Raw genomic sequence first — 115142 nt, 5'->3', positions numbered from 1 at the left:
GCATCAAAACGTGTTTTTCTTCTTTTCTTTTCTTTTCTTTTCTTTTCTTTTCTTTTCTTTTCTTTTCTTTTCTTTTCTTTTCTTTTCTTTTCTTTTCTGTCATGTACTGGATGATTTAATAGACCACAAGCCATTGAAGTTGGGATCCGTTGGATAAGATGACCAAAATAACATCCGGCAATTGTAAACATGAGGCAAATAAATAACTCTGTAAATCAGACGGGGGCGCCAAAGCTTTACAATTACAACCATTTATTTTCTCAAAATAATAAATCGATCGACTTGAGTTCTCCAACTATTTCTCAGTGGCTTGCTTGTTATTTTACATCAATTATTCAGTTTTTAATGGTCACATAAACAGTCCTTTAATTGGTAGATCTGGTGATTTAACAAACATCTACCCTGCTGAGTCCCTCGAACCGACCCTGAACTTTAACCTCTCATACTTACAATGTGTGTAAATGAGTGCAGGACAATGTGTGAATATTATCCATGGGTTTTGTGCACAACACACTAATCAAAAGATCCATATTGACAGCTACTGCTATGAAATCAGTGATACTGCGGGGTGTTTTGTACGCTTGCGTGAAACGTCAGTGGTGTGTATGCGGCTGGAGGAGGAGGAGGAGGAGGAGGATGGGACACTGCTGATGCTGATGCGAGAGCTTTCGGTGTCTGTGATCAACATCGGTGGACTGACTGCCTAATGATGGAGCTTTTTGGTCTCATTTTACAGCCCTTTTGTTTCGTTATTGGCTCCGACGCGGGGCGCTGTGACTCGTGTGTGTTTTGAGACGAGGATAACGGAAGAATTTGAGGAGGAAACAACGGTTTCGTCTCGTCACTCGTCTGGCCTGTCTTGTCACTGACACAGGTGGATTGCCGCTGGAAAACGGCATCGAAATGAAGACATAATCTCGGACTGTCACAGAGGGGACACTCTTTGTAGTCACCTCTCAAATCGTGGAATACCAACGCTATTATTTGGTTTGATTTAATCGGGAGAGGTAGGAATAGGACTGTCTGTCGTGTTAGCTCGCTAATAGGCTAATTTCGCTAGCTAGTCAGTTAGCAGCTTCTCTGGCCAATGGCACGGAAGAAGTGGGATGCTCGAAGGAGGAGTTTACGTTAGTTGCTAGCATAAATTCATTTGAAGGTTTTACTGTCGCTTTTATATTCAGTACCCCTCCTTGTATTTAGATATTTCACATTATGGCTTTTCCGTTTTCAGCTTTGTTTCCTCGCTGTACTTTTGGCTCCTCCGCAGATTAGCTTGCGATGGATAAGGTTGGATAATCGGCTAAGAAAGCTAATGTTGACAAACACAGGTGATTTAACGCGTTAATTTGTATTGTTTCAAATTGGCTCCCGAGCAGACGTTGTTGTCAGTTAATATCCGAGGCTTTATCGCGGTGGTTTGCCAGCTTTCAAGCCGAAGTGAAGCATGTTGGCGTCGGATGTGCAACATTTGGCAACAACCAGGAGTGGACCTGCCATGACAGAAAGGCACACAGTAGGTCAAAACACATTAACATTAGTAACGTACGGCTGAGAAATTAGCATGAATGTTGAATTTAGGTAACACTCTCACTGTTTCTAAGCCTACCCACCGTCTGAAAACTAGTCTGCGTTACACTGTTATTTTTAAAAACACAACACCTGCCTGCATATTTACGCTTCAGAGGTGGACAATGTCTGCAGGACACTTTCACATGTCACTGGAGATGTGCAAAGCCATTTAAAAACATGGCATCGAGGATCTTGACGACAGCAGTGAGATAATACAGCAGCTTTCTCAAGTTTGTAAAGTGGATCAGTCAGTATAAATGGAGCCGACAGTTGTGTCTGGCCCTTTGGGGCACACACAGTGGGAGTCAGAACAGCCATTTCCTGTCGGGTTTCACAAACTGGATTCAGACAATGGAGGTGTGCTCTGTCAAAACAATGGTGGCCAGACAGGTTTCAGGAAAGGCGATGAGGATGATACATCCCAGCAAAATGATGATGAGAACATTTACCAGGATAAGCCAGTAGAGCTGGACAACCTCATAAATATCTCTAATTTTTCTTGTGGAGATTTGCAGTTTAAAGGGGATCAGTCAACTATTTCCAAAGCTTCTCTCCATATAGAGGAACTGTCCTTCACAGAAAAAACTGATGGAACAGATGAACTGAGTGACTGCACTTTGTCGTGGCTATTTTCTCCCAAACTTACCGATGTGGTTGGGAAAAGCCCTGCCAATGAGGAACTGACACAGGAGGCCCTACTTGAGAGCTCAGATGCCTTCACTAGTCAGGCTGAGCTAATAAGCCTCAGTGAACCTGTCTCCCCGTTGAAGATTTCCGAGCAAAATTACGAGACCGACACAAGTGATCCATTTTTGTTGGTAGATCTCCTCTCAGATGAACATCCCTCCGAGTCCTCAGGTGAGTTGAACCCACATGGTGTCAGTGAGGAGCTGGTAGACCTGTCACAAGAGGAGCAGGCAGGTCTCCCTCCCTCACAGAGCAGAGAGACTTTGTCAGCTGAAACCGGAGACAAAGGTTTATTCCCCGATCAAGTGACTGTAACCTGGAGCACTACCCTCCAAGGTTTACCTGAGAACTGCCTCCCGCATAACCACGTCAGCACGCCAGTGGAGTGTTTTGAAGGATCTGTGCCTTTGTTGGATTTAGATGTTCCAGATTGCAGTGTGAGCCTGTGCCCTGCCAGTCCTCCCTCTGTTATCTGCACAGGTGTACCATTAGATTTATCAACAGAGGAGTCGGAGGGGGAACATGTGGGAGCTGCTGTAATTAGAAATGTGACTTCAGAGCAACAAGGTGAGAATGACTCACTCGCTCTGGGTTTGTCAGCTGAAGCTTCATCACTGACAGTGCCTGTGGAAGATGCCCGCATCCAGGATGATTTCACCAGTGAGAGTTCCTCTGGGGAAATTGAGTCTAAGGATTTGATGGATGACATTATTTGTTCTGAAGCCAAAAATCAGGGGAATGAGGCAATGGCTTTGGATCTGTGCTTGACTGCTGACGAGGTCCACGACAAGGAAACGTGGGACTTGAAACCTCAGGAGGATCCGAGTGTTCCTGATCCCACACCTGAACAGAGGGAAGAGGAGAGGTTGGCGGAAAGTAACCAGCTCGAAGGATCAGATTGTCATGAAGCGGCCTCGTTCGATTTTTCAGTTCAGGACTTACAAACTTCTTCTCCTGAGGCCGGATGGACTAGTGAGCAAACTGTGGAGACAATTTCCCTCTCTAAGATGGTGGTAGATGACTCACTGCCAATGGTCTCGGCTGTGAATACGAGGGAGGAAGATGTCTCCCCACTAAAAGCTGTGTTCGATGCTTTAGACCAAGATGGAGATGGCTTCGTTCGCATTGAGGAGTTTATGGAGTTTGCTGCTGCCTATGGGGCCGATCAGGTGAGGAGCCTTATTTTTCTGTTGATGTCCTTGTTTGCAGCTTGCAGCTGCTGGGTAATGCATGCTGAGCGAAGTTCTGTGTAAAACCATATAAAGCTCCATATACCTAAATGATTTAGTATTGATTTTCCGCTGAACCTCGGAAAGCTTCCTGCAAAAAGCCTGCTTAACTCAATCAACTGAAATGCATCTGGCTGATGTCGCTTTGCTATCTAAATTGTGGCGCAATTTTTACCTGCAGCATGTTGTTTCTGAAACTGCTCCCTGATTATGATTTGACATTTCAAAAAGGCTGCATTTGGTGCATGTTTTCCTGACATACAATGAAGCAGAGGTAACTTGAGCCCTGCTTCAGTGTGTTTCCTACAAAGCAGCTCCTGGGTGTAATAGATTTGGCTAATGCCACAGCATGTTATTAAAACCATGCCTGGATTAGTTTATCATCTATATTTGGTGTGTGTTCAAGAGCCAGGATTTAGGTTATCATCCAGATAAGCCTGTCAAGCATATTGGCTGTAATGAGTTTCTCTCCAGCCCGGCACTGCTCCATATGTCAAATGACAAAACATTTATGGGCCAATTTGCATATTCTGTGGTTTTGGGATAATCTCTTGTGAAATGGCTGATGCGCCTCACTCCACCCATGACCCTCATCCATGTCTTGCTTTTTGGCCTTTTGTGAAAATAGTTTCACATTAACTTACAAGTTGAGAGACAAGAAACAACTCCTTAAAATGAAAATGACTAAATAATAAGGTGTCACATAATGATTTAACATTTCAAATACAAATTGATAGTTGGTGAGTCAGCATTTTAACAGTTAAATAAATTGTCATTGCTTTTTCCTTGTGTTAAGTTATTGACTAAACCAGGGTTCCCCGCCGATCCTTTAAAAGTCACGGAATTCATTCAATTAAAAATAAGGACTTAATTGGTATTAAAATGTCTTAAATCCGTTTTTTTTAAAGTCAGACATGGGAATAAGAATTTGAGTTGGGTTTTTTTTTCTGACATATTGTAAAATTTCAAAATAAATGGTAACATCTAATTAAAACAAAAAAAATCCTTCTTCTTAAACTTGTCATTGTGGGAATTAAGGCAGTGGAATCCCTCATGTAGAGTGAAAAAAACCAAAACTGGCAATAAAACTCGCCAGATCTAACTTTTTCACTGGACGGGGATGTTTTATGTTACGACAGACATTTCAAAGATTAATTTGTCTCTGTAATCTTATGCAAAAAAATGTTGGTTCGTGTTTTTTTGTCTTCAGCTATGGTTATTGTGAATTGGTCTTAAATTTCATTCCAACTGGCAGCAGGAAAAGTCTTAAAAAGTATTAACTCTAACTTGCCTTAAGCTGTTGTAACCCTGAACTAAAATATTATTACCCAGATCCTTTGAGCATGGTAGGCTTAGGTGTCGGCCTCCTCTTAAACTGAAAGTTAAACCCAAGGTCTATATTTAAGTCACACACACACACAGAGTAAAAATGACGTCAGTTTCTTTTCCTGTCAGGCGTGCTCGTCTGTAAGCCTGACTGTCTTAATGTTTACAAATCAGACTAAGCTTCAGCAAGAGATCACACCATTTGCAAATAACAGTAAAAAGGGCGGATGCAAATGATGATGTAATCTAACCGGTAGCAGAAATGAACACACAAAACTGTCTGGTGTGCCCTGATGAGCATATATGAGATATTTTGTATTTGCACACATTTCTCAACTCTTTATTGGTCTCATAAAGCAACAAGAATAGTGTAGTGTCTCTTTTCAAAGGAGAACACCAATATGTTATATTTCTGCTCTAAGAAAGTTTAATCAATATTTTTGAACATGAGCTTTTCTCTCCCAAAGTCCAAAACCAGAGCTGTAAGTCACAAACTTGTGATGTCATCAAGTAAATGGTCTGGAGCTGCTCCATAGACAAGAAATGGAAGACTGATATTGTGGACAGTGTTTTGGACAGTGTTAGACTATGGGTGTAACGTATGATTTGTTATAAAAAAAAAAAAAAAAAGATGTTGTTCCCCTTAAAAAAAAAAAAAATGTCACGTCTTGTTTGTAAATGTTGATTTTAGATACAGGGTTGATTTGGGCTACATATTTAATGTAGAATAATTTTATTGTGGTACATTTTAATTATTGTATTATTATTGTTATCAGCATCCAAAGAGAATTTTGGGCAGCCAACAATAAAAGAGACCCATCAAAAACATGTCATATGCACCAATCTCAAAAAGCAAACAAACAAAAACATAAAAGATTGCATTCAATTATTATTTATTCAATTATAAAATGTCATTTCAAATAGTTGACAAGCCAAGATTTAAATTGTTTGCTTGTTTGTTGTTTTTCACTAAAAAAGGACGTGTCCTATCTGCGGTGCAATTTAAAAAAAACTTTTTTTTTTGTGCTGTTTTTAAGAGCTTTAATCATTTTTTGATGATTATCAGGATTATATCATGAATCAAAGTTATTGGAGCCAGAATAATCATGACATGAAATGTCCCATGCTTAGCTTAGAATTTGTTAACCATCTTAATTTAAAGTCTTTTTGATAAACTTTGCACAAGGCTTTTGGTTAAGGATGGGAACTTGTTGGTACTCTACACACAGAGTGTGACTCTGGCTCACTAATGCTTGTTAATCCCTTCTCTCCCAGTTCAAAGCGCCTCTGTTGCCCCTGATCTGTCCTGTGTCTAGCCGTAGGTATCTGTGGCTCCCCAGGCAGGGAATTTTGAAGGATTAAGAGTAAAATGTATTTTCCTGAGTCAGAGGGACTACATGGTTTGGGTGCCAAACCACCAACTGCCCATGACCTTGTTTTGTGGGACAGAGGAGTAGAGCTTTTGTCAAGTTAGTTTAATATATATATATATATATATATATATATATATATATATAATATACACTGTATATATTTATTTTCTCAGTCTCTCAATGCATTAAAACACCGAAACATCAGAAAAGGCTTCTTCAGACTAAATGCATTAAAACACCGAAACGTGGAATTGTACAACCATAACAAAAGCTAGCTCAAACAATATGTATTATATTGAGCTTTGGCATGTCTTGAATGCAACATGGTGTAAATACATTGTACATCTCATATTGTTGGCCCAAGAGAGTTCAAGACATGCTAAGTGGATGGTGAAGTCACACGAAGTTCTTGCAAGTTGTGTTATTCTAAAATATTTGAGTTTTTAATATATATATTTCATGAATGTTCTGGTTGTATTTTAGTAGAGACACTACTGAGAAATAAGTATATCTGATCATTATAAGCTTACTAAAATAATAAAGTTTAAGGTGGCCCATGGCTTTTGCACATTGCTGTGAATCCGCTTCACCTGTTGGTTTTCCGGGCAGTGCTAAAATGCGAGACATTTACATGACACTGTGAGTTGATTTTATTTCAAAGGTGTGGTCCGATTTACTGTTATTCCAAGCTGTTTGGTTTCTGGTGGAGTTCTCCCACTGCACTTCCCAGCTATCTAGATTCCAGCAGTTTCCTTTGAATCGCTGATTCTTAAAGGTTTTCCTTGGACCGCTAAACCAGATTGTGCAGATTGATTACTTGGGTCTTTGTGTTTCAGATATCGGGTTTGCAAGAGCTAATTTGCGCCCTTACGGCAATCTCCTCTCAGATTTCTGTCCTTTCGTGATTGTAGAGAGAGACAGAGGCTTTGGCGTGTTTGCCTTTTTCATTTTCAATAAGTAAGCATGCAGGAGACTGACTTATCTTCAGAATTTGTGGAATGTTATATAATGCATGTAACCTTTTAGAGGATTTGGCATTCATTAGCTGAACTCAAAGACCAGTGGGAAAGTCGGGTCTGATCTAACAAGGCTGGCATCCATGCAGAGTGCTGATTGTTTCTTTGCTGAGGTAGCAAATGGTTCCCTCTTCTCATATCAACTTGGAATACATGTGTGCTTTTAATATTTGAATAAGCTTTGCCCTGATATGTCCCTTTATTTAAGTCATCTGGAGCTAAAGGTGGTTTGAATAACTTCCATGCCTGACTGGCTCAGATTAGGAAAACTTTGTCATGGACCACAATGGTAAAACAAGTATTTTAGCAGTGTGGTTGAAAAAGCCACAAAGCAGGTCATACTTATTCATAAGGACATCCATAAATAACACTTTCAAACTATAAAAAAGTGTAAATTGCTTGTAGGGATGTAAGCCAAGAAGTGGTGTTAAGGGCTATGCTCAGCATGTCACAGGAATTATTTCTCAGTGTGATAAACTGTTTGATTTAGTTGTTATTTCTTATTGCTTCTACAAGAGTGATGGATAATTCTCTTTTGTGGCGAGCCTGAATCCAGCAGGCATTCTTCAAGATTTTACATTTATACTATTATACTTCTGTTGAGGTCTCGGAGCAGGCATTGCATGTGTATTATTCTGTACCACTTTGCAAATATCCCAGCAACCTGTCAGACACAGCAGGAAGGTATTCACAAGGTATTTGCATGCGCGTCCGCCTGGTGCTTGTATGCGAAGCATGCAAATGTCTCCTCCAGTATTATTCCAGGATATGATAGTGCACATGTGCCTACACACACGTACTGCGTTGTGTGTGGTTTCAATATGAGCATCATGTTGTGATGATATAATCTATTGTATATCAAATTTAAAATATATTTTAACAGCAAACATGTATTTCAGGAATCTCTCATTTTTTTGTGTCAGCCTGCCACTGTCCTCGTCTTCTGCAGTTGTTGCTGCTGCACCGTCTTCTTCTTCTGGTTAAAGTGCATTACTGCCTTCCTCTATGGATGTATGGGTGGTTTATTTATACCGAGGATTTATGGAAATTTTTTGATATTGATACTTTTCTCACTATTGAGGAAAATTATATTAAGATAATTATCGTTATTATTCTAGCCCTGTATCTGTGTTTCCATATATGTGCGATCACAGGCCCCTGAATTGAACTGAATCGAATTTGTATCTAGGCAGACATTCGGATATCAGCGAATAAACCCCAAATCTCTAAATATTGTATCATTATGAAGTTTGTGATTTACACCCCTACTTACCATTAGAGGGATGATTTGCTCTGGTTAACGCTGACCTACAGTTATGCGTGGAGATATCGCTCTATCTTTTGATGAATACAATACAATATGTAATTTTACAATATGTAAAATGTCCTGATGGCATGTGCCAAATCTGAGAACTCAGTTATTGAAAAAATTGCACCACTCACTGGTTTCACTCGCTGGTTTTGACCCTAATTCTGGACAAAAGCAAAACTGAACTGCATTGTGGTCGTGTCTCTTGTCAGTCGACACTCCCAACCCCACTTTGGCCAGCCTCCCTCCCCTCACCCGCTGCTTTTATGTACTGCCCCTCTAATCCACAATGGAATGTCCCATGCCCTGAAACGTCCCCTCTCTTGAGTTCACTTTTGCGTGTGTGTGTGTGTGTTAATATTTTACATCCTAAGATCATTCTGCCTTTATTTTTCATCATCTTTTCCCTGCCCGCTGGGCTTATGATCGTGGTTATCATAGTTTTGTTTAGGAACTATTGTGAAATCCCCTCCAGGAAAGACTCTCATCAAAGGGTATTCTTCTCCATGGGGTTATGCACAACAGCGGTCTGTGTGGAGGCGGTCAGGCGTGCCCCGGCACTGATTAGACACAAATAGAGGAAACAGAAAAACCACAGTGCCTTCATCGCTCCGCTAAGCTGACAGAGTTGCCTTTGAGTTTAGTTTTTATCTGCCTTACCTTTGTTGCCAAGGGCTGCCTGTGCCTGTTAAATGTATTAATGCAAATTATTACATAATACAGTATATTATACAGTTTTAATGATAATACCTTGAATAACATTTTTTTAAAAACAGTGGACTTTTAAAATAAGCATTAAATGTTAAAAAAAAGTGGAAAAAAGTGAAAAAAAAACAACAAACAAAATAAATATGTATTAAGATAAATACTTATTCAGGAAATACCATTATAAAATTGTTTTTAAAAAGCAATTTTAAAGTGTTTCAACTTGCATAACAATAGCATAACTAGTTCACCAAAAACAACAAATATTTCAATTCCACTTAAATTCAACTGGTAGTGTAGCAGCTTTAGCTGAACATGAAAAAAACATCAGTTTCTACTTATCAGAGTAGCAGAATTACAATAAAACCTGAATATCTGCTGCAAATCATGCTTTCTGACAGCAGATGTAAACAAAGGATCGAGTGGAGCCCGTGTTAAAAATAACAGATCCCGACTGATTTAAAAAGTGCGTTGATTGGGCCCACTACTGATCCCTCCTATCCAATTGGGACGTCCCTTGAACTTACTCGGCAAAGGTGTTTCTGTATCCCATTCATCTCTTTTCCAAACAAGGCAAAAATCACCTCAAAAGATTATTGAATGTTGCCTTTTCCGTACAGCTTTATCTAATGTGATACTCCAAAGTGTGCATAAAAATACTTTTATGGAAACACTGCTAGTTATTGCAACAGCTTTAAATTGGGGCCCTGTTTGACAGTTTAACAGCCGTGGAGAGGTGTTTCTGGGATTTTGGGGCCAATATACAACTGAACTGAAATCGCATTTACCTCTACTTTTTAGGTTAGACCCAGGAATAGCCAACAGGCTCTGCTCACAAGACCTGAGGGGCCTGGCACTGCTGTACAGTACAGGCTTAACAGCTCTGATGTAGGCCATGGATTGCTTCCACATTATAGTAGCTTTAGAGTGCTCTGGTTGCTTTGACTGTCACAGTGGTTCATCCAGTCATTTGTTATTGTAGTACACTGCCCCACTCTCTTACTGCAATAATGTGTATTATAATAATTCAGCGCTTCTTCTAACAGTTATGTAAAATGTCATCAGGACCACAGACACTCTGTTAATTCCCCAATCACACTTCAGTTTTCTCACTTCACCCTGCAGGGGTGTTTCTGAATAGTCACATGGAACAAAACTTTTTCTATAAACCGTTGTGAAACGGAAAAGCTGTGTTCTAACGCCCACCGCTGACCTCAGCCACAACGTTCTTTTGACAAGTTCAGCCCTTTTTAAAGACCCTGTTCCCTCACCAACCTTTCTTCAGCCTGAAGTACATAGCAAATCTACTGTATGGAAAGGTTTAGGATACCAGAAGTTGGATGCTAAACTTAACACTGCAGTGTTAACCACCACTCTGTTAGATCAGCCACTCCCCCTGCTCTCTCTAAGTACAGCTGGGCTTAATTCACCAAACCCAGATCATAAGCCACAGGGGTTGTTGGAGTCAGTTTATTAGGAGTTTCAGCCTTCTCAGCCTCCTGAGTCACAGCTCAGCGTTGCTAAGCAGATCAGCTTGTTTTTATGTGAAACCGATATTAAAAAAAAAAAAAAGCGCAGCAGAGAGAGGCCTCACACAGAAAGAAAGTCTCGCTGAAATGACCATGTTCGCATCGTGAGCTCACTTTCTCGAGGAATAAGTGAGCTAAAACCACAGAAACCTCGCCCCGGCATACTCTCAGGCTCTTTCCCAGCTAATTTTGTCGGTGATACACGCCTCAAATTATACTGTAATAATGGGTTAGTGTGATTTTTTTTTTTTTGATTTTTTTCTCAATGGATGACATTTGACTTAGTCTACTATTTGTATGAATAGATTTGATTGCTTGGCACCACCAATAATTTTGCAGATACAGGCACATATCTGGGTCCCAGGTTAGGTCTTTGGGAACCAGATAATAAAATTGTAAGTATTAACTGGAGCAACTGGAATCTGAACAGGGAAGGCTCAGATCTGAGAGGCTTTCACTACACATACACTGGGGGTCAGTTTTCAATCTAAAAAGATTGTTGATCCAAGATGTTCTGGTTTTTTATGCTCTTAGGTCCTGTAGTTACTGAAGCACACATCCGCCTGTTGCCAGGTTACTGAATGTAGAAATATACAGTATGTAGGTGCTCTTACATAACCCATCTAACAGCTGAGTACAGCAAAGTTGCTCTGCACAGAGGGCTATATTGCTTCATATTTTGTACATACATACATTTTAATATATATGCATCTAGAATTAGATAAGATAATGTAAGAATAATATAACATCTTATGTAAGAAATATTCTGTAAGTTTTTATTACTGATAGGTTCAGTGTGTAGGATTTAGGGGGATATTTTGGCAGAAATGATATATTATGTAAGTAGTAGTAGTGTATAATCACTAGGGGTGGACAATATGACTCTAAAGAAATATCACAATATTTCAGGGTATTTTTGTGATATTCTTGATGATATGACAAATCACTGAAAAATGTTTTGTCATTAATTTCAAGAACATACAATTGCAACAAAAAAAATCATAGTTTTAGATTTCAGATATAAAGATTGCCTTCAAATTTTAAGTGCGCTTTCAGTCACGCTTGTTGCTATGCGTTTAAAGGCATGGCAACATTATGTCAACAGATTGGAATATTGGCATAATCATGATATGATTTTATTTAAAAAATAGAACACTATTATCATGAACGATATGATATGACACACCTCTAATAATAAAACCTGAAAGTAATCGTTGTGTTTTCATTTCCTTAGAATGAACCGTCAGTCCTCGTGAATGGAAATCACCATGACACTAAAGTACCACAAAACAGACAAACCAAACACATGAATGGCTCCAGATAGGGCCATTTATGTTTTCATGGCAGCCACCATAGTTTGCCATCCCTCTGCAATGAGAGCATCAGAAAAACACCAACTTTTTAAACATAAAACTGTTTTTATTCAGTGATTTCACCAGTTTAAGTCAATGGGTCTATTTGTTGGGAGAGACCTCTGGGTATATTCAGCTAATATACCCAGGAATCTTAACCAGGGTTAGAAGCCACTAAATCCCCTTAAATCTTACAAGTGGGACCTTTTAAAAGGTGTGTGTATGCTAGTAACTCCTTGTCATATGCAAAGAGAATAAAGACTTTACCCTTTGTGCGCTTTAAAATCCTGGTAAACTCGCCATTGCCCTTTATTGGAGTCCAATAAAGTCAGAAACACTTGACATCTGCAAAAGCTGATTTTCTTCAAGAGGTCAGAAGTTGTTTTTATTGGTGACTTTTTGCTCCCGTAATCAAAATGTTTGGAGTGCATGTGATTCTGCAGAAAAAATTGTCATGTTAGTGAAATGACCTGAAGAAAGAGTGCTCAGTAGTTTTATGTTGTTATATTCACATAAACCACTGGCTTGTTCTTCTGCATGTGCTTTTTCCGTTGCAGTCAGTATGCAAACACTGAAGCCGAGTCATTTTCCAAGTTCATATTACATAATTTATGACATAATCTTGAAGCATCTAGGCAGAACAAATGACAGGGTTATGGGAAAGGGATTTTCCTCTGTTGCCATAATGAAATTAGTTTTGAATTTTGTGTCACTTTTATTTTTCAGGTGAAGGATCTGACCAAGTTTTTGGATCCCAGTGGACTGGGAGTGATCAGCTTTGAAGACTTCCACCGTGGGATCTCTGCGATCAGCAATGGAGGTGAGTCATAAAATGCGAGTTTTGTTTTCAAGACCTGCTATGTCAGCTACTAAGTAACAGGATTTCCCTTTCAGCTCTTTATCTAGTGTTCCCTTTTTGTGGACCCAATTGGCCTGTTGTGTAAGACCCTGGGGGTTCTGCATTTAATGATCTGTAAATCCTACCAACTAAAAATATTCACACATAGAAATGCCTCGATTTTGTCATGTGTAATTAATGCAGTAAGCTTTTATTAGACATGGTTATATCTGCATCACAAATCAAAGAACCGTGATGCGTAGAGAACTCCATCCTCTACGATCTGATGCTGGTGTTTTATCCGCCTCAAGTGCTCCATGTGCACTAACTCCTTGTGGCTAACCTGCCGTTAACCTGATTCTGCTGTCAGAAAAAAGATTCAAACGTCATTCTCGCACCTACATTTAGTCCTCAGCATCTGGCTCCATCTCTCTGCACCCCCCCCCCCCACCCCCCCGGCGTCAAATATTGTTGTCGACACAGTTTGTTCGTATCCGTCGCTCAGCTGAATGAGGGATTTTAAAAAGGAAAGGCAAAAGACTGACCCCAATTCTTTCTAACTGGACTCAAAATGCTGTTATTCTTTCCACTTTGCTGCCCTACTGTTCCACATTATACGCTTTAAAAAACTGCCGTAAGTTTGACTGTGAAGGTCGACTCATACATTTTATTCTCCTCCTAAAATGGGAACCATTCATGGGCCTGTTTTGTCACCATTTTAACTTAGCAGTAAATCTTATCTTATTTAAATCTTGAACTGATTTAAATTTTGAGCTTTAATTTTGAGTTTCAAGATTCTAGCAGTTAATGAAGTGTACATGACGGATTAATGCTGCATTCATATGTGAGGTCCCATTTTCCAGGTTAGAAAGTTATTCTTCCAACTGCAGTGTCTTCATGACTTTCAAGCTGTAATGTGGAAACATGGTTACTACGAAGTGCATGTGTTTTATTTGATTGCTCAGAGCGTTAAACGTCCCAGTGAAAATTCATGTCGCTATCCAAGTGTGATGAAACTAAATCTTATTATTACCAAGTGATTTCGTATCATACTTTCGCCGTAATAGTACATTCCCTAAAACTACTGATGTATTTCTTTATTCTCACCATCAGTCAAACATTTACTTTCCTTCGGCAAGTTGGCAAGTTGTGTGCCAGAACTTTCACTGTTTCTCCAAGTTGTTGTTGCCGACTTAAGGAGGCGTTCACGAGAATTTTCCTAGTTAGGAATTCATTTTTCAGATAATTCCAACACCACATGAATACACTATTTGACGCCCCGAAGTGACATCATCACCAAGAGTTTCAGCCCTTCGGCAGTTTACGCACGCTGACTGTGTTGACACAACGCACGCTGACTGTGGTGATGTCGCTGCGATAGTGCGCTTCTTGCCTCAGTCCAACCCAGCCTATCGACTGGAAGCACTCTTTCTCAAGGCTTTCTGGGTCGTACAGCTCTGGTTACTCTGAGCATTAATAAGTCATGCACTGGAAAGCATGAGATACACAGACACATGGGCTTATTGGCGAGGTTTCAGGGTGGGAGCGGCAGAACGATGGGGTTTGTGCAGAGAGTCCTGTTCACCTAAATTATTCACTGTCCTCTCTATGCCCTGGCCTCTCTGTTTCACTCATGTGTCACTAGTTGCAAACCTGTCTTATAAAGTCGAATTACAAAGGCATACCTGTGTTGGCACATATTGACAAAACACAAGCTGTGCTTTTCTAGATACTGCAAATAGGGCTGTTGCAGTGAGGGAGTTTTCCCTGCTGTGACTGAGTGTGGCTCAACATGGCGATATGCAGTATTACCGCCATTTTTATTTTTGTTGTTATTGCAAAATACTTCACTTATTCAGATTTTGGTGCTCTGTAAATAAGCTGTATTGTTAGGCCATCATTAGGTATATTGTTGCTTTTTTCTTTTTTTTTTTTGACAAAGATGACAGTTTTAAAACAAATTAAATACTTTTTCATTGATAAATGCAGAACACAAAAGGGTAATGAGGCACAGTAAGAGGCGCAGCATTTTTTCCAGCTAAGAGGCTTTGGTTGCATGCGGTAACTATTATACAGTATGTCCGAAATATTTGCGGAAGGAAAACTGTAGGCACGAGGTAGAGGAGTTGCCCTTGATGAATGGAAGACTGAAGCACATAGGCAGAGACAGACCCGCCAGTCTATAACCCCTTCTACACCGCCTGTTTAAGTGGGAATATCGCGCTGTCATGCAGCCTCGCTGTTCTGAATAAAAGGTACAATCATTCAATGGGGGGGGGTCAAGAGTTGTTGGGTTGCTGAACCGGCAATGGAGATAGTAACAGCGCTGAATCAAGGTCTATGTAAACGTGACAGCCAGCAGGACGGGTGTGATGGTGTGATGACGTGTTACGCATGCGACCCACCACAGGAGAGAAATGCAAAGACATTTGGCATTTGTGTCCTGCCCCTTCTCTGCTGTGATGATTAGCTAAAATGGGACAGTGACAAACAGCTGCAATGTTTTACCCAAAATTGAATATTTTTCAACTCTCCACAACCAGAATATAACAGCAAATGCACAGTGCTCAGCGCAGAATAGATGCTCAATGTCTCATGACGCTGCTGACGTTCGTTGCTAAGTGTAAATATGCTGCGCTCCCATAAAAAAAAAAAAACAAGGAAAACGTGATTAAAGCCCCTGCGGTTTTCTTGTCAATAGCCCAGTATTGCAACATTGTAGTTATCATGACAACCCTAACTGCAAAGACAAATAACTGGCTCGATAGAGCTGTGATGAACGTCTCTCATGCATTAATTGTAGCAGTGTCATTGGTGGCTTTTTTGGTGAACTCACATATCATGTAACCAAGACGTCATGGGTCAGAATCCAACCAGGGCTGGTTGTTCCATGTCCCCGTTACTCACTGTCCCGTCTTTACTGCCTCTGCTCTGTGTTTTTCATTGTAATCAACAATGAGGAGAATGAATCAGACACTTTCCCAGTTGTGTGTGAAGATCAGACATTTCCTGAAACTTCCCAGGTCACTCACACGCCGCTGACAGAATTCCACTGTGCTTGTAAAGGTGGAGTCCAGTTTTTTAGATCTATGTCGTTTTCTCTACTAAATTTATTAACCCTCTCCGCCGTAATCCAAAACCTGCTCTTCCAGCTCCAATTTTCTAGTTTCAATATAAACCTTCATTTATTGCACCCCACCTTCTTTTTGTATTTCATTTCTGCACTAATTCACTATTTCTGCATTACTGGCAGAGATACCTTTTTTAATAAAAACAGACCTGCAGGCTGTGGAAATGCCTTGTCCCCTGCAATGGCTGTGGCATGTCTGGAACAATAAAAGTTGGTCCAGAAAATATCTGTGTCCTCTGATTTTTTTGACCTCACGCCAAGTCACTGCAGGTGTGTTGCTCAAACAGAAGCCAGCTTCTCCTGCACAGCCCCACTCAGTGCAGACTCATTTCACTGAAACGCCCGGCAATGTGTACAAGTCTCGAAGAGCAACGGCTTACATAAGACCAGGGGGCACAAAAACCCTTGGGTCTACTGGCAGCTTTCAAGAACACTGTTTGTGTTCTATTCTCTCAGTAGGGTGCTATTCACAGCTCTGTTTACTAGATACAGGAGCCACAGTGGCTCCATCTAGTTTGTGTGTCTCAGGTTACAGCAGTTGTCTGTAAGTGCTCTCAACAGAGGCCTGTATTGACGAATTTGAACTGGATATGGGTTGTTTCTTGTCCTTTTCTATTGTTTTATTTTGCACATACTCTTAAATGACATTCTATAGCCCTTGAAATGTAAGTGTAAGAGTTACATAATGTCCACTGTCACATCACGGTTAGATTGCTGACTGTAAATATGCCAGAGTAGGGCAGCTAGGACACACGCTTTTAAATGTGCTGATTGCGCACCTGAGCAAACACATTATAGGCAGAAATATCTGCTTGTGAAACACAGATATTTACCATTAATCTGTTAAGAGCGCAGTCACATTTTTTTCTTTTGCATGTACAGCGGTGGAAGACTTTATCTGACCAAACATGACAGCATGAACTTAATGTCCTTTAGAAAATGAAAATGCAGTTCTCAGAATGTTTTGCTCTCCCTATCTAGATCATATTTGAATTTTAAATTAAGTTATCCAATTTACATTTTGATAAAATAGTGCTGATAAAATTGCCCTGTTTCATGGTTGAAAATAAGCTCAAGTTGATTTGGATTAGACATTAAAAATTGCACAAAAACCCTAGTATTAAATTAATTCCTAAAACATTCAGCGATAATGAAATTAGATTAAACAGTGAATGTATGGTATATTATTATTACACTGCATCAGGCATGGCATATAATTCTGAAATTAAATTCACATTCCTACAGTAGCATGCACTAGTTTTTAGTAAAATTAAGAGAGACTGTTTTATTGAGCTGCTTTTATCACATCATAGATGTTCTTTATGAGTTTGTCAGATATTTAAATGAACATTTTAATGCTGTTAACCAGAGAGCGGTGCAGGAATGAAGTAATATCTAAGGTTGCTGTCTCGTAATCTTGTGATTTTTCAGAAAAAAACACAACAAACAAGCTCCTGGAAATTTAATTGTGTTCACGATGCAAATGCATATTTGATCATAAAAATGCATCTGAATTGTCAAGCGTGAAAATGTTGATTGATGGGTTTCGATTTTTAGTCATGTTTTAACATAATAAGAAGAAAAATGAATCTGTATAACTATGGATTTACAGTTGATTAGTACTACTTGATTTGATTTATTTCAAACATATATAAAGAAACAAGAATAGGAAATGATATGAATAGCAAACAATAAGCAAATTCTCAATGTACAACTTTCTTATAAACAACATAAATAAACAATGAGGAGGAAAAAATAGGCCTATACACTTAAATGATCCTACGCCTTCTCCATAACGCACAGTAAATTTACTATTTAACATAGTTTTAACTCACAAAAGAAATGACGCCCAACCCAACTATCCACCCAGGGTAATCAGATATAACTAGCACAATTAAATAAATACCTTATGTTCATTCTACCAACACTTCTTCATCCTATCATGATACATTTTCATAAAGCATGAACTTAAATAACCAGCTGTGTGGCTTTCCTTCTTCATAATACCTGTTTGTTTGCACACAGCGATTGCACTATACACACCAGTCTTGTGTTTGCTGTGTGACTTTATGTGTTTATTCTGCGCACATCAAACCTGCCTTTTTCCTCTCATATCCACAGGTCCAGAGCCGCAGCTCTACAATGTAAACTACAGTCCAGGCGATGGAGCTGTGGGCTGTCCCGAGGAGTACGACGAGGTGAGGCGCCACACAAGAGGCTTAGCCTCTCTCTAGTTGTGTATGTGGTCCAGTTGTGCCTTCAGTTCCCATCAGCGCACACAGCAGCACAGTGTGAAGGTCACAGGCTGAACTCCCCGTGCACTCGCACTCTTCCCACTGTAATTCACAGAGCGGCTTGCAGAGCTATCATTACCACTCTGTGAATGTTCCACAGACTGAACACCCTGGTTTGGCTGACACTAAATAGCATCTGGCTGGCTCGGCCTTTGAGTATTCTTTGACAAATATTGAATTAGCTGGAATGTGCCGGAGTTTTTACATGTGTGTTTTTACAGTTGTGGTTAGCATATCTTGAATTCCTGTCTCCTCTTGTGCGCGGAAATTGTATATTTAACCATTGTTGTTGCTGGCCTCCGCAAAAACTGAAACGTTTCTGCTATTGTGTGCACTTTGAGCATGGCAGGACTTGGGCTGTTGTTTTTGTGGCTGTACATTGCACAGTGTCAGCTCCCTCTCTTGGAATGGTTTAAAAGTGCAGGTCCATGTACCACAGTCAAGAGGCCAAAAAAGATCCCACTGCTTAAGTCAATTTCATGGGATTCATGAGTTGATCAATTTATGATAAAATCAGGCATCCTTTTGAAATACTTTGGTAGAACAAAACTAGCCCTGTGGATGTTAATTGAGACTTGTAAATCTAATACAAGAGACACTAACTCAATTCCTGATCTGTTGTACGGTCTCATTGAATTTAATGACGACTCCAAGGCTCCAGAACACAGGGAAGGTTTTGCTACAAGTTGTTTGAAATAGAAAATAGAGACTTTTCATATATTACAGTGGATAGAGTACCACCGAGTTGCAGGTGAAATAAAGGTAATTGGAGTAACAGTAATTGTTAAATAGCTGGTATATTAAAGATATAATATGTAACATTTACCAATTAAAATGGCTAAACTGACTAGACGATCGTTATGTATATTTTTTTGCGTTGTGTACTGTCGTTGTTTCTTAAGTAGCAATGATGTGCAGACGATAAAGAAACCTCCGCTGACACTGACTTGGTTGCATAAGAATCAATTTATTACAACAAAGTTCAGCATCCACCAGGCACCATGGTCTGCCTGGGAGAGGATTCAGGACCAATGTGAATCTCTCTATCTTACAGCTCATGCATGTGTCTTATATAGGTACAAGCATCTACACATCTATCAGTAAACATTCCTTCAACTATTGTGTTCAATCACACAAACCCCAAGGGGACACATTCCCTCCATACTCCAGACATCAGACCCCAAGGCCTAACCATCCCTTAACCTCTGATCTCAAGATAAGACCCATATAAACAGAGCATAATACACCTCAGTACTTTAATGATTTCAAATGTCAAACATGAATCCCCTCTAGTTGCTCTTAAACTTGTGGGGAAGAACAGGAAATAGTTTGAAGAAGGAAGCATACAGTATCTCAGAATTATACGTACTAAATAACAGTAATACAGCATTTTTTTTCTTTCACGCAGCATATTTTTTCATTAATTGCATGCAATTTTGCAACACAGTAATTGCATAAAGATCTAATCTATTGATTTGATATTTCAGTATGGATTCAGCCTACTGAGAAATGCTACTATTTTAAGTGGATTATGCCAGCCTTCACTGCTAATGTGTGATGCAGCGTTACACCCAGAAGATGATTTTTAGTATGAAAGTTTTGACTATGGAAAACAGCACTTGGTTACTCGATGATTGGATTTTGCACTTAACGTTAGCGCTAGTTAGCTTTGTTAATATCAATAGTGAGTTAGTAAGTTGTCGTTACATTAGCCAACGTTACTATCTTATTAGAATGAAGTGATATAACATGAATAAAACTGATTAAACGTAATGTGAATTGAAGTTAAATACCTCCTCTCTCTCATGAACATGATTTCTGCATGAGTTGTGCCAGATGGATTTTCATCTGCAATAGAGAACCCCAAGTCGTAAAATCCAGAAATCCCTTAGCATTTCAGCACCTCCTGTTCCCTCATCTTAAAGTCAATGGTTTTTTTAATGGGTTTTTGGTAAAATGCCTGAAATAAAGTCTGTGGTTGAAAAAAATTAAAGAGACTTTCATGTTTTGTTCTACAACATAAAATATGTCAGTAAATACCCCACCCATGAACTTTGAAGCTTTTATTAAAAAAGTTAGCTTCTAACAAGTAGCTAAATGAGATTACAGGACGCCATCATGCTTAACCGCACCGTGCACAGCTTTATAGCCTCGTAGTGGTGGCAACGCGACAGCAGTGCAGTTTGTTTATAGACATTAGCTTTTTACCTCTGGCAGTTACATTTAGGTTTCAAAAATCCTGAACGTGGTGTTCATTTGCGAGGATTATCTTGTTGAACAAAATGTGTATCATAAACATTTGTTTACCACAGATCTTATTTTCAATGATCCAAAATCCAACAGAAAAATCCCACAGGCTTTTTGATGAGGGAACCAGGGCGACGTTAGCTTCGCGTTTGGCCGACAGAAAAATGTCACCCTCGGGGCACTCTATGGTGGTTGTTTTAACAATGAAAACAACAACTCCCATGATCCCATGCTTCTTCACGTCATCATCAAAGTCCATTTTTGTCATTTTTTTAAAAGAGGGAACCCTTGGAGGAGTGAAATATTGCACATCTAATTTGAATGTGTCCATATTAGTAAACTGAAAAATAGTTCTTCCTCTCCTGTATTTTAATAGTTCCTGAACGTTTTGTCCGTCAAGGCTTATTTTTTCATTTGACGTCTAGTTGCTAATTTTATGTTTAGTTATAAATGATCACTCACTAAACTGCTGAACTTATTTTTTTTAATGCAAATTTCTACATTATTCAAATATTACAAATGGAACTGAAAGTGGCCTCTCACAATGCGTAAGGGTCAGTGAATTCTGAAGTATTTTTGTATGTTTGCTGGAACCTGTAAGTAGAGTTTTGGGGAAGTTTGTGTTTATGCTTGAAGTAGACGCCACACCTGTGTCCATGGCCTTGTTTTTCCCTCAACTTTCTGGCAGAGAAGGGTTCCTCTCTCTCAATGGCCGCGTTGTTCTCGCCCTGTTTGCTTTCAAAACAGGCAAGGTGAGGCTGTTCAGCTGAGGCCTGGCATAAGAGAAAAGCAACGCCCCATCCACCCCGCTTTTTTCCTTTACGAAATATTTTCTGCCGTCGCTAACTTTCACATTTCCATCTCACATTTTGATTCTTAAATAGAAACCATATAACTACAACAAGAGTCAACAGTAACACGGGTTATGCAACTTCTCTGCCTTTTACAGTGTTATAGCTTAACAGCGTGCTAGTTTCCAGTTGGCACACAGTCAGACAGTTATGACAGCTTGTTGTGATGGATAGCCCTCATTCACTGCACAGTCTGCAACATGAAGAACACGGTTTAATGATTTACACTGTCACACTGGGCCAGGAAGTGAAGCTCCCAGGAGCCAGGAAAGATTAAACAGTTGTTCAGCTGATGGTGTGGTGTTTTAACTCGGGCCTGTCGGGTCGAAAAGCTGGCTGATTGAGCGTTACAGCTGACTTCTGCTACTCTTTGGACTTTGTCCCTGTCTCCTCCCCTCTGACCACCCAGTGGAGCTGAACGTGGTGTTACAGTATTTTCCTCTTTTTTTTCACTCACTCTGAGAGTGAAGGTGAGGAGGCATTAGTTATTAGCTCTCATGGCAGGCCAGTTTTTCCGTCAGTGAGACCGGGCAGAGAGAATGGTTCTGGGCACGGTGGATAGCCCTCTGGGCCCTGCTTCTCCTGATGCTGCGTTTTTAATGGTACGTTCTGCTTTCCAACATGACTCACCTGTCTTGCCTTCATCATTGCTTCCCAGCTCTGATACCTGATAATGTGTGTCTTTTCAGTGTCTTCAGATCTTTTTTTTTTTTGGCATGGATCAGTGTATGGGTTTTGTATTGAACATTTGGTATTTGTTGCTGGGAGAGTCTAAAGCTTGCTCCTTTTGTTTGAACTTGTTGCTTGGAGGTGTAAATGCAGCAGGTTTTTTTTTTTGCTGGGAACAGCCATCTGAATCACAGCAGACTGTCTCTGAAGTCTGTTTCTGCTCAGTTATTTGTTTGGTAATTGGCGTTGGTACCTGTCTGGCTAAACCTGAAGATTCAAAATAGACCATCTGGGAGATTACTGTTTTTTTTCACACTGTTCAATCACCCCATCACTGCCATTTTACTTAATATAATTTCACATAATCCTGATTATAAATACGTTTGATAACATTTAAAAGCCAGAACCAGAAGATATTGCAATGCATGGTGTCCTGTGTCATTATAATGATGGTAACAGCTTGTTTAGCAATAACTGTCTGTTTCCAAGAGCCATATTATTATTTTATTTGGAAAATACACTTAGGGCTGGGCAAGACATTGATATTATATTGATACCGTGATATGAGACGAGATATTGTCTTAGATTTTTGATATTTTAATATTGTAAAAGTGTAAAAGTGTAAAAACAAAAATATTGTTAAGAGTGTATTTTCTGAACTGACCTGATTGGTCTATTATTTGCCTTTGCCCACTTAGTTCTTATATCCACATTATTGATGATTATTTATCAAAATGTCATTGTGTAAATATTGGGGATGCATAGTAACAATTGCATGTCATTGGTATCGGCTGATATTGGCTTTAAAATGAAATATTGGAGTCAGTCAACATGGTGAATTCAAATGGAAATACATGTAAAAACAAATATAAACTGGAATACAGGCATTCAGTCAGATTCAGGGAAGACAGTTGCTTAATTTTTCCCAAAAAGTGAGTATAACAATACAGGAATTCTTTAATGGCCAAATGAGTTTTTATGTATTGGCATATAGGATATTGTCCGAAAAAATCCCATATCTTGCATCCCTCATAAATATTTATTGATAGCACTAATAGTCATCCCTACAATATTTGGTCAAAAATATTGATGTGATATTTTTTGTTATTGCTAAGCCCTGTGTACACACTATTCATGTTCATGCTCTTATTGTAACCTCAGTGAATTATTGGGATTTATAATCTTGTTCTGTTTTTGTTCCTGCAGCAAAATGAGGTGACAGACAGTGCATACCTGGGCTCCGAGAGCACTTACAGTGAGTGTGAGACCTTTACCGATGAGGACACAGGAGCACTTGTACCTCCAGAGATGCACGAGGATGTGGAGACAGACAGCGGCATCGAGGCCACGTTGCACGACCCTGAAGATGGCGGAAACAGGTCAGTTTAAAATTCACCTTCAGCCATATCCACAATGGCAATTCTGGCTCATACTTCCTGAATACGCCCTCTGCTTGGTGTTTGATGCTGAGAGGGCTAGTCGCAACCCTGAATGACTTCTCTAATACATCATCAGTTGTAATCCACTTGTCACGAGATCAGCGTCATAATGCTGTTTGTAATCGCCGCTGGCTGCTGAAATTACCGTAAATGTGTCACATCTCTTCAGCTGAGGGTTAGCCGTAGAGTTGCCCTGCATTGACCCGTCACACGGATCATGTGGTTTGAAAGTCTTGCCTGCCCAATGCTGGATCACTTGGGTTCTATGTGGGTCACCAGACGGGCAGATTAAACCGAGGCAATAGGCAGCCACCACTTTATTGACTTTACATTCCTCTTGAAACACCAGTTAGTAGAAAGTCATTGAAATATAGAGTATTTTACACATCGTTTTTTTTTTTTTTTTTTTTTTTTTTACTTTCAATTAAGTGTAGCAGCTCCTCTTGTAGTCATACTCCATGCACTGGCAAAGGCATTTTGAGGCAACACTTGACATACTCAGCGAGGACATCGACTGTTGTTTTCTGTACGTCTGAACAGGAAAGCTCGTTTAGAGATAACTTGAAATGTGCACAGTGCGAGCGCCCAAGACCTTGAACATAAAAAAGCCTTTCCACCATTTTTTTCGTCGTTGTGTCTGAGTGGACTGGCTGATAAGAGACTGAGATCCTCTCAGTGAATGACACAAATAGTTCACAATCTTAGTGAATGGAATATTTTTAATTTGATCTTTCAAAAATTGGACAGCCGAATGCGTTCTTGGGAACCACTTGGGTTCTTTCGATAGTTTTGTTATAACGGTTTTCATTTGTCTTTATGGCTAATGATTGCTATGTACTGGAGTTTGATTATTTTATTATTTTATTACTATGAAGGTTGATATAATAATTCTCCCCAGTTATCCCACAGCCCCCCTCAACACCAACACTGCCCGCTCAAAGCAGTCAAAATAATAAAAAGCTATCCTCCATATTGAGTACTACAATTTTCTAAATCTCTTGCACATTGCATGGTATGAGTTTCTCATACCGACACACAGCTGTCAGTCCACCATTAGTCCTTTCAAAATCAGAAAGGGTTGGTATTATTTTGGCTTTGGTATTGGCTCTTTTGTAAAAAATGAGCTCCATTTAATTCTACCATATAGCACAACGTAGCGTAGACGTGAATTGAATTTGATAAACAAAGTCGTGAGTCATTTTTGACCAGCAACACAGTAACAAACTGTCTCTGTGTTTCTGTGATCCACTCTTTGAATCAAGTAGAATGAGTAAGACAGTGTTCCCGCAGTCATAAAATTCCTGGAAGTGTTATGAAATCAGAAAAACTGTTTTGCAGGCCTGGAAATTGTTTTTGAATTAACAAATCAACATGTGTTTTAAAAAATATTATAGGGTAAGTTTTGGATCAGTTTTGGTGTATTTTAAGGGTGCAGATCAAACCCTGATCATGAACACAATTTCTCATTTTAATCAGTAAACGAATATTGCAGCTTTGTCTCCCTTATTGTCAGAGACTGGTGGCTGCTGCGGATGATGTCTGTATGTCTGTGCATTAATGGTTTTTGTTGATGGAGCATTCGAGTAAAGCACGAGAGAGGAAGTGCAGAGAAGTGAGGCTGAGTCTGCTGACTCTGTGACCCGTCTGTCCGGCCTGATGACGGACTGGAGTGGTCTGCCTGACAGGGATGCGTTTGGACTTCCCATTCCATGATTGAGCCTTGAATTCCAGGAAGTGTTGAGTTAGCGCTTTTTTTGGTAGGTGGGAGGGGGTTGTTTTCCTTTTTTTTCCTGTAGTGTGGGCTAATCTCATTCTCTCCCCTCGACTTATTCATACCAATGCCATGCTTACTTGACCTTTATATTCTCTCACTTCAGCAGTCTGTTTATGAAAAATTGGGAGAGTCACCGCCTCCCTGTTAAAGAAGATAAGTTTCCATAAAAAAACATGGGCATGTTATCCAAACTTTTAAGGGTTTTTCCAAGTCCCAAACTATTTGCTACTTAATAGTGATTCAAAACTTCAAAACAAGAAGGTCAGTGAGTTTTTGTCATGTGGCAGCCCTACTAACTCGAGGCATATTCAGGGTAGGAGTATATGTACTGGACCAGGGATTAAGAATCTAACAGGATTAGCCTCCCCCACCCTCCTCTGTCCTACCCGTGTCCCCACACACATTTGGCCCTTGGACGGTCAGCAGGACTGTCTGTTGGCCGTTGCTTAGCCTCAAATCTGATTAACCCACTCGCAGTGCACCCTTTCTGGTACAGCCTCAAGTGTGTTCGGGTGGCACAGACGACGCAGCAATCAGTCATGTGGCACTGATTGGCGGCTCGTTAAAACCACAAACTTGGCTGTTTTCAAAAGCGGACCCTTTTTTGTTTTCTCCAAACTGGAGAGTCGCGGTTTTTGTTTCAAATCAGCGTGAACCTGTGAAACTTCAGAATTCCACTCTGGTTGTCCGGTGTTTTGACTCCAGTTGCTCCACGGCTTTCACGCCAGGGCAGCGGAGGGCGTTTAAAGATGCGTTCTCTCTCTTCGCCGTCCCTCTGCGTGAGGGACCTCAATATGGGGCCAAGTACTAAGAACCCAAGTAAAGGGTAAGTGACTGCAAAATTGGTTGTGTTACTGTTTAACTGTCGAGTCCAATGTTTACACAGGACATTGCTGCACCTGAAGTTGCGTCGTTTTGGTTAAAAGACACCGGAGAGTGTTCAAATTATCGTTTGCATCTGACTTCTTTGGCTTTGTGTGTTTTTTTTTTTTTTTTTATCTTTTCACAACATAAAGGAAGGTGACGTTTTAGCTTTGAGTTGGCCACATGAATGTCATTTGTCTTGTAAACAAGGAAAATGGTCTTTGTCATGGTGTGCTGAGAAGGCAAGCTTTTCTGCTGATTTGGACATCCTTGTTCTGTGTGCTCAAGACATCTCACACATCCTGTTGGGCAACAGGAAAGGCCAGCTTTCCAGCTTTCCAGCTTTCCTGTAAAAAGAATATCAAAGACTTTATTTACCCGAACTTCACAAGTCACAGAAAAAGACTTGCAGGTCTGCACTCATATAACCAGCCTATTATGAAAGCCAAAGTCGCAACCCTCTCTGTCAGCGCATTTAAGAACATCTTGACCCACATCAAACTACCCGAAAGCTCCTCTCACATGTCTCAAGTGTTCCCATCATTGTTTTGCATTACCAGCAAGGCAGGAGACATTTCGTTTCAGCCAAAGCAGACTTTGGGATTAATGTGAATTAACAGATTACCTTTGAAGACAAGTGATCGCCGAACTTGTCCAGATTGCCGCTCTTCCTGGGGGAAGATTAATTGTACTTGTTTGGGATTGACATTTGGCTCTAGTCATTTCCAGGCCTCTCGGTTCAACACACCAGCAACTAGTTATCCAGATACTGTTGCTCAAGTACTAGAATAGCATGTCTATGTTCTTTGAATGAAGTCAAAAGTTTGGCCTTGTTTGGTTTGGCTGAGAGTGCAGTTTTGTAAATGGATGGTTATGTGGCTGTTTATGCCCAGTCCATTTTTATCCTGTGTAAACCTGACACATTTCCCGCTATTTTTAGCTCACACCTAAAATACACAACATTGTTGTCGTATGTACGAGCGAGCACACAAACACTAACAGTAGTCCATTCTTATGTGCCTCCTCAGGTTTTCCCTGAACTCTGAGCTTCATAACCACTCGCTGGTGACGGTCATCGGTGGAGAGGAGGAGCAGTTTGAGGACTTTGGGGAAAGTAACACCTCAGAGTTGCTCCTGGAGAGCAGCGTGGAGGGAACGGAGGGGGAGGGCGACTCACCTCTCGTGCAGCCAGCTGAGCAGATCAATGGCTCCTCACTGCTCTCTCCCAGGTATGCGCTTGTCCTCCCACACACCCGGAGTACCTCTGACAAAGTTTAACCCTCTACATGTCAGTCTTGTATAACGTCATCCTGGATATTATTCAGCTGATGTGAATATTCACCAGACTTTCTTTTTATCAACACTTCCTGATAAGAGGTGTGACAGTTACATTCTCAGCTGCATTGTCCAGGTTTAGAAGCGCCTATTTACGTTCTTCAGAGAAAATGTTTCTCTTTCGACAAAGACACTGAGGTCAAACGTTGATAAGAGCTATCTAGAGACGTCCTTCCTGCCCTTATCTGCCTTTATATGCCTTTTCAAGCGAAGGCCAAGATAAATTAAGTGTTACCAAAGTTCATTCCATCAGTCTCGCTGTTTCATAGTTACTGAAATGGATATTTGGCTTAATCCTAAAACTGTGCTTCCGTTCATTTGTCCTTGTATTGTGGTCTTGAGTTGTCTGAGTAAATATTTTAAGCTCAAGCAGTTAAAGTCTTCAGGGCGGACAAACCTTCAGGGACATACAAAAGGTGAATGTTGTGGTGCATTGAAGAGTATTGTCACGAGTGTGACGAGGGACATCCTGTACAAACCTGACATTTTTAAATATCGAAGCTACCATCAATGGCGGCCACAGTTTTTGTTTTCATTTGAGAAGGTACTACGCAAAACAAAATGGAGAAAAGGACCTGATAGCATAATAATAATAAGAATGGTTTGTTTATTTAACACTTTTTTAAAACACACAGTTACAAAGCGCTTTAAATTTAGTTAAAACGTACAAATGAAGTATACGGACATGCAAAAATCCACACCTATGTAAACATAAATCCATATACAGGGGTGATTTTATTAAAAGGCCAACCTATAGATATGAGTTTCCAGGAGCTGCTTAATAGAAAGGCACAGATTCAGCACTTTTGATTACAAAGGGAAGGTTTTTCCAGAGTTTGGGAGCAACTACTGCAAAAGCTCAGTCACCTATAGATTTAAAATAAGAACGGGGAACAGATAGGAGGTCTTGATCTGATAGTCAAAGTGCCTGAGCAGTAGAATAAGGGCTTAACATCTCTGCTATGTATGCAGGGGCCAGGCCATGCAAGGCCTTGAAAGTGATGAGTAACATTTTAAAATAATTCTGTATTTAAGTGGAAGCCAATAAAGAGAGGCAAGAACTGGGACTGAGGACCAGTTTTGTACCTCCTCTATCAAAATGCAGCCTGGCCGTTCCTTTTTGTACCATTTGGAGACGAGCTCTGGAAGACAAGTAAATACAAGTAAAGAGTGAAATGCAGTCGAGTCTAGTGGAGCTGAACCATGCAGTGAGAACGAGGCTAAACCAGCTTTGACATGGGCTGCAGTAGTACACATACATGTTGACTTAAGCAGTGTGACTTTTCCGAAATAACATGAAAATACAGCCACATTTTTACACATACGCACTCCTCTCTATGACACCATTCATTTATCGTAAAGCCCCTGTTATTGCCTTTTTTCCAGTCGTCTTTTTCCTCCCTCCTTCTCTGTTTTCATCCGAGACTAAAAGCCGGATAATGCTTAATTCCCACTTGTGTGATGTTTCCATGATTTTCCTCGCCAGGAAGCTCATAACAACTAACTGCCTCATTTTTGTATCACATTGACAATACGGAAATAAGCTGGTCTGACTGGATTAAGATGAGATAAGATAAAATAATCCTTTATTAGTCCCACAATGGGGAAATTTGCATTGTTACCGTAGCCAGGTGTGTACAGGATAAGTAAGCAAAAGAGCCATGTAAATAGTAAAATATTGTGAAAAAACACGGTGCCAGATAGTGAAAAACATTAATAGCAATGATAGAGGTACAACTTAACTGTTTACGATTTTTTTAAATCTTGTTTGCTATATATTTTAGATACATCAGAGTCCAAAAGGATTGCTAAAGGATAAAACAAATAAAGGTTGATTATGCATCCTCAAATGATAGTTGAGAGCCAATAAATTAATCAAGAGCCAATAAATTAATCAAATCAGTGAACAAAAAACAGTATGAGGAAGATTACATCGCATACAAGTTGGTGGTGGTTAGGCTAAAAAAAAATCATACCAAAAAAAAAAAAAAACCTGCATCCCACAATCTTCACCCACTCACTGAGAATGCGTCAGTGTTGTTTTGAGCCAATCATGCTCATTGTTGGCGCACGTAGCAGCGCTGCCTACACACACCCCCACATTTATCTATCTACATATCACAGCGCTGTGACTGCACATACACACTGCCAGGTTGCTTCTGTTTTGCACAAAAACGCACATCCCTGTGAGCGTTGTTTAACAAAGTCATCCTTCACACTGTCGGGGAGAAAACGGCTCGGTACAACGGCGCATACGACCATCAAGTGACACTCAAAGTCTGCCACGCCACGTTTTCTGCCTACATAAACAGAAACCTGTGCCAGCGCGTTGCATAATTCAGACCTGACTCTCTCCCTGAATGAGCAATCAGCTGACAGAGGTGATGTGAGGAGAAGGTACACACTCCAAGCAGTGAAATCAACTGTGTGTTTCAGTTGTTCGCTCAGGAGCTCAAGTTGTTTGGATTTATTTAACTTAATTGTAGCCATTCTGTAGGTTTTCTAAGCTCGCGGCAAAGATGCCAAGGTTGAAAAGACAAGAATGTTTGGCAGCAAGGGAAGAAAATCTCATCGGCACTGAAACGAGATCCACACATTCTTTTCTCCGAGAATGTTTTGTCTCCTTACGCCATCCAGAAAACAAATCACAGCCACACTGCCGTCTGTTTCACGTCTCCCTCCCGCTGTCTCGCACTGTACTCTTTGAAACTCTCCTGTGGATTTCACTAACACCCCCTTGCACCCCCCCGAAGAGGTGTTCCTGTCCCACCTCAGTGCACCCCCGTGTTGTCCATCACTCACCACTTCCTCCTCCTCTTCCTCCCTGTTTTCCTCTTTCCAGTGCACCTGCTCCTCTCCCTGACTGCTTTCAGAGCTTCCTCAGGGAGGAGGCGCTGGACTTTTTCTGTAGCCAGTGTCACAAACAAATAAGTCGTCTCGAGGACCTCTCCACTCGTCTCAATTTCCTAGAGATGACTAGGTAACACGTCATTCACCAACCCACTCCGATTACAAGCTGTGTGGATGTGTTTGCAGTGCTGATTAGATGCAGTTACCATGCATGTTCTCATAATGTGTGCATGCTGACAACATGGCGTGTTATTTTACAGATTGCACTCTCACACACGCACATTATATTTTTGTTTTTTCTGTGGGTATGTTTTAAACCCACAGTTTCCAGTGTTTTATTTCTCATTTGCACTCTCTTTTTGTGTGTGAGTTGCAGTGTGTTGATATTTAACATTTAGTGATGGAAAAACTCTCATTGCAGTGGCTATTCTTACCATCTGTACAAATTATGATTTGTCACTCATGCATAACTAACATTTTGCTCATCTGAAAAAAAAAGCTTATTAAATTGAATTTTTAAACATATGAAACAACCACCGCAGGTGTCACAGGTGAGTGATGTCTGTTTCAGTATTTTCTGCTCTCCATGTCATTGTCCTCATGCTTCATTTGAGTTGTCAAGTAAAACTTTCTCAAAGAGTTAGCTTTTATTGGAACAGACTTGCTGATCCAGGATTACTGACCAGTAGCTGTATTACAGAATACTGAAATCCCATGTGATGTGTTAAGCAACTGAATTTGCGACAGGGCATGATTAAGAGCTTTATCATAGCTATTGGGGATTTAGGAATCTATAAAATTCCTATTTTAGATTTCATTGTAAAGCAACTACAAGGAAGTTTCATTTTATGTTGATTTTGGCAGCACCTGTGGAAAAAAGTGGTAGTGTTTTCCAAAATGAGGACTTGTATTTCACCAATGCCTTGTGTTGCAAATATCTTGATAGCGTGTGTATTTGTTTTGCAAGCGAGTAAAAGAAAGAATATAGGAGGATCGGTTGTCAATTCTTTCGGATCCAGCATTTTTTTTTTCTTTTTTTACATTGCTGATTCTGTCTCATTATCAGCAATAACCGCAAAAAACAACTTAAAAATGCAAATTTCTAAAGTAAAACTGCCTCTAACTTCCTTTAAACTGGCTGTCGTACTACAACGAAACTTTGCGTGGGAAAATGCAAACATGGGCTCTTCTGTTGCATGCTGTAAATGTTATCCAATTTTGTGCAGAATTTGACCCGGGGACAGGCATTAAGAATAACTGTTTTAATTGCCAATCTTCTCGCTGATGCTCTCGTTTGCTTATGTGGGTCATATAGATGCATCAGTATTAAATTGGGACTGTTTCATAACCAGTTAAAAACTCCTTATAGCTATTCAAGTTTCTGTAATACTCTCATGAGTCAAAACTGATCCTAGATCAGCACACGTCAGACACATTTGATACAAGCTTCTGTGTTTGCGTTAGATTGCTGTGATGTGTGAATATCTTGTAGCTTTAGTGTAAATATAAATCCAGTGATTTTTTAGTGAAGAACCCACTAAACATGCCCCTTTTTTTCTGTGGGACTCTCTACTAGCAGAGAGAGGGACGGGGGTTGGATTGGGAGATGGTCTGTCTTTCCTTTATCCTTTTTCTCTTCCTGACCATTTTTCCTGTTGTTCTGTGTCCCCCATCCAGCGCTGGCAAGAGACTGTCCAGCAAGAAAGTAGCAAGGTAAGCCAAACACATGCTCTGATTTCAGTATGCGAGGGTTCGTATTTCCAGTATAATTGTAATGGATGGTTATGTTTGGCATACAAAAACAGCAGTTTGTCAAATTTGAACTGCCACTAGGGATTTACGTTTTTTTTTTTTTTTTTCCTCCACGTGCAGACATCTCCTCCAGAACAGCTCGATGACTCTGGACACCATGAGCGACTTGACGCGGGACATCCTGGAGCTCGCCGACAACGACATCACGGACAAGGTGAGAGCTCATCTGTCACGGAAGTCCAGCTGTTAATCTTTTTCAGCCTTGTGGTTACGCACATTCATACCTGTGAGCTGCCACAATTTTCACCTGTGAAAGTAGTCGTTAAAGAAAGAAGGGACATTTCATTTTGGCAGTTAAACAGACAATGCAATACTTTTCAGTGGTGTCTCTGACCTTCAAACATGCACTCTTTTCAGGTGCTCCTCCTCGAGCGTCGGGTGGCGGAGCTGGAAAAGGAGTCGGAGGCATCAGGGGAGCAGCACACGCGGCTGCGCCAAGAGAACCTGCAACTGGTGCACCGGGCCAATGCCTTGGAGGAGCAGCTGAAGGAGCAGGAGCTCCACACTGATGAGCAGCTACAGCAGGAGAGCCGCCGTCACAAGGAGGCTCTGACCAAGCTGGAGAGGGAGAGAGGGCTGGAGCAGGAAAACCTGCAGGCCAGGTACACTGCTGCTTATGTTTCACATATTTTTGGTGGCATCTAATCATTTACTGCAGAACAGCTTGATTTATATTCTATGTAAGATCTGCACACACTACCTTGTTTATTTAACACACTTTTATCCCTGTGTATATTACTTTGATGAGTGAAAAATACCTATAAACAACAACAAAAAATCATCAGCAATTAAGATGTTTTTGTTACTTTGATCATATTTTTACTGGATGTTGACAACAAAATCAGTCAGTAGTCTGCATCCTGCTTGTTTGCTATATTAGATAAAAAAATATATATTAAAAGCAGATTTCTTCATGGTGATGTCAGTGGTTCAGTGTTGTTTGTCAGAGGAATTTTGGCTCTGTGCTGCCACCCTCTGGCACTAGTCTGCCACTGACTGAGCTGTTGTCCTGTTATACAGCATTGTTTACTATCAACAGAGTGTCAGTTTCTACTTTCTGACTGTACCGCAGATCTCTGATGATGTGTGTTTGTTTGTCAGGCTGCAGCAGCTGGACGAGGAGAACAGCGAGCTGAGGTCCTGTGTTCCTTGCCTCAGAGCGAACATCGAGAGGCTAGAGGAGGTGAGAGCAACAGTGCATCATCTCCTGGTTTGTCTTGCCTTCATTTCTCCATTACTCTTCTGTCTTAACACTCTTCTCCATCCTCGTCCTTGTTTTGTTTTCCAGGAGAAGCGGAAGTTGCAGGATGAGACAGAAGTCATGACCGACAGGCTGCAGGAGGAGATGGAGTCCCGCAGAAAGATGGCTGACAAGCTGACCCATGAGCGCCACCAGAACCAGAAGGAGAAGGAGAGCACTCAGGAGGTGGGACTGGTCTCTCTTTGTTCAAAATAAACAATATTACAAAATATAACAATACAGCATCAACATTCCTGATGTGTAGGGGTTGGAGATTTAGCCAAAATCTTCCATTGTGGTATATTTTATATGATGATAATGGTATATATTATGATATATAATTGTTCTGTAAATTCAATTAACGAATTGTTTTAAAAAATTCTTTTTTATTTTAAATTTTAATAAAAAACAACTGCCTCATGTTAGACAACACTTCAGTTAAAGACAAAAATCTCAAAACAGTAAAAGTGAAATTCTTTCAACATGGAAGCTTTAAGGTTCATGAGGACAATAATTGTCCCATTTCAACCTAATATTTCTGTGCACGTTTATGCCTGTATGCTCAAGGACCTCCTATGTCTGCAGTGATCAACCATTTTTGAAAAACCTATTTTTATTGTCTGTATAATATCGTCACTGACTCCTTTAAACCAGCCAGTGGGAACAACAAGTCAGCAACAAAATCATAAAGTTAAAGGTTTTACCACCAATCAGCTGGGCTAACAACAAGCCTGAACTAGTCTGTAGCTGGCCACATTTTGCCCTTTGTAAAAACATCATTTTGAATCAGAGCATCTGCAAATTCATTCCAAAGCTGATATGTTACAATAAAGTGAGGCATTTTAGGATATAAAAAGTCTGCATTTCCCCAGCATCATTACTGTTAGAGAGACAGAAGCAAAAAATAAGTGAGATTCAAATCTTCTTCGTTTGGCAGAGAAGAGGGAGGTAAAGAGGGGTTTTGTCGGACATTGTGTCCGAGGTCTGTTACCTTATAGCGTGTGTACTCTGGATACACCCTGATTACGTAACCTGCATATCGTCTCCCCTTCATTCTGCTGCTGTCCTTCATACACGCTGGACAGACAGCCTGCCCTGCACTCCCTGTTTCCCACCCACATGCCCGTAGAAACACCTGGCAGACATCTGACCTCTTATCTAATTTCAAGTGTTACAGGTTTCTGTTTTTACAACCTCACACTCCTCCTCCACATCTGCACAAATCAGTTTACCTTGCAAAGTAGCTGGATTTGCAATAAGAATCATGAGTCATGCTTAAATCACGAGATCTCACGAGCTGCATAGCCTGCCCCAACAGCTCCTGCATTAGACAGAACATACCGTCATATCGCTGAGCCGTACTGCATGTGCCAAATCATTTTGTGCCCAAAAGGCATCATGTAAGGGCATTAAGAAGGGTTGGGACTTTAAATGCAACAAATTGATATCTTTTTAATTTAATGTGGAGTACAAATACATGCCACACAAAGCTACGTTAATCACATATGAATGTGTGTGTCAATATATTTTTTAAATTAAATTCAAGTGTTTGGTAAATGATTATTTATAGGGCTAAAAATCAACAGCAATTTTGCATTTTATCCTTCAACTTCTGTCAGGATGGTCTTGAAGTGAACCCCAAATTTCATGGAAGGTGGTATTAGCCCTTTGAATCCTGGAGCAACATCACTTCTCTTTTGCTGCTTTCAGACACCTTTCACAATTGTTTAAACCTCTAAACCCTGAGCTAATTGGTAGGGTTTCAAAAACATGGTAAAGCAATATGCAACCTGGGTTTTTTTTTGGAAATGTTCCACCGATTGCAAGGAATTTGTAGAATTTTTTTTTTTAAAATGCTAGGGACAGAATGTATAGGGAAAAAAGGAAAAACTAAAAGTGAAGGAAAAAACTATTTTATAATGATCATAATTGCATATTTAAAACTTTGTTATGAAATTATTAAAAGATTTTAAAAACCTTTTCCAAGCCATTTCCTAATTGTGTGTTTTTTATGTTTTTTTTAACAAATTTTCAGGCTATTTCCTTGTACTTTTAACTAATTTCTTGCCAATTTGGGGGTTATTTTCTTCTTTTGTGGCTCATTGCCTTCTTCCCATGTTTATTTAAAAAAAAATCAAGATATTTTGCTCCGGTTTTAAATGGGTTAAATCTTTAAAAAGTTTTAAATGTAACTTTGAGAACCCTGGAGTTACCCTCTATTACTTTACTGACCAGTGTCCCTTGTTTGTTTGTACTTAGCTCATTGAGGACTTGCGTAAACAGCTCGAACACCTACAGCTCTACAAGCTGGAGGCCGAAGCAAAGAGAGGGCGCACACCTGGCGCCGGGCTGCAGGAGTATCAGACCCGCACACGCGAAGCTGAGCTGGAGCAAGAGATCAAACGACTCAAACAGGTAGCAAGCCCATTCTGAGTGTCCTCACTTTTCTGCCTCTTCACTTATTTATGTCTTGTTCTCTTATTCTGTCGCTCTGTAGCTGTTTTGAAAGGGATGATTGGGCCTTATTTGCCAATATCTTCCTTCTCTTTAATTTGTTCTTCAGAAAAGTCCATGACAGATTCACGCTGTGTTCTTAAACCACAGTAATGTTTGCATATTTGTTTTTTTAATGATGAGCGTGTGTCAGTTAAACTTAATTATCATAGGCAAATGCCCTGCAAATCTCCACAACAGGTCATGAGGCTGCAGTGCCGTGTGCACACACACACAGAGACTGCAGATGAAAAAAAGTTGAGTGAAGTGAAAGTCTGCAGAGGGCGGAGCTCTGCCCTGATGTGGAGGTGCTCCTGCAGAAAGTGAACGCCAAACGAGCTATCATATTTACCGGCAGGAGTTGATATAATATTAAAAAAAATGGATGAGATGCTAAAAATATGAGTTAATTAACCACCAGAACCGCAACCCTCAAACTTTATGCATTACTGTTAACACGACTGTCAGGACTGAGGACAGAGACGAGTGCTGCGGCGCTCTCCAAGGTGTGTGTGTGTGTGTGTGTGTGTGTGTGTGTTTGTGTTTTTTTTTTTTTTTTAGAGAGAGACAGAGAGACGGTGAAGATGGACTTATTAATGAAATATTTGATGAAGTCAGTAATAACTTAATTGTAATGCTGTTTTTTTTCACTTTTTGTGCCTGCCCATACTGCCAGTGATATTTTCTAACATGATTAATCAGTAATTATTATCAATCAGTCAATCAGACTATTTTGCATCTAATTTTTCATACAAGCAAGTGTAACAGTGTTTTATGTATGTGTATGTGTTTTAGTAGCTAAAAGGTAAATAATAGGATAACAGACATATTATAATAGATAAAAACATTAAATATAATAAAATAATATACCATCTAGTAAATGAAACTAAAATGTACAAATAAATAGTCCATAAATAAATAAATAAATAAACAGGTAACGTTCAAATAAAAGCCAAACTTAAAAAGGTAGGTCTTGAGTTTGCTCTTATTAGATGACATGATTCACATTAACTGATGTGAACGCAAGTGTCATGTTTATTTTAAAAGACTGTAATGCATTTCCTTAAATGAAAATAATAAGCGAAAAATACTAAAGATATTATTGGAATATAAATCCTAAAATATTACACAGCTGTAGAATTGAAGACAGCGCAGTAACCCGTTATTCTTCACAGACATGTCAGCACAAAATGTGCACGAGTGCATTTTTGTGTGAGTAGATTCTGTTCGTACTTAAGAACAAATCTTACATGAGAAAACATTTGCGAATGTCAGAATCTATGTAAAAACTACACAAGTGGCGTTTAAGAAGGAACAGTGAGGCCAAGTGATTCTAAAATTCTTCTTGAATTGTTTTTAATGACGTTTTACATTCCACTCGACCTCTCCAGGACAACCGCAGCCTAAAGGAGCAGAACGACGAGCTAAATGGGCAAATTATCAACCTGAGCATCCAGGGAGCCAAGAACTTGATGTCGGCCTCCTTCTCTGACTCCCTGGCAGCTGAGATTAACAATGTCTCTCGTGTGGAGGTGGGTTTGGAAAACAGGAAACAAGTTTAAACATACTGTCTGCGTGTTTTTGTTTTATCACTTCAGTCTCCACTGACTGCTGTTTCTCTGTTTCTAGTTGATGGAGGCTGTCCACAAACAGGAGGAGATCAACTACAGACTCCAGGACTACATTGACAAAATCATCGTGGCCATCATGGAGTGCAATCCCTCCATCTTAGAGGTCAAATAGACGCCACACAGCCAGGCGGCCGCGCACAGTGACTCCTCAGGCTGTCGGAAAATACTGGAGACTTGGCTAAAAGAAAACGACCAGGAGAAGGATGTAAAAATGTTTGGACATCATTTTGGTAGGAGAACAACAACGCACTCAACTTATCCAACTCCTCCCTAAAAAAAGAAGGATTTAAGATTTCTAAGAAGCCCATGGCTGTCAGTGAAAAATAAGCAATTTTCAGTTAGATATCCCTCGAGTCCGTGCTTATTTGTGAGTGAATATGCGTCAGCCCTCCTGAATACACTTGGGTTCTGGTGACCTCCATGTATTTGGCTAGAGGGACCCGAGTCTTCCCCTTGTTGAGAGAGTGAATGTGTAAATGTGTGCGAGTGGTCGGTGTCATAAAGAGTTAGAAAATCGTCCCGTCCCTTTCCCAAAAAAAAACAAAGTGTCAACGTTTAAAACGATCAGACAATTCTACAGAACCGAAAAGGCCTTAAATGAAAGGTGATCCAAGTATTCATAAGTATTCATTAATTAAGCATGCCATACATGCCTCAGTTCAGACAGTGAAGGGTTAACTGGGATGTCGGTGGTATGTGGGCTGTGATCTCCTGAACCAGGCTGAGTCATGTTTTAATCACACGTGAGAAAGCCGTATGAAGCACTGGGCAGGAGATCGGAGCAGCAGTTTCTCCTTTGAATTTGTCTTTCGTGTATTTAAAGGAATATTTCACCCACAAAATGATCTTTTGTGTGTCAGTTACTCACCCTGTGTTTGGCGAAATTTGCAAAGAAGATGTTGTTTTTCTCTCATGCCCCCGCGTGAACGAAGAATCCAAAAATGGAAAGAATTTCTTGATGAATTGAAGTCATAGGGGTCCGTGTTCAACAACAGTAAAACTATATCAAAACATCTGTTTACAAACTCTCACACGACTCGTGCCGTATAATTTAAGTCTGATTTATTCAGTCTTATGCTCATGACTCCAAACAGACAGCCATAACTGATGAGAAACGTATCTGTGCGTCCTCAGTCAGACTCCATTAACACAGACAGTCATTTTGTGTGTTTATTTGTATTTAGTGAATCCAAACTAAGTATTAAAACACCCAAAGTAACACAAACAGATCTCAGCTGCAGTAGATTAGCGGCTCCTGTGTTAAGCCAAGTAGAGCTGTTTTTTGTTAGGGATGCAGGATACAGAATGTTTTCTGTGGGTATCCAATATGTAATAACATTTCGTATCTCATTTAGCCGATACCAGTATATCCACTTTTTTCATTACCTAATTTTAGTGATGAGGAAGTTCTCTTCTGTAGTATAGTTAACATCATAATAAGCATACTCTTATCGTGACGGCCCACCAGAAAATGGAGACATGAAGGATAATGCTTTTTAATATGTGCAAAATAAGAAAAATACTTCGACTTAGGGTTGTTTTGTACATGTTCACTTTGTCAACAATAAAAAAACAACATATATAGGTTTGTGATAGCGGCAGAAATCAGCACGTTGGCAGATTCCGATATTTTATTTCAAAGCCAATATCGGCTGATACCGATGACGTGCTCATATTAACATGCATCCTAGTTTTTTGTCAGCGGAGTCTGGCTATGAAGAGAGTGTAGATAACTTTCCGTTCAGCTCCCTGTTAGAAATGACTGTGTGTTTGGGAAGTACTGAGCATACCTCTGGAGAAATGAGACGTGGATTTTACGGCACAAGTTGTGTGAGTTTGTAAACGGATGTTTTGATGTATTTTTTCATTTTTGTTTAGAGTTTCCGAATGACTTCAATTCATCAAAGTTTTTTTCAGGTTTTGGACTTTTTGTTCACCACCGGGGAAGTTTTCTACATGGATTCAGTGTAACACAGGGTGAGTAACTGATAAATAATAGTTATTTGGGGGGTGAAATATTCCTTCAAAGCTTGCGGTGCTCCCTACCAGTCCCTATAACAGTGTGTTCTGTCCTTTAACCAAGTTAGACTGTCTTTCCAGTGAACTCAAGTGAGGGACATTTCTAGAGGTCGAGGATGAGAAATGCCCTGAGGGTTTATTTTGTGTGTGTGTGAGGTGTTGTTTTTTTGCGTAGTGTTACTTTAAGGTTTTAAAAAAAAAAAAGCTTGGTGACACTAACGAATAATATAAGCTTCAATATCCCAAATGAAGGAAGTGGTTTATAATTTGCTTCATCTCATTTTTTGTTTTACAATGAAACAGGGTCCCGGAGCTCAGGTGGGCTGGAAACCTCAAGTGGAAAACAAAGTACTACATCTCCCATCACTCCCTGGCACAAATAGTAAATGACTCAAACTGATCTCACAAAGTGTCGATTGTAACTGACAAAATATAACCTGCTCATACTGACACATATTTTTTTTTAAATCTCCAGACACTTAAACTAAGCATGAAGGGACACTGATTAGTGATTCTGGGAATTGTAGTCAAGTTTTCTTGTTTTTTTTAGTACAGCCCACCTGACCCCGGTGTTCTCTTGCTGAGTGAAAGTAATGGGGAGCAAGTTTATCCAGGTAACCAACCCTTTTTTTTAATCGATGCACAGGTGATTTATTGTCGGTAAAAATGTTATTGAGACTGAAAAATGACGACATTTGACAAGTTGTATGTGAATAATCAAATGGTTGTACTTTGCACTAAGTTTTGTTTTGATTTCATTATTGTTTTGTTGATAGAAAAAAAAACGTTTATTGTGAAGGGATCAAATCATAAATGAAGATAGTTTTGAACTGGTGTGGGCTGCAGATATCCCTCTCACACTAAAAAAAGAAAATGCATCGCACTGTTTAATATCATAATGAATTGGAAACAGTGAAGAATACCACAAACTACATTTTGCAGCCATGAGTTTAATATTTAGTTATACATTGTATTTTTCCAACCATTGGGAGTTCAGATGAGCTTTTTTTTTTTGCTGGTTGTTGGCTAGTTTTATCGTTTTCCAGACCAGATTTAATACTAAAGAGACGTGGCAGACTTTGGTAGCAATAATGCTTGGAACGAACATTGATGAAGTGCAGTTGAAACCAACCTGCTCTTTATTTCCTCTGCTGAAGCAACATCTGCTTTTTCTGAAGGACTGATTTTGGACTGATGCTTTAACGGTACTGCGCAGCCATCACTTTTGGACTTTGGACTCAGAAACTGGACACAAGATACCTGCTGGACATCTTCACAGATTTCTAGTTGAAGGGTAGTCGGGGGAGTTTGTTTTTGTCTCAACAGCATGGCATTCTGCACCAATATGCGACGAGGAATTCCTATCTGTCACCCCGTTCACATCTGTGTCACTGCTCTCCTTCACCTGCCACTCCATGGAAAAATATGGCCTTGGATGTAAATGACTTGTACATGTAAAGTTTTTTCTACACTCATTCTAGATTCTAGGTATTTTTATAGTCAGAGGAAAACGAACATTTCTTCTTCTTGTCTTATGCTGAGAGACAGCTGCCTGTATTCTTCTCTAGCATGTAGCGTGTACAGTATCTGTTGGGGATTTTTTTTTTCCTTGTTAGAAGTCACATGCAGATATTTATTCATCATTTGACACACTCTGTGATCTGTTCTGCTGAGTATATCTTTGTACATTATTTTGAATACACAGCGGGGGGATTGAAATCACGGCGAATGAATCTGCGGGAGAATTTATTGAGAAGAGAAATTGTCTTTTGAGGTGACTCGCCATTTTGTGTTGGAAAAGCTTGAACGTGACCTGCTCGGAGTGGTCATTTGTCGAGGTCGCGGCACTCTTCTGTTACGCTGACGTTGCCGTGACCTCCTCAGGGTTGTGATTTTTTAGACATAATGGCCGAGTCTGCAGTTTCTACTGTTGTCTTCCCAGATGGAATCAGGTCCTGCATGGAAACCGATTTTTTTAATTGTATATCTCTGATTCAGTGGTTTGACCTATGTTTTGACCGACAAATAATATGCTATAATTTCCATTAGTGGAGCTGTGAGACCTCACAATGTCAACACAAGACACCTAAAACCTCAAGGCTGTGCTGAGTTCAGCTTCCTGCCTTCTAGTGTGACAGGAGGTTTGCCCCCAACAGATTTAATACTCCATTCTTTATCCTAATAAATCCTTTTTTTTTTTTGCATTACAAACAGGAAATGGGATGACACTTGAACACAGCAGGCTACACTTAATTCTCTCCCTGCTTCGTATAAAGTATTTGACAGATAGTTTTGGGACTAACAGGAGCGGCAACAGAATAAGTAGTGAGACCAGAGCTGACAAACATTCCCTTTTAGCAGAGCTGAAGGTGACTGCACTTTAACCACCAAATTTCTCCGTTTTAACGCCTGCTTTCAAAATGACCAAAGACAGATGTTTCAACTTAAGCTGATCCTTCTTATCTATCAGGGTCTGTAACATTTTCCTGCTCTGATAAATCAACAACCTGCCCTGACAGAAAACAAAAAAAAAAACTGGCCTGCTAGTCTAAACACTGTGCCTCTGTGTCTCAAACTTTGCCTCTAAAACTAACCTGACGATGAGCCCTGGGGAAAGCACTGACCACGTGACTGTCAGTTTGTTAAATTATACTGATGACATACCTAAACTGTAAATATGAATTGTCATTTTTGTGAACTTTCTCTCTCTCACACACGCACATACACACACACACACACACACACACACACACTCACTTCCAGTGTCCAAAGAAAGTTTGCTCAAGGCACAAACATCACTACTGTAGTAGTGCATGGCTTGCCATTATGTGACATGGGAAGATTTGAAAAAAAAAAGAGTGAATATTGTAGAAAAGAGAAATTGTAAAAGTTAAATTTATTCCTATTTTCAAAGATAAATGTATAAATTATAACAGTATTGGTTACAGCTGTATATTATTTTTGAAGATCCCCAAATGATCTAATCCTAATTGTTACAGGGGAAATATAATTTCAGTCATTGTAAAAAGAGAAAAAAATAAAGGTAAGAAGTGAAAGTAAGATTAGAAAAATAAATGGAATAAAATGAGCCTGTGTTTGATTGTCTCTTTTTTTGCATGTTTTTTTTTTTTTTTTTACATTGTATGATGCTTACATGCTATTTACATTTAATTTGACAGAAATAAGTAGCTCAAATGTTTGTAATTTCCTAACAAAAATTCTCAAATGGATAACTGAATTGTTTTGAAGTGATAAAGCCCTTCATTACACTATCCATAAATGAGCACAAATTCTATTATACACATTTATGAAACAACCTTTAAAATAACCTACTTTCACACGAAACTCTTAAAAAAATAAAATGAATGAGTAAAAAGCCTTTTCATTTAAAATATCATAATAACCTCCCGATTGCTGTGAAACATCAACAAAGTTCTCTACCGAACAACTAATGATCATTTTTACTAAATAAAGCTTGAACGCATCACAGTGTTGCTCAGTTCAACCTGCTGGAGCTGCTCATTGGCCACAAAGCTACATTTCAACTTACTGAGGCACTATGACCAAAGAACAGTGTGCAGTGCACACAACTTAAAACATATCTAAGTCATATCCCGTCTAAATATAGCTGTTTTGGCTCTTTGTATCAGTCAGACATTTTTCCTGTTTAAATTCAGAGATCCAAAACACGTGGATAGAATAACCCTTCAGTGTTGCCAAAAAATAAATAAAAAATACAAATAAAAACAGGAGAAATAAAGCAACAGCAATAATAACAAGGTCATACTGAATTGAGACATCAGATGGAGACACAGACCATGAAATGAAAGGTTTGGGGATTTTAATTTTGGATATCAACTGAATGAAAACAGACATTGAAGTATACATTAGTGGCAGTTTTTTTTTTTTTTTTTTTTTTTTCCCACACACTACTTTTTTTTAAAAACAAAAAAAATAAGGCAGAATTTGTAAATGTAGATTAACAAAGGGAAGTTTTTCTTTTTTTGATTGTTTGAACTTTTTACGCCATGAGTTTTGATTGTACGGTGAAAAGTGTTACACTGCTAGGATCAGTGGATTCTTGGTATTCATTTTTATAAGGTGGGCCTGAGGATCAAAACACAACATTTCAGAAAACAAAACAACAACTAAGAAAACACTTCAACATTTCCCAAAACACTACAACATTTTGGAAAATAAAATAACATTTCCCAAAACACTTGTGAAGTGTTAATATATTTGAAATTACCTTACATAACTATAGTTGCCATAATTCTATAATTATTTTAAAGCACTTTTTTGAGTTATTATTAAAATTAGTAAAATAAGACTTGCACGCTTATAATTGGGCAAATCATCAATTAGTTATTAATTAATAGATGTTTAAGGCTACCAACTGATACAGACCATGGATCCATAACAAATCGATCCACACGCATCCAGCATCCCAAAGTGTTACAAAAGCCGTTGTCTTCTTGAATGCCTCACAGGTCACACTCTCCTAGGAACCTTCCTTTTCCGTCTTGCTCACCACGGTCGTATTTTGATGGAGCACATGGGGAGCGATGAGAAACGACGCGGCGGGACATTCATGTGGAAACAGACGCAAACTGACGGTATGAACTGCACATTTCTCCTCAAAAACAAACGTTTTAATGTTACGCTTACTGTTACTTTTGTCCGCCGTATACATGTATGTCGTTTTATTGGATAAATGTGCGCAGGTGCGTTTAAGTTTTGACAGGCTAACAGGTGAAGCTAATTCGTCATTTTTTAAATTACAGCTGTTTTATATGAAGCAGTGACTGTAACTGGCTGAACAAAATCAGCTAAAGTAAAGAGAGATTTCACCTAAAAACACAGTTTTATTCACCTTTACGTGAGTGAAGGCTGTAACGTTACATCCAGAGAGTTTCGGTGTGATGAGGGCCACGTTAAAGAAAACAAACCTTAGCTTTTCAGTACATTCATAATATTACGACAGTTAAGTCGCAATTTTAAGAATAAAGTCGTAATATAACGAAAAAAAGTGGTAAATATGTGAACTAAAAGTCGTAATATTACAAGAAAAACTGTTTTTTTTTCTATTAAATTCAGATTAAGAACTGAGTCGGGTAATATGGTTTAAAAGTATGAATAAATGATCAGAAGTGATGGACGAATGAGATAAAATGTTAAAAGAAGTGGAAATTTTACCTTATTACCCAACACTCCGGTCATAGTCTGTGGCTTTATTTCTCATAAAATTACAATTTTAGTCTCATAATATTGCCTCTTTTTTCTCCTTAATGTATGATTTTAGTGTTGTAATATTACAACTTTATTCTTGTTCATTTGCATTTTTTTCCCTTCATAATAATTTGACTTTTTTTCTCCAAATTACAACTTTTTTTCTTGTAACATTAGGACACATTATTTTCAAAATCTAACACTTATTTTCCTTTAACATGGCCCTAATCCTCCGTCATAATATTTTTATACAACTTGATGCTTCATTCACACATTTCAAAATCATAACAATACAGGCACAGCTACCACCGTTACTCCGCAGGCTTTGTCATTTTTGTGTCGAGATTTTTGCATAGGGAATAGTGCTGAATACAGCTGCAATCTACTGAAAACAGTTTGTAGCCGACAAGACAGTGCAGTATTAAGACCAAAGACATGATACATCAAAGGTTTGTTTAGTTTATTTGCACACATAAAAAAAAAAAATGTGTTTGCAGTTGTTAAAATATGAAATGTCCCTCTAATGTTTTTGTTTAGGAGGTAAAATAAAGCGGTTACCTCTCTAAAAGATGGAGACCCTTGCCCCAACTACTGAGGTTCGACTAGCAGTGGCCCAGTGTTTCCGGACCCTCACCGCATCAACAGATACCAAAGACACGATCGCTGCTCTTCAGACACTTCACTCTTACTTGGATGAAGGACCAGAAAATAGAACCACCTCAGTTCAGCGGGCAGAGTTCAGGAGAGCTCACTTCACCCGCACCCTTCGTTTCCTTGTCAGCAACATCCAGGCTGATTGGTTGGCAAACCTCACAGCAGCCCAGCGCACAGAGTTATGGGACGGCCTGTTCCTTAAAGGCCCTCCAGAGCAGGCGCTGTTAGTGCTGATTGAGGGAATAGGAGCGCTAAGGTGGGTGGTGTTAAGGCTTTTAATATTTCAAACCTTCATATCTTTCTGAAATTTCACCAGGGTATTCAGTAAATGATGGTACAAGTGTGCATCGCTAATTTTCAGCTTTTCAGAAATATAAATACACAATAGAAATCCACAGAATGTTAAGAAAAGTATTATTCTCATGCCTATTTTCTTATTAAACAGAGAAACACAACTGTGCACCTTTTGAATTCAACTTCCTCTGACATGGCTTGATTACCCAGTTAATTCATCATAAAACAAACTTCATTTAAACTTAACAGAAACAAAATAAAACTCAAACTATCTGGCTGCTCTTGTTAGTAATCTAGTCAGTGCATTGTTTTAAGAAATTAATCCTTAATTGTAAAAAAAACAAAACAAAAAACATTATTCCCACGGTCTCCCTGTGGGAAATAATGCCCTTGCTGGCCACTGGCTCTTTACAGTCCTGCAACTTATCCCTCCATCTCTATGTGTCTGGGTGTCTTTCAGCTCAGCTGCCTTTTTCACCAGTAGGGACGGGAGACTGAGCTCTGGTGGTGCGTGCTGTGCACTACATACAATGAGTTTAATAGAAAGCGGCGTGCCTGTATTTATGAGGGTATTGATAAACATACCTTTGGGATATCTGAGTACCCTGGTACGCTGTTATGCCGTAATACTGCCCAAGTCTAGTGGTGTTGGATAAATGACATGAGGCATGTTCATCGTTTCACTGTCCGTTATTGTCCCTGCACCACAGTGCCAGCACAAATCTGGACCACTTGGTCAACGTCACTGAGAAGTTCCTTCAGAGCGGTCGACTCGCTGACCTGTTGTGGTCCTACTGTCTGGAGACAGGTCCCCCTGACTCCCCCCAGCTCCGAGAGACTCTGCAGGGACGTATTGTGGCGCTGCCGGACCTTGCTGCCAACAGGTTGCATCCTAACAACAAGCCCCTTTTTCTTCCGCAGCAGTACTACCCACTGCTGGCCACAGAGATGCTCACTGCACTGGAGCGGACGTGCCAAGCACTCAAAGGTGAGCGGACATCTTTTAACCCTTTAAAATCTGGATCAGCATCCGTTTTACTGTGCTGCTTTTAGACGCCTTTCACAAGCATTTAAACCTCTTGGGCCTGAGAGAATTGTTTTTATGTCTTTTGAATACATGTGAAAATGCAATGAGCAACTTGGCAAGAAATGTCTGCCAAATAAAAAAAAAAATAGTTAAAGGTGACAAAAAATGCCTTAAAAATTAGCTGTGGGGAGATTATTAGATAATATTTTAAAAATATGTATTTTTAGCACTTTGATGAAGTCATTTTCTTTTTTTATGTTTGCGTTTTACTTTTTTTTCAGGTAGTTTTCTTGCAACTTTTTACTTCATACTTTTTGCTAATTTTGGGGCCATTTCTTGTTAAGTTGCTCATTGCCTTCCTCCCATGTGTTTGAGAGAAATCAAGCCAGTCTGCACAGGTTTCAAAGGGTTAAACTCTTTGCAATGATGACAAGGTCAAACGTTCGATTATTGTGACATCAAAATGATGATTCTCATCGTGTCTATTTGTCTTACTTGTATTTTTTACAGATGGCACAGACTGCTTCTTGACTTTCATGGCTCAGACACTTGGAAAAGCGTGTATCCAGGGTCATAGTGGTGAGTTTAGCAGAAATTACAAAGTGGTAATAATAACATGTATGTGAAAAACAAACTTGAATTTTACAGACAAGCCCAATTAGAGATACAACTCATGCTAAACAGTTACAGGACAGCTGATTCTTAAATGTTTTTGTCTTTGTAACACCACGTTGTTTTACGTATTTGGTTTGTATGATATATGTTTGGTTTGTATGTAATATATTTGGTTTGCAGTAGATGTCTCTGAGCTCTATGTTTGTAATGGTCACGTTGCATGGACGTGGTATCATTTCAAGTAAATTTAAAGAAAAAGGAAGCTTTGAATTGTTGTAGATTATCTTGACTATTTATGGTATGGATGACCATCATCCACAAAATCAATTCAATTTAACTTTAAAGGAAACAGATGGACTTCGTGTATCTATGTGGCAGGATCCTTAGTGACACAGCATCCTTTTTATCCTCCTTTGGCATTTTTCTTTCCTATCTACAGGTTTGGTGCTGGCAGTGATGGCTCCTCGGCTCTCTGTGTGCACTCGCTCAGACATGGTTTGGCAGAGGGTTTGCTGGAAGCTGCTGGAGAACGTTCCACAACGATGGATGGAGAGCGTGCTCACCGGGCTTGTGCAGGCTGTCTGCGGGTAAGGTGGAGACCGGAACAGTCGCATTTAAACAACTAAAAGTTTCGGTGAATTCTCTATCTGCCTTTATTGATGCCGGTCTCTTGCCTCTTTAATTCAGGCCTGATGCTTTGGGCAGGATCATTGGGAATCTAGTGTTAAGAAATAAAAAAGCCCAGTTTGTCATCACTCATAAACTGCTGTTACTTCAGTACAAATATGAGGTAAGAAGATAACTTACAGCCTGACAGTCAACAATGTCATCTTATAAATATCATATAAAGCATGTGTTTTTTTTTTTTTCCCAGACTCAAGTCTTGAGAATTGTCCTGGGTTACCTCGCAGCAGACAGGGAGCGAAGGCCACTGCTCATCCAGGTGAGTGAATAACCATGTTAGCATGTTTTCAACACACTGTGTGTGGCAGCCATGAAGCAGGAAAAGTCCAATCACACCCAAACTAAAATTCATGGATAACAACAACAGAACATATTCTTGTTATGGAAAAATGAACTTTATAAATGAGAGACCAATTTAAGAAATGGAACAAATCATATCTCAACAACAGAGTACACAAAAAGACAGACTGTTTTATGTATTTTTTGCATTTTATCCGTTCTTTATTCATGTATTTGTGTATGGTTGTTTACCTCTATATCTGAAGCTTTAATTTACACAAAAAGCATAAAAACTATATAATGGACTTGAAGTAATGATTTGAAGTTTTTTTTAAATGTTGAAAGAAACATTATAATAAAGTATTAAAAAAACAACAATATCACGACTGACATCAGGTTGTACATGTCTATTGATGATTTTGACATGTGTGTGTTCTCAGGTGTTGCGCTCTGTGTCCCAGGCCTGGGCTAACCCCAGTGCTGTGAAACACACACCTCTAGAGCAGCAGCTGTATGTCAGCAAGGCCTTACTTCTGAGCGTGAGTCTGCTGAAAGACTCTGAGCTGCAGGAGCTACGCTCAGGTACAAATAATGTTTGATGCCTCGAGTTACCCGAGTAAATCAACGATCAAAACAGAAGTGATTATGCTCCACATCATTCATATCACACACTCTGATGATCGCATGAATTAAAGCTTCACTTCTCTCTGTTTCGTGCCTCTTCTCATAGAGTTACTTCAGTGTATGCTGGGCGGCATGCAGAGTCACCTGGACAGCAGCGTGGTGCGTATCAGGCGTATGGGCATGGTGGTTGGAGAATGCCTGAGCTCTCGCATGGATATCAATAAAACCAAGCTCAAGTTTGAGGTACAATCAATGTCTTACTTGCCAGATAACATGCCAGTCAGCCCCATTGCCTTAAATATTTGACTCGTCACTTGACTGAAATGCCATGTGAGACCTGTGTGTGAGTTTCTATCACGCTGTGTTGTAGTATGATCAGGATGAGGAGACTCAAGAGCTGCTTTCTCTGATGACTCCCACAGCTGGTGATGAACCAGAGGCCGAGCCTGTGAGCGGGTAAGTGCCTCTAGATCTTTGTAACTGTAAACCTCAAAATGTGGGCAGTTGGTCAGCAAATCTATAAGCTGATTAAAACATAAGGTCCACTCCCATTTATGGTCCTCAGCAGATGATGCGCATTAATGCTCTGTGTTTACATTTAGGATTTTAGAGGTATTGGGTCAAAATTAAAAAAATGAGAACATATAGTATCTCTAAATTCTGAGGAATCTGACCAGCAGAAACGCCTGGCAGTTTTGAAACGCAGTTTTGTTCAAGAAACAACTTAACATTATCACCTACCAAATGGGGCTGCACAATATATCTTTTTTTAACCGTTGTCGCAATGTCAACTTGTGCCATAAACACAACAACTGCGATATTGCAGTCTTTTGCAACATAGTAACAACATCATAACAACTGAGGAAATTACATTTTGTCTGGAGGCGCTTTTTTCCGTCTGATATGTGCCGTGCTGTCAACTCTATGGCCAATCACACAGTGCCCTCACTGCAAACATCGTCTGATTGGTCAGAATCTGCACGCAGTTTATTTTGAACAGTGCTGACTTACTACTCAGCGTAGTAGAAGGAGGAAAGTGTGACGACATGAGTGCAGATGAAAGTGTGAATGCCAGAGAGGGACCAGTGCCTGAAACAGAACAGCACGTCAGGCGTCTGGCAATATTTTGAAAACAGGAGACAACGTGGCAGACCGAGCCCAAACTGAGTACACTTCAAAATAAAAACTATCTGTTTTAATATTTGTCACAAGTAATATAGTTTTGCCGTATTCAGAAAGGTTATGGCATACTTTCTTCACTGCCAAGCATTACTATCCAAGTTTCTATACGTTGTAGGGGATACATACAGCTAAAAATATTTATAAAAATAATTTTAACAACATCATAGTTCAATTTTAGAATATACAGCCTGTTTAATAGGAACTATGAAAAGTGAGTAATCAGTTTTATAGCATTTTAACAGTGCAAAAGGGAAATTGATCTCCCAGCAACACATACTATATATAATCTTTCCAACATGTATTGTATTTACTTCACTCCTGTGTTTAAACAATGGTCCAAATTCCATAAAACGTGGTCACTTACATTTGTCAGCATTGTTTTTGTTTAAGAGAAGGTCTATCATCTGCAGGGTTGACTCTCCTCAACAGACCAGTGACACAACTCCACCTGCTCAAAATGTTTCATCTCAAAATGAGTCAAAAAGTGACCCAGACTCCGACCTGGACAGGTGAGTAGCAGCTCTTCTCTGTTATTCTAAATGTGTTTGTGTGAAATGTTTTTGTTAACTCCAGGTTTTTCACTGTTGCAGCGATGATGAGCTGACACCGTATGACATGTCTGACGATCAGGAAATGAGTAAAGCATCTCCACCCCGTTACCTCCGAGACTGTCTGGAAAGTATGGCTCCACAGATTGAAATTATTGATCACCTTCTGTTTATATGCTGTGCTACGAGGTCCACCTCTAAGATTGTCTCATCTGTTGACCCATGCAGCGTTAATGTCCTCTGAGGACCCGGTGCGCGTGGAGCTCAGTTTGAGAGTAGCTGAGGGTTTGGTGAGGAAGAACGTGTTTGCAACCAGAGAGGTATGAGAGCAGCAGCACACAGCAGACATATCAAGCCCTTCTTATTTGTTCCTTTTTTAAAATTAGACTTCAGACATTCCGGCTCAGTTTCTTGTAAAGACATAACTTAAATGTTTACAGTGACAAAAGGTGTTTTTCTTTACCTCACTGTGGATGATTGTAGTACAGGGATTTAGTTACTTCTTTCAAATCACGTCTCACCCTGCAGTTTATGTTTGTTTTTTTGTTTGTTCAGATCAGTGTCCAGCTGACTAAAGTGCTTCTTCACATGGAGGATAAATACAGCATGAATGGCTTCCTGAGTCTCAGACAGGCGACCATGGTGGCGCTCACTGTCACGGACTCTATCCCTGTATGATCATTAGTTTAGTTTCTTCACAGCTCACTTTTTCACATCAACATTTATCCATTACGCCTTTTTAAACATTTCTATTTGCTTTTTCTGTGACAGGTGACTCAGTATTTGACCACAGAGTTTTACTCCTTGAACTACAGTCTTCGCCAGCGGCTTGATATCTTAGAGGTAAGCTTTTTATGTGTGCCTTCACTAAATACACTTAAGCTCTTTAGCGCAGAGATCCTGCAATAGGACCGCAAACAGGACCCTTTTGTTTTCCAGCTTAGCTTTTTCTATACAGTACCAAACAACGGCAACATGATGCCACCCAGTGTGTGACTTTGGACAGTATTCCAGCTTTGTAGAAGAAGCCTGATGGGCACAACGTGTAAAATTGGACATCTATCCCCTCTGCAAATTTGTTTCCTAGGATTTTAAAGGCATAACCCTAACCAATGTTTTGTTATAAAATCTAGGTTATCTTTTTAGGTTTGTCAGCTTTATTGGATAGGAAAAACTATTATTGTGAAAGGGGAGACACATGCAGCAAGGGGCCGAGGTTGGACTTGAACCCGCAGCTGCTGCAGCAAGGACACAGCCTTTGTACATGGCGTGTGTGCTCTACCAGGTGAGCTACTGGGCGCTCCGACTCTTACCAATGTTACTCTTGTCTACATGTACCCTCTCCAACCAATGAAGGCAATGAGTACAAGCCATCCAGAGAGAGAGTAGAATGGGTTATGCCTTCACCATCCTAGAAAAAAGAAAAATTGCGCCTGTCTTGCCGGCTGTCCATTTTACACAGACGTTGATTTAATGCTGTTACAACCTCCGCTGCCGGTTTAAATTCAAGACAGACTCTGTACTTCCTTCATGCGATCAAATCTTTTATACAGAACGGTGAGTCAAAATGATGGCGCATAATTCCCGCTTTCAGCAGGCAATGTAAAGGGGATTTTAGTGATCAATTTAAAGTCTGTCGATTATCGCCACAGATGTCATCATGAAGCTGTTCTGGTTTTGGTTCATCAGGTCCTCGCTTTGGCAGCACAGGAGCTCTCCAGGCCAATCACTGAAAAGAGAAACCCAATGATGGGGGTTGCTCCCAGCACAGATTTGACCCCATACCCTGGTGACAATCCTGTTCACTGGCGACAAGTTGTAGAGAAGCGGATTCAAAGCAAGACAAAACGCCTCAGTAAGGTAGTTAAAGCAGACTGATATTTCCATCTGCCTTTTTTTAGTGTTTGAGTGAAGCTCTTCAGTAATTTCTCTTGTGCTGCAGGGTGCCACACAGCCTCCAGCTCAGGCCTCCCGTAACCGCTACGCTCCTGTTGCCGGACACTTCTTTTTTCCTCTGCTCAGCAATTATGACAAGTATGTTCTTTTATACATATTTCAAAGCTCAGTGCTCATAGCTTTTATGCTACAGTTGAACATTTTAAAAATGATATGTAATACCTTTCTGCTAGGCCTCAGGTGACCTTTGACCTGTTGGGCAGTGACCATCTTGTACTGGGCAGATTGATCCACACCTTGGGCCTCTTTATGCATCTAGCAGTCAATGCACCGGTAATTTTATTGCTTTATATCAATATCAGTGTGCAAAAATTTGAGGTGTGACCCTTGATGCAGCTATTTAATATATATATATTTTTTTATGTAAGATCAAATCAGTAATAGGATTCAGGGCCAGGGGTTCTGCAGTTCAGATGCTGTAGCCTATAAGACCAAGAAAAGACATTTATACAATATAACAAGATTACAATGAGCTAATATATACTGGAATAACGGTATTTCCTACGGGGTTCCTATGACTTTCCTTTCTTTTTTGCAGGTAGCTGCACAGATGGGTCGTGCTTTACTGGACTTTGTGTGGGCGGTACGCTACCATGCTGATCAGTGAGTATGATGCATATCAGTGTTTCAGACAATTAATAAAAATTATGTGAAGAGTCTGAAGATGGTATTTGTCGTTAACGGCACCATAATGTAGTATTTCTGTATTTATTTATGTATGCTATGTATTTATGTATGTTTTTCTGCAAGGCCTCCATGGTGAATGAAGAATCAAAAAAATGCAGAAAATTCTTGATGAATTGAGACCACGAGGGTCCACATTTACCTACAGCACAACTAAATGAAAAAACATCTGTTTACAAACTTGTGCAGTACAATCCAAATCTCATTTAGTCAAATCAATTTTATTTATAAAGCCTATAGAATAGGAATAATAGAATAAATAATAATAGAAATATGAATATTATTAAATTTAGTTTAGGATAGTATGTATTTTACATGCATATATTATAGTATATGTATGTGACAATAATAATCATATGTGTATAATATTAACAGTGGATGATAATGAATAATAATTATAGCAGCAGCAGTCGGCGTCTGGCATTTATACAGTTGTGCGCTCAGTGCTTCCCAAACAAACAGCCCTTTCTGATGAGGATCTGACCTAAAAGTCAAACTTTTCTATGCTCTCTTCCGAAACTGACTCCATCGACAAAATTGGTAATTCTACCTCACAGAACATGGAGCTGCTCTTCTGTCACTGTCTCATTCGGTAGTTTGAGTTATTGTATTACTTCTTTGAATCTAAACTAACCCTTTGAAACACCAAAGTGAAGAAATAACATTTACACAAACGTTTCCTCTTGAATTCAACATAATACAGGCTGAATAATGGATGCACAAATAGCTTTCTGGGGGGTAAAGTATTCTTTTAAAACAAAAAGAATAACAATAGATGTGAAGAAACAATAAGGTCAGGACAGACAGGATGTTTTGTATCTTTTCTACTAGGCTGTAACCCGAAATCTCTCTGTTAAAGGATGGTGAGACGAGGCGTCCTCTTTGCTGTTTGCTCCGTGTTTCTGAGCATGCCCAGTCAAAACCTGCTGGTGGACCTCAGTGATCAGCTGTTTGAGACCAGAACTTGGCTGGCAGGTAAAAAAAAAACAAAACAAAACAAAACATTGCTGGTGACAAAGGTTTCAATGCTCCTCTTCTTGAAGCTATGACATAAATCTCATAAAAATTTCTCCTTATGAAGTAAAAGTCAGCATTAGTTCTGCTCCTGACATTATATGGCCAGATTTTTATACAGAAGAATTTATAGTAGAACTCACACATGATCAAAGCAAAAACACTGTTACTGTATGTTATCGGTTTCTAATAATAGATTACCTTTAAAACACATGATTCTTGTAAATACACAAAGGTCTGAGGCTGCACCTGCAACATGTAATTCTGTCAGAGATGTCCCCTCAGTGACACACATTCGTGCTCACACAAACGGCACGCATACGCACAGCTGGACTGAGAGTTTCTGGGAAACAGATGAGGAACAAGGATGTCCTGTACTACAGGGATGGTCCATGACGTGATTGGCTCAGCAACAGTTGGATATTTCTTGAGGATAAAAGTAGTTACATATTGCAGTGAGCAACATGGAGCCTGATGATAAAGGACACATTTTTTCCTCCCTAATCGTGCTTGATTGTGCAAAGAAAATGCCAGAATTATGTGTGTTTGACTGATTTCGCTTTTGTAATTATATTGAGAGATGTAGACTTCCTTGACAATCCTGCTTAAGTTGCTAATAATCATTTAATACCCCCAGATGTGGCTGAAGGAGACCCTGATGCAGATTGCCGGAGTCTGGCCGTACAGAGTTTGGTACTTCTGGATAAGAGCCTGAAGAAACAGCTACAAGATCAACAAGCGCTGTAGCATGAAGTAGAGTATGGAGTAAGTAGATTACGGAGTCATGATCACAGCATCAGCAATGAACAATAAAGTACTGGTACTGAGCGTGTCTCAGAAGGGGGGGGGGGGTTTTACTGTACCTCCGCGATGTCCTCGCAGAGCCTGGAGGATTGAGGTCGATGGAAGTGATGTTCCAGATATTTTCTGACACCTTTTCATATCCTGGAACACACAGCTAACCAGCGGAAAACGAGGGCACACGTCTTCTCACGTGTTGAATGTTGAATGTTGAATGAATTCACGTGTGAATGTCTTTCTGCATACTTAATTCATGCACACACACATTTCAGCACACTTTACTGTTTAGATGAACGTGTATAATTTATGAATCGGATAAAATATTGAGTGAATGGAGAATAGGATGCCATTTTTGTCCTCCTGTAAAAAGCCAGTTATGAGGATATCCTTTTTAACCTCTTTCCTGTACTTACACATCTCTGCACTGTGGTGTTTTTTTTTTTGTAAAGGACGTCCTGTGAATATTCACGTGCATACACACATTCACAAATAATGGAAATACTACTACTACTTCCTCTTGTGACAAAGGAAATGTGTGTTCATCTGTATGGTCACAAACAATGGAACATTTTTTAAAATGCAGTTGTTTATAGTTTTATTTATAATGTCCTTGTCTTGATTACCCCGGGATATTTAATAGGAAGATCTGCATGGATTACACAACTTTTTTTTAATGGTAATACAGATTTTTGTGCTCTTACTCTCTGCCTGAATATTTGTATTTATGCTAAGAGTAGGTAAGAATCTAACTAGTATGGAAGATAATCTTATGATTAATTTACAACAAATTTAATTTAATTTTTTAAACTACGTTTAAAAATGACATATAAATCTACTTTGTACCTTGCAAAATTCATATAAATCGACTAACAAGAACCTGTGGCAACAGCATTAAATAACACCACATTATTTTGGTGAAATTACACCCGTCGGTTTAAAGGGGAATTATGGCCAATTTCAAAATGCAGCTGTGTTATTCCTATGGTCTAAGACAGTCTGAAAAAAATATTAGTAATCATGAATTGATTACAACGTTATAGATTACACTGAGAGCACCCAGAGGAAAAAACAGTAGGTCCACTAAATCTGTCTCCCTTTCACTGTCTGTGGAACGACTCCAGACTTTATACATGATGACATGACATGTTTCTGGCTATAAGCGAGAGTAGCTCGTGTTCACAAATATGAATTGACCTTCCCAAGAACATGGAGTTAATATGTTTCAATTCTTCATTTCGGTGGTGTTCCCCTTTAAGACGACCTTCGACAACCAGTCGGGTAACGTTCGTTTTTTTCCGTAACTCCTCCCCCCGCCCCCTCCCCTCTTCGAGGTTGTCAGGGGCAACTGGGAGAGACGCTTTTTGCACTGGAGGCTACACAGCAACACTGGTAGTGACGGTTGATGTTTCAAGTTGTTTCGAGGTTACACAACCAGGGCTGTTAAATCGACACTGACCAGAAGCAAACGACAGTGAGGTTGGTGTTTAGATAATTTCACAGAGCGGCGAACTTCGTTCTACAGCAGCGAGAGCTAGCAATGAAAGCAAACTTTGGCTAGCCTACCTAGCTTAGCTAATGTTAGCAGCTAAAGCTAACTTAATCATTAGTCACATAACGCTATTAAGCTTAATGGTAAATGCTAGCGCCAACTATTATAGTGTATCCTTAGCTAATTTAACGTCGTCGTTGGTAGTATGTACCAATTAGTGAACTAACGCTAACTCAGTCAACTCCCGTTACATATTGTGAAATTGTACGTTTGGAATCATTGGATGCTATTTGAGGGCACGTTCAAGAGCTAATTAGTGATTACCGAGCTTTTACAACACGAATTGGCTAGATAGTTAAGTAGCTTGAAAAGGAACAAGCTGCACAACAATCACAGAAACGTGAAATCAAAGAATGCACCTTGAATAACCACGTATAGTTTTTGAGGTTTCACACAGCTCCTATAACGCTTTTTCTAATCTTTTATCTAGAGAGGAGCAGTGGGGACATGGCGGTGTATTTTGACCACCGTATTGAGGCCCCAGAAAGCAGTGGTGTGCCCTCTCAGTTGACCTGGCACTCGGCTCTTCCTGTACTGGCTGTGGCCTCAAACAGCCACACCGTTGGAGGCAATGTAGACCTCTACCTGCAGCAGGTAAACACTGGGCTTAACTGATGAACACTGACACAAAAAGAAAGACCACTTTGCTATATTCAGTAATATTCCTTGAGAGTGAATATTAGCAGCATTCTTAATAAAGTTTGCATACTTCCCTGTCCAAATAATGTAGTGGAGAAAGTATTCAGTTCATTTACTCAGTTAAAGGTACTAATATCAAACTGCAAAAATACTCTGTTACAAGTAAGAGTCCAGCATTAAAAATGTCACAAAGTAAAAGTAAATGAGTATAATTGCGAATATGTACTTTAAGTGTTAAAAGTAAAAGTACCCAATACTGACATATCTTAAAACCAAAAAATACATATATGAAAATTAAAAACAATCCCCAAATTCAAAAGTATAAAAAGTGAATTACAAACCAACTTACAGACTTATAAAAATAGTTGCCAATTAATATTCTGTCTGTTTGCTAATTGATAAATCAACAAACCTTTTCAGCTGCACTTGTATACACTGGTAGGTAGTTTAATCTATAACAAATTATAATATTTTATAAGTTTTTCTGATGTCTTCATTTGTAAAGTGACTAGTAACTAAAGCTTTCAGATTAATGAAGTGAAATAAAAAGTACAATATTTCCTTTTAAAATCTAGTGGAGTAGGAGTATAAAGTGACATGAAAAGAATAGACTCAAGTACAAAAATTCGTACCTATTTACAGTACTTAAAAAAATTAAATTAAATTTACTTAGTTGTATTTCACCACTGTCTATATGCAGGGAGAGTATGTGGAGAGCTGCCATTTAGAGCGTCCTCACCAGCCTGCAGTGCTGCACTGGCATCCCATAAAGCCAGTGTTGGCAGTAGGCTGGGAGAATGGCGAAGTGGTGCTGCTGACACACCCCTCTGGAGATCAAACTGTCCTTCCCAGCACACATGCAGCTTGCATCACACTGCTGGAGTGGAGTAGCTCTGGTAGCCGCTTGGTAACAGCTGATGAAGTGAGTGCATTGCAATGACTGTATACAACAACTGTTTAGCGTACTTGTTCATTCATAGCCGGCGGATATGCTTGTGGACCAAATTTCCATACATAATAAAGATGCATTTTTCTGAGAATACTTTACCAAGGTGTCATACCAACGTGACATATTAAGGAGAAGCCCTACCAGGCTAATAAAGATATTTTGCATGGGAAGATGCATTTTGAAACCATTTAAATGTCGCACATCCTCTTACAGAACCACATAAATATGTTGTTGTTTAATAACAGAATGGAGCACTGGCAGTATGGAAGGTAGACGCCAGAGGGAGACTTCAAGGAAACCATCTTGTGAAGCATGAATACAAAAGCCCTCTAACTTGCTGCATCTTCAGACCGGCCTCACCTGGGGAGTGAGTAAACAAGATGCAATGCTCAGAGTTAATTGTTCTTCTTTTTAAGTCCTTGGCAGTGCGATAACATTGAAACATGTGTGATATCACTATGCCCTCTTGATCTGAATGCTGTGTTGCTAATAGTAGCACCTAACTCATGTTACAGCGATGTGGCAAAGCTCGCCCGGGCATCAGTCAGTGGAGATGAGAGTGCTCTGGACATGTTCAGCTGGAAGGGAGCGCCTCTCAAGATGGGCCCACAGGAGGGACTGGCATTCTATGTCAGCACTGCAGAGGGTAAGAGTATACCTTTTGTTTTTGTGTGCAGCAGTTTAATCTATATTGCTGACTTAAAATATTTTCATACCAAAGTGAGTATGTCCTGAGTATGTGTGGCTCATTATTTTTACAATTCTCTATTGGTGATAACTGATTTTCGGCAATGACTATTGTCTGAGACAGCCCAAAATCTCTTTGAGATAATGTCTTTCCATGCTGGTTACTTGCTTGTAGCACTGTGCTCCATAGCTGAACAGTATAAAAAGAGAGTCAGGGATGTACTTCTGAAACAATAATAGCCAAAAGAAAATCTAGATGGAATTGGGAGTGAACCAGAGGTCTCACAGGGATACTTTTCAACCAGCTTTGTATCATAAAAATGTGGATATTCTCCATCCTGCCTGGAACTCCTAGTTCAAATTGTGGCTGATTCCACGGCTGTTGCTCCTACTGAAGATTGTACTTGCACATTTTTTTAAGCCCACCATGGACACAAAGGGTATCAAAACATATGAGAGAGAGAGACCCGCCTTACTGTTTTCAGAAACATATTTTAGCGCACTGTTTGGTTTAAATATGAGAATTTGTAAACAGGAAGTGGGGGCTATATTATTTCCTGTATTGGAAAAACGAAGACTGAAAAAACTGAGATCAAACTGTAAAACTAATGCAATGCTGATCAAATATGAACCAAGATTCTGTCACTGCGTTGCTTATTTCTCGTCTTAAATGGAAAATGTTTTAGCTTACTTGAAGTGTAATTCATGATCGATTGTTACTAGCTGGCAACCACATTGTTTCCTGTGTTGAAATGGCCCAAGATCGCTTTATGTCGCTACCAGTAGGAGTATTTATTGGTCAGGCGTGGTGCAGTGCTTTCTGGTAATTGTAGTTTTTCTGCCTCTCAACCAAAAGTGAATGCTGCAGCCCTTTTTCTCCGTTTTTGTCTGATCATGTAGCAACAATTAATTCTAAAAGTATTTTGTCTTTGCACTGCATCTTTCAAGCAGTGAAATACTTCTTTAGTGAATATAGTTCCTGCCAGACTTAAATTTAAATAAATAATCCATTTGAAACCACACAAAGCTTATTTGATGCTTTTCAGTTCAAGAAAAAAAAAAATCATTAAACCAACTTTTTTTATAAACTTAAGTTGTTAAAAAAAGAATCACAGTATTTTTGATCCACAATCCAGTCAGATCTCTGCAAAATATAATGTTATGCTTTTAGGCAAAGGATATTGTTTAATTTAAAAAAAAATATTCAACCCTTTGTATCTTGTATATAGGTAAGGTCCACAGTGTGGATGAGCATTGTAAGACAAGCACACTTCTCAGTGTGGAGGGTGCCATCAAGAAACTGTTCTACCTTGAGAAAAGAGAGGCCCTTGCTGTTATCACTGAGACCATGATGTTGTCACAGTACACGCTTGGACCCGAGGGAGGAGCCAAGGAATTTATGAAGGTATACTGAAATAATCAGAGATACAATTAATTTATTTTCTAAACGTCAGTTTGGCTTGTGAGCATGTTTTTTTTTCGTGACAGGTGAAGTTAAGCAGCAGGACTGGGCAGAATGTAGACATCGTCTGGACAGAGAATGGCCTCCTCATCACAGCAACAGGAGAACAGGTTATCAGGTCGGTGTGCACATACTGTTTGTACACACATGCTGTGCATTCCCATTTTAAACTTAATTATATGTTATGTTTTTAGGTTGTGGGACCTGGAAGGAGATGACAACTATGTATTGCATCTAGACGACACTCTGGGGTACGAGAGAGGAGAGATGATCAACTGTGTTTCATACTGTACAGGAAAAGGTAACTGTAGTTCACTCAGTGTAAATGCTGTTTTTTCCTTACAGTCATTTCAAGATGTTTCCTCTCATCACATTTTTAAACTTTGAGTAGACTGATTACACATAATCAGTCCCCTAAATTACCACAAATTGTTACCACTTATAAACCTCATGAGCCTCATTGCTTTTGTATAATGTTAATGCCTCCTTAGAAATCTTAGCAGCTGGTACCAGCCATGGGCGCATAGCAATGTGGAGGATGGTGGTGCAGTCAGGCAGCAGCAGAGGTGATGCCAAGGCCCAGTGGAAACTACAAACACCCACAGAAGTAGAAGGAAACGTCATGCAGCTACAGGTACTGTTTAGACTAGCATGTTTAGAAAATGTGATAATAGCAATGAGAATTAGTTATCTGATATTATGAAGGACTGTCAGCATTATTATTTTTTAATCTCATTTAATCACCAGCCGGTATCAGGTATCATATGAAACTAGAAGTCCCGAGGAGTCAAGTGATACTAGCCATGTCATGCTCAGGAAAGGGGCTAAATAATACTCCAAAGTTAGGCTGCATTTTGGCTTTTAAACAATGGCATGGCCATTTCACAGGGCTTCCTTGACCTCTGACCTCAAGATAGATTAATGAAAATGGGTTCTATGGGTACCCATGAGTCCCTCGTTTACACACATCCCCACTAAAACTAGTCCCATGCATTTTTTTGCTGTCATCTGATTCCCAATAAAGACAATCTGGCAAGATAAGCAGTCCATGACTTATTATAAATAAAAATCTAAATAGCACCTACAGATTTCATCATGGTGCTCAAAAAGTTACCATGTATTTCTAAATACACGATCATCATTATAGTAACCCACATCAATATTCGATTAAAAACATGAACAACTAACAAACATATATAATTTTACTATTAATACCCACCGTGGAATACGCTATGTATGACCATACACCATGCTCTTAGGTGGAAAAACGTGCATACATTGTTATCAGCAATTCAATCCAATTTTGTGCATCCCTATTATGTATTATATATGTAACAATGAAGCTTTTTGTCATTGTATTCTGTTGGGGAAGTTCACTCAAACCTTACATTTCAGTGGGGCTCGAGTCTGAATCTGCTGGCGGCCAACAATTCAAACACAGTGCTGATCCTGAGTGAGCATGTGATGTCAGCCCACTTCAGCCAGCAGGTGGCAGCAGTGCAACTCGCCCCAACCCAGCTCAGCATCTCTCAGTTCACTGCAGGAGTGCACCTTGCTCTGCAGTCCGACATACATGTCAAGGGAGTTTGTGTTACTAAGGTAAGTGTGGGATTGAGGAAGTGTGGAACTGATATGTCTCTGTTCTTGAAAAAAGACAATCAACTCCTCTACAAAGGTTTGCCCGTAAAAACAAGTAAAAATGTAATGTAACGTGTGTTCTCATACCAACAGGATTCGGTGACAGTCTGGAGTGGCAAGCAGGTCACTGTTCATGAGCTTTTAGGGACAGTTCTTCGCAATACAGGTACAAGACTTAAGCAAATGCCCACTGAACAGACAGAACCACATTTGATAGATGTGACATTTTAGAAACTAATTCTTCTGAACTTAATCTGCTGCCTTCATTTATAAACGTTTGCTTTTCTCCTCCATTTATCTTAACTTGATATATCCACCTACTCTCTTACCTATTTCCCAGGATCGTTTCCTTGTGACTCTCATGTCGTAGCTGTACATGGTGACAACCTCTACACTGTGGAACCTAACAGGGTCCAGATTCGCACCCCCCAGGTCTGTTGTCCTTCCCTGACACCTACTATCCAGAATTCACTAAACATACAGATGCGACAAGTGTTTGAGCATGCATTTTCTAAAGGAAAACTGGCTGTTGTTTTAACACAAAGGTATGTGGTATTTGTCACTTTAATTTTGGGTAATTGTTGAACCTTTTTTTTTTCATCTCCTTTCTTCAGGGTACGGTGAAGCAGCTGCTTACCTTCTCCAAAGCAGAAGGCAACCCTGTGCTACTCAGTGTGTGTCAGTCTTACCTGGTGGTAGGCACAGACACAGCACACATTAGAGTATTTGACCTCTCCCGAAGGTATAATGTTAATGTGGATTTTGGTATCACTTCTGGTATCAGTTCTGGTATCCTTTGATTAAAAAAGAAGTAAAAAGAAAGCCAGCTAACTTACATGTGTTGCACATTTTTTCGAATTTACAATTTCTATGTTCTAAGTACTATTTAGTCCAATAATGCCAGTCTTACTGTATGTCTTTATAGAGATGCCAAAGCTCACTGCAGTGCTAAGAACCTGACTGACCAGATTGCCAATCTGGGAGCCTTGAGGTCTGTCAAATGTAATGGCAACGGTAGCCAAGTCAGCATCCTAATCTCTCAGGTGAATGGACAACATCAACAGTCACTCTCTCCTTTATATGTCTGTTTGAGAGCTGAAACTCATATACTCATGATTGTTAATCTGACTATTTGTACATTAGTTACTCATTGCTGCATTGGAGAAGAAAACTTTGTTCTTCTTGCATGCCTCCATGATGAATGAAGAGTCTGAAAAAACAGAGAAGATTCTAGATGAACTGAAATCATAGGGGTCTAAGTTAAACAGTAGCAAAACTGTATCAAAGCATCAGTTTAAGAACTGTCAAACAACGTGTGTAGTATAATCTGTCTCATTTATTCGGTTGTATGCTCAGTACTTCCCAAGCACATACATTTTTGTTAAAAACATACTATTTACAACGAAAGTGAAAGTGAAACTTTCATCTCTTGAAAGCTGTAGCCAATTGACAAAAACAGTAATTTTCCCTCGCTGAACATGAGGGCAGCTGGTCCACCACTGCGTTGATCAGTTAATTTGTGTGTTATTGTTTGCCTTTGGTGTTTTAAAGGGTTAGTTTGGATTTACCAAAGTCATACAATAACAGAAACAAACTAATTGTTTTAGGCAGTGGTGGACCAGCTGCTCTTGTGGTCAGGGAGGTAAAATTTCTGTTTTTGTTGGACTCTGGCTTTGGAGAGAGCATAAATAGGTTCCATTTTTAGCTTAGTTTTAAATTGTGAGGTTCTAGCAAAATGCAAAGTGTTTGTGAAATACTGGGCATACGACTGAATTACTTAGACTTGGATTATAATGTTGAGTTGTGTGAGAGGTTGTATAAGGACATTTTCATATAGTTCTACTGTTAATAATGTACAAATGGTCATAGATGGGGTGAAGTCTTCCTTTAACTAAACTATATGTAACTTGTCCTCTCAGGTTAATGGGCGACCAGATCACAAAGTGTACTTTTATGATGTTGAGATGGACACTGTGACACACTTTGACTTCTTCATCGGCAGACCATCCAGTGGTATCTCACAGCCAGAGGAAAGTGAAAGGTAGCACATGTTGCTGTTGCTTGTATGTGGACCGATGTAGAGTTTTCTCTTCTGGTTGTCTTATACAGCACATGACGATTCTGTGTTTCAGGCAGCAGTTTCAGGGGACAGAGCTCAGCGGTCGTTGCCCTGTATCTCACTTCTGGGACGAGAGTGAACCTCGGCTTTTTGTTTGTGAGACTGTACCGATCAGCTCTGAATCTTCATCAACTAATTTCTTGGATACGGTAAAGACAGCTCCTCAACATGACTTCCGCTTTGACTACTGAGTCCAAAAATAAGTATTCACTATATGCAGTCCTTTTAAAAAAACAAAAAGTCATAGAATGATTCATGCACTTATCTTAATGCGGGATGTGATTACTTGTTATATGATTTAATAAATGCAAAGTGCATTTAAAGTACTTTGTGTCTTCCCTTCCTTCTTCTCAGGTGGACGTGTCGGTAGTAACACTCTTCTGCACGCAGGAGCATGGACTCCTCCTGCAGGACTGCTACCCCAGGCCTCCGGGCCTGCAGGCGCTCCTCGCTCTAGATGTGCCCTACTATTATTTCAGCTGCAAGGTGAGGACGGAGAACACTTTGTTCTGATTGTGTGTCTTCAGTGGGTTTTTTCTCTCACACCACATGTGGGGGGGTTCTCTCTGGAAAGTTGTGCACTTGTTTTAAATTTCTTATACATATTCTTTGTGTTTCTGTTTGCATCATCACTACTTTTTATGTGAAACTCCCTCTGTGTGTTTGGTCTTACACACCCCCAGCTATTATTTCGGAGGGGGTGTGTCTTTTTACCTGAAGTAAGTGTCCATCTCCTTAAATCTGTTCAGAGAGCTTCAGTATTTCTGACTCCCAACAGCTGTGGTTGTGTACGCCTTGTGCTGCATTTACTGTAAGCCACAATTTAAACATTGAATCTCCGAGATCAGCAGCACAAGTGAAACCCTGAAATATCTAGATGTCACCATGCTGTGCCCAGCTCCCATCTACCTTGTCTTGATGAATAGATTTGTTCTGTGATGCTTGGGTGTTGTTTGGTTAGCTGTGCTTCTGATCCTTTCCCAGAAATCTGTGTTTTCCCTAAATTTTGCATTTTTTGTTTCCTATAATGATTGTTTCTCACAACATGCTGTATTTATCTACTGGCTATGAATCACGTTTATGTATCGTAAAGGGATAGCTCTGACTTTTTGAAGTGGAGGTTTGTGAGGTACTTATCTATAGTCAGTATATTGCCTACAGTGTATTACCTGGGAGAGAAACAGGCAGGAGTGCCACCATGATAGCTAAGCAAAGCACCTAAAAAACTGATATCAGTTTAAGTGCACACAATATTAAGAATAATTCACCTCTTAACCTTGCTGTCAGACAGCTATTTCTGACAGGTAACTGAATGTACTAAATATAGTGTACAATTAAACTAATATTGATTTGTTTTAGGTTGTAAAATATACGTTTTGCTGCTGCCCCTGTCCACAGCAGTACATTGCTTATCTTCCGTGGTGGTACCCCTGTCTTTTTCTCCAAACTGGGGGCATCCTGACCGCCATCTACTGATAATACACTGACTATGGACAAGTATCTCATACAACCCCACTTCAAAAAATCAGAACTATCCCTTCAAGGCAAGTTTATTTATGTAGAACCATTCAGAGACAAAGCAAATTATAACATTTTTACAGGGGCATACAAACACATTAATAATAATACTTTAGAAAACAGTAAAATTCAAAAGATAATGAAAGATACATTGGAAAGACAAAAAGAACAAAAAAACAAAACATTAACACTATGTCTGCCCCTCCATAGCCCGGTGAGAAAGATCCAGGGTTAGCAGAGATTTCAGCCCCAACATCAGCACCTCCACAGCAGACCCATCCATCAAGGGGTTCAGCTGCCCAGTTCCCCCATATGGTGTCAAGGCGAGCTCTCAGAGACTTTGTGGGCCTTGAGAACTGCGAGAAGGCAACCCGAGACGCCATGCTCAACTTCAGCTTCTACCTGACCATTGGTGATATGGACGAAGCCTTCAAGTCTATCAAGCTCATCAAGAGGTAAGAGAGAAATATAAATGAACAAAAGCTCAGAGAGAGGAGACGTGCAGGATGGCATGCTGCTGTTTGATCGCTGTCATCACTTCTTCCAGCAGCCCTTTCCACAGAGGCTTTAGTTCAAAGGCAAAGGCCACTGGGATAGCATTGTTGCTGCAGCCTTGACTCTTCTCAGAGTGCTCTATAATGGTTTGCAGTGGGAGAGCTGTAACTAATTGCTTTTGAGAATGTGGCATTGTTGGGTTTTGCTTTTCTTCACCCCTCATTTCTTTCAGCACCTTTCACTGTTGAGGTCAACATAGAAAAAACTACCACAATAGTTTTGTGACCTTAACTTTGATACACTCTCTTGAAGTCTGACTGGTGATCAAGGCACTAAACACTGCCTATTTTTGTCATTTTCTGTAAGAGTTTTGGGTCATCTGTTAGTAAAACAAACAAAGCAGACATTTGACAGGCGAATGTTAATAAATGTCACACCACTGCATTTGTCTTTGGAAAGGTGTGTACATCTTAAATACTGTATATTCAGAATTCAATAATATATAAAACGGAACAACGCAGTTTGTCTTCCAGTGTATCATGTCATGACGCCACAATCCATCAAGTGCACCAGAGCATAACTTTTATATGTTTATTTGAGAACACAAAGTAGTATTTTAAACACAGGACATGATTAAGGACTTTTTCTGTGTGTGTGCGCTCGGGGAAGGAACTCTTCAGTGTGTATATATGCGACTGTTTCTGTTAGTGTGCGGGTGTGTTCGGAGGGGATGTACTTTTGTAAACACACACACACACACACACACACACATTAGGTCCCCCTGCCAGTTTGGTCCAAAAGGAGTGCCCTTTCCATTCTTGCAAACATTGAATCAGGTCACTAAAAGGATGTGCGTGCCTGTTCCTGTGTGTGTGTGTGTGTGGGTTCGGGAAACATATATGTGATTTTAGCAGAGATCTGATATTATCTTCAGCAGAATACGTGATTCGGTGCACTTGGTCTGAGTTCAGCTTAAATTCTCCTTTCGCACATTCAAATATAACGCTAACGGGAAAGTAGCGTGAAAAAAACAAACAAATGGGAAAACAGCACATCCCACTGAGCGGATATTCCAAAGAGTTTAATAGGCACGATGACAACTTTACTAAGTTCCTCATTGATGGCTATTTTTACTGCTGCTTCTTTTTTTTTCTTTTAAGATCAGTATTGTGTTCGATTCCCGCATATCTCCACCCACAGGAATGTGTATTTCCTGCTGGAGAAACCTGTACCATCTGGGACGTGTCTCTAAGGTGCAGATCTTTGAAATGAGTCATAGACAGTGGCTCGCAATCCAGGAGTCAAGCTAATTTTGTGTAGTACACAAGCTTTAAGTCCCTGGATTTTCTGAATCAAGTAGCACATTGATATACTTCACTTCATCCAAAACAGATATTGTCTGTATAAAAGTTCTTTTGACTTCCGAAGCATTATGTCAAATACAGGTTGGAATGTCTTTATTTGGTCCCGACTGTGCTACTTCCTCTCATTCATGTTGTCCTTGACTTTAGGTAACATGCTGCAGGGTTATCTGCCCACGTGAATGCAGGCCTTCTCTAACTGTCTTTCTGCCGCTTTGCTGTTTAAAAGCAAAACTCTCCCCTTGACTATCAGGAAGAAAAACACCAGAGGAAGTGTTCAGGGGTGAAGCAGAGAGACTGATGGATGCTGTTGCAGTCATCATAATTGCTGCTGGTACATTATGCCATCTGTCATACAAAAGTATGTAATTCAGTTCATGAAAGCATTACGGTTATTCTCCGCTGTTATTCTGTCTTTTATCAAAGAGTCTATCCCTTTCCCAGGTGCAATCATTAAAAATTGAATTGCACATACTGTAGGTCGTTATGTTTATCCTTACAGAACAGTACGAGTATTTGTATTGTTCAAATTTATGAAGAAGTTCTTTGTTGTCCATTTGTCAGTTGTGATGTGACACCAAAACAGCAGCTACAACAACAACCACCACTGTCTTTTAATATTCACCAATAAATTTATTTAATTTTTTATGATATATCATTATTTTAATTTGCTTGTGGGTTTTGCAATGTGGAACACCCACAGATAGCTTGAAGTTCTTTCAGAAGTGTAATGTGGACAATATATAATATAATACTACTACTACTACTAATGAAAGCACTATCCCTTATACACCTATATTATATTAATTTAAGTATACTGTATGTACCACAAGCGAGCAGAGTTTTGTATGGAAAGCATTATAAAAAATGTGTCGTTTCAATATACATTACATTGCCTTTTTTTTCTTTTGACAAATACTGCTTAAGAAATACAAATTGCATACAGTAATTGGAAGGTCATTTGTCTTTTTTATTTTCCTTTGTTCAAGAGAAGAAATACTAATTTTGGCAGCGACTTATTAAGAGAGAGTGTGAATATTCCCTCATTTCAGTGATCAAAATATCCCCTCTGATCGCTGTTGTAAAATTTTATATGGTCACTGATTTTGGAAGCCCAATCACAAGTTTGATGTTGCTGACTGACTCTTCTGCTTTTACATTGTTAGTTTACCTACTTACTTGCAACATATACCATTAATATTAATATGCATTACAATCGTAATAAGCCTTAAATGGATGAAAACAAATATGAGGTATTATGGTGTTACATTTTCGATGTCTTTCATTTTTTCCAATTCATAATTATACAGGAGGCCATTTAATAAGTGCATTCAATGTATAACAAAACAGGTCAAGTTCCAGCTTGATCTTTTCATGAGCAGGATGCTTCATACATGGCAGTCCTCGTCCAAATTGCATATTTAGCTACAAAGTAGCACATCAAACAGTTTTTAGTTTGGAAGTTTTACACATGAATTTTAATTAAATATATGACTGTTGTACACTAAGCAGCAAAATAATTCTGATATCTTTGTTTATGGTGGGAGAAGTTGTGAACTATAGAGTTTAACATTTGCAAGTACATGTTAGTCCAGCTGTTGTAGAGCCACAGGAATGTCCTCTTCTCTTGAGAGTCACATTGGAGGTTCCAAGTTGGAGTAAAACATGGACATTTGAGAGCACACTCTTGTATGTTGAGTCTTTTACCCCTTGATTTGCATGGATTATGAAGTCCTGTGGCTCAACAAGGTGACTCCACGTAATCATTGTCAAGGCGAGGGTGGAATGGCGATGCCAGTGAGCGGCTGATGATAATAACTCGAGGTGCAAGGCAGTCATCGCGGCGATGTAAAATGTTCCAGATGAGCATGGCCGCAGCCATCGTGGCCAGCAGGCAAGCAGCTATGTCCAAGTAGCAGGAGTAGGACAGGTGTGTGTAAGGTCCGATCCTGTAGAAGGTCACAAGTCCAATCACCAGAACAAAACCTGTACAGGCACAATGAGAGAAAAGGCTTCAGTCAGTGAAAATGCACCGGTATTTATTGAACATTTAGCGGATGGCATGGCTAAAAACTAGCCGAGAAAAAGAAAATGTTCTTTCGGACTTCTTGGGCAGCGCAAGGAGAAAAACATTTTTAAGAATATTTGTTTTCTCTGATTATATATGTGTTTTGCTATTACTTGTATAGTATTCCTTGGATATTTGGAAAGCCACACTTTAAAGGTTCTATATATGAGATTTGAGTGGTAAATAGCAGCAAACAACTATTTTCTATATGCGATATAGTGGAGTAATGGTATCCCGAGCAGGGAATGAAAACACTCTCTTTTTCTCTCTATCTCTTTCATAATCTGAGCTTCTCTGTTCTTTGCTTTGTTAGCCGGGTCAGCTGTGTTAGTGCATATGTGGTCCCTCGCTTCATGTTACACTTGCTAGTTAGTCATTGCTGCTTTGCAACACTTGCAGAAGCACTGATAATGCTGTCCCAGCCCACAGTGGCGGGGTGGGATTGTCACAGAAGCATAACGCCAACCCTCCGGTTCCACACACAGACTAACACCGGTCGCTCTGTCAACATTGTTGCAGCTTTTAGCACCGTAAACATGGCTAGCATTGCTTGATACCGCCATTTCAGCTCAGTCACCTTTATATTATCTTAGATTCTGTATACTGTAATATTTTAAATTTTGTCTTTCCTGATTTTAAAGGTGCAGTGTGTAGGATTTAGTGAGCATATTGCAACCAGCTGAATACAACTCCCTTTTCAAGCATATTGAGAACCTATAGGAGGCTTCAGGTAACATAAAAATGTGAAAGGCCCTCTATAGAGCCAGTGTTCTTTCTGGTCCTCTAAAGGCTGCATTGAATTAAAGTGATGTCATTTTTTAAACTTACTGTTCTACCTGTTCTATTATTTGCCATTTTAACCATATTTACTGCTGATTATTTATCAAAAATTTCACTGTGTAAATATTTTGTGAAATTGCCAATACTAATATGTTTGTCAAAAATATTGTGATATTGATTTTCCACATATCAGATAGCCAGTCCTAGTGTAAAGCACCCTTAAAGAGTTTAACAGAGTGTGTGGCAAGTTAACTGAAAGTGTTAGGAGAGACTTAAGAGATTTGGTCCAAAGTTTACTGGCACACTCAGACTTGAGGAAACAGGCTTTATTTTAAGGACTGTAATATCAGGTGTGTCTTCATTAGAGTGAAAACCTGAACCCAAAGTGTCCTTTTGAAATTCTACGTGGTCACATTTAGACTTCCATCCCTGTAGCCTTGTATTTCACTGTTCAGCAGGAGCTCTGTGTGGGGCCTTTGAATTTGGAAATCTGTTTCCTCCTAGGAAGAACTTCTGAGATCTCTACATCAAAGTTCTCAATAGCATAAAAATATCAGAGCATGAATGCATGTGAGGAAAGGCCTTTGAGATGTTTTATCTCCTGATTTCTTTGATTCGCAGTGCCTCACGCGATGAGGGACTCCTGTTTGCATGCGAAGGTAAAAAGCCACAGCCCTTTAATTCCATGCTGTTCCTTTGATCTTTACTTTGTTTCATCGACGTGATCTGCAGTGGAAACATTCACTGTCTCCACAGCCCACACCTTTCCTCATTCTTTAGAGGTGTGGATGAAAAGCTACATCGATCAGTACTACTCAAGTATCGCCCAGTCGATCCCTCATTCAAGTGTGGTCCGGAGCCATCCTATAGTTGAACAATAATTCATAAAAGCGTGCCCTTTCCACAGTGGTATAAATACAGGGACCAAAAATAATCAGTGGAAATATGGATGTTGGTGCTTTAGGATATGAATCAGTCAGTTTCCTGAAGCAGTCAGCGGCACAGAGGGGGGATTTCTTTATATTTCTAAATCTTCCTCTACAGTAGAATGGCTGTCATTGTTTTAAATAAGGATGTGGATAATTGTGTCTGTGTATCATTGCTTGTCTACCAATGCACATAAGAATGCAACAGCTTAATCTGTTCATGTTAAACCTGTCTGGCTCCTTATCCAAGAAAATGAATAATCTCCTGTCCAGGTTCCAGTCAGGGTGGGCTGTGTGAACCTCTTTTTTTGGCACAGACTTATCTCTCAAACTTCCTTCCCCCTCTTCCTCTTTCCATCCTTCCTTCCTTCCCTCCTCCCCACACCCTGAGTTTCGAGGTTAATATATTTGCTGGACATTTGACATGATCTGTCACAGGGAAAGACTTATCTTAAGACCAGGTCGTGGAAATTCATTTGGTTGATTTGCTTTCCTTCCATTTAGTAATGTCTTAGTTTATTCTTAAAAGGCACATCATTAATTTGAGTGACTAACCTGCCTGCATGTTTTGCTCAAACCATTATCACTCCCTTTTTGCAGAAATCCCTCGAGTCACAGATTTCTGGGAAAAGATTGACTCCCTCTTCAGCCAAATTTAACAGATCTGAATTTAGCCCCTGTGTTGCAAATTCCTCAAAATCAAAAGAAATGATAATGCGTGCCTCAGAGGGACATGACCTGCAGTCATGACTTTTTGAGCTGTGTCCCTTAAGATAACACATTCCAGAGGTGTCTCCAGGAGTGAAACAACCAATATTGTGTTTTCAGCCAGGACCTGCCAAAACCACTGAGATATCACCGAATGTAACTGAATATTGTTATTCTACAGTCTGCTTGCAATAGCTGAACAATTTGGCACATCTGAAAATGAAAACATTCCTGAGAAAGAGGAGTGATGGGTAAAAATATCTCCATTCATTCAGAGCTGAAGCCCATTCACTGACTCTGTGGGGGAGGTCTCACGTAGGAGTGGGGAATGGATTACTGAATGCACTAAACTGTGAAAAGAAACTGCTCTTGGAAAATGAGGCCCATTTACTTGCATATTTATTTTGTAAAGGAAAGCCATTATAAATTTATTTTTGCAGCCTTTATTTTTAGATGAAAACATTTTTTTTGTTCCTCTTTAAAAGGATAGATATGAACTTTTGATGTGGGACTGTATGAGCTATGTATCTATAGTTAGTGTATTACCTAGGGTACATGGCAGTTTGCATGCCCCCAGCTTAGAGATTAAGGCAGAAGTACAGCCAATGTGCTGCTGTGGGTGGGGCCAGTAGCAAAACTGATTTTAATTACCTAAAAAAATCTGTATAAGTTTAAGTGTATGCTGTATATAAATATTTTCACTACTTTACCTTGCTGTCAGACAACCCTTTTCAATGGCGAACTGAAACCATTTTATCCATCTCTGCTTTCCTCAAAGCCACTAGACTTCTCTGACAAAAGCACTAATTTTACCTCGCAGAACACAGGAGGTGCCTATCCTTTGCAGCCTTGATTGTTTAGTTTCTTCAGGTTATTGTGTGACTTTGGTGAATCTGAACTAACTGTTTAAAACACCAAAGTCGCACAAACAAACAAACAAACAAACAAACTGACTGAGGCAGCGGTAGACCAGCAACTTTACTGTTTTTGTCACTGGCTTCGAAGAGAGTGATATAACAGCTTCAGTTACCCATCAGTAAAAAATAGAGTTCTCTTAAACTGTTACTGATTTTTTCTTAGGTGTGCTTGGCTCAAATATGTGACTATGGAAAAGTACCTCATACAACCCTACTTTAATGTATCCAAACTATCTCATACCAGTAACTAACTTTCGTCTTTGATTAATCTGACAATTAGTTTCTCTTTTAATCAATTTATTTTTAAAATAGTGAAATATTTGCCTATTCAATTTCCTATGGCCTAAAAGCTTATTGCTTGTGTTGTCCAACCAAAAGCCCCAAAAACCCGGATATTCGGTTCACTATAAGACAAAGACAAAGAAAAACTATGAAACAAAGAAAACAGCACAATATAGATGCTGGTTTTGCTATTAACTATGCTGGTGTTGTGTCCCAAAGGACCCAATGTCAATCAATAGGTTTGGTCACTACTTCTTTGGCCATGACTGAAATATCTCTACAGCTATTGTACAGATATCCATGGTGCCCAAAGGATAAATACTATTGACTTTGGTGATCCACTGACTTTTAATCTAGCACAACCATCAGGTTGACCTTTTTTGAGTAAAATGTCTCAAAATGTATGACATTCAGGATTTGTACTACTTTCTACTAGCACAGTCATCAGAGCAACACATTTATTTTTCTCATGTGTGGGTTTACTCACAGAGCCAGTAGAGTGGTTGTAGGCTCTTGTTGCTCATAAAGCGGACAAATCAATATCAAAATAGTTATCAAAAGTTGTTGATCATCATTCTTTATATTGAGTTAACTGAATAACTCACTTATTGTTTCAGATACAGATTTGAAGCTAATCCCTCGTCACCAAAGTCATTCTTGACCGTCGAAAATAAACTACTATAGTATGCCAACTACTATTCCCATGAAGAATAACCTCCATCTGCTGATAAGGTTATAAGCCCTGGATAAAGCTAGTATATGGCCCTAGAGTAGTGATAATGTTCTCTTTCTGCTAAGGTTCATATTTCATTAAAACTCTCAAATGATGAAAAAGTTAAATATATAAAAAGAAACCAGAAACTGGAGAAGTCTCAAATTTGCGATGTTAGCAAATATTAAAACGTGTTTTCTCTTTAATACCCAAATCAGTTGTATGTATGCATCCATAGTCAGAATATTCCCTTTGGTGCTCTTGATGTCATCTAAAACATTTTTCCCAATTATTTGTCTATGGAGCAGCTCAAGACTTTATACTTGATGACACCACAAAGTTGAGTTTTTGGATGTGGGAGAGAGCTGTTTATGTTTACTAATATTTTTTTGACTATCTTTGCTCATAGGAATAACATGTATGAACTTATGATTATTACTGTCAGTTATACTCATTTCCTGATTATTCTGTTTTTGGTTCGGAAACATCCCATTTGCCAAAGTACCTTTGATGTTATGACTCAGCAGCTTTGTTGGCCATATATGGTAAGAGAGTATAATTGGAAGATGCCATTTTTCCAGAGAGCAGTACTATTTTTAGATGTAAAGGAAATACTTTTTAGACTTTGTCATTATTGCTACCAGTGCCAGCATTTTTGGAAATAGTCTCATAGGTCATCATTGACCATACATCAAAAAAAGCTACTGTCTGCCAACCATGTTGGTGATAATTTGTGTTTACTTTACCCATTGTCTTTTGGTGACACTGACATCTGGCTGGTGGTGTTGTTTAATATTGGAAAATACTACAATGTTGGGTGGCTCTCGGTTCTTTCACTAAGGTCTGCAGATAAAAGCTCCCATCCCTGCTGCTGAGGACGCTAACGATAAAGAACAGATTCTTTATTTGCTGCTGCTCTTGGACATTTTGTAAACACAGACGTAAAAGCTCGGCCAGTTTATCTAGACAGAGGCGATTCCTCTGTGTACCACAGGGCATTTCTTTACCAAAACACACTATAAACACACAATCACAACACACACTGACATACACAGACATGCATGCACACAGTCCCTCCTGCCAGTGCACACACAAACACACAGTCCCTGTCGAAACTGTCTTTCCCGTCCGTTCCCCCTCCCCTCTTTTTCCTTCTTCAGCTCGGGGGTTTGCATAACAGGTAGTCACAGACATTTCCTCGTCCTGAGCAGGGATATCCTGGCGCCCGACAGTCGCTCCCTGGCTCGCTGCAACTCTGGCCCATGGACTCTGGAGTAGGACTAAATTTAGATCCAGAGCAGACCCCCTTCATGCCGCTCTGCCACAAAGATACCAACCGACTGGGCGACCACTGCACACAGTTACAACACGCTTGCTTAGCAGGGGTACAGGCCATAGCAGCCAGCTCTCAGTGTGGCTCAGTGGGATGGATGGATGCTTGCTGGTTGTGGCTGATGGGGTTTGTTACTATAAAAGTGATTTTCAGTGCTAATCACAGATGGCCATCTTCCTGTTTTTTTGGTTTCTTAGTTTCCCCTAGTTTCTAATCTCTGTTTGGCTGGTTTGTTATTTTGTTTGGTTTAATTTTTTGTCCCCCTGCGTCAAAATCAGAAACACTATGTTTTCAGCATGTTTAAATGAAAATGATGATGGATTGCAGTACAGTAAGTTAGTCAGTTACAGTTACACTTAGAGTCACATTTTACTGACATTGAGACTTTGAGAAATGTATATACATATACATATATATGTATCGAGCGTTTCAGTGTCTTGATGTAGCAGTTGGCCTGATCTTCAGTGTTGGAGAGTCAGCCAGTCTAGTTCCCCATGTGATTTTATCACCTCTCTTTGGCACCTTACCAGACAGCATGAGAACTCCTACAGCATCTGGATTTCTCTCTCTCTGTGTCAGAATGATATTGTGTGCATAGTAGCTGCACAATTAATCAAGATAATATCGAAGTTGCAATATCGCCAATTTTTTTTTTTAATAAAGGTAAAATGTTTCACAACCATTGACGCACAGATCATGGATTTAGTTACCATTTGTTTGTGGAATCCCGTTTTTAAGCCTCAAGAAATTAGGGCTGTCACCATCTTGGTTTTTTGGAGCTAGAAGTCACCATATTTGGATGAGAGCTTGGTGCTGTGGAGGAATGAAGGGTAGGTCTGACTGAGAAGCCGAGGACCTGCCGAGGACACTATCTGCAGACAGCTTGTCACTCAAAGTTACCCACCCTTAATTATACCTAACTTTAAGCCTTAATAAAAATGTAATCAGGTGAGTTGTATAAAACTTCACCTCCAGAGCAGTTGTCATGAATGGGGAAATTAACTATAGAGACGAATGCCATTTTTTCTAAAGTTGTCATTTTATTTGTTTTGTTTGTTTTTTTTGCTAGTCAGTGTGCTATGAGGTGCGCTTTTGGGGACATTTTGGTCACCAGATTTTGCTGTGAAGTGAATGCTCTTGACTTTAATGCTACTCTGTGGAGTTATGGACATGCGGGCAGCGGCACAGAGGATGAAAGAGGAGAGACCTTCTACTTAGAAGCGTTAAAGTTACAGCTCACAGCAGCTTATCACGATACAGTCTGACTTTTATTTGATGACATTTATGACCTCATTACCACAGTTATCTTATTTACTATCTGAAGTGAATGCTGCTGTCACACCAAACAAATCGTCGAATATTGGTATTAAACAGCCCCATCTGTTTCGACTGGCGTAATTTGGAGTTGGGTACAGCCCTATGTTTTAACATGGGGGAGAACTGCAGTTTTTGACACTTCTGTGTTGGTTTCATTTTTCTGCCCCGAAGTTTGCCACTTGGTCAAACATAACATTGTACATAAAACACTGTGATGGTAAAGAGGTGCCACAAACCCTACAAACCATATCCCAGTCATAAGTAAACATTCTTGTTTGGTACCGACCCCAGCAAAAAACACATCATCACCCTTTTATTATTATGTTTTTAGTGAGAATGACCATTTCTTTTAAAACTGCGACAGATATCACATTTACAATGTCAGTCAAAAATGTTTGGATATTGTGCAACCCTAGTGTGTAGTTTGTTAAAGGGATATGTCATCAGAAAGGTGCTTCTCTCTAAAGCTTGCCTCTCTGCTGATGGAAACAAACAAGTTTTAGAAACTTTGGTACTCACTGGCTAGCTGGAAGAGCGCAGCAATGGCCTCCTCCCACCACTGGGATTCTTGCGTGATGAAGGGCAGCTCCATCAGGCCTAGGAGGAAGATTAGCTGACCGACTGTCAGGGCTACTGTCGCCATCAGGTTGCATGCCCGCATCATGTCAAACTGCACTTGAGGGACGAGAAAAGGAGCTGTGTTATTTTTCCTGTTCTGTGATCTAAATGCATTCATTGGATATGGAGTCTAAATCAGAGGACTCTGCCTTTAAGGGAGCGCACGAGGGCATAATTACAATTTTATCATGAATGGTGAGGCATGTCTTTGTCTAACATTAGTAGGCAGCGCTGCCCATTGTGCTCTGTGAAGTTGGCAAGTGGACCATCAGCATTTTTTCTTGAATGAAAATTTCTCAATGGAGCTTAATTTAGTAAAGCACATAATTCCATCACAACACTGACTGAAGCCTGAAAACTTCATCCAGTTAATGGTCATACTCAACATGATGGCCCAGCAAAAGATCTGTTTGGCTTTAAAATGAATAACATGCTATAAATTATTGGCTGGCTGCCATGTGTTACCGTTAACACTCATACATGAAACTGCCATTGACCTAAAGCAAAGCACTTTGACTGGTTGTACATAACAATCTGATTTGTTGTTAATCCTGCGAGTTCTCCTGAAAATAGAATTTTCCCGGTTTCAGTGTCATTGCCAACATCAAGTTGATATAGAATACTTACGACAGATGATGTTGATATTTTGTCAGTTTTATGTTGTGTTGTTAGGTAACCGCAATCCAATGTCTTCCATATATGTCATACCAGTGTTTTCTTGAAAAAAATAACTGCATTTAGTCGTAAGGTTTGGATAACAATACCCAACGTATGCAAAATGCATAATGTAAATAAATTTGATCCAAAGTTTTGACTTAGTCGTAAAGTTTAGAGAACAGAACATCTGCAAAACGCATAATGTCACCATCGACACAGCGTGAATTTCTATCTTGAATCTCTAATAACGTTAACCTGATTTTCATTGGAATCAAAATTTAACGTCTGCCCAACATCTTTCTGACATCTTAATGACATCCAGTGCCAGTTGGGATATTTCTTCACTGACTCACAATGAATTTCTCCTTCAACATCATGAATATACCAATCAGTCAATCAGCCTGATGATAGCGATAGGACACTTTGAAGTTGCTTATCGTTTTTTTAGGGAGCAGTCGTAGGTAACATATTTATGTTGCACTTTAAATCAAAACCAGCATAAAAACTTACATTTGACCGTGCTGCGGGACTCTTGGTAGCCTGCATAATCAGAGCCCCATCCCAGGCCTTCGCACTGCCTCTGTGTCCCCTGCCCCCTTCTCCCAGCTTGAAGATCATCGCGGGCCCTTTCCCCACCAGTAGGGCACATCCTCCAAAGTCCCACACTCCGCTTGCGTCCATCCTCCAGGGCCTGCAGAACCCAGCTGGGGGTGAAGGCTGCAACATTGTTTAGGACCAGGGACAGCAGGGCTACTGCCACCGCTGCCGCCACCAGCCTCTGCACGGCCATGCGGCGCCTGACGCCTGCCACCTCTCCACCTCTCTCGTGTCCCTCCACCGACTCCTGATCCTCAGCGGTGTCCTGCCTGCTCCCTTGCCTCTCTTCTGGGGTAGTAGCACCAGCAGTGCTGCGGGCCCCCTGGCTCCTTTCCACCTCCTCCGCCACCACCACCTCCTCCTCCAGCTGTTAGCAAGTGTTTTCCCAGCTCGCACGGAGGTGGAATTGGCAAGAGTGTTGTCTTGAGGCTTAGCTAAAGGACATCTCCATTCATCCTCATTCAGGAGTTGGTTGTTGTCGCAGCAGATCCTCAGCCCTCCTCCTCAGACAGCACCGCGGGTACACCGGGATTAATCCAACTGGCACCCAGGTCCATTCCACTGGCTCCGGCTGGCTGCAGCTTGACTCTTGGATCTTGCTTGATCTTCTCCTTTTTCCGTCTTCAGTGCGTTGCTTATTGCACTGGTCTGACTTCTGTATGTGCAGCTGGCTTCTCTGTGCAGGCAGTAGTTTTTTCTCTTTCTTTTTTTTCCTTGTCTTTTCACTTCAGCAACTTCACATTGCCACCAGAGGAATGCAGATGCAAATAAGCATAGATTCTTGAGACAGTGCTGCTCCGACTTTGCTCGTCAGTGACTTTACGGAGGCTCACCGAGACTGTCTCAACTGTAAAAGCCTCGCTGCCTGACTGAAAGAAGAAGTCCTGTTACCCACCTCCTTCTGCTTCTTTCCCTCTTTGACTGTTTCTTTGCAAAATCCTTGAGGTCAAAGTTGAAATGAGGGGGAGTTGCTGTTCGTCACAGTCCGAGACATCAGTTCCCAACTGTAGCAAGCTTGAAACAGACAGCTCCCTCCGTCATGATCACTTTAAATGTGTGTGTGTGTCAGCGTGTTTGTGTGAGAGAATGTCCAAAAGACCCCCTCTTAGACGTCACTGTTGTGTATTCTTTTGTCTGGAGCCCAGGGGGCGTTCGTTAAAGTCCTCTCTCTCTCGTGCGCAACAAACATATTGGCCGCCACAGTCCGCCAGCAACAGGATGTATTTCCTGAGAGGAAAAGAGGATGGGAAGAGGGGCCAAATGTAGACCTGTTCCTTCTCTTGTCTTTCCTTTTCTGGCTCTCTAGATCTTGCCGCCCTGTGTGCAGCTCGCTCAACTTTTCTCAGCAATTTAAAATATCTCATATTTCAGTTTCAGGGTTGGTTTTTCTGTGACCATTTAGAGCAAGTTTTTGGCAGTCATTACTCTTTCTTGCTTTCTTTTTCTTCACTTGGCCTCCATTCCCCCTCCTCTTATAGCCAGGCCCCTAAAGATTTGGGGTATTTCCTGTTGCCTAACTTTAATAAACAGCCCACATCTGTATCAGCTAAAGCACGGAGGAGGGAGGTGGATGCAAATAGAGACCAGATGGCTGTGGAATCTCAAAACTGGGATTGAAGCAAATGAAAAGGAGGGTAGAAGGGCTGATTTACGTCAGCAAGACAAACGTTAAAAAGGAAAGACAGAGATAGAGAACTACGCCTCTTGCTTTGTGTTAAAGTCTGGGGCACAATCTTGTGTCTCTATGCTTATATCATGTTAATGTGCAGAATGTCGTTTGTTATCTGTTAGAATCATGATATATCTTTAAATAATACAACACAAGAGGTCTGGCTAGTGTGAAAAAATGGGTTTGTAGTGTATATGGTACATTTTTTGGAAAGCTTTGTCACTAATTTTACATGGATTTAGGATTTAAAATCTAAATCTAAGTGTAAATAATAGTGCACAACTGTTTTCAGTGCAGTGAGACACATATTACACTTGCAAACAAGCCATTTCTCTTTTCTCTGTAGTAAAGCGGTATGGGAAAACATGGCACGGATGTGTGTGAAAACCCGCCGGCTGGATGTGGCACGTGTGTGCCTTGGGAATATGGGAAATGCCAGGGCAGCAAAAGCACTGAAGGAGGCGGAGGCTGAACCCGAGCCAGAAGCCAAAGTGGCTATGCTGGCCATTCAGCTCGGCATGCTGGTAAGGTATTCAAGTATTAGAGTGTAAATGGCCGCTTATAAAAGCCTCACTCACAATCATCACAGTTCACATTGTCATTATACTCCTGGAAAAGTTATGAAATTATAAAAACTGTTCTCCAGGCCCGGATGCCTTGGAATCACCTAAATGTTTTGGAAAAGTTTTAAATGTACACTGTTTTGCCTGATGTTTAAATTATGTTCACAAAATTACCAAAACATGTCCAACATTATGTGAAATACATATTTAAAATCTAGTGCATCAGTGATTGACTGTTGATTTGATCTTTGGTTTTCTATCTAGAGGTGCAGCATTGATGTTTTACAGAGTACTCGAATGTGCTGGTCTGGTATATTGGCATATGCAGCCAGTTGCCGGCAGTGAGATATATTGTCAGAAATGGAATATAATAAATATGTTTTTATTGGTCTATAATCACCTAAAATTAGGAATCATTGTGTTTTGTTACTTTAGTATCAGCTGTTTGTATCAACATCGAGAGCACGTACTTGTCTACGGAGATTGGCATGTTGCCTCGCACTGGCTCTAGTTAGGGCCATTTGTGTTTTCACATTGGTCACCATCGCTAGCAGCCCCTCCATGACAAAAGCATCAGAAAAAGACTGATTTATTCAGTGTTTTTTACTGGTTTAAATCACCAGATCTGTTTATTTTGGAGAGGATAAGACCTCCAGGTCAAAACCTCCTAATCAACTGGATCTTAAGTTATCAGAGAGAAAAGGTGAGCACACATTAGCAGGTGCTGGGCTAGTGACCAGTCTCCAATATGCCAACAGCGTCAGAGAACAACCAACCTGCTATCTTTACCACCAGATGTCACTAAATCCCTCTAAATGTTACACACTTTTTCTTTAAATTATAAATATGACATGAAATGTTTATATTGTTGTGCAGTATTTTTTTTTTTTTAATTCAGCCATTCAACACTCAAATACAGAAAAAGTGGACGTAATAGACAATGCAATTGAGAAAATATAAGCTTATACAGGCAGAGAGGCCTTCTCCTCACTCCAAATGATAAAAATCATAGAGGGTATGTTTTTCTGTTCTTTATAAATAACCCCCAAAACTATGATCCAGCATGATGCCACATCCTTTGGCCACAAATACCACGTCCTCTTTTTTTGGTCTAAGCATTGGACCACGCAAAGTCCACGGGACTTTCCAGACCAAAGCATTTATCTTTCCATCATCTTTTCCTGTCCTCCCACAGGAAGATGCTGAAAAGTTGTACAAGAGCTGTCAACGCTATGACCTGCTGAACAATTTCTACCAGGCTCTTGGCCAATGGCAGCAAGCTCTGGAAATAGCAGAGAAAGACGATCGCATCCACCTGCGCACCACCTACTACAATTATGCCAAATACCTGGAGTCCATGGGCAACAAGAGCCTGGCCCTTGTATAGTAAGATGGCATCTGTTGTGGTTTTATGTAAATGATAAAGTGGTTTTAATTTTTAGCATTTTTGTCTTTCTGTGTATGTGATTGTAAGCCTTGTTGTTACAGTTATGAGCATTCAGACACACACAGGGTCGAAGTGCCCAGAATGCTCCAGGATGACACATCATCTCTAGAGATCTACGTCAACAAAATGAAAGACAAGTGAGTCCAGGGTGTATCTTAATGGTGTAAAAAACACATGATTCTCATACTGTATGCATACACTGAGTCACGTTTAAACAACAGACCTATCTTATCCATGTAGGAACATCTATAAGTGGTGGGCCCAGTACCTGGAGAGCCAGTCAGACATGGATTCAGCACTGCGTTTCTATGAATGTGCCCAGGATTACCTCTCCCTGGTTCGAGTCCACTGCTACATGGGGAACATTCAGAAGGTGACTCAGTTTGTATTCGGGGTGTCATGTAAGATTGTATTTTACTGAAAAGAATTACATTTGACTCATTCTGGGTATCGCTCTGGAATTATAAGCTTTCCTTCAAGATGAGGTAAATTGTTCTAAAATGACAGTGAAAAATGCAGCGATTTAACCCTCATTAAAAAAAATACTATCCTACAGAGGTAAGAGACCTTAACTCACAACAGTGAGGAACTGAGAAAAATTACTTAAAAGTTGTTTTGGTGTCCAGGTGAATGAAAGTACTCGGTCTTTGCACTTTCTGCATTATAATAATTGACCATGCCAAGGAAAAATGCATTAGGTTCCATTCGATCTTTCACTTTGATGTTGATCACAGTAAGAAATATACTGTATGATTATAATTATGAACTAGATAGAATGTAAACTATTAAAAAACCTGTGCAGGGTTTTTAAAAATGCATAACTTTGATTGTGTTTTGAGTGTACATTATCACCTAACATTAACAGCATCAAATCAGGCAAACTAATATTTGCATTGATTTACAACAAAAACTAATCATATTTGTTTTCTGAACCCTCAGAATTGCAAATTGCAACACCAAGAGCAGGAACTTAATGTGTGGGTAAACAAAGCATTGTAAGCCTAATGAAACAAAGTCAGCGAACATTGGTTGAAGTTATGGGAATTTGCCTGAGTTTCTCCAGAACAATTCTTAGTTAAAGGCCCAGTGTGTAGGATTTAGGGGGATGTATGATCAGAAATTGAATATAATATTGTATGTTTTTTATGTGCATAATTGCCTTAAAATAAGAATTGTTGTGTTTTCATTACCTTAGAATGAGCTGTTTATATCTCCATAGGGAGCAGGTTTTTGTCCACAGTCTGCCATGTTGCATTGTCATGTTTCTGCAGTGAGCCCAGAATGGAAAAAGCAAACACTAGCTCTCAACGGGGCCATTCACATTTCCTTATCGACCGCCGTTGTTAGTGGCCCCTCTGTGACGAACCGAACAACATCACAAAAACACCATTTTGTAACATGAAACTGCTTTATTTTGTGTTTTTGTGACTTTCTATCACCTGATCCGTTTGTTTTGGAGAGGAAGAGGCCTCAGCTGATAATTCGACTCCTGGTAAAAGTCCTCCTGAACGCCTAGATCTTAAGTTAGCAGTGAATGAAACAACAATGAAAACTGAAGGAATCCTAATCAGGAGTGTTGCTAAATCCTACACACTGCTCCTTAAAGACAAACACAACCCACCATCTCCAACACAGGAGACACGGATTATATGTCACGATAATAGAGCAGGACATAAATGTTCCAAAAAGTTATTTTTAACCAAAATAAAGTTAAGGTCTTTTGCCTTTGCAGTATAGGTACGTAGAAACATAATAAACAGAAAGTAACAATATTAATATAATGAGCAGTCCATAGATGTGAAAATGTATTGATTTATTATCCCAGGCATCCGAGATAGCCAATGATACAGGTGACAGAGCAGCATCATACCACCTGGCCAGACACTATGAGGGCCATGATGATATCAGACAGGCTGTCCACTTCTACACACGAGCCCAGGCCTACAACAACGCCATACGACTTTGTAAGGTACAGAACTCCACTATGAACTGCCCATCTTTAGTTTTAAATTAATACCTAACATACAGGTATTAAGAGTATTATTTATCATGTTATTCATCTGCAGAAATGTTGCATAATGTAAATATTTTCATTGTTGATGCTGTGCTTTTAGTCTTTCCCTCAGCAGGTTGATGGTGTGTGTATTGTGTCTAAACAGGAGAATGGTCTGGATGATCAGCTGATGAACCTGGCTTTGCTCAGTAATGCAGAAGACATGATGGAGGCTGCCTGTTACTATGAGGAGAAAGGCACCCATATGGACCGAGCTGTCTCACTCTACCACAAGGTTTCATAACAGATGTCTGCTTTTTATGAATGATTGAAGTTTCATTCAGTTTGCTGCATTCTATTTCTTTCCACAAGGGGGAAGTATTACACCATATATTGAAAGTCAGGAGAAATCTTTGTCACAGCAGTATTTTTTTTCTGATTCCTCCACTGTAGGCTGGTTATGTCTCCAAAGCTCTGGAGTTGGCCTTTGCCACCCAGCAGTTCTCTGCACTTCAGCTGATCGCAGAGGATCTGAATGAGTACTCTGACCCGGCCCTCCTGGCACGCTGCTCTGACTTCTTCATCACGCATTCCCAGTATGAAAAGGCTGTGGAGTTACTGGTTGCAGCAAAAAAGGTACCTATACACATTTTTACCCATATATGAAAATATCAGTTCACATGTGATTACTTATGTGTGTCTTTTCATTTGTGTGTTCTTGAACAAAGTACCATCAAGCTCTGGAGTTGTGTGTGACCCAAAGCTTGACGATCACAGAGGAGCTGGCAGTGAGAATGACTGTGACTGATTCAAAAGACTTGTCTGAAGAGGCTCGAAAAGAGCTGCTGGAGAGGATAGCAGACTGCTGCATGCGTCAGGGCAATTACCACCTGGCCACCAAAAAATACACACAGGCGGGCAACAAGCTCAAGGTAATACTGTGGCGTATAAAAGCTGTATGGGTTCTCTGCAAGCTTAGAACATCTTGCAGGTATCTGGGTGATAGGGCAGGATACTTTTAAGTTATTGACTGAAATAGCTCAATACCAAGTAGTACAGTCAAACAATACCTGTATTCAATCCTTTTGTGTCTGGGGTCTGATCCTAGATCATCCTGACTCCCCCACCAGATTACAAACTTTCTTTTGCTGCCCGGTTAGCTCGAGAGCAAGAGCTAACGTTCAACTAAGAGCCATTGAGCAGTCCCAACAAGCTCACAACAATACCGAAACGGCTCAACTCTGTTTTCGAAGCTGTAATAACCATTAGGTAACATTTGCCATGTGATGCTAAAAGTTAGCCCTGTCGCTGTATGAGTGCAGCTGAGTTCCCAGCATGGAGCTCACACTTCCACAGCAGCTGCTACAACTGTCTGTGGTGTGGTGATGTTGGTGGTTTCCTGGACAGAGTTAGTAGGTCAGCATGCCGAGATGTCACCAAAACATTTGAAAGTATGGCTATACGCCACTCCAATTATGGGTTTGGAATTAAGTACTCAATTGGTATTAGTATTGCCATACTGATATATACTGGCATTGGTACTAGTATTTTATTTTGTTTTATTTTTTACAATAGCCAGCCCTACTGGGTAAAAGGACAAGGGGTTACTCTGTCTGCACATCAGCCTGATGTCATGTGGCATTAGTAATGTGCAATTCACACACGCACAAAATATGACAGTGTTCAACCTTATGGGTTTTTTTTTGTTTGTTTTTCAAACAGGCCATGAGGGCGCTTCTCAAGTCAGGTGACACAGAGAAAATTGTATTCTTCGCCACTATTTCTCGTCAGAAGGAGCTTTTCATCATGGCCGCCAACTACCTCCAGTCTCTGGACTGGCGAAAAAATCCAGAGATCTTAAAGACAATCATTGGTTTCTACACTAAAGGCAGGGCACCCGACCTGCTGGCTGGCTTCTATGAAGCCTGTGCTCAGGTAGAGCTATACACCACACACAACATCTGTTCATTTCATAGTGTCGATTGTTGGTACTTGTCTGGTTATGAATTGAAAATAAGCATTTTGGAAGAAGTCTGTGTTTCAAATAACACACATGTTATGTAGGGTAAATGCAACCTTAGAAAATCTAATAGATATCAAAATTCTACTTCTTGTGAAATGTCATTTGAAATAGTTGCAATTTCAGTGTCTGTTTGCTGCCCTTGTTTACCATTGTTAAGGTGGAGATTGATGATTACCAGAACTATGAAAAGGCTTTAGATGCTTTGACTGAGGCCTTCAAGTGCCTCTCAAAAGCAAAGGACTCTTCAACTGGACAACATGAAGTCAGACTGGCTGACCTGCAGCACAGAGTCACATTAATAAAGAAGTTTGTCCTTGCACGCAGGTAAGAATATAATTCATATTTGTTCTCTTTTGTGTCTTACTGATTCAGTTTTTTAAAAACAGACACCTTTTTCTGTTACTTGCCTAGCTGTGATTATCCTCTAAGGTTTTAGCTTTTCTCCTCTGTCTGCAGATTGTATGCTGAGGATGCTGGTGAGGCGGTGCGGTTATGTGAAGCCTTGCTGGAGGAGCCGGAGTTGGACCCTGCAGTCAGGATTGGAGATGCATTTGGTTTCCTGGTGGAGCATCACTGTCAGCAAGGCAACTACCAAGTGGTAACTATCCTTTTTTTTTTAATGAGATGAAATGTCACTTGATTGTTGATATGTCCAGATTCATGGTTCTCCTTTCCATCTCTCCTCTGTAGGCCTACCGTAAGCTGGAGGAACTCCAGAGGCTTTTGCCTACGCAGAATGTCAGGTACTATGTTAGCCAGGCCAGCCTAGAGGCCCTGCAGAAAGAGTTGGGTATACCCATGGAGCGTGGTGACTGCAGGCATATTGTGAAGGAGGAAGATGAAGTAGAGGAGGACTTAAATGTATCTTAAATAAGTCTCACTGACAATTTTTATTTTTCTCCTAAACAATATAATATATTTTCATGGATTTGGATTTGGATGAAGAATTTGCATTTTCACGTGTGTGAATATGCAAGAGTCTGCACTTTTTCTGACCGGGAAGGACTTTGCAGTTGTTTTCAGTGTCAACAACACGTCACATTAGTAAAATGAGCACAGTAATTGTTTGTATTAGAGGGCACTTGATCATCACATAAATGGAAAAGCACTGTGGAGACAAGAGGAGAAAAAGCTACACCAAGACCACGTAAGGTTATTTAAAATCTTCCTCACTCATTAAGACAGGGTGTCTCCTACCTCAAAAACCAGTATAATGACCTGCAGTATGTTACAGTGAAAATTTGATCATGTAAATATTGATTTAAATTTTTCAATCTAATGCAGTGGTTGTGCATTCAGATGTTCACTGGATCTGCTGAATCTTCACCCTATTTTTCAAAATGTTGAACACAGAATTTTGCCTTTCATCTGAATTTGATATAAAAGATGTTTGCTGTAGATTTATCCTTGAGATCTGATAATGCGGTTTACAAACATTTGGTACAATATCTTTTTTATTCAGTGTATAAATTGTAAGTATCCTTAGTGTCAAAAGTCATATTTCTGTAAATAATTTTTCAGCTATTTTTGATAACTTTGTGAGTTTCTACTTAGCATGTGAATTAATGTGTTTTAAATCACAATAAATTCTTCCTATACATTGCTTAAATTCCTATAATAAAATAGTTTTAAAATGATATTGCACTGTATGGCCTGAAAGGTTTTATATCAGTAGTGGTATTCATATTTTGCAAGCTGCCCAAGATTGTTATCCAAACATGTCACTCCCTGGACAATACCCATTATGTAACCATTAAATGATGTCATTGTCATCACTGATGGTGATTACAATCATGGTTAGATTATGAGGCTGTGGGCCCCCGGACACATAAATGCAGAAGGCCTTACAGTGTGTGTGTGCGTGTGTGTGTGTGTGTGTGTGTGTGTGTGTGTGTGTGTCTCTTTGTATTAATTTCGTGTCACTTTAGGTCATTTTATGTCTCCTTAAACTGATTGAGAGCCTTTTTTCGGTTTTCTGTCTTTTTGTAGTAATTTTGTGTCTCAACAATTCCTCTTCTTTGTGATTTTGATTCTCTTCCTGGTTGGTGCTTGTTAATGTGAGGGACGTTTTGCAGGTTTTGAAGCTTTGGGCCCCTGGGCCAGTGCCTGGTAGGCCTGTTTAGTCATCCATCTACGAATAGGCCCTGTTTGTTATTTATAAGTGGGGAGGCTTAGGGTAGGGACATTCAACTTTAAATGGTTGTATTTTGTATTTTTTTTAATACTCTCAGATTCCAAAAACCAGTAAGTGGGTGTGAAAGGCATGTTTCTTCTACAAATCTCCAAAATCACACCATTTCCTATAACCGCAAACTGTGAAACATGTTTTCTTTATGGCGGAGGGAGGGTCATGCATGGCTCAAGAAAAATATTTTTATATTTTAAAAAAAATCACACCCCAGACACCCCCTATTCTGATAAATAAAGTCCCTACCAATGATATATAGGTGACATGTTATCCAGTAAATTATAATGTTCCAACTGTAGTCACACGATGGCGCTGCTGTCAATGACTTGGGCCGCTGTTAACATTAGCAGCAGTGGCTCACATTTATTTAACAGGAGAGGCCGGCCTTGTCTTCCAGGCTGAAACAATAAACTGTGAAAACACATATAAGCACACATTTATAAGCAATAATGCAATATAGGTCTAAGTTCCCATACAGTTTGTACAGTTTTAGACGCTTTGTTAAAGAACCATAAATCATTTCACAGTAGCATTTGTGTCTTTAAGTAAGTAGTAACTTAGAGTTAATATCCAAGCTGAAAAAGTATGCAAAAACCAAACAAAGTGTCCATACCAGTCTTTGTGTTGTTAAGCCATGGCAACATATTGTTGTTAGATACAGTAATGTAAGTGGCTGTTGACAGTGTCAGTGAATAAATATGGACCCACAAGAAAACCAGAACATTTCAGATGAACTTCAGGAGCGAATTCAAGCTCTGACAGAAGAAAATGTAAGTAAAATACACTTGTCATTCTTCATATGCATTGATTTCACGCACTCTTCACTCCTAAACAAAAAGGTTAACAGTTAAACAGTAAACAACGGTAAACAGTTTTACTCTGTAGTTTGTTCTGAAGTAAGCTGGCAAACTTGTGGATAATCCAAGGGAAACATTTGCCTTAATGTGCGTTGTGGAAACGTGTTTCTATTCACTTCAGTTGCAGCTGCGTGACAAAACTGAACGCCTCTTCACCAAAGTGGGCTACCTGGAGAGCAGACTGGGCCACCTGGCCAGCTCCAACACAGACCTGTCCTGCAGGCTGGTGCAAAGTGAAGAGGACAAACTGAAGGTGGTGTTCATGAGCTATGTATAGTTTGTACAAACTATATGTTTCTGTATGTTCTGTATGAAACCAGAAGAATGTGTGTGTGGATTATGAGACAATGTTCGTACATATATGCAAAAGGCAGCCCCACCACCTCTCTTCATAGGAACAAGAAACACAGACTTTGTGGTAGTTTTTCCACTTTCTGCTGTTGTTGCTGTTTTGCATCTTATTGCAGTCAATATGCCTCTTTGTGTGGTTTTCTGTTCACTGGGATCATTTATACACATATTTTCACTGAGGGGGGCTGCCATAAATATGTAGTATGTAGTATGTGTTGCATCTCTTTGTTGTAGTTATGCATCTTTTTGTAGTTTTGCGTTAGACACAGTCATTTTGGGCTTCTTTGAGGTCATTTGGCTTATTTAGGTAATTTTCTGCCTTTTGTGGTCATTTTTGAGTATAGTGGGGTTTTTTTGAAGTAATTTGAAAAATGTGGCTTTTTGGTAATTTTTTGTATCTGTGGTTGTTGCCATTTTTATAACTATTATGTGTCTCTTTCTTGTTCCTTTGCATCTTTTTGTGGTCATTACTGTTCATCTCCTCCTTAGCAGCACTAAAATATCAATCCAAATTAGTCTCTGCTGGGTTTGAAAGAGAGACTGAATAAGAAAGAGCTAATAAGTTAGGTAACCGCTGTAAAGTTTTCACAGACCTGTGTCCATGTTGCTTTCTATCGTTGATCTGTTCTCTGGTTCCTCTGTGATGTCGCATAGACATACCAAAAAAAAAAAAAAGAAAAGAAAAAAACACAAAAGGCACACTCATCTGCAGCAGAAGTGTGTAAAGCTCTGCCCCACTGGCAATGGGAAAGGAGTCGATAGCCTATTGTCAGCGGGTTTACCCTTGTTTAAAAAACTTGCATGCATGTGCTAATTTTGGTGGGAAAGATGTATATAAGTCTCTTCCTGGTCATTATGTTTCTCTTTGGGTGACACTTTGCAGGTGAAGGTCACGGGGGGCCCTGACAGTTAGGGCTGCTAGGCTTTTGCCCATTAGGTCTGTTCAGGAATCAATCCATGGCTACTCTCATCTTTCAGATATCTAAAGAGCTTGTGGAGGAGAAAATTCAGACAAACAAGATGAGAGAGCAGTTTGAAGAGGAGACATTTGAGCTGAAAAACAAGGTGAGATTACACTTGAAGGGATGTAGTGGTAATTAAACACAGGTTAAATGCAGCCTTTATCTGATTTGTGAGGATTTTAGGACAAGACGATTCAATAAACCCAAAGGGGTGAAATTATTTTTTTATGGATGAACTCTCCTATACATGCTTATATTCACTTTGATCCTGAATTACTGAAGCTGTTTGTGCTGCACTGTATTTCTTCCTTTTAGATATTAAACCAAGTCAGTGTAATAACAGAGCTTGAGATGGGGCGAGACAACTTAGTTAGGGAACTCCAGTCTGCTGAGGCTCGTCTGAAGGTGGGGGAAAAAAGCGGCCAAGAACTGACAGAGGAGTACACCACACTGAAGAAGAACTATCTAGCTCTGGCTGAGGCCCGTGATGTCGAGGTGGCTCAGAGTAAAGAGCTGAGTGCTGAGCTGCTAGCACTGGCCCAGGCCCAGGACGCCCTCCGCAGGCAGCTGGAGGAGCAGCAGCAGAGTGTGGAGACCACCACTCAGGGCCTGCACAGCGAGCTGGACAGGGTGCGGGCCTTGATCAGCCGCATGTCACGTTACAGAGTCAAGGTAAGACAGTTTTCCTTCAGCGCTCTTAAGATGCAACATAAATGCAAATATGAATAGGCAAGTTTTTTGATTTTAATTCCTGAGTTAAGTTCATGTCACTTCATAGTTCCACGACCTTTGGGGGCTTTTGCTGTAGCAGCCCACACCAAGATTAAATGTTATCATTATTGAAACTATTCTGTTTTGTTGAGAAACCAAACACAGATCATGTTAGTGTAATCTCAGATATCTAAAAGAAAAAATGTTATTCAGCTCTAACATAAGCAGAACATGTTTTGTTTTTTTACATGTAAAATGAGAAAATAAAACACGTCTTGTGAGGATCATGTGTCTAACATTTCTCCAAACAGTTCATACACCACATTGCAACATGACTTGACTGTACCTTTGGGTATCCAACACGGATATTTCCCACAAAATTTGTTATTTTGTGCTGATGGACAAAACTGTGGTAGTGCAAGAAGTTGAATGTGTTTTTAGAGGCAAAGTAAGATCATTATTCACTAAAACAGATTTTATTTTGACTTCAGAAAAACTTTTCATTTTGGCGTGCACTAAAACTCCAGTTTAAAATATTGTGTTTGCCATTGTTTTATATAAAAGAGAAGTGTTTAGGATTTGGTGGTGTGTAGTGTTGAGGAGATTGCAACTGGATTACCAGTCCAGATTTCTTCGGTTTTCATTGTTGAGGAGGTTTTTACCCAGCGCCAGATTATTTGCATTGGTCTCCAGACCAGATGATTAAAACCGATCACTGACAAAGCAGTTTCGCATTACAGGTCAGTGTTTCTCTAAGGCTGTTTGTGCAAGCCCATCACCTGCTAATATGTGCTCAAATTTTTACTAGTAGCTGAATTATCTCCAAAACAAGGCACAAAAATACAAGAAATCTCACTTGCGTGTGATTATACACTAAAGAAAACATACTTATTAAACTATATTCCTTCTCTGCTAATATATCCCCCAAAATCCTGCACACTGGACCTGCAAATGTTCATTCCAATTTAATAACATCACTGTGTTAATAGGTTGAGGATCTGGCAGCTTTGGACAAGGAGCAAAAAACTATGGAAAAAACTGCAAGTATTTTTTGTACAAAGCGTACTGTGTATCCTTCTTGGAAACAGTGACCAACACATATGTTTTATGGTCATAAGTAAACCATCTAACTACCTCCTTTCCCTGTTCATTCATATGCTCTCTCATAGCTACTTGGAAACCAAGATGAGATCAAAGACATGCTGGAGAAAATGAAGAACAGCTACGAGGAGCAGCAGAAGAAACTGGAGGAGAGAGTGTGAGTGCCAGTGAATGTTTGTCATTACTCGTGCGCAAGCTTAATTAAGATGAAACATTATTATCTTTCCATTTCCAGTCATCAAAAGGCCAAACTCATCTCAGGATGTATGCTCTTGTGTTCATCCCATACGCATCTGCTCTGTGGGTCCCCTCTTTGATTTTAAGCTGCGGCTTTCTCTGCTGTGATGTGGTCTCTTTGCAATGTCCCTGTGATGTGGCTGTCAGTGGATTTTGGTGGCTACTCTCTTTTTGTATAGCCTGTGTTTGGTCAGCAGGGTGGTGATGGGTAAAGAGCAGCAGGAGAACAAGAGAGCAATCCGTAAGAGCCAACAGGAACTCTATGAGCAGAGTGCGGTAAGCGTGAATACTAATTTTACAGAACTTCCTCAAATGATTGACGATACCATCATTGTTGTGCAACTTCTGAATTAATGTTGAATTGGTGAATTATGTCAAATCATGTTTGTGTTAATTGAATCCAAGGCCCTGATGTGCTCTCAGAGCCATATGAAGGAGGTAGAAGAAGAGAACTCAAAGCTGCAGCTTCAGGTCAAAGAGCTGAATGAGGAATACCGTGCAAGGCTTGTGTGCTATTTACAGGACTTAACTGTGAGTTGCAGTGTTCACACCAGCATGTCTTATAAAGTAATGTGGGACAATCTCTTACACAACATCCATCTGTGTGTCTTTTCATTTAGGAGTACACTGATGGAGTTGGAGAAGGTAAAAGCCCTCCAGAGACCTCAAAGATGAGGACACATGTGGACAGCATGCTCCAGGATGTTCGTTCATCCTACAGAGTCAGGGAGGAACAGCTCGCATCTGCTGCTCGCTCGTATAAGAAGAGACTTCAGAAGGTCACCAAGACCCATCATACGCTCCTCATTGCATACAGGTGGGACTTCCTGTGTGCTTTACTGTTCGTTTGGATGGGTATGTCTTTTCATGTCCTGCTTTTCAGTGTGTACACATATTGTTTAAGTCTTTCCTAACCTGCTCTGTGCACAAGTGAACAAGCTAAGCGGCATGTTCTTTTAAAGAGATGCTCAACCCAGCTCTATTTTTTTTTCTTTCTTTCTTTTTGTTTTTCCTATATTACAGACAGCTGGAGAGTGACATGAAAGGGGGTAGAGGGAGGGGATAATATGCAAAAAGGACCAGGGGTTGGATTTAAGGACTCAGCTCACTGGAACGTGTGCTCCACCAGAGGAGTGGTCAAAGTTTCACGTACTTGCCTCCAGCCTATTTTCATTGATCAAAATTGATACTGCATCCTGACGTCCATGAAGTTTCCTTTTTCTCTCCAAATATGGCAGTGCACAAATCACAAAACTTAATCATTTTTGCAAGTAAATGATTAAAACTTCAGAAAATTCAATTAGTTATCAAAAAATAACTTAGACTTGTACTCACTTGCAGAGGGCAAATCACAAATCTCATCCCCTCTTCACATTGCAACATCCCTTGTAGTGTATCTGGGTGATACTTTGTGCTCAAACTGCGTGGTGTATGTTAAGAAGAGATAATATACAAAGCCATGTCCACTTGTAACCCTTCACGACAACTTGCACATCTATGAGTTGTGAACATGTGAGTGATTCTCCTTGCTTAACTTCACTGTGAAATCGTAGTGATCTGCAAAAATCCGTTTTTTGGCCTTTATTCAACATCATAACTCAGAAACAGAAAGGGAGATTGTGACCATACTTTGTACATTTGGAATCATATACGTTGATATAGTGATAACTTACATCTTGACAAAAGAAAAAAAAACACTGAATACCTTTTTTATTAAATTCCTTCAAAGTCTTCTCTTTATATATTTCATGTACGATGTGAGTGTGAACAGACAGGGATGTAAATTAAAAGTTGATCATTTGAAGGAGGCACACAACTGCAAGGCAGTAATTTTAGTTTACTTATATTTAATCATCTGGACCCCCTCAACATTTATCTCAGGACCCTTTAAGAGGTTCCCGGGCCCTCAGGTTGAGAACCACTGAGCTATACACATAAATAAATTCTTTACTTATGAATTAAATTGCCTATGTTGGAATGACTCAAATATAATGTGAGACTTCACTAGTGTAATGTGTATTTTGATAAACAACAGTGCCATTAAAGAAATACAATAATTCAATTAGGGCTCTAATTTTAAAGGTAACAAATAAAAAGATTAAGACGTAAGAGGATTTTGTTGGATAAAAGTAGGGGGGGTAGCGTCCTAGCACTGCCATTAAGAGCAAATTCCCAGTTGATCCATTATGAGTAACTGGCCTTTAATGTTGCACTGTGATCTTTAGGGTTCAGAGGGAGCAGATCTTGGCTGAACCAGAGAGCAGTCTTGACCCTGGACCCCCAGAAGCCCACTTCAACCTGGAACCCACTGAGCTCAGAGATGAAACTGTGAAGGAGCTTCAGCAACTGCGCCAGGACAAAGCGAGGCTGGAGGGTCATCTGCAGGCGGCCAGGCAGCAGGTAATGCAAAAGAAAGAAGGCTGCTTTTAAATGGGTTGATCTGCTTTTGTTTTGTCTGGTGAATGGTTGTATTTGGTCTTTGGGGATTTATCTTTGTTTCGGTACTTCCTTTGTAAAGCCAAACAGCATTTGTTTTGTGACCGGTTAACAAAAAAAAAGACTTCAAAGTTTGTTTCATACAGCAACAAAATGCTTTAATGCTGAGATGGAGTGCAGATCATGTTGCAGCACTGATGGATGGGATGCTATTAAATCTTTACTGGCTGGGTGTCATGGTTACTGTCAGAGTAGTTTCAGCAGTTAATTTTTATTTTAGACATGCTTTTAAAGACATTTTCTGCCTTTTTTGTAAATATGCTGATTTGCATAGTAGCACAGCAACTTCCAGCCAGCAAGGACTCCAGGAAGAAACTGCACCTGCCCGAGAAATTTTAAAGTGACATCCTATGTTGTTTGTTGTTTTTACATGTCTGTTAATGTGCAGGTTAAACAAAGGAAATAGAACCTGTTAAAGAATTAGCTTTAGAGCCTGTATTTTTCTGAATTAAAAGTTTTTCCTTTAATGAGTTTAGATAATTGTTTCAGAGTAGATTGTGTGCCTCGGCCTCCTCATCAAACGAAGTTTGCATGGGAAAAAGAAAAAAAATCAATGAAAGTCAGACCTTCAAAAGAGCATAACAAAAATAACAGTTCTCAATTTTTAGGAATAAAATGTTGTAGCCCAGATGTTACACACTTCAAATGTATTATTTCACATACATGTTTATATTTATATTGATTCAAGACCTTCACTTTGACTTCTGTGTTCTAGGTGGCTGTCCCCAAAATGCCGGTCCAGAATCTAAGCCATGAGAAGTGAGTGTCATTTTTTGCATTTTCGACAGATGTGGTCAGCTGTGTATTGTGTCATAAACAGTTATGGAAAATGTAACTTTATCAGGCCGGCATGTGAGGAATCCTGGATGGACATAAGGAAACAGCTGAGGGAGATGACGGACTCTACACTGGTAAACAAAACTCTCTCACACCTTAATATTTCAGTTGTCAAATCACATCCTTCACACAAAAAACTTTTATAACCTGCTTCAAAGCTTTTGTTTGAAGAAATACACTTTTTTCTTGCTGATTTGAAGATTTCCTTCCTTTAAACAGGCTGGCTTTGAGAAGGAGCGCACCCTTCTCATCACCAGAGCAACGGTTGCAGAGGCGCAGGTGTCAGAATTGCAGGACTATATTGACAACCACCTAGGAAGGTGAGGAAATCACCTCATTTGTGCGTCATATAATGTTCACCTTCATTAGAGCGCTAACATGAGCTTTACCATTACCTGCAGGTATAAAGAGGAGATCTCACATCTCTGCAGACTGCACAGGACACAGAAGACCGGGCGTTCCCAAAGTGCTAATTCATCGCTCTATTAAGAGAACTGGCCACAAAATCAGAACATACAATACAAGGTAATTCACAATTACACTGTTTTATAGTTAAACCCCGTGCATATTAAATCTGAACATTACAAATGACAGTTTTTAGTGAAATCATACAGAAATCGATGATACTAAGCTGGTTCAATTAAAACATTTAATTTCTTTTCAAGTGGCTACTAATGTTAAATCTGACTTAATACCTTGTTTCGACAAGAGAACATATGTATGGTGCGCATTCATGCCATCACTAGGTGGTGCTGCTCATACTGGTGGTTTTCTCTATGAAAGGCCCCCAAAGAGATCTGGCCTTGAGAAAAAAATGCCTGGAATGTTTGTAAAGCTTATGTCAATTTCACGAGTTCGGGAGAAGAAAGCGTGGTGACAATGAGGGGTCACCCTGGTGAGAATAATGTCATTACATGTTACCCAGACACATACACGCCCGTGAATACTTTCTCCTCAATGCCGTGCTGAGAACTGCGGCGCAAACAAGCCAGGCTTTTTCCAGATTTAGGGTTCATATTTATCACCTCAATGTTGGTGTGAATAGGCAGCTATTCCCTTTAAATCCCTTTAACAGTGAAAGGGTCTGCATTTTTTTTCTAGCGTGTTTTGGTAGCTGGGTTTCTGCCACAGTGCCATGTCTGGCATAACTTTAGAATTGGAAAATCCTTTTTAGAAAATGTACTTTCAGAAATGGAGGTGTTTGGTTTAAAAATGTTGGTAAGATTTATGTTGAAAAAAAAAACAAATTTGAAGCTAATATACTTTAGGGAATGATGGGAAAAATAGACGAGATAGACAGAGTCATACGATGTCACCCCAATCCCCTTTTCAGGGGGCATGCCAGCCGTGGGAGGGAGGGAGCAGGGGTGTGAAAGTTTGAGAGGAATGGGAAGTGGGATTTTGTTAGTAATGTATTACACTCCCAGGGCCCTGGGAAAGGGGGTGGTGGGGGACAGGGGGTGTTCAACTTGGGCCTGTGCCAACATAGTCACTGTGCCAAAGCACTGGGTGCTGGGGACCACTCCTCTCACCGGCAGATCTGTGGGAAAATCAAAACCAGGTTGTTCCTTGCTGCTTCGTCAACAAAGACGGACAGACGATGCGCCTCCAGAGGCCTCTACAAATTGTGCAAATAAGTTTACTTTGGGTAAACAAAAAAGGAAAAGTAAGCAGTGAAAATTGTAACATTACAAGTTTACAGAGAAGACGTTGAAGTCCGGTGCACCACAGCTGGTCCCCGAGGCAAAGTGCCAAGTTTTCTTCCCAACTTGAGGCATTTTGGAAAACTTAACTTGTTGGACTGTGAACAGCTTTTATGAAGCACCGTATGTGGTCACTATTATGATGCAAATAATATATCATAATAATATCATAATAACCATTAGATTAGATTCAACTGGTCTCAAAACTGTTGCAACCAAAAACAACTTAAATTTAAAAATGACTTGACTTGTTAATGCTCTTGCACCTTCGCAGTGCACCCTCCATGTTTACTGTTTACCTGGTCTGTGTCTTCTTTGTTTGGTGCTGGAGAGAGCTCAGCTTTTGGTTGTTGATAATGTTCACATAATGTTTAACATTTAACTTTAGAACTTGCATGAGCCGAGACTTAAAAAAACTCTGATAATATTTAACATGGTTTTTTTTGCGTGTTTTTTTTTTTTTTTTTTTGACACTAGAAATATGTCTTTGTCCGGGAATTTGCTTCAAAAGTCATTTGGTGAAAGGCTGGCATAACTTGAACATTTAAAACAAAAGCCCTTTTTAAACAGTGATTGCACTATAGGGTCACTATAAAGTCCCTTCTTCCTGCCGCCTTTACTTTTGTACACAGAACCAAACAGCGGCGACATGATGCCACTCCAACATGTGATTTAAGACAGCATGCCGGCATCGCAGAATCAAAAGAGGCGTGATGGACATGATGTATAAATGCAACAGCATCTGCCTCTAGTGTAACATGTATTATACACGTCTGCAGTGCTTTCTATACAATAACAATGGCACACCATGACAAAACCAGTTCTTCAGCGTCTCTGTTATATGGGGGTTGATCTCATCAACTGCTCAGAGGGTAAGGAGTAAGGGGTATTGATTTATTTTTAGGTAGCTCACACACCTCTTTTCGGCACTTTTACTACCTCCCATGGCAGCTTAAAGGCAAGACAACTCTCTTCACTCATTCTGTGGTTGTACCTTCTATACAGAATGGCAAGGCAGCATAACAGCGCAATATTCCTACCTTAAATAGGCAGAATATAAAGGGCTAATGACTTGCTTCTGATTAAGAGTAAAAACTCTATCAGAGGGTATTACAGAGCTGCGAAGAAAATGCTACCTTTTATTTATAAATGTCAGTAAGCATATGAAACTGCTGTTTTAGACAGAAGCTTTAGTCAAATCATATAACAGTTGTGACTGGTTTTAGCAAATACTCATAGAGCATTAGCATTCTGGTTTATGTGCAGACCCTGACCTAATCAGCATTTCAAATACAAATAAATATTTGACACGTATTCACTTTCTCTACTCTCTTCTGTTTTGTTGATGATGCCTTGGGCCCAGATTTTGTTTTGAGAGCAGCACAGTGGGAAAGAGGTTGCATGAATGTGTCGTTCTGAGGATGGGAAGCAGGGTGGAGCGATGCAGAGGAAGTACCTCACATGGCCTGCGATGGGCCGCTCGTCAAGAGGCCCTTTGTTTTAGGAGGTTAATGCCTAATTGATACAGGCTTAATGAGAGCGGGCTGTGTGTGCAGAGTGTGTGTGAGCCGGGGGGCTGGACGGCCCTGCCATAATTGGAACGGACAAGCCTTGTGTGGAGGAGCGCACAGGGAAAGGATTTATGGGAACGCAAGGAAAGTAGAGGCAGAGTGGGAATGAGGAAGAAAAGGTGACAATGAGTAAGAGGAATGTGGAGGCAGTGGGAGAGGAATCTGGTGTGATAGTGAGAGTATTGCGAGATCATGAGAAAGAAATGTAGTGACAATGGAAAAGTGAGCACGAAACCTCATCCAGGATGTTCCCATGGATGTCCAGTTATTGCTCATTCATGTTTTATGGGTTATTTCTTTCATTCTCCCATGGCACCGATGTGAATTATGATTGTTTTTTTAGGTTGCCGCAGATAATGTACCAAAGATAGGATCAGTTAAATACAGTTTTTATGTTGGATATTAAACAGCTTATGCAACATAAACTCTGTAACTGTCTGTTTTCTGAGACACCTGTCTTTTCTTTTCTGATGAGCTGTCTTTTCGCCCCCTCTTTCAGTCTGACAGTCTCAGACTATTCATTTTAAGAGACCCCAGCCTTCCCCCCCCCCCACAAGATTTTAGTATGAAGGCTAGTGAGGAGTTATTAAGGGGGAGGGAAGGGGCAGGAGAGGGGAGCACAGAAGAACCGTGCACTTCAGAAAACCTTGAAGAATCAGGACTGAAAGCTATGGAGAAGGGTGGCGAAGAAAGAGGGTGAAAAAAAGAATGAAAAGAAGAAAAAATAAAGGGGATTAGCGTGCATAATTATAAAGATGAGAGGGAAAACAATAGAAAATTGATTTTTTAAGTGAGTGAGCTGCAAAGAGACAAATTGCAAGGTATAAAATGTTAAGGAAAGACAGAATATAGGATGAGAAAAGGGAGGAGGAAGAGTTACAGTAAGGGTGAGAAAGACAGGGGAGGGAGGCCGCTTGATGAACAAGAGCGAGTGAGAATGAGGCTGAGTGTCGGTGAGGGAAGGAGAGAGGGACAGACCCTCTGTTTTCCCACACTCGGCTGGTTCCCACAGCGGACCTGGCTAATCCCTGTCTTAATTGGGGGAGAATTCCAGCGCACATGTTCCCCTGGAATGAGCGTAGAGCGAAGGGAGAGGAAGGCTCGGGAGCTTCTGACACATCAGACAGGCCACGGCGGCTGGGCTGATGCACAATGTGTGAGTGCACTTTGTTGGAATATAAACATACCGCCCGACTGTCAGCACGTCTGGTGCATAAATGGCTTCACAAGTTTCTCTGTTTCTTTTTCTTTTCACTCGATCCAACATGAAAAGTGCTTTTAGCAGCCACTTAACATTGCTTCGTCACATTGCGCCACGCGGAAAGCATGTAGCCTAAAAGTTTAATTTCATGAATGTTAAAAGGAAAAACAACCTAAAACACTCTCACACTGTTAAAGGGTCAGTTCACCTGTTTCACCCTCGTGCAGGGTGCAGGGGTTTCAAACATATGGCCCACGGGCCAGAACTGGCCTGCCAAAGCTGCCTGATCGATTTTAACTCTGATAAATGAAACAGTAAATACCACTAAATTGTGAGGAAAATGTCTTTTTTCTTTGATTTTTTGGGGGTTGCTGGTAATAAAAATAAGATAATTCCTGGCATTGGTGCATTTCAGTTGGGAGCATCTCTCACTATATACAGACACAAAAATCAAGCATTTTGATTGCGTAAAATTTAGAAATATTCCCAAGTAAAATTGCCATATTCATATTTTGAAATTACTTCAAATCTAAAAATTAAGGCACTATAAAAAAAAAAAACCATTGCTCTGTAATTCCTGCAAATATGAAATATTTGAGTTCAGGACATCTCAAACTATACCTACACTGAAAATCAAGCATTTTCACTGTGTCCAAGTTTGTTAAATCTGATGGTTTTACTGGTCCGGACTGCTTGACATCAAATTGGGCTGTATGTAGCCCCAGATCTAAAATAATCTTGAAACCCCTGCTATAGTGCTATCCAGCTATAAACAGTTTCAGTTTCATGCCAAGATTTCTGGTGATTTCTGGTACAAAAATTGCTGATGGCGAAATATGCAAGGAGATACTAGTAACATAACACAACCACAGTGAGTGGCAGTTTCGTTCCTGCCTACCTCTTTCCGTGATAAACAATTTGAACAATAGACACAGTGCAAAATGTCTCTGGGGAGGTAACCCAAGACGACTTCTCTGAGGAGAACGATAACAGGCAAAAAAATGGGGTGCAGGAGGGGAGGCAGTTTTGCAGGATTAGATGGGAGAGACACAGAGGTGGGTGGCAGGTTGCGAGAAAAGAACCGAACTGATCTGTCAGGGAGGTTTCTCCCCTTTGTGTAGAGACAATCAGACAGGTTTTGTGAGAAAAGTATAATCCTTGTGGTTAATTGGCAGGGTTGGAGAGCCCCTCCATATACAGGTGTGCTTCCTTGTAGTGAGTACACTCTGTTGTAGGTTTAGTGTCCAGAAGGCTTCAGGGAGACGCTGTAGAGCTCTCCTTCCTCTTAACATCCATAGCTCTAGTTAACAAGCAACCCGCCCAATATTAGCAGTTTGAACAGTTCCAGCGACTCTGGTAATTTTATCCTCTTCGTGTGTAATTATTTCCTTTCATTCATTTTTACCTGCTATTTTCTATCCCAGTGTAACTTATCTTGCTTTATTGTGATTATTTTTTCTTATTTTATAGTAGCTGCTATTTAATATTTGCTATTATCTTTATCTTGATCTTTATAGTATGAGTTCTCTTTGTGGATGAGGTTTTTAGCACAAGATGAGCTGCAGGGAAATGCAAGGTAACCTTAGGACACGTTCATCTTTTAGAAAGGTTGTTTGCGAATATTTCAGTTTTAGCCTTGCTAGCAGTGTGTGGTCGCTATGTCGGTCTTTTCACCACTTGATGAGCTTAATTTTGCATTGGTGTTTATGGTCCCCAGAGGACAAATCCCATTGACTTAGGTTATCTCCTGACTTTTACCCCAGCACCACCAGAAGGTTCACATAGCTTGTTGTTTTTGCAACTATTGGAGAAATTACAGTACCAATTGCTCCAAGCATTCATGTCCCCCTTAGGATAAATTGTAATGACTTTGGTGATCTGTGTTTAAAATTAATATTTGTCCGATACTTTCATTTATCATCAAATACCTGCAAAACTAATGACATCATCATCAGGCACTTCTCTCTTGCTGCTGTGCAGTGTTTTTCTGGCAGTTTTAAGGTGTGCATGAAAATTAAAATATTTTCAACTCTTCTGTTCAAGGCGAAGAGTCACACTGCTTGTCAGTGATACTTTTGGCCACACACCAGAGGCGCTTCCAGCTGTTTTTCCAGATATGCCTCCACGGTGTTTTTGGAGTTTTGTCTGGTGCGATGTGTCTCGATTTGATCTTATTATCTGAGAGTTTGTGAACGGATGTTTGATATAGTTTTGCTGGTGTTAAACAGGGTCCCTATTTACTTCAATTCATGAAGAATGTTAGCTTTTTTGGATTCTTCCTTATGCATGGAGGCATGTGAGAAAAACAGTTTTCTTCATGAATTCAGGTACCGTGGTGAAGAATTGATATACAAATGGTCATTTTGGTTTGGCTCTACGAGCCAAAATGCTTAAGTAATAACACACTCATTCATTTTACGTGTCTTAAAAAAGGCAATTGCTAACAAGTGGCTAAATGAGACGACAAAATGTCATCATACTGAAAATGGCGTTAGAGCCGAGTTGTGGTGGTGACTTTTAAAAGTATGTTACCATACTATAGTTTGTTTATAACATTACCTTAGCTTACTACTGGTGAAAAGTTTTGTTTATCTGTGAAGATCATCTAGCTGAACAAAACATGTCAATGTTATAAACTTAAACTTTGCCACTGAGCTTATTTTCTGCATAGTCCAAAATCCAATAGAAAAATTAAATTGTCCTTTTTTTGAGGGAACCAGGGTGATGTTAACTTCGGAATTGGCTTATAAAAAATGTCATGCCTGCAGCACTCTACTGACAAATGTCAGCATGCTAACATCCTAAACTTTGATGATTAACATGATAAACATACCTTTTAAACATCAGCATCTGTCCTTCCATCCATCCGTCTTTTTTCTACCACGTGAGCCTGTTTCCTCTCATCCTGCCACAGTGAATGTGTCTAAGTAGCTTTATTAGAGTATGATGTCAGTGTTTGGAGGTTTTTGTGGTTGTACCCCCTGCAGGCGGTGTCAGCCCCCAGGACACGGTGAGGAGATGGCAGCTGTGTTCAGTTCAAACGGAGGGGTAGCGAGCGGGCCTTCCTTGGAGGGGGTTGCAATTCATTCCTTGTGCCTTTCCTTACAATACTTTTTTTTGGCGGGAAAGCACTAAAGACGCTTGTTTGACCCACCGTGTGTTTCTTTGCGGGACCCCCTCCCTGAGAAATGTGTCTCCCGCCTCCACACTCATACACCATGTCCACCCTGTCTTGATTGATTTTCAGTGCGCATTTTGGAAGGGATTACAGCCATCTGCAGGCTCTTGAGGAACAAAGGGGGCTCCTCGCTCTCCTCCCTTCAGTACTTCAGAGGGATAACATGGCCAGATAAACATGCTCTTGCATCGCTCTGCACTTGTTCCCTATTCTGCCTTGACCCCTCAACCCACCCGAACTGCCCACTCAACTTTAAAGCTGACCATGTTATTCTCTCTTGCCTTCACCATGCCCTGTGAATGGAGGCTGCTCGTCAGTCTTTGCAAATTGCTCATTACAAAAAGACCAGTGAGAGTCAGTGCCTTATAAAAACTGTTCTGTCATCATGCTTATTGATTGGTTACAGCCTGCTTTTTCCTGGCCTGATAATAAGACATAGCAATTTAACACATTCCCAGACGTGAACATTCAGAGTTTCCACTGGGGAATCATCGCTCCCAGCTGTGCGAGGATGTTATGGGAACCAAGAAATTGTCAGCTGGGAATCTGGGATGCCAAAGTGTGGTCATGGACTTGGGGCTCACTGTCAGCTGGTGCTAAGCTGATGGAGAGGCAAAAGGATGCACAGCCGCTGAGTCACGGGAAGAGGTTGACGCACCACTCAGTCTGATGTTTGGTTGTGGTGGGTTAGATTACCAGTATGGTGATATTGTTTGTTTATGTGGAAAATATGGTCTGATGGGCCTGATTAGATCCACAGCTGTTTGTTCATCATTTCTTACTTATCTAGTTGACGCTGTGTATCAAGTGTGTGGCAACCACTGTTTTGGATCCACAACAACAGCTGTGTGGGCAAAGCTGTTGGAAAGATTAGATGACGAAGCTATGAAAAGACATTTCCAGTAGAGAGAGATCCAGGTGAAAAATCAGCGTGAGAAGCTCTGTTATGTACTGACGGTGTTTCCCACAGAGTTAGGGTGCGACAAAAGCAAGCTTTCTTTTTTTTCTTTCTTATAAATGTTTGTGTCCCTTTGCACAATTTGGTGTCTCCTCTCTAGATTCAGAGGTTTTTGTGAGCGCAGGCCGAGCTCTCCATGAGTTCTTTTTTTCCTCAGCAGCAGTTTGTAACCTGTGGGGTGGATAATTGATCTGTTGATTTATTCATGGCTGATCTGATCTTATCAGATCAGAGCAATAGATAAGAGCAGCACCTACTTCCAGTGAATGCAAACCTTCAGACCCAGCAGAATGAATGCTCAAATTTCATTTTCAATGCAACGTTCTATTGCTAAGTGTCGTCAATGAATAAATGAATGGTATATATATTTCAATAGCCCTCGTAATGAACATTCTAGCTCTAAAATTAGAAAATCTTTTTGTGGGGAGACATATTTTAGTTGTGGGGGGCCACCACAGATTAAATGTGTGGGAAACCCTGAACCCGGAAATCTGTTGTACTTCAGCACCTCAGGTTCCCTCATCTTAAAGCCAAGGGGTTTTTGACTGGGTTTTTGGTTAGAAGCCTTCAACAAAGTCTATGCTTAATACAAACTTAAGAGGCTTTAATGTTTTATTCTACAACGTACAATTTGTCAGTAAATACCCCACCTGCAAACTCTGACGCTTTTATGTGTCTCAAAAAAATGGTTGCTAGCGGAAAGATGAGACGTCAGAATATCATCAAACCAAAGTGCGCTGAGCACAGCTTTACAGCCTCATAGCGGTGGCAGCATGACTGTAGTGCAGTTCATTTTAGCCTAGAAATAGCATTTCCCATCTGGCGAATGCATCAAGCATCAAAAATCCTGAAAGTGGTCTTCATTTCAAGATTATCTGGCTTAACAAAAAGTGCAAGTATCATAAACATTTGTTTATCATCATCTTGCAGTGATCCAAAATCCAATAAAAAAAATTTCAATTGGCTTTTTGACAAGTGAACCAGGGCGACGTTAGCTTTCAGGTTGGCCTACAGAAAAATTTTATTCCCCAGGGCACTCTTTTAGACATTATTGCAAGTCTGATATCTTTGAGTATCAGGAATTTGCAGGTCTGATTTGTGGACCCTCACATAGCTGGATAGCAGGGAGAGTTTCTGCTGCAAACACACGACCTGTGCGCTGGGTGGGGTGTTGTTGTGCTAGACTACGAGGGAGTGTCCAGCAGCACTTTGCCCCCTGCCTGTGCTCTCATCTCTGGAGCTTTGTCTCTGGCCACTTCCCTAAAACTCCCCCAGGGGCTGACGGAAGTCCACACCCGAACAGTCTCTCTCCCATCGCTTTGGATTCCCCTGTCCTGACTGTTTCCCGCCTCGGCGTGTCCGTACCTCACCTCAAAAACACAACAGGACAGAATAAAGGGGGGAGGGAGGTTTATTGTGTGTCTGCAGCAATGTACAAAACAAATGAAAATCCATCAGCATCAAAGGAGTGTGTGCAATAGAATTCTGTGATGTGTTACAGAAGTTAACGCAAATATATTTCCAGGGTCTTCAGCAAAAAACAAAAGTATAGACAGCTTTGTGCATGTGTGTACATTAATACCGAGTTGCAATAGCTTTTATTTAGCAAGTATTAAACTAGGCTGTGCCAGTGTGTCTTTGTGGCTACACTGACATTATTATGGCAGTTTTAGGGGTTCAAATTGGGGTCACAAAGAAGTGACAACAATGCAGGAAGTCGTGCTTTGTCAAAATGTCACATGATGTATTAGCTTTTGGACTATAATTTGAGCACTCTTTGTTTTGGCTTATCAGCCCTGCAGCAGTAACCTCACTTGTACTTGCAGGGGAGGGGGCAGAGGTGTGTGTGTGTGTGTGTTTGCAGGGCTGAGCAGCTCGGGGGCCCCAGCTACGGGATGTTTTAAAGGAGCACTGAGGCAGTAAATAGCTGGGGAGGCTGGAGGTTCTCTAACACGAACTACTGATGCAGTGGCAAACCAGTGTCAGGGTTTCTATGGGAGATAGTTCACCAGACATGGAAGGCATGTCGAGCTTTTGTGATTTTTTTTTCTCCATTTAACCAAAACACCATGTAAATTCCCCAGCTGCTCTTTTTCAAGCAGATTTACTGCGTGCAGTAAATCTGAGATTTCACTGAGGTGTGTGCATGTACACTTTTTATGCAGAATTTTGCAGGGAGGAGAAACAGGTGGTGAATTTATCATAGTGGTTCAGTAGTATGGTTGTGTCGGTATTATCTACCGTACGACTCCTCATTTGTTAGAGCAGAGAAATGTGTTACAGATATGGTCCGTGGTGCTGTGGATAAAATCCTCTAATAGTCGTAAAAGGAATTGAATTACTGATTCTAAAAATAAGACCATAAAGTGTTATCACGATGCCTTACACTGATCTCTCAAAGTCTTAAAAATGCTCAGGGAAGTAGGATTTTTTGATGTTGCATCGAAAAAAATAGCGTTATAAAAATATTTTTTTTCTTACATAATTTACCAAATGTCTCTTGCTCTGACATCATGCAGATCAGAATAGTTGAACCAACAACATTCATATTTTAGATCCACTGTACCCCAAATTTAATGAAAGTTAACTGTATGGCTGAAATAGGTACAAGGCAATGCAAAATCTGCTTTCACCTAGCTTTTCAAACTTGGCACGATGGGAATCAGGGCAGTGGAATCCCACATGAAGAGTGAGAAACACAAATTTGGTGACATTTTGGCAAACCTGTCCCAAACCCTAAGTAACTGATGTCAGTTCAAACTTTTTCCTCAATTTCGGTAATTGTAAATTAGTCTTACATTTTCATTCCAAGATGCATTAAAAAAAATCTTAAGTCTAACTTGCCCTAAGCTGCACAAACCCTGGATAAAGTCTTAGTTGAGGTAGGAACCAAATTTATTTTCAGGCTGAAGGCGCATGCCTTACGTGCAGTGGAAAAGAGATTTGGTTTGATTGTGTACACGCGATCAGGATAAAGTGAGCGACTGTGTGGCACCTCAGTTCAGCAGTGTCTGCCACGCCGCTCCCTTAATGGCAATTTATTGCTTCCTGAATACTGAAAACGGGAGGCTGAGGACAACAGAATTCCAAATGCTACCTCCTTCCCCGTCCAAACGCCCTCAGGGTCCCGAACACTCCTTAAATCTCTCCGCCTTTTAGGCCTCTCGCTCTCTCAGGCATGCCGTTTGTTCGGAGCTTTCAGGGATCTGATTCATGGGTACTTGAAGTGACTTATGTCTGAGAAAAGTTTACTATGCTAGAAACCTTTGGACCCAAACACTATGGTGTAGGTTAAACTGGATGTGTTAGGTGAGAGTGCTGATAAATAAGTGATCCAGCTGCATTTTTGTGGAGAACGAAGTGACCACAGTGAGTTCAAAGTGAGTATGAGAAAGGCTCCAAAAAGAAAACAAATGCACAAGTGTTTTCTCACAGTATACTTTAATAACACAGACAAACACAAAAATAATCCACAATACTGAGACAATGTTGTTTTTTCCACAGACTCGTTTTCATGCTGTTGATTCTAGAATTTCTTATAAACATATTTACATTCACATTGCTATTAACATAAATTCACATAGAAAATAAACAGCAAAAAATGGCAGTGTACGCATTTGAGACATACCGCTTAAGCACATTGTGGTAATTTGGTATGAATCCCTCCCCATGTTGATATAGTGCACATTAGATATGAACTCAGAATTTTATACATTAAATGCATATTTTTGTGTTTCTCTTAAGCTAGCCTTGTCCAGTGTAATAACTATTTTTTCCACCAAAAGCCCGTTTGAGGATTTTTTTTCATCCATATCGGTGCATCTCCATAATTGAATAACACTGGACTTCGGTTGTGAACGGCTGTTGTCATCAGTTTTATGAACCAATTACATACAGGTGAATATCTTTTGTGATAATGTGTGAATGGCATAACAACAACAAAACTTAAAACTGCTTTGGCAACACTGATGCAATTCCACTCCAGCATATTTTTAAGAAAATAACAATTTTATATTTCAAATGCAGTCCTATTAGTTCAATTTTGCAGAAGTATTGCGTAACTATTGAAACGTACTGTAATACAGGCCTCCTAAAAGCCTGCATCTCCTTACAGAAAAAAAATCTCAGAGTTGGCTAGCATATGAAAGTGCTCTCAGCACTAGTTTGAGCTGTAAAAGCTGCCCAGGTAGCCTTAGCTTTGTCTCATTACTGTATGTGCTCACATCTGTACATATATTAAAATTCTCAGTCTCTCCACTATGCTACATATAGTTGCTTTTTATTTGGTTTTCAGTGCTTGCAGCATCACACTTTCCAGATCATTCCCTTTTCTTTTATCAGTGCAAATATATATTTTTTAACATTTCATTTTATGAGGACTGTTTTTTGTAATAATCTCCTTAATAATACTGAGGATGACCCCAGTACAGGGGTATCCATAAAAACATCACTTTCCCATGGCCTGAACAAATGGTGCCTTAAGTGTGTGTCCTCACTGGGACACCAACTAATAGGCAGTAAGCTTTCTATAGAACTTTGAGTAAATTTTCCTGAGTTTCACAGCAATGACTCTCAGTAGGCCTGAATTAATGGCTTGACTTAATTTATCTCGAATAGAAAGCTTTTCAATAGATTTCCTCCTACCCTGCATAATGGCATCACTGTGTGTTTAAACCGTCCGATGCCAAATGCTAATAATCTTCATTTCAACCACATCTCTCATGCACCAGGTTCCTTCTGACCCGGTGACTGCATATTGCACTGAAATGGTGTTGGGAAAAGTCCATTTCACTCCTCAGACCTTTGGGAAGACGTCAGTGGCGCCATGGCTGCATCGGCCAACAGTTGGCTTCTTCCAAAACGCGGAATAGGGCTGAGTTTGGCCTGGCTTTTGGTGCGGCCTCAACTATGAGTGATAGACAAGCAGCTGCAGAGTTTTTCGCTCAGTCTACAGGAAGTTCACAGGGTATCTGCTGGGCTGCTTTAGCTATCGTATAAGCCCGCTGGAAGTCCTTGTAGCGGGGAGCGCAGCCCAACCAGGCCTCCCCGAAGTGGACCCGACCGGTGAAGAGAAAGCTTCCTGGCCCCGGTTTAACACCACATTGCAGTAAAGTTCTGATCTCACCCCGGCTGCTCAGACGACTGTTGCCGGTGAACAGGGCATACTTCTGGCGAAACACCCGGGTGGCGCTGACTTTGATCACCGCTGCTCGAAGGTTGTCATCTTCCACCACTGATCGGATGTTACCTCGTACGACTGTGGATAAATAGGATATTTAGGTTAATTTCAATATAGTTTTACAATGCAGAACTTTATTTTTGTTTAACTTTCTGCATGTCATATTGTCCAATTTTGGGCTAGAGGAGTGATTCTTTGTTGAGCCACCAACTGATGGTAAAAGCCGTATGAACGGCTGCACTAATCCTAACTTTTGTTGCCAGTTGAACTTCTCCTCAGTGCCATTACAGCTCAATCAGACGCCTGCAGATTAGTCTGCTACTCCTTCTCTTGTGGGCCAATGTCAGGATTAGTCCACTACAGTGCCTCCAGTAGGGGTTCCTGTCTGTTGGGGGTTGCAGAGAGCTGCTGTTTCACCTTTAACCTTTGCACTTTTGAGAGGAGAGGATTTGGAGGCACCAGGGTGCTCTGCCTTTTAAACCGATTGGACACATTTGACAAGAAATCATTATGTTGAACGGCTTTGCTGCCGGGACTTTTTGGTGGTCTGGTTTAATTTGTTAATCTTGGCTGAACTAGAGGGGCGGATTTCTGTGTGACTAAGACATTTCATTCCAGGTTTTTGGGCTTTATGTTAGGAACTTGTGATATGAGGTATCTCACCAAAGTCACTGGTGCAAACAGCCATCAGGATCTCCGTGTTGTTGCAGGGTCTGCAGGCCTCTGGAGGGACAACAAGAGAAGGAAAAACAGTCAGTTGGTGACCTCAAATAACACCCTAAACTGCTTGAAAACACCTATATGCTAATACTCAATACTGGGCCTCTGGAAATCAAAGAGCGCATTTCCAGATCACATGCACAGGAATGTGAGATGTGAATCAAAACTCTGTGCAAAGACGAGCAACAAAGGAGAGACCAACCACTGCGTTATAACAGACAGCTGCTACTTTTACAGTTGGCAGAGGAGGACCAGTGGAGCTTTAAGGTGCTTCCACCCCAGACGATTTAAAGGCCAGATGAAACTTCCCCTCCTTAAAGCCTTTCAGGGTGTCTACAGTCACACCTCATCAAAGCCTGCTAGACAGGGGCCAAGGAGAGGGAGTGGGGGAGGACTTCAAAGATTTTTTTTTTAAAGGCGCAAAATCCCACTTCCCACAAAACACTCTCCTTTCTTTCAATCAAGGCTTGACAACTTATCTTAAAAACAAAAAATACTAAATACTAAAATCCCTAACAGGATTTGTTAAAAAAAATTCCAACCAGCAAAGCTCTGCCTGTCTGCATTGACTGAACTGTGGGTAAAAAAACAAAAACGTCCTGGCATTTTTTAAAGTCCTCCTTGTGGTTCTTTGGAGGCCCCTTGCCCACCCCACACATATTCGTCCTTAGTGAAAACCTCTTGATAAATGAGATTCCTTCCTCTCTAGTCCACAGCAAACCCCCTTCCAAGCCGAATCACTGTGTGTGTGTATGTGAGTGTGTGTGGGAGAGGGAGAGAGATGTAGAGGGGGGGAGTATACTCCTACAGACAAGTCTCCCCACAGAGAGGCAGCTCAACAAAAGAGGGGAGCATCTCAGCTGGGCAGAGGCCTCCCTGTCGCCTAGGCGACGGCAGTAATCCCAGAATACTCATGCAGCACCCATTCAAAGGGCTCTGGACTCTGGAGAAAGCCCCACATACTGTGCTTTTGTCCCCCCTCCTCCCAACTCCACAGCTCCCCTTCTCCTACTCCAAACCAGCACGCCTCTGGGGAAAGTTTGGCCACTTCCTCCTCTCTGCACTCTGTGGAAAGTCCAACCAGCCCACAGAGGCCTGTTATGAATTATGAATCATCTGCAGGGAGGATTTCATAGTGTACAATATCAGCACTGGTGGGTTAAAACGTTGCATCCCCCCAAAGTTTCCAGGAAGGAAGAAAAAGAAGTTGGACCACAGTTTAACTAGTTTACAAGAGTTTTGTTTCTGATTTTAAGGAGTTGCATGGAGGTCTCATTACTAATTGACCAAAATTGGCAAATGTAACTACAAACACTTCATTCTGTCTCCTTATTTGAGTTCAACTTGTCACACTTTAACAACATGGCTGACTCATGCCTCTGACTCACCTTCACTGCTGATGGGGTTGGAGTCCAGCGACAGGCGAGCAGTCCAGTCCCCTCTCAGCTCATAACGGAAGGAGGCGATCCTCCTACTGATGTCCTGATGAGGTGTAGCTTGCAGGAACAGGGCCACCCTCTGTCCAGGCAGGCGGCTGAAGCAACGAACCCTCGGTGGGGGAGAAGACTCCAGGCGGTCCCCTACTAGGAGCTCCAGGACCCCGTCTCTCTCCAGGTACAGCTGGGCTCCGTGGAACTGCTCTGAGGGCTTGACGCAGGCTGTGATGAGGCCCGAGCTGCTGCCACCCGGCCCCACCGCCACAGAGGGCAGACGGGGTGAGAGGGTGAGGCGCAGGGCCCCTTTGGGATACAGCCAGTCCAGTGTGCCCTCAGAGCAGTGGAGGGAGATCTGCTCCACGCTGCCCTGCTGCTGGGACAAACCACTGTGTGGAGGGAAATACAGAGGGAGGAAAGGTTATATAAAGGTTTATAAATCAATTTTCCAGGCAAGAGTTTGCTCAAAATCTGATTCCCTGACATTGAAATCATCAGTTTCCTGAAATAACTGCACTGAAGGTGGACTGCTCTGGTTTAAATGTGAGCAAACAGGCAACTTAAACCACACTTTCCATAAGGAAAGAGTAGAAACTTGAATTTAGAAGTTAAGCAGAACTTCAGTAGATCAGGGGACACACTCAAAAAAGGCGCCATCTACTGGCAGTCTGTGGAAACAATCTCAGCATTTTACGGGCCACATTAAAAAAAAAACAACAAAAACTTAAAGTTCTCTGCAGGTATTTCCACAATATATCTATAAACAAACTGCCCTTCAGAAACTGCATGCACCACATGTTTTTTTCCTCCATGCATCAACATTAATCCTCCAGTCTCCTGTATGTCTGGACCCCCCATGCCTCCTGCAGACAGCCCGGAGGCGCACTCAGCGGAGCACATTTCACTGATGGCAAGTTTCAACATGTTGCATTTAAACAAACATTGTTCTTTACCAGCGAGACACCTGTAGCATCTCTGAGCGACAAGTTTGCGCCATCTTTTCATTCATCCGAATGCAGAAATTATACACATAATGTCTGAAAATACTTGCCTGCCTCTCCAGCTGCACTGGTCTTCAGAATAGCTTGAAAAAGCCGCATCGAAAATGACAAAAAGTAAAATCCAAATTGCGTTAATCCAAACCCCAGAGGCAGGCATTTTCGACTGTGGATGATGCAAAGTAAAAAAAAAAAAAAAAAAAAAAGAAAGTAAAAAGCAACCTTTTAAAAATATTATTCCTTTTCGAGTAAAACTCCACTATAAAACAAATCTGACTCTATCTCTGATAACCTCCATAGTTCCGTATCCTCTTACCCTGATGTGTAAGATAAGAGAATACCACAAAACTTTTTGCCCTCTCCTCTGCACTCTACGAGCTGCTGTGCGTCAGCGAGACGCAGAGCTCAAAGTTATGCCTCCTCAGAAAAACTTCACGGACCAATCAGGGTCCGAGAAGTGAAACTTTAAACCACTCACACAGCGGAGGGGGAGGGACGTCTGAACTGCAGAATCACTATCAGTATGCAAGGGTGAACCAAGTTTCAATTCACTATTGTGCTTGACATGTCTGCATAGAAAATGCTAATTAATTTAAATACCGAGTGAATTTACTAAAACATTCATTTTATTTTGTTATTGCTGCTTTTTTCTTTTTTCTCTCCTTTTTTTTTTTTTTTTTTTTAACGTTTTCCAGTTTTTATTTATTTTAGCTTGTATTATAGGACTTGGTTAAATCTTATCTAGTTATTTTGTAAGTTGTTAATTTTTAGTTTGGTACTTTGTTCAAACTACTTTGTAACTTGAAAAGAGCTCTATGAATTGATCATTATGCTTATTTAAATAGCATCACCAGATATGTTTTCAGACACGCAGATGCATCAAATTAGTTTGTACCTGGTATGCTTTTTCCACAAATTAAAATAAGTAATTAACATTTCTTAAAATGACATCTGCTCTTTCTCCATCAGTAACCCCCCCCCAGATTTTACGAATGCACAAATATTTTTACCTACTGGACACAAAATGTGTCTATTTCATAATAAGCGTCTTTCTCTGTCTGTGCACTAGCTTTAAGTTTTCACATCATATTTAGTGTAAAGACTGTGACACACAAAGCCAGTTGTCCTTTTGCCCAAGTTGGGCCGATGGCGAGCGTCCATGGCCCTCATCGCCACATCGTGCCCCACACCGTTGGCTGTTGTCGACTTTGTTTTGGCTGATTCAGCATGTTGAATCAGCAGCAGCAGCAGCGCCGATCAGTCAATGAAATCACTCTGATTGGCTGGTCAGCTGACCACACGAGAAGAGAAATGGTTGTGAAAAATGTAAACAAAGGGCTAAAGTTTTCTTCTGCCATTGAGCTCTTTAGTGAAACGTTTCCTGATGGTTTGTGTTGTTGTTCTCTGGAGCACAGTGTGCTATGTTCTTTAAAAATTGGGTTGTGTTGTTCATGTGCTAACTGGCTAACAAGCATCATGGTGGTATTCAGGTTTCCCTTTTTGAATTCTGAACAGAGACGACCACTGTCTGCTGGTATGGAGGGGTATTTCCTCTCACACAGGCGCACTGGTTGGCTGTCGGTTTGGTGTGTTCAAGTGCACCTTTTCTGGCCGAGACACAGCACGTGAGGTGACACAACAGGGGGCCCTGACACACCAAACGGATGGTTTGCTGTTGGTCAATGTCTGGCTGTCTGTGAGCGCCTTTTGCTATAATTTTTACGGTGTGTCCGATACCGTTGACATTAGTTGGCCCTTGCTGGCTCTTGTCACCTGTTTTTTTTTTTGCCAATTCAGTGTGTTGATTGTGCAAAGGTGAAGCCTGCGGACGAGTGAAATCACTCTGATTGGCATTTCAGCTCAGGAAACAAGAGGAGAAACAATTGAAAAAACTTTAAAATAGGTATGATATTTTTAGCTATTGAGCTCTTTAGCAGAAATAGTTTGAAATTGTTTGTGTTATTGTTTGCTTGTATGATAAATCTCTAATGTGCTTGCATTTCTTGCATGACTTGGCTGTTTGTTCGGGAGAGACACAAACAACATGAGGCGACACTGTAGACGGCCTTCATCACCACTAGTAGCTTATTGGACCATAAGTGGCCTTTAATCTTGTAGTTATGTCACAAGGACCTCAACAACAATAAGCAAAACACATTTTTGAGTGGTACAGGACTTTAAAAACACCACAAAATTACTTTTGTTGCTGAAAAATTTTGGTTTTTAAAATATTCTATAACTTTTCGTTCACTCATGGTCGTT

The 115142-nt window shown here is 40.3% G+C and overlaps 6 protein-coding genes across 8 annotated transcripts; 4 read left to right on the top strand and 2 right to left on the bottom strand.

Moving 5' to 3' along the window:
* Window positions 1-654: 654 nt before the first annotated feature.
* rab11fip3 (RAB11 family interacting protein 3 (class II)) lies at window positions 655-42655 on the top strand. Of its 3 annotated transcripts, none has more exons than XM_042507424.1 (14): window positions 655-1513; window positions 12822-12915; window positions 18185-18261; window positions 23331-23503; window positions 27230-27430; window positions 30379-30516; window positions 32064-32099; window positions 32259-32352; window positions 32556-32800; window positions 33300-33381; window positions 33487-33624; window positions 35698-35853; window positions 37323-37463; window positions 37561-42655. In XM_042507424.1, the coding sequence occupies exons 1-14, from the start codon at window positions 1445-1447 to the stop codon at window positions 37672-37674; spliced, it is 1758 nt and encodes a 585-aa protein (XP_042363358.1). In that variant the 5' UTR covers window positions 655-1444; the 3' UTR covers window positions 37675-42655. The 3 variants fall into 3 exon arrangements, with proteins under 3 accessions (XP_042363358.1, XP_042363356.1, XP_042363357.1); XM_042507422.1 differs by having other exon boundaries at window positions 655-3425; XM_042507423.1 differs by lacking the exon at window positions 30379-30516 and having other exon boundaries at window positions 655-3425.
* Window positions 42656-44132: 1477 nt separating this feature from the next.
* On the top strand, window positions 44133-55754 carry telo2 (TEL2, telomere maintenance 2, homolog (S. cerevisiae)). The gene is made up of 21 exons (XM_042507295.1): window positions 44133-44197; window positions 45348-45720; window positions 46469-46746; window positions 47296-47364; window positions 47840-47987; window positions 48088-48190; window positions 48275-48343; window positions 48804-48945; window positions 49094-49230; window positions 49358-49443; window positions 50580-50678; window positions 50760-50848; window positions 50946-51037; window positions 51273-51389; window positions 51489-51560; window positions 52407-52577; window positions 52660-52751; window positions 52847-52946; window positions 53212-53276; window positions 54217-54332; window positions 55009-55754. Exons 2-21 carry the CDS (start codon window positions 45380-45382, stop codon window positions 55116-55118), a joined length of 2496 nt encoding a protein of 831 aa, XP_042363229.1. The 5' UTR covers window positions 44133-44197; window positions 45348-45379; the 3' UTR covers window positions 55119-55754.
* A 777-nt stretch (window positions 55755-56531) lies between these two features.
* ift140 (intraflagellar transport 140 homolog (Chlamydomonas)) lies at window positions 56532-87927 on the top strand. The gene is made up of 30 exons (XM_042507297.1): window positions 56532-56648; window positions 57152-57315; window positions 58061-58282; window positions 58555-58676; window positions 58825-58955; window positions 60226-60401; window positions 60485-60576; window positions 60653-60759; window positions 60950-61092; window positions 61854-62057; window positions 62190-62262; window positions 62437-62528; window positions 62711-62838; window positions 63022-63139; window positions 64016-64137; window positions 64229-64364; window positions 64570-64701; window positions 65944-66188; window positions 80520-80697; window positions 81932-82122; window positions 82225-82320; window positions 82424-82556; window positions 84009-84152; window positions 84343-84471; window positions 84630-84812; window positions 84905-85108; window positions 85899-86111; window positions 86357-86523; window positions 86656-86797; window positions 86890-87927. Exons 2-30 carry the CDS (start codon window positions 57169-57171, stop codon window positions 87067-87069), a joined length of 4350 nt encoding a protein of 1449 aa, XP_042363231.1. The 5' UTR covers window positions 56532-56648; window positions 57152-57168; the 3' UTR covers window positions 87070-87927.
* Window positions 68539-79806, bottom strand: tmem204 (transmembrane protein 204). Its single transcript, XM_042507296.1, has 3 exons — window positions 78418-79806; window positions 77152-77307; window positions 68539-69575 (listed from the first exon to the last, which is right to left on the bottom strand). The coding sequence occupies exons 1-3, from the start codon at window positions 78695-78697 to the stop codon at window positions 69331-69333; spliced, it is 681 nt and encodes a 226-aa protein (XP_042363230.1). The 5' UTR covers window positions 78698-79806; the 3' UTR covers window positions 68539-69330.
* Window positions 87928-89085: 1158 nt separating the features above from the next.
* ccdc78 (coiled-coil domain containing 78) lies at window positions 89086-96772 on the top strand. Its single transcript, XM_042507394.1, is given in 16 exon segments — window positions 89086-89157; window positions 89366-89497; window positions 90574-90660; window positions 90873-91229; window positions 92258-92308; window positions 92438-92526; window positions 92804-92882; window positions 93012-93137; window positions 93227-93423; window positions 94832-95006; window positions 95818-95861; window positions 95947-96013; window positions 96159-96259; window positions 96341-96405; window positions 96686-96708; window positions 96710-96772. Coding segments are annotated over 16 exon segments (1728 nt in total).
* Window positions 96773-107985: 11213 nt separating this feature from the next.
* On the bottom strand, window positions 107986-113228 carry metrn (meteorin, glial cell differentiation regulator). Its single transcript, XM_042508017.1, has 4 exons — window positions 112934-113228; window positions 111838-112271; window positions 110393-110452; window positions 107986-109807 (listed from the first exon to the last, which is right to left on the bottom strand). Exons 1-4 carry the CDS (start codon window positions 113038-113040, stop codon window positions 109494-109496), a joined length of 915 nt encoding a protein of 304 aa, XP_042363951.1. The 5' UTR covers window positions 113041-113228; the 3' UTR covers window positions 107986-109493.
* Between the last annotated feature and the right edge of the window lie 1914 nt (window positions 113229-115142).

Source organism: Plectropomus leopardus, chromosome 19, assembly GCF_008729295.1.
Source record: "Plectropomus leopardus isolate mb chromosome 19, YSFRI_Pleo_2.0, whole genome shotgun sequence".
Lineage (NCBI taxonomy): Eukaryota > Metazoa > Chordata > Actinopteri > Perciformes > Serranidae > Plectropomus > Plectropomus leopardus.
The sequence above is the reverse complement of the archived record's forward strand: the minus strand, read 5'-3'. Positions and strand labels throughout refer to the sequence as shown.

Coding starts and splice junctions, on each gene's coding strand:
- rab11fip3 (XM_042507422.1), top strand. CDS start 1,827: ATGGAGCCGACAGTTGTGTCTGGCCCTTTGGGGCACACACAGTGGGAG. Junction 27,431..30,378: donor TCCTCACTGCTCTCTCCCAG/GTATGCGCTTGT, acceptor TCCTCTTTCCAG/TGCACCTGCTCCTCTCCCTG. Junction 35,854..37,322: donor AGATCAAACGACTCAAACAG/GTAGCAAGCCCA, acceptor CGACCTCTCCAG/GACAACCGCAGCCTAAAGGA.
- telo2 (XM_042507295.1), top strand. CDS start 45,380: ATGGAGACCCTTGCCCCAACTACTGAGGTTCGACTAGCAGTGGCCCAG. Junction 50,849..50,945: donor CCTCCGAGACTGTCTGGAAA/GTATGGCTCCAC, acceptor TGACCCATGCAG/CGTTAATGTCCTCTGAGGAC. Junction 51,561..52,406: donor AGCGGCTTGATATCTTAGAG/GTAAGCTTTTTA, acceptor TTGGTTCATCAG/GTCCTCGCTTTGGCAGCACA.
- ift140 (XM_042507297.1), top strand. CDS start 57,169: ATGGCGGTGTATTTTGACCACCGTATTGAGGCCCCAGAAAGCAGTGGT. Junction 57,316..58,060: donor TAGACCTCTACCTGCAGCAG/GTAAACACTGGG, acceptor GTCTATATGCAG/GGAGAGTATGTGGAGAGCTG. Junction 58,283..58,554: donor GCTTGGTAACAGCTGATGAA/GTGAGTGCATTG, acceptor GTTTAATAACAG/AATGGAGCACTGGCAGTATG.
- tmem204 (XM_042507296.1), bottom strand. CDS start 78,697: ATGGCCGTGCAGAGGCTGGTGGCGGCAGCGGTGGCAGTAGCCCTGCTG. Junction 77,308..78,417: donor GTCCCGCAGCACGGTCAAAT/GTAAGTTTTTAT, acceptor TCGTCCCTCAAG/TGCAGTTTGACATGATGCGG. Junction 69,576..77,151: donor TGCGCTCTTCCAGCTAGCCA/GTGAGTACCAAA, acceptor GTGCCTGTACAG/GTTTTGTTCTGGTGATTGGA.
- metrn (XM_042508017.1), bottom strand. CDS start 113,040: ATGCCTGCCTCTGGGGTTTGGATTAACGCAATTTGGATTTTACTTTTT. Junction 112,272..112,933: donor CAGTGCAGCTGGAGAGGCAG/GCAAGTATTTTC, acceptor CCCTCCACACAG/TGGTTTGTCCCAGCAGCAGG. Junction 110,453..111,837: donor CAACCCCATCAGCAGTGAAG/GTGAGTCAGAGG, acceptor TTGTCCCTCCAG/AGGCCTGCAGACCCTGCAAC.